Source organism: Hyperolius riggenbachi, chromosome 4 (assembly GCF_040937935.1).
Source record: "Hyperolius riggenbachi isolate aHypRig1 chromosome 4, aHypRig1.pri, whole genome shotgun sequence".
Lineage (NCBI taxonomy): Eukaryota > Metazoa > Chordata > Amphibia > Anura > Hyperoliidae > Hyperolius > Hyperolius riggenbachi.
This window is the reverse complement of record NC_090649.1, coordinates 367407226-367551404: the sequence shown is the minus strand read 5'-3', so window position 1 is coordinate 367551404 and position 144179 is coordinate 367407226. Positions and strand designations below refer to the sequence as shown.

At 44.4% G+C, this 144179-nt stretch overlaps 1 protein-coding gene across 1 annotated transcript; it reads right to left on the bottom strand.

Annotated features, from left to right (window-relative positions):
- Nucleotides 1-25750: 25750 nt before the first annotated feature.
- Nucleotides 25751-123525, bottom strand: RAB32 (RAB32, member RAS oncogene family). Its single transcript, XM_068231984.1, has 3 exons — nt 123029-123525; nt 41300-41580; nt 25751-26747 (listed from the first exon to the last, which is right to left on the bottom strand). The coding sequence occupies exons 1-3, from the start codon at nt 123270-123272 to the stop codon at nt 26598-26600; spliced, it is 675 nt and encodes a 224-aa protein (XP_068088085.1). The 5' UTR covers nt 123273-123525; the 3' UTR covers nt 25751-26597.
- Nucleotides 123526-144179: the final 20654 nt, after the last annotated feature.

The following is a 144179-nucleotide window of genomic DNA, read 5'->3' as shown; positions in this document are numbered from 1 at the left end:
CTGAGTAGACTTCTGTAGGCTAGTTGCTTCTAGCAAGCTTCCAGCCTTTAGTACTCAGAATAGCGAGCTAAACTGCGTACTAATGTACCAAACGATCCCACCACTGCCAGCCAACTATGTCAGGAACCGGCCCGCGGCACGCCTGCGTATACGGTTCCCGACTGCGGGTTTGACCAGATTAAGCGGGGAACAGCCTTATTTAAGCTACAACCAAGGCTGGAACCCCTCAAACGCTTCCCACTGCCACCACTAGCATTGCTAGACACGTTCACTCAGCTATCGAGTGCTCAATACGCAATCTGCGTTTTCGTATTTGGGTCAGCTTTGCACTTAGGCCAAATACGGGAACGCCACGCACCCACACACACACACAGTTGCAATCTTACACTGTCGTGAAGCAAAGACCCACTAACAGTCGTTCCGAACGATACTGTTAGCCACTCTGCTGTCGCTACTCGCACTGGCGTTGTTCGTACGTTGGGTCAGCTGCGCGCTTAGGCCAACGTATGACAAACGCCCCCACACACAATGCAATTACAATTTCATACGGTAGTGTTGCTCAAGCGTACGATTAGGCATGAACTTATACACGGTTACACTTCAGTCTCTTCTAGGCTATGAGTGTTAGTTTAGTACGGCAGAAGTCAAACTTATTAAATAATAATTTAATATTCTAGAAAAACATAGAACAGTGCAGAACTTAATATATACAAAAAGATTACAAAAAACAAAGTAAAAATAGTTACAAGATAAAAGTTACAAAGATAACACACAAAGCGATTTTGCTTACCAAAATAAAGGGGTCCAGATAGAAGAATCGTGGACTTTTGTGTGGACGGACACAGTTCTGGCTAGGCCAGGAGTCCACTAGCTTAGGCCAGGAGACCAGCCATAGCTACCGTCAGAAGAGAACTGATTTGAGGTAGATGTCCCTTGGTTTTTATAATGAAATATTCGCCTCGAGGCTGTAAGCCTGTGTGGACGGGGGGAAGCTAGATTTAATTACATCCTCAGTCATAATTGGATCTCCAGAGATCTAACATCCACCTGCGAAAAATGTACAATAGCCCACATACATGAAAAGATTTCCCTAGTCCACGTTACAGGTGACAACCCCATTGTTGACAGTACTTCCTAGCTGATCAAAGATAAGGAGGTTGCACCTCCACCAATAATTCAATTTCCACAGGTAGCAAATGGTATCAAAAGGACTTCAACACACTTCACTTCTGCCATTGTCTTTTTACCCCAAGCATTATTCACTGAAGTCCTCTTTAGATGCAAATGTAGGTCTTTGAAGTTCCCTGACTATGTCCTGATTGGTATAATGGGACAATAGGGCTTCTAATTAGCTCCCTGCTCTCCGAGGAACTGAGGGTAATTGTATTCCACACTGTCACACAGACAAGTACAGCTTCCCCCAAAGCCAGATGATGACCCATACATACGCATCTGAAGTACAGTACATAGCAGTCAGACAGGCAAATGAAAATATTATCCTTACATCATAAGCACCCCAGTATATTCCTGACAGATTTCGCGCTGGAAATCGGGTAAATACACTGCCACCACTATTTCAGTTCAGTAGGGAGGAAAGAGACTCCCGCTATCATAATACGGTAGCCAGCCCAATCACGTTCGACATGCTCCAGTCACCGTTCGGGCAATAGTCACTTGCGACGGCTTAAAGACTGTGAGCAATGTGACGTTAAAGAAAGGCTACTGGGTCCCTATATGATGCAATCTCAAATTGTATTTACAATCGAGAAGTTATCGATTTCGCACAGGAAATCTGGTACTAGCTAATCCTAGAAGGAAGAAATGGTTATTTACAACCTAGCTAGCAAATCAACAATTTATAAGCAAATCATAAAACAATGCGGTAGTATGACTGACTCTTCAGAGGGCAGATTCGTTATAGCAGCAATCAGATGGCCAGAAAAGGCACAAGACTGAACGATAAAAATCTTTAGTTTATTTCTAAACTACATACACACAGCTTACTTTAGAACAGTTTGGTTTGATAGAGAGTAGAGATGAAAAGAAACAGAATGTCCGAATATACAGTTCAAATACCGTTATTGGTAGTCCATGCGGCAATCAAAGTCCAGAATGGCCGATTGCCATGCGGCCTTAGGCCTTTGTGAGAAAGTCCCAAAATGGCAGTTTTGCCATGTGGCCAGAGGCCTTGGGAGAAATCCAATGGAGATTTTGTGCCAGTGTCCCGCTGGCTGCCCAGATGTTATGAGGCCAGGATTTCAGGTAAAATGGACCCAGAGCTTTCTGGGCTCTCTGTGGTTATAACCCCCACTCCAGCAAGGAGGGGTTAGGGGGCGTGGATCACAAACCTCTTTGGAGCAGGATATCTGCCCGCCCCTCGCATGAACACAAAATTATATCTGAGTCATGATAGGTGTGCCAATCTTCAAACCATACAGGTTATGCTAAATCTAATAACATTTTCAGGTCGATCCGAATTTAACGATAACAATGATATCAAACTTGGGGGGTTTAGAGTGAACGGTGACCCCAAAATGCATATCTCTGCTTTGGCAGGGCTTACCTTTAATTCGGAAACATCCAATTGTGTGGTTTGTTCCGAATTTCATAATAAGCGGGTTCTAAAGGCCGTTGCCTATTTGGAAAGTCATCTTTATGACAAAAGATGGATTTCATATTTGTGAGATCACAGTAAGGTCAGCTGGGAGATGGATTCTCTTTGATCCTTCAGCTGAGGTAATGCTGAGAGAACCCCCTGCTGTGATCGGTTCCTACCAGTCTGGGGGAAGGGGCGGTTTATTAGCTTCTGTCCATCTAATCTCTGATGGATGAGCTATAACCTTTCCAGGGATGCTGGGGAACCGCTTTAACACAGAGGTGAGCTGTAATTAGAAGCTACCAAAGAGCCAGGGTTTGTTAGCAGCCAGAGAGTAAGAGAAAAAAAAGTGGATTTTAAACCAACAAATGTCAGTTTGGTTGGTTTGCGAAGAAACTGGCGTTTGTAACTCCATGACACATTCGATATGTCATATCGACGGCGTCACAGACAGATTGGGTGGATGTCGATATGCCAGGAGGAAAAGTTCAGGGAATATCTTTCTCAGTCTGTGATCCTTGTGAAAAACAGAATTACCGGTGAGTTCTCTACACGGCTCTTTTCCTGGTTTTCCTTGTGTCTCAGGAGTTCAGTCCTAGGGATATTGTTAGCTTTCTTGATTTAGGCCTCAGCCAGAGGATTGTATACTTTTTCAATAAAGTTATTCTTCAGGTAATCCAGGTGTTTATCTCGGTCAACCCTGTCACAACACATCCCATTGCATCTTATGTCTTGGCTGTAAATAATGGAATTCTTTATGTGCTTGGGGCGGAAACCATCCTACCTGATGTATGTGGGACGGTAAATCGGTTTGTAATACATAAATATTTGTAGGCTGTCCCCCGGGAAGTATGTGGTGGTGTCAAGAATGTTAATCTCCGTGTGAGAGTAGCTTAGGGTAAGTTTGCAGAATCAAACACTGTACCAGTTCATTTTAAAACCTTAAAGTTCATTTTAAAATCTTAAACCAAGGTGGGGATCTAAATTAAAATAAACAATGGCAAGGGGATCGGCCAGGGAGAGACAGAGCTGTCCAATGGCAGCCTGGGAAGGCCTGCAAGAACGCCTCCAGTGGGCATTTGAGCAGGCAATACCTCACCTTCCTTACCCCTCAAGATTGTCAACAATTTCTTGTTTACAATTTTGGGGCAGAGAGCGGCAGGGGGGGGGGGGGCACAGAGGCATGACCTGCAGCAGGGAACATGCCTTTGTGTCGCATCTTCCCCCCCTTCCGCACCGCCTCAGGTACACTTTAATCGACTGTTAAATTGAACCAGTCTTTTGGAACAATTTCCATGAGTTGAATAATGTTATTACGTTCCTATTAGCAAATCAAAGATGGTCGGCACCACATAGATAGGCGTATTATGCTCTGTTATTCCATAAGTGACAAGGCAGCAGTAAAAGACCGCTGTTTCGAGCTGTAGAAACTGTTTTTCAAACTGCAAAAAGCCATAAAAAACAAGTGCACACACCTTGCTTTAAAAACATCTTCACCTGCCTGCCCAACCAATGGGAAAGAAGCTGGGTGAAGCAATTGGTGGACCTGATGGAGAACCTGCACAGTAGTATATAGATAAGCTAATGAATAAACATGTATATGCACTCAACGCTGTGTGCAGAGCACGCCCCTCATTGTCTGTCACTTACAATAGACACTTTCTACCACCCACGTCATCCCACAATAGGCTGGAGGAACCAATCATAGGAGTGCCTCTCCTATGTCACACAAACGGGGGCAGGAGTGCAAATGAAAACAAAGCCACCCCTCAGCTCCACAGCATAAGCGTCAGCATGAGTTATGTAGAAGTTACGTGGCATCTCCCACTCATCAGCTGATCTACTAATCAGGCCACGCTAGCCACATCATGTGACTATTTGTAGCACGGCATCCATGGCAACAGCCAAAGTACAGAAACAACCTCAGGGTAGCCATAGGAATATAAATAGGACAAGTATGAGTGCATAACCAACTCGCTGCTCTGCCATTACACCACTAAAGCAACAAGATCCAAATGAGGCTGACAGAGCACAAATGTTAAGAGAACAGCATCCCAATAAAAACACCCTCACAGAGTATGTAGGGTAAAGCTGTGCACCCAAACAAAAAAAAAATATTAAAGGGCTGTACAAAAATTATTCAAAAAGGCAATACCCTGGGTATAATATCCACAGACTGTCAGCAAATATAAATAGTATACATATAGATCTAAGGTGACACCATAAAAAGGAGATTAAAAAAACTTAATCACAGGTGGGATAACCATGAAATGAAAATTAGAATGATGTAGCTTACTATTGTGCAGTCAATACCCCATACTCGCCAAGGCAGATGGATCTAAAAACAAAAATCGAAACAGCGGTCTTTTACTGCTGCCTTGTCACTAATGGAATAAAAGAGCATAATACGCCTAGCTACGTGGTGCCGACCAGCTTTGATTTGCTGACTGTGTAGACACAGGGGTGAGGTCCTGGCACACCCTTGAGCTGTTTTGTGTGGTTTTGCGCCTCCATATTGTGGTGCTCCTCCACCATTTTTTATTGTCACCTAGGAGAAAAAATGAATTGCATATAGCCCTTGTCATAAAATGCCTTTTAAACCACCAGCCAGCAAGAAAATCCTCAATAATTTTGATAGTACTTTTTCACCAACTTTTAGGTACTTCTTCAATTGTAAAATGCTTAAAACTTATTTTTAAGAGAATATTAAAATTATCTTATTGGAGATAACTCAGGAGAAAAAGTTAATTGCATATGGGCCAGGAACCATTTGGACCACAGTGAGAAGGACTAAGATCACCAAAAGCCACACAGGCAGACAGTGACCCATATGCAATTAACTTTTTCAACTGAGTTATCTCCTAGGAGATAATTTTCATATTTTCTTTAAAATAACTTTTAAGCATTTTACAGTTGAAAAAAACACCCACAAAATGGTGTAAAAGTACTTTCTTGATTGCTGGTGGTTTAACCTCCCTGGCGGTAAGCCCGACCTACACTCGGGCTAGCCGCCACAGGGGATCACATGGCCCCGGGAGGTTTTTGTTTTTTTACTAAAAATTATTGTATGTTGTTAAGCTAGCTAACCATGTGGCCCAAGTCCTTCCGATCCCCACCGATCGCTCCCCGTTATACGTACCCCCCAGGAATCCCGCGATGGCGCAGCCTCCCAATCAGCTCCAGGCTTCGCTATGGGGAGGATCAGGACTGCGCATGACGTCATGTCCGATCATCGCCATAGTGACGAGTGAAGCTCATTGGTGAAGCTGCGGCTCTCGCGAGATTGCGGATGGGTAAATATTGCAGGCGGCGATCGGGGGGGTCAGAGAGGTGCCGGGGGACTTGGGGCACATAGTTAGCTAGCGAAGTGCTAGCTAACAAATAAAAAAACACATTTTATAAAAAAAAAATCCCTCCCGCGGACGCAGCCACTGAAACTGCATACCGTCAGGAGGGTTAAGAGGCATATTGTGAATATATTACCTTGGAGAAAAAGGGAATTGCATATGGGCCAGTATGTATACCAATTATGATAGTTTCACATTATGTCAATTTTAAGAGATTGTTCACAGCAGGGACTATTTCTATGATGGAGGAGCAACAGCATAATGGGCATTTGAATGGCTTTCAGCGGGGAAGGGGAGGGGGATGAGGAGGAGAACAATGTGGCCAGGCGATAATGATAGCAGTACACACACTAGATGGCACAAAGCTGAGGTGGCCATTTTCGCCCATCTTGGGCAAGATTTGTATTGTTTTGTAAATCTTGCCATTTCATTGTGCCTTCTGAGTTCATGAAGTGATGGACAAAAAAAAAAGTGATGTGGAACCCATCACTGAAATGCCACACTTTATTCCTGTGAGGAAAAGTGGGTTCTACACTATACTATAATACAGTGCTAAAAAAGGACATTGACTGTGTGCTTACTATGGGCTTTATTCACAAAGCCGTGCAAACTGTTTAGCACGGGTGTGCTAAACAGTTAGCACGTGAAGTGGCGTTCGCGGACTTTTGCGCGCGCAAAGTGCCGCGATTCGCGCGATCGCGGACTTTTGCGCGTGCAATTTGCGGCAAATTGCGCGCGCAAAAGTCAGCAATCGTGCGAATCATGGCATTTTGCGCGCGCAAAAGTCCCCGAACGGCACTTTACGTGCTAACTTTTAAGCACACCCGTGCTAAACAGTTTGCACGGCTTTGTGAATCAAGCCCCATGTTTCATCAAAGGACTGAATGACAGGAGTCTAAGCTCTGAGGAAAACCATGACAAGCTCTGGATTGTAATAAGGATTCCAAAAGGACCTATAAGTGTGTATGGTTGAGCAATTATTATTAAAAGTCATTTATTTCACACAGGATGTAAAACAATACAGATGTGCAGAGTTTTCTGGAGGGCTGACTTATCTAAGATGGCCAAATTGTGTTATAAATAGTGTACACCATCTAAGGATGGGTGTGTCGCAAATCAAGAATAACCGATGTATGGGACACCAAAACTGACCATTTTACTGACTGGCTTCTCACAATATTACTTTTACATTATTAAAACAATTTTGTAAAATATTCAGCCTTATTTACAAAGTATGGTAAGCATTTTGTATGTTGAAGAACAAAATAAAAAATGAAACTCTGCATATTGTTGTTATGCTGACAAGTCTGTATTATTCTCAGTACAAAATGCAAGATAAAACTTCAGGGAAATGCTTTAAGGTTATGCTTGTGGCTGCAAAAACAGCATATTGAATATTTAATTGGTTTCTACACTGTACTTGGAAAGAAAACAAAACCAAGCTTCCCTAAAGAATAATTAAGTTTCAAGCAGCAGTGTTTGTTACTCATCGTTTAACATTTTATACAGCAGACTGCGTTTTCCTTTCATTTTCATGGCACAAAATTATATATTTTCAGGCATTAATTCTACCTAATGAGGGACAAGGCATGTACGGATCAATAAGGGTAGCTTATTCTTACGGTTTAGGACTGATATTTCCCATGAGCACTATGCTAGTGTAAGTACTGTACAAGAAAAATAGAAATGGAAGACCACGGTCATGAAATACATTTTTCTGTTTCAAAATTTTTATTAGATTTTTCAGATACAATTTTAAATGGACTGTACACACAATGTGCATGAGTAGCAATAGAGGGGGGTTACACATTTCTACAGAAATTTTCAGAGCCTGGTGATACTTTGCCAAAGGCAATTCACACCAAGATGATGTAATAGTGTTTTACAAGCTCCGTTTGAAAGAGATACATTAAACATCCCCTCTTAAGGTGCGTACACACATGCGACTATAGTCGTTTGTAACGATCGTTCCCCGATCTTTACCAACGACGATCGTTAGAAAAAACGAACCAACGACTATTAAGGCAAACGACGAACGAGCCAAATCGCTACAGAAGAAAGTTCTGTCTCGGCGGATTTTAACCAACGACGATCGTTTGCAAAAGTAGTACATCGTTGGAAACGGTCGTTCGTACTAGGCTTGACATGCGCATTTCACTATTTCTCTGTGAAACTTCTCATTTTTATGCGCAGGCGCAATAGTTGCTTTACGTGATGTAACGTTCGTTCTAACGATCAGATCGTTACACACCTTTTAAAACTATCTTTACTTAGGTCGTTCTTTCATCAATTAAAAGTTCGTTCGTTGTTCTCAACGAACGATCGTTGTCGCATGTGTGTACGTAGCATTAGTCTTAAAGGCCGAGGCCTTTAAAAGGGAGTCCAAAGAAAAACAACCTATCAACTCACTAAGAGTTGCTACTAGAAGAGCACTTCATAAGGAGAAGTGTAGAAAGAAAGGAGAGATAGAAAAATAGAGGAATAGAAAGAAAAGTAAGAAAAGGAAAGAGAAAGAAAAGCAAGGTGAGTATCCCCGGAGTACCTTCACAGAAACTAAAAATAAATAGAGATCTAGAGCCATGACATCAAACTGGGCCTATAAATGAGATCCAAGGGTCCCAGATTTTGTGGAGCTTGATGTTTCTGTCTTCCAGTACACTTGCCATCTGCTCTTGTATCATAAAGGCCGAGACCCTCTGTTTTACCTCCTCAAAGGAGACGAATTGCGTTCTCCAGGCTTTAGCTATTGTTTGGTTCGCTGCTACAAAGATGTAATGAATAAGAGAGTTTTGATGTTTCGTGAGAGAGTCTATTTTAAAATGTAGTAAAGCTGACCAGGGGTCCTTCATTACCCTCTTGCCTGTCAGCGACTGAATTAGCCTGTATATACTGCCCCAGAATCTGGACAGCATGGCGCATGTCCAAAACGTATGAAGCATGTCGCCCTTAGTGTTACAGCCACGAAAGCATTGGCCAGAGCTTGTTTCTGATAGGTGAGATAGTCTGGCTGGAACCCAGTACCACCTCATAAGTACTTTATAGGCTGACTCAGTCACCGCCAGATTAAGGGAAAGTTTAGGTATAACTCTCCAGGTCTCCTCCCATTCCTCCTGTGTTTTGCTACTTTTCAGGTCAGACTCCCATCTAGACCTATACCCATGGTGGAAAGAGGAAGGTGGTTCATTTAAATGTGTATAGAAAACAGAGATTATACCTCTGGCAAAAGGTTCAGTAGAACAGAAGTGTTCAAATCATGTTAGAGTTATTGGAAATTGAACTTGCGCTGGGAAAAAATAGCGCAGCCAATGCCTAAGTTGAAAATAAAGAAATTTCTCAACTAGTGGAATTTGATATTTATCGTTTAGATCATTCCAGGATAGGATGCCTGAGCTACCTAACAGGAACTTAATCTGCTGAATGCCTTTCTCTCTCCACCATTTAAAACGATGTGGATTATCATAGCCGGGTTTAAACATTGGGTTGTTGATAAAAAGATAACAGGGGTAGTGTAGGAGATAATAAGTTCTTAGAGTAACGGATGGAATCCCATATACGTAGATAGTGTTGCAGGACTACACTTAACCTCTGTGGGCGAAGAGCTTTTGAAATCCAAATGGAAGTCTGAACCGATTGAGGGGAAGCTTCCGGAATATCAGAGACCAGAGTGGCATCTTTGGGCCCTTATATAAATCTATAGGGTGAACTAATTGGGCAGCTTGATAATAGTTTGTTAAATTTGGGACTCCCAGGCCCCCATTTCGTTTGTGGGCGTACATTGTCACTCTTGGGACCCGGGGGCGCGTCTTTCCATATATATTTTAAAAGTTTATTCTGCAGCATCCTAAGGAAGTGAGGAGGAATATAGACTGGTAACATTCTAAAATGATAAAGCACTTTAGGTAATAGTGTCATCTTGATCGAATTTATGCGACCCAGCCATAATAGATTGTATGCTGACCATTGAGATAGGGTCTGTGTGATTCATTTGTTTGATGCATAATAATTTTGTCGAAAGAGGGTTTGATAAGAAGGGGTTAAATTAATACCCAGATACTCTAGAGAGGTCTCAGACCAAAAAAAGGGGTATTGGGCCTTGTCACAGGAGCCCTAGTGGTCAGACCGCAAATTGCCTTCCAATCGGTTTCAGCACACAGACCATGCAAGCTTTGGTCGCGGTCTTTGCGTAGAAACCGACAGAAATTTGGGCAGCAGCACGACTAGAAGGGAGCCTGTGAGGTACGGTAATTACAACTTACACACTATTTCAGGGTATCTGCCACCACCATTGCTCTGAGCCAGTGGACCCGACTGACTGACTGACTGGTCCTGCGAATAAAAACGGTTAAACACACTCTATTCTGTCTAGATATCAACAATAGTAGCGTCTCTTCAGAGACCTGAGTTCAGTTTCTGTGTATGCTGAATAATAGGGTAGCTGGAACAACAAATGACGTTAGCGTCGGTTTATTGAAAGCAATATAAATAATTAATATATACAGACAATTATTAAAATCAACAATTATTGAAACATTAATAGCCAGTATGAAAAATAAAAGAAAGGGAGAAAAAATACTTAGTTTCATGGAAAATGTCCTTTTGTGGGAAAATCATCAAGTCCTTGGTTTCAAGTTCCGCAAAGTTCTTTGTTTCAGCTCAATTTAAAATCCAAGCAAAATGGAAAATGTCCTTTGTTTCAGTTCAGACAAGATAGCCGCCAACCACATGGTCCCCTGGCTGGCAGCGTGCTCTCGTGAAGGTGGAATTTGGAGGACTGACTAGCCCAGGCAGCTCATGTACTTTTAATGGAGCTGCTTTCAGAGGCGGGCTTCCAGAGTCGGCCCCCGGGCCGGACTATGGTAATCACATCTGGGCAGGGGCTTTCACAAGCCCCATAACTCTGACATTTGTGTAGATCGACCTAAGCGGCCGGCACACAAATAATAATTACATATTCTCAATCCCCAGAACCCACCGATTAATATGATACCTTGGATGCGGGTGTTAGGGCGTATGGCTACCGAGGGGTCCATAACTCCTTAACCGAACGAGGTATGATCATGATTTGTATACCGAGACGTTGGCCCAATTTCAACGAATCCGAATACACTCCTCCCACCTCTGGGTGATACTCGGTTTTCCTTTAATAAGCAGAAATCATAAATCACATGCATCACCATTTTAAACCATGGAGACGGTTTGGCTGGGTAGTCTGATCTCCTGCTGTGAGCTAATCCTGTCTTTTTCCAAAAGGCAAAGTGAGCTCTTTGCTGGCTCCTGGGGAAGCCTTCTCTATCTGAACAAACTTTTGGTGTTTTACACCTCTGGCTAATTAACATCTAAGCATGAGATCAGCTAGGTGTCACCTGGTTCCCCAGAACCGAAAAGGGAATTAATGCCTCCATGTTATTCTGCCTTCCACAGGGAATATGTCCAAGCTAATTAACACCTCCCCCCAGGCTTTTACAGGGATTCTCTCAGCTAAGACAAATCCCCCAGCTGTTCCTAGTCAGAGGGAGACTACACATCACATCCTGGTTTAACGATTTGTGTCGCAAACCGACCACAATTGCGTTTGGGCCGACTAGGCGTCGCCCGACGTCACAGGCCTGAATAGTTTGACAAATCTGTCGAGGCAGGTTAATATTGAGGGCTTTTGATTTGTTTGTATTGATTTGAAGGCCAGATAGTCGAGAAAATTTAGATAGCAAAGCAAATAACTGTGGGATGCAGGATTCAGGTTGGGTGAGAAAAAGTAATAAATCATCTGCGAATAGATTTAATTTATGCTGAATTCCAGCCAGCTCCACTCCACATATTCTATTTTCTTGTCTGATAGCGGATGCTAGTGGTTCCATGGCCAGATTAAATAATATAGGGGAGAGGGGACACCCCTGACGAGTGCCCCTATTGATTTGGAATAGAGGGGACGAGTAGCCTGCGTAGTGGACACTGGCTGTTGGTTTGGAACGAAGCCCACCTGTTGAAATACATTTTTCTTATGCCGGAAATACACTCTTCGTTTCTGCTCTCGATCGTTTTTGCCGCTCGATTCCGCAGTTGATTCTCTTATGTTCCGCTCGTTTTTTTTATCTTTTTTCATTCACTTCTATCAGAAATCGAGCAGCAAAAGAATCGAAAGGGAGATCGGACATGTCGGAAATTATCTATCGAACCATCTAATCAGCTTAAAAACGAACCATGTATTCCCAGCATTAGCAAAGAAATTAGCATTAGCAAAGAAACATACACCTAGGATTAACCATGCTCTTAGCGGTAATCCTGAGTCAGGTTCGGGACAGAAATCCACAGCTCAGAGTGGTAATCCCATGCCTCAGTAAGTTATGTGCAGGAGCTGCTGCAGATCTCTCTGTGGTATGTTTTTTTTTCTTGTTTTTAGGGTCTAAAAGCTTGTGAAAATATTGCATGGCTTTTAGACCCTAAATCTGGAAATAATCATAACGCCAAGGAGGTTAAAGTGGACCTGAACTCTTGCACAAGACAGAATGAAACAGAGAAATTCACCCTGTATGTATTTAGAGAGTTTAGCCTGTCTAATTCCCCCTCATCTGCGTCTAATCACAAGTTGTATTTTGATCTCTCCCCTGTGTCATCTGACTGCCACGGCAGATAAGCTCATTTGATCGCACAGGATGTTAACATGTCGTTTTCTATGAAAGCAGGAAGTATAAACAGTGAAGATTTTTTGTAGGATTTGTATCAGCTGTAAAAAAGAAATGTTTTTCTTTAAAGGTTATTATACTGTTGCGTATCTTTTAGGGCAGAGAGGAAGTTCTAAGTTCAGGTCCGCTTTAAAGGGAACCAGAGGTAAGAGGGATATGGAGGCTGCCATATTTATTTCCTTTTAAACAATACCAGTTTCCTGGCTGTCTTTCTGATCCTGTGTCTCTAATCCTTTTAGCCATAGACCCTGAACAAGCATGCAGCAGATCAGGTACTCAGGTTTTACTGGATTAACCACATGCTTGTTCCTGGATTTTGACTCGGATACTACTTATGCCAGAGGATCGACAGGGCTGCCAGGAAACTGGCATTGTTTACAAGGTAATAAATATGGCAGCCTCCATATCACTTTCACCTCGGGTTCCCTTTAAAGCAAAGCAGTCTTGATTAACTAAACAATCATGGCAGGTTCATTGGGCACGTACATGCTCTAAAGATGGATTGAGTTTCCATCCCTTAAAGCAAACCTAAACTGAAAATAAACTTATGGGATAATTATTATTATTATTTAGTATTTATATAGCGCCGACATATTACGCAGCGCTGTACAGTGTATATATATATATATTGTCACTAACTGTCCCTCAAAGGAGCTCACAATCTAATCCCTACCATTGCCATATGTCTATATTATGTAGTGTAAGTACTGTAGTCTAGGGCCAATTTTTAGAGGGAACCAATTAACTTATCTGTATCTTTTTGGAATGTGGGAGGAAACCGGAGTGCCCAGAGGAAACCCACGCAGACACGGAGAGAACATACAAACTCTTTGCAGATAGTGCCCTGGCTGGGATTCGAACCAGGGACCCAGCGCTGCAAGGCAAGAGAGCTAACCACTACACCACCGTGCTGCCCTTTTTGAATACTATGTGTAGTATTAATGGTAAATAGAACATTAGTAACAGAACAGAGTCTCAAAATCTTATTTTCAGTTAACGGCTGTATTTTTAATACTGGATTCTAAACAGCAGACATTACAGTCTAATGTAAAATCTGCTTTATTCAGCTACTAAACAAACAGAAGTAATGATCCTTTAACCTTTTCAGCAGTGTTTTCTCCCCGCCAAATAGAAGTGTTTTGCCTTTTATTTATTTTTCAGGACATCAGTCTGAATTCAGCTTCCTATTAACTGGCTCATATGCATAGATAACAGCAGTAGTTTAACACTTGCAATGCAGGAAAATAGAAAGGGTCCTCAGATAATATTTTAGTAGGACCAGTACTATAAGTACAGTGAGATGCGAAAGTTTGGGCAACCTTGTTAATCGTTATGATTTCCTGTATAAATTGTTGGTTGTTACGATAAAAAAATGTCAGTTAAATATATCATATAGGAGACACACACAGTGATATTTGACAAGCGAAATTAAGTTTATTGGATTTACAGAAAGTGTGCAATAATTGTTTAAATAAAATTAGGCAAGTGCATAAATGTGGGCACTGTTGTTATTCTATTGATTCCAAAACCTTTAGAACTAATTATTGGAACTCAGATTGGCTTGGTAAGCTCAGTGACCCCTGACCTACATACACTGGTGAATCAAATTATGAGAAAGAGTATTTAATGGGGTCAATTGTAAGTTTCCCTCTTAAAATTTCTCTGAAGTGTAGCAACATGGGGGACTCAAAACAACTCTCAAATGACCTAAAGACAAAAATTGTTCACCATCATGGTTTAGGGGAAGGATATAGAAAGCTGTCTCAGAGATTTCAGCTGTCTGTTTCCACAGTTAGGAACATATTGAGGAAATGTGTAGAGCTGTACAGAGGCGCCAGTAGGATAAAAGTCATTAAAACGTTTAAAACGTTCGGGATGCGGTGGTGGACCAGCCAACCCAAAACAGACACAGGTACTGTCGATTCAAGTAATAAATAATTTATTTATATACTCCAAAGACAAGTTGCAACGCGTTTCACGGGCAAAATCCCGCTTCCTCAGGCAATAAACAACTGGAGTGATACACAGCACGGAGTCCAAAATACGCTTGGCAACTCTGTGAAAGGAGGTGCCAAGCGTATTTTGGACTCCGTGCTGTGTATCACTCCAGTTGTTTATTGCCTGAGGAAGCGGGATTTTGCCCGTGAAACGCGTTGCAACTTGTCTTTGGAGTATATAAATAAATTATTTATTACTTGAATCGACAGTACCTGTGTCTGTTTTGGGTTGGCTGGTCCACCACCGCATCCCGAACGTTTTAAACGTTTTAATGACTTTTATCCTACTGGCGCCTCTGTACAGCTCTACACATCAAGAATCCACCCTTGGTGGAAGGGTGGTACACCATCTTTTTTTTTCCTCTATCCACAGAGAGCGACGTCTTAATCCTGAGTGGGTACAGGCTTGGTCTCCCCACCTGCCTTTTCAATGGTTGCCTTGGAGATAACCCTGGTTACTTACGTTTCATCATTATCATTCGCACTCCTCCAATACAAGCTACACTATATTGGGCTCTCGGTTTTCTACCTTTTATATTGAGGAAATGGAAGATCACAGGCTCAGTTCAAGTTAAGGTTCGAAGTGGCAGACCAAGAAATGTATCTGATAAACAGAAGCAACGAATAGTGAGAACAGTCAAGAGTCAACCCACAGGCCAGCACCAAAGACCTACACCATCATCTTGTTGCAGAAGGAGTCACTGTGCGTCGTTCAACCATTCGGCGCACTTTATACAAGGTGATGCTGTATGCGAGAGTGATGCAGAGGAAGCCTTTTCTCCACCCACAGCACCAACAGAGCCGCTTGAGGTATGCTAAAGCACATTTGGACAAGCCAGCTTCATTTTGGAATAAGGTGCTGTGGACTGATGAAACTAAAATTGAGTTATTTGGGCATAACAAGGGGCGTTATGCGTGGAGGAAAAACAACACATTCCAATAAAAACACCTGCTACCTACAGTAAAATATGGTGGTGGTTTCATTATGCTGTGGGACTGTGTGGCCAGTGCAGGGACTGGGAATCTTGAAAAGTTGAGGGACGCATGGATTCCACTCAGTATCAGCAGATTCTGGAGACCAATGTCCAGGAATCAGTGACAAAGCTGAAGCTGCACTGGGGCTGGACCTTTCAACAAGTCAACAACCCTAAACACTGCTTAAAATCCACTAAGGCATTCATGCAGAGGAGCAAGTACAACCTTCTGGAATGGCCATCGCAGACCCCAGACCTAACTATAAATGAAAATGTGTGGTGCGAGTTAAAGAGAGCTGTCCATGCTCGGAAGCCATCAAACCTGGATGAACTAGAGATGTTTTGTACAGAGGAATGGTCCAAAATACCTTCAACCAGAATCCAGACTCTCATTGGAACCTACGGGAAGCGTTAAGAGGCTGTAATTTCTGCAAATGGAGGATCTACTAAACCAGGGGTCAGGAACCTTTTTGGCTGAGAGAGCCATGAACACCACATATTTTAAAATGTGATCCCGTAAGAGCCATATGATATGTTTCAAACTAAATTCAAGTTAATGTGTGCATTTTATGTAAGTCCAACATTTTTAAAGTACAATAAGTCAAAGTGCGGGGATCTCATCCAACAAAGTCACTGGACCCGACAGGGTACAGGGCAGGACAATTGGAACAGCTGTTAGTTTTGGGGGGAGCGCGAGGAAGTTAGTAGTGGATACTACAGCAGTAGCGTGCCTACTTTGAAAATTTTACTTGCGCTGCCACACTAAGCTGCACTGCTCAGCTTAGTGAATCAACCCCTACAGATTTGTCTAAGAGCCAGATGTAGCCATCAAAAGAGCCACATCTGGCTCCCGAGCCATAGGTTCCCTACCCCTGTACTAAACATTGATTTCATTTCTTTTTTGTGGTGCCCAAATTTATGCACCTGCCTATTTTTTTTTTTAAACAATTATTGCACACTTTCTGTAAATCCAATAAATGTCATTTCACTTCTCAAATATCACTGTGTGTGTCTCCTATATGGTATCTTTAACGGACATTTTTGTATTTTAAAGTGGAACTCCAGTGAAAATAATGTAATAAAAAAAGTGCTTCATTTTTACAATAAGTATGTATAAATACATTTAGTCAGTGTTTGCCCATTGTAAAATCTTTTAAATCCCCGGTTTACATTCTGACATTTATTACATGGTACCATTTTTACTGCTGGCAGGTGATGTAGCTGCAGGTGATGTAGCTGCTGCATGTTTTTTGGCAGCTGTAAACAGCTATTTCCCACAATGCAGCAAGGATCACAGACAGGAAACTGCCAAGAGTACGTACTCAAAATTTCTTTGTGGGAGGAGTTTCACCACAATATCAGCCATACAGCGACCCCTGATGGTCTGTTTGTGAAAAGGAATAGATTTCTCATGTAAAGGGAGGTATCAGCTACCGATTGGGATAAAGTTCAATTCTCGGTCAGAGTTTCTCTTTAACAACCAACGATTTATACAGTAAAACCATGTCTATTAACAAGGTTGCCTAAACTTTCGCATCCCACTGTACCTATGATTATCTTATCATTTGACTTCAGGTATACTTTAACAGTGGCAAACTGTAATCACAGATGTATACTGAATAGAGATGACCAATGATATGCTAATTTTTTTAGCTTGCCAGCAAATTTTATGCAGCTTGAAATTGGGCCAGACCAAATTGTCTGGGAAGGAACACACTAGGCAGAATCGCATGAGTTTTCCCCAAAGCACATAATGGAAAACGCATATGCTATTCTGCCTAGCGTCTTTCTACCCTCAGGAAGTACATCCGATTGGCCCAATTCCAAACTGCATTTAATGTGCTTGAATGCAAATAAAGATTAGCATCTAATTTGCCATCTCTACTGTAGTGCCCATCCTTAGTCATTGCCTTTTTATTTCAAGGATGTGGGTGGTATTTTCTTAAGCTGTCCTCTTAATGGTCAGGTAGGGCATATTACATTTTCAACATGGATGACTCCACCCAGCCAGGGAGTACATCACAGTACATTGCAGCGGTGTACTTTTATTGCAAAAAGACGTTACCTCTTTAGATAGAAACTAGGGTGGGTCAATGTCTCAATGAGAGGCAATTAATTCAGAGTTGATGTAGACTCAATGCCAATTTTTATGTAAATCTATGCAACGTCAAAAACAGACCAATTGAGAACCACATCAGCTTAATCCCATTGGTCCATTTTCAAGTTGCATATATTTTCATTTAAAAAATGGGCACAATCCTGGTTGTGTTTTGAATTGCTTCATCTCATTGACCATCCATAACAATAGCAAGTTATACCTAGCATGTGGCACAGTACACATCGAATACATCATACCTCATATACAGTGGTATAGCCTGGCAATGGGTTAAACCTTTTCAGCCATCACAGACAGTAGCCAGGGTAAAGTTAGCGCTTATCAAAAGGCCTTCCTGAGCTTACAAGTCCCCTGCTGACTAACAAGCCATCCATCTGCAATTGACTTGACAAAACCTAATAAAACTAGCTCTCATCTAGAATAAATGGCTACAAGATTCACACCTGTGCCTGCCTTAAAAAGTTATGAAAGAGTTCAAAGGAGACACTCTGATGCTATTTCTGTTCTCCCACACAGCTGCTCTAAAAGCATGACAACTCAGAGAAACCCTAAAATCCTAATTTTTCATATTTCATTGTTTTCTGGACACTGAAAATATGCCAACTGAACCATTTTTACAGAAGTTATTTAGGCCTGTCTGACACATTACGGGAAGTATCCAGACACTGAAGAATACTGGTTCTCAGCCATACGTTACAGTTTAATACTCATGTTTCATATGTGTGGATTCAGGACGACTTACTGAATGTAAATATGCAATCCAATTATTGATATGACTTATGGGCATTGAGAAATCAACATAACAGATATTCTGCCAGATTTCCCTCCTGGTGGGGGGCTGTCTCCAGCTCTAATTGTGGCAAGGCTGGACTTTGCTCGTCATAGTCACGCCCCAGATGCAAAGTGGGTAAAACCTAGTAACCTACTCAGCCCAGCGTTCTTTATCATCTGTTCTCAAATTCCATCTACCAACAGGCCAGCATGACACTAGTCCACACAAAGACTTAATCGCTTATTGGACTCAACCAAACATGGTATTTTGAACTTTCAGATATTCTTCATAATTTTCTCTTTTCTGTATATCTATCCAACCAATCCTCTGTTCAACTGCTAGATATATTTGGCAATTTTAATGTATATTTTATATAATAAAACTAACGATTTAATTTTTCCAATTTTTGTCCTGGTTACCTGATTGTTCTGATTAATGATAGAAGTCTGTCCTCAGAAGAGACACACTACCACACATTGTCTTATCTTTATAAATTGCTTGATTTGGCTATTTGGGTTGCAAATAACCTTTTCTTCCTTATAGAAATAGCTAACTTTGATGTCTCTCCACCTTGTTTCAATTTGGAGAGTAGTGGCGGCAAATTACCCGATTACCAGTGCAAAATCAATATATTTTACTGATTGCATCATGTATGGGCACATCATCCAACTTTAAACAATTACTTTGCACACAGTGCAAATGCCTTCAGAAGCCTCCAGTGGATGATACCGGAATGGCAACTGTGACATAGTAAGAAAGGGTCGTCATTATTTGAATATCGTGAATGATATTCAAATTATGGCTTAGCATTGAGATTTTGCATGAGGCTATTACCGCCACTTTCTAATGTCACCTCCCCCTATCCTATGCTCTAACACCAGCCCTCCCTACCCACACCCAATACCAACATCCCCTCTGCGTACACTGCGTAACACTAACCCCCCCCCCTTTACGCCTAACATTAACCCCACCCACAAGCCTAAAAATAACCTTTTTATTAAATCTAACATGTAATCTATTTCAAATCTTAAGGTGCGTACACACACACTACCAAATGCACTACACTACCTTTAAGGTGCCTACTAGTGATACAATCTTGATAATACTATCATAAGAGGGACTACCTGAAGTATCCATTCAAAGTATATTTCCTTATTTTACCCTTCTATACATAGATTTGGTAAAATTGTCAAGATTGGGGGCCATATGCAATTCACTTTTTCTCCGGAGTTTTCTCCCAGGTGATATTTTCGCAACTTGTAATAAAGTGGCCTTTAAAGAGACACTGAAGCGAAAAAAAAAATATGATATAATGAATTGGTTGTGTACTATGAATAATTACTAGAAGATTAGCAGCAAAGAAAATATTCTCATACTTTTATTTTCAGGTATAAAGTGTTTTTTCTAACATTGCATCATTCTCTAATATGTGCAGATTACACAACACTAAGCTTTCAAAATGAGTCTTTCAGAGCAGTCTGTGAAGTAATGACTTCACCTCTAGCAGATAAAAAGAAAACAGCTCACTTACAGTTGAGATAATAAAAGTCAGATAACAGCCCTCTCCATGACTAACTTAGTCATAGAGATTAATGGCTTTTTTGCATAGAGATAACAACGGGAGTTTCTTAGCTCTTCCTGTACTGGAAACAATTAGACTGATGTATCTGATCTTAATGTTTTATTTCTTAGCTGTACTACACATACAAATCATAATATCATAATTTTTTTTTCGCTCCAGTGTCTCTTTAAGCCACCAGCAAGCAAGAAAATACTCAAAATAAATTTCATAGTACTTGTTCACCAACGTTTGGGTACTTTTTCAATTGCAAAATGATGAAAATTTAGTTTAGGGAGAACATTAAAATTATCTCCTAGAAGACAACTCAGGTGAAAAAATTTATTGCATACGGGCATACTGTATCATTAGTAGGCACCTTTATAGAATAGTGTCTGAAAGTGTAACTGTCGGGCATAAAATCAAAAATCAATTTTCATCTGGTAAACAAGTAATAAGGATGCTAACTAGGCAATCCAAAAGTTAAACTCACTATTACTTTTCTTGTTGATAAATGATCATTCCCTAGTTTACCTGACTCTTATTTGATACACACAAAATTTGGTACAAAAGAAGGAAGTTGCAGGGCATGCTGGGTTGTCCTTTTTTGCTTTTCTATTTCCCTCAGACTTAATTAATGCAGCCCGATTGGTTAAAGCTTCTTTCCCTCCTGTTTTTCCCTCCTCCATCTCTGTTCCTCTCTGATTGGCCAATATTTCTCATGCTGAGACATGGAGGGAGGGAGGCACTTTCCTGGACAGAGATGGACATGGTTTGGCCCGGCCCCTGACCCCATAGGACAGTCCACTTATAGATTAAAAGAACGCCCGATCCCCCTCACCCCCCGACCATTCTTTTTCTGTCCTCGAATGGACAGTTCACTTTTTTTTTTCCTTCTATTTTTGTTTTTTCTCCCCCCCTTTTATATTTTATCTGGGCGTTTTAAGTATGGGTTCAGACTCTCCCGTACATGTGGCGGCATTGCGGCCTCTGAAGGGGGCTTATAGATGCGGGGATACTCCCTCCCTTGTCCGCAGTTTATTTTCTTCCCCTCACTCGCCCTATAGTATAGTGAGGGCATAGATAAATTGAGCCGCGCTCCTCTTCCGTCCTCTTGCGGTCCGGGAGCGGCTTGACGTCATATTCTCGCGAGAATTGCGAGAACCCGTCTGATTGGCCGCATACAACGGACGTCACTTCCGGGAATCACCTGCTTAAAGTAATGCCGGAGCGGGTGGCAGTTGCACGCTGTGCGCTGCGGTACCGCTCCGGTCGACATCACAGGCCTATCGGCAAGAAGCTGGCATTGGATCATTGTTGGGCAAGTGCCAGGTACTTATGCAGGCGGCAAGACGTCGGAGATAGGTAATATGTTTTCATTACCATTTTTCTAATATGTTGGTACAATGTTTATTTTAGGATGGAAGAGCAGGGGCAGGGATCTTCGGTTTCCCAGGAGAGGTAACTGACTTACTGTCACTCTCTCCTATCCTTTTGGGTGAAGTTATTCGCTTGTGGTGTACCAATAATATTTTTTAATAAAGCATGGGTATAGCCGGTTTTAAAAAAAAGAGTGCATCTCCCCTTATACTTTTTTTTCGGATTTTTTAGTGGAAACATCTTTTTGTGTCTCCAAAGTCCGCAAGAAGGGGAGAAAGGACGAGAGGTGTCTAAACGTCACCAGTCCTTGAAAAGAACACAGTTTCGTTCACGTTCAAGATCTAGGAGAGAGCACTCTGCTCATTCTTCACGGGATGCAAGTTCATCTAGAAGAAAATCTCCTGGGAGACATGAAAAATTCAAAAATGATAAAAGACAGTCGCCTAAAAGGCGTTCATCTAAGAGACGCTCTCCTAGTAGGAGAAGATCTCCAGAGAGATTTATTCAAGCAGAAACTATAGGTCTGGCAGGAGTAGGTCCCCAAGACGCAGACATCATTATAGGGACAGAAGATCTCCCAGAAGGAGATACTCTCCTGATTATGAGTATTACAGATATCACTCTGAAAGACAGTCATTTAGTCCTCCTAGGAGGAATAGATCTGTTGCTATTCCTATCGAGGATCAAAGATATACACAACCTGCTAAGTCACTGTGCTGGTCTTGTGCTCAGCCGACACTGCCAGACAAAATGGTGTGTGAGTCATGCTTCATCGAACTAGGAAGAGATAAAGAGGCAGATAACCAACAGGTGATGTCTTCCATACAGCAAGCTGTACAGGAAACCTTCAATAAAATGGCGGTGTCTCAACCGGCTGTACCAGCTCCTCAGACTCAACCGGATGAAGCGACCGCATCTAGTCTACCTCCAGTGGGTTTCGACTTTGCATTAATACCAGCTTTTGTGACAGCTATCAAGTCTGCAATAGCCTGGGAGGAAGATAAGGAGACTCCCCAGGAACCGGATAAATATTATCCACACCTGGATAGACAACCAAATAATTTCCCATTTATGAAAGTCATTAAGGACATCTTCTAGAAAGAATGGCGCCGAGTACAACAGAAACCTTCTCTATCTAACAGGTTTACAAAGCTTTATCCCTTCAATGAGGAAGATGCAAAGATAATGGACTCGGCACCTATAATAGATGATGCTTGCACGCCACGTTACCTTAACAATGGATAATGCCATTTCATTTAGTAACCCATTGGATAGAAGGATTTATACTGATATTAATTAACCACTTAGCGACCAGCCAACGGCGATAGGTGGCGGCTGGTCGCAGGGGTGTTTCCTGTCAGTTCACGGAGGGAGTCTCCGTAAACAGCCTGCGAGCCTCCGATCGCGGCTCGCAGGCGAAATGTAAACACCCGGGGAAGAAATCCCCAGTGTTTACATCGTACGGCACTGCTGTCACAGCAGCGCCTTAAAGGAGATCTGATTGCAGGGAAGTATGTGATACTTCAGATAGACAATACAACTGCTGTCTCTTATATCAGGAGACAAGGAGGAACAAGGAGTCAACCCCTGTTACAGGAAGTGAGCTTTATAATGAATTGGGCTCAGAAGTATCTATCAGATTTGACAGCAGTCAATCTTCCGGGTCACCACAATGTTATAGCAGATCAATTAAGCAGTTTGAGAGCCCACACGAGTGGTCCTTGAACAGTCAAGTATTCCAATTCCTAGTACAGAAATGGGGTCTTCCACAAGTGAACAGGTTTGTGTCTCCGGAGAACACAAAGCTACCAGCCTTTTTTCTCCGTTACTACAGTCCAGCGGCAGCAGGGACAGATAGGTTATGTCTTCCCTCCGTTTCCATTAATAATGTAATTTCTACAGAGATTGACACTAGAACCATGCATGATCATACTTATAGTACCCGATTGGCCCAGGAGACCCTGGTTCACAATATTGATGGAAATGAGCATGGAACAACCAGTCAAGTTTCCAGAGATTCCAGACCTTCTGAATCAGGGGAATCTCGTGTATCCGAAAGTCAGCAATCTCAGTTTGAAGGCCTGGAGATTGAAAGGCGGAAGTATTTAGCCTTAGGTTGCTCTAACGAGGTAGCGGCTACGTTGTTAATGGCTAAAAAGAAATCTACTCATACCACCTACTATAGAATTTGGGAAAGATTCACAAGTTTTGCTCAGACAATAATATTGACAGCCTTACTCCAAGAGTTCAAAATATTCTAAGTTTTCTCCAGACAGGAGGTCGAAAAGCAATTAAGTCTTTCTGCAATTAAAGTACAAATTTCAGCACTTTCTGCATTAACCAATGAAAGATGGGCATTGAATCCTCTAGTCATTCAATTTGTTCAGGCTGTGCAAAAGATAAGACCACTAAGAAAGCCTTTCTTTCCCCTATGGGATCTTTGTGTGGTGTTAGAGGCTCTTTCTGATACTCCTTTTCACCCTACTGAGTCAGCTTTATTATGGAATACTACCTTAAAGACTATATTTCTGGTGGCAATATCCTCATCTAAACGAGTTTCTGATTTGCAGGCTCTAGGTTGTACAGAACATTTTCTTCAATTCTTTCCAGACAGAGTAGTAATCAGGCTGGTTCTTCAGCACATTCCCAAAGTGGATTCATCTTTTCATATTAATCAGGAACTGACTTTACCAACCTTTCATTCAGACCAAGACTATCATCTGCTGGATGTGGGAAGGAGCATCAAGGCCTATTTGGATAGTACGCAATCCTTCAGAAAGTCTGATTGCTTATTTATAAACAAACATTCAAGGTCCTAGAAAAGGTGACTCTAACAGCCAAAACAATAGCCAATTGGCTAGTAACAATTATCCAGATGTGTTATAGAGCTAAGGGACTACAGGTGCCTAGAGAAATTACTGCACACTCGACAAGGGGAATGGCCGCTTCTTGGGTGTCCTTTGCTAAAATTTCTGTGGACACTATATGTAGCGCCACAAAGCTGGTCTTCATCACATACTTTTATAAAGCATTATGTGAATCCTGCATGTCTTACTTCACAAAATTTTGGAGCTGTATTGTCTGCAGTGGAAAAATAAATTTGTTGTGTTTATGCATTTTCCCTCCCTCTCTGATTTTATACATCCCAATTGTATGCTGCCATCTCTGTCCAGGAAACAGGAAAATTGTATACTTATTACTTATTACTGTAGAAAAATCACTAAAATCAAAACATGGACAGTGCAATACATATGCTATGTAAGTAAAGCAAGTATTTATCTACTTACATATGGGTTTTTTTCTGAGCTAGTATGGCTGACAGCTCCTCTAAGTACTAAGCTTGAAAATAAGAAAACATTTACTTGTAAAGCTCTATTCTAGTGATGCAAGGATCAGCAGGTGCAAGGGTTTGTAACTCACCCACAAGTTGTCATACATCTTAAGCCCCCTCCCCCAAGTGTCCTGAAGCTCTGTGGCCACCCCCACCTACGTTGCCTCGTCACGCCCCCAGCTCTTATACGTGGCTGCTGACCTGGGGCAAGGCAGATTCAGACTTATACATTCACAGGCGTGCAGGTGAGTTTCTAACCCTAGCACCCGTCGATCCTTGCATCACTAGAACAGGGCTTTACAGTAAAGGCCCTTTCAAACTTTTTTTTCCCCAACCTTTGTCATCTTTAGCAATAGCATTTATTTTGATGTCATTTTCACACCATTATTCTGGTGCGAAAAAACAACATTTTTCATGCAGCTTTCACAGACGTCAACATTTGATCCTGATATATTAAGATATTTAATGCTTCGGTTTAGCCACTCTGCTGCAGTCAGGACTGGAAAAACAGTGTTATTTCCTTTGTATTCACAGGAGCAGCAAGAGGCTAGCAGGCAAGATGGGAATAATCACTTGGCTACCCTTATAACCTAACACCTGATAAATACCCTGGCTTGATGATTGTAACAGCTCAGTATTATTTTGTATAAAAGAAAAACGTCAATGGGTAGAGAACATGTTTAATTCACAGACTTGGAACAAACAACAGGAAAAAGAAAGTACATACTTCTAATGTGTTTAATTGGCCCCAAGTATAGTTGACAATGGAAATGTAACTCCAAGAAGATATTTTCTTTTCAGCTTTCTCAGCAAAAGTAGATGATTGAATGAACTGCACATACGACAACTGTGTAACATTGTCAAAAGATCCAGTACCCTTTCTTTCCATTGGAGTAATGTATGTAGATATTTGAGTCAGTGGAAACTAACAGGTGAATCCAAAGTGTCCTGAATGGTTTTACAACATTCCACAAGGCATTAATACACTCAGAAACGACATATAAATAGCAAGTATTATTATTATGCAATTATAGAGCAACGACATTACCTGCAGCACTTTACAGAGAACATTGCACAATTCATGCCACTCACTGTCCCTCAGAGGAGCTCACAATGTACCGTATATACCAAAAATTACAAACTTTTTACTATCTGTTTCAGAATATTCATGAACTGTGGAGAATGGCACAAAGACAAAACAAAAAGAAATATAAACAAAACTGACGCTTCCAAAATTCAGTGCAAAGATCTATATGCATATGATCGCTTATCCTATGTACTGTATAACTAAATGACATACACTCATAAGCCATAAAGTAAAAGCAACATACAGGAAAACCTTACTCAACATAATTTGCGAATCCACTTATTTTGGTGCAGCTCTTTGCCGATCATCTGGATGCCGCCATAGGCTGTAATGTGAATTAGGGCTATAACGGTGCTCAGTGACTTATTCAGGCGTCAGATACAGCAGGACCTCAAAATAGAAAAAAAAAAGAAGTAATGTGCCCGCCAGCAATAGCCTAAATTACGTGTTCCCCCGAGTTGCGAAAACTTGGGAGGGTGAATGGCATTAATGCCACCCATGAGTTTGCCTGCAGCAGGATGAGCAGTCTTTTGGCTTCACCCTAGACATCCTTGGCATTTTCTACCATCTTTTTCTACTTTACAGTACATAAATGTTATATTTCCAAGGCACAGTTTTTTACTATTTACAATATCAACACAGAAAAAAAGGAATTTTACAAATAGCATGGCAATCCTGTAAACTTTGATCTCATAGTACGAGGCAATGTGAAGACATCCATAGAGGCAGTATTTTGCAGTAGTCTTATTGTCTGCAATGTTAACAGCATAGTGATTTAGGCTCCCCTGGCGGTGTCACGTTGTCAAGCTGTACACTGCCAACATCATTCTCTTCGACAGGGAAGTTTTTGGAGTTCTGAAGTATGTTCTCCACCAAGCATCGAGCAGCTTCATCAATGTTAACATTATCCTAGAAAGAAACACAAAATAGGATCAACTAAATGTCCCAAGAGATTTTACAAATTGACAATAGTTACAGTAAGCAGTTCAAACCAAAAAGTTAAAAAAAAAAAAAAAAGATAAAAACTCTGTACTACGTATTCCAGTTTTGCACCAGTTAACTTTTAGACTGCCACGAACGTCTATAGGTGTTTCCACATCCATATACCATGGATGCTTAAAGAGAACCCGAGGTGTGTTTAAAGAATGTTATCTGCATACAGAGGCTGTATCTGCCTATACAGCCCAGCCTCTGTTGCTATCCCAAACCCCCCTAAGGTCCCCCTGCACTCTGCAATCCCCCATAAATCACAGCCGTGCTGTGAGGCTGTGTTTACATCTGTAGTGTCAGTCTCAGCTGCTCCCCCGCCTCCTGCATAGCTCCAGTCCCTGCCCCCGTCCCTTCCCTCCAATCAGCAGGAAGGGAAGGGATGCAGGCGGGGACTGGAGTTCTGCAGGAGGCGGGGAGAGCAGCAGACTGACACTATAGAGATAAACACAGCCAGCTCTGACAAGCTGTTTGTCAGCAGCGTGGCTGTGATTTATGAGGGATTGCAGAGTGCAGGGGGGCCTTAGAGGGGTTTGGGATAGCAACAGAGGCTGGGCTGTATAGGCAGATCCAGCCTCTGTATGCAGATAATATTCTTCAAACCCACCTCGGGTTCTCTTTAAAGAGAACCCGAGGTGGGTTTGAAGAATATTATCTGCATACAGAGGCTGTATCTGCCTATACAGCCCAGCCTCTGTTGCTATCCCAAACCCCCCTAAGGTCCCCCTGCACTTTGCAATCCCTCATAAATCACAGCCACGCTGCTGACAAACAGCTTGTCAGAGCTGGCTGTGTTTATCTCTATAGTGTCAGTCTGCTGCTCTCCCCGCCTCCTGCAGAACTCCAGTCCCCGCCTGCATCCCTTCCCTCCCTGCTGATTGGAGGGAAGGGACGGGGGCAGGGACTGAAGCTATGCAGGAGGCGGCGGGAAAAGCAGCTGAGACTGACACTACAGATTTAAACACGGCCTCACAGCACGGCTGTGATTTATGAGGGATTGCAGAGTGCAGGGGGACCTTAGTGGGGTTTGGGATAGCAACAGAGGCTGGGCTGTATAGGCAGATCCAGCCTCTGTATGCAGATAACATTCTTTAAACACACCTCGGGTTCTCTTGATGTTTTAGTGAAAAAACTACTTCTGTCTGGACATCTATAGGCATTTTTTGTTTCCCCATATTCCAGTCCCAAAGCATTTAATACAAACTTGTGGCTCAGTGCCAACTTTCCAAGAACTATTAGTTTTGAATATTTTAAATTAAATGTAGAGTTAAAAAAATGTAATCAAGGAAATTGAATATGAACCTGAATATGAACCTCCACCTGCTTGTTTGTCTAGCAAACTTAATGGGGCAGTATGGCGAAAAATTGTTAACTTTAAAATATGTGCAGACAAATAAGAAGTACTTTTTTTTCCAGAGTAAAATGAGCCGTAAATTACTTTTCTCCTATGTTGCCGTCACTTACAGTAGGTAGTCTGACAGAGCGACAGGTTTTGGACTAGTCCTAGGCATGTCGATGGGCTTGACTGACGAGCTGGCCAGGGGCACTGCTCTCCGCACACACACTGCAGCTCCTTCAGCCCCCTCCATTGCAACAAAACATGTCATTAGCCGCAAGGTTAGCAACTGGTCTGTACAGCCTAGGCCTAGCACTGTCGCCCAAGGTATCTAGTCGTCATCAAAATGTACTGGTTTACTGGCACACCTGGCTACACAGCCTTGAACAACAATGTGAATTGTGAGATAAGACGAAGAATATATTTTTATCCATGTGCATCTAAAACAGAAGACAGCTTCAAAACCATTTGACTTCAATTCACCTGCCATAAAAAGTGCTTTAACATTTAATACAAGTTCACTAATTCAATTACTTTCTGCAGATACTTCGGTGAGAGCAATTATTCAGTTTTCATCACGCCACGCATATTTACTCAGTGTCTTGCTGAATTAGTCTGCCAATGTTTGCCTTCCTGCTGTTCAGTGTGCAAACTATGAATATTGTACTTTATTTCCCCTTGAGCTATATTTATTACAGCCTTTTTTCAGCAAAAATTAGACGAGACATTATTTTGAAAAAAAAAAAACTAGTGAGGCAACTTCCTAAGATATCCAAAGACATGAATCTGTCGTTCTATCAGATGGGTGAGGCAAGGAGCACAACATGGTAGATCTGCATTAAGATGCCAAAATCAAGGGGTGAATTCACACATATCAGGAAAAAAAGGAAATAGAACTGAGAAGAACACTTATGCTCTTGTGCATCTGTTTAAAATTGTTTGGGAGCTTTAATCCATGTGTGCCTGCAGGAGTGAGATATAGAGAAAGAAGCTACAGAAACCGGATTGAAGAGGATGAGCATTTTAATCCACCGTCTTGATCATAAGAAAAATATGAAGGTTGTCATTTCTTACCTCCTTGTAAACAATGTTAATCTTCCAGCTACAATACATTCTAAATCACTAGCCAAGAATGTATATCAGCTCTTTTTACTTCCCCGCTCTGCATACTTGTTGCAGGTGAGCAAGTCAAAATATAATAACCAAAAGATCAGCATTACAGACAGGCAAGGCTAGCAACTGCACCCTCCACCTTTCTGAAAAGTCTAAATATATAAACTGCTTTGCATTGCATCAACAACAAAAATTAAAACAACAATGTTCGCAAACTTGTCACAAAACATGTAAAGGAGACATGGAAACCTAAAAATACAAATCAGAAAGTACGCTCTGTAAAAAGTGTCAAAGCCAAATTGATCAGTCTTTTCAGCATTAAACATCTGTTTAAATATTTTAATAATTCTGTAAATACTTGCACAAAACAATGAAATTCTAAAATACGCCCATTTTGAGGAGAGTAGCGACAGCCATGTGACTGCTGCTGCACTCCATATAAAAGAAAATACTGCATCCTCCATACCACACTAAGTTATGGGAGTGGAGGCATAGCCATGCTTAACAGAGATGCAAATAATTCCATTTTGCATTCATTTTTCATGTAAATTGTAAGTAGATTTAACCCTTTGCCTGCCAAGCACGTACTAGGTACATTGTGGCTGGAAAAAGGTTCCAACTGCCAACAACTTGCCTAGTATGTTAATTGGCACTTTGTCCGCAAGGAAGCAGTGGGGAGGGGGCTGACATCATTCCTCCCTTCCTCCACATGGGCCCCTTTCCTCTGCCTACCTGCATGGCTGGAGTGTAATTACTCATCCGATCGCTGGCTTCATGCCCACGTCCCCCGTCAGCAGCAGTCTGCACTCTCTCCTCTCTACTTCCTGTACGATGCGTAATTACTAAGCGTCATACAGAGATCGGCAGAAGAGCCTGCTGTCGGAGGGGACACCGCATGGAGCCAGCGATCGGGTGAGTAATTACACACCGCACCGCAAAATTACAGCCATGCAAGGGGGGGCCACAGGAGGGGTGTCCATGTGGAGGGAGGGAGGATGAGGTTGGTCCCCCTGCCAGCAGTGGCACATGTACCTGTTACCTACAGTATACTGGTGAAAATTATATTTACTACCTACAGTGATGTGAAAAACTATTTACCCCCTCGCTGATTTCTTATTCTTTTGCATGTTTGTCACACTTAAATGTTTCTGCTCATCAAAAACCGTTAACTATTAGTCAAAGATAACATAATTGACCACAAAATGCAGTTTTAAATGATGGTTTTTATTATTTAGTGAGAAAAAAAAAACCTCCAAATCTACATGGCCCTGTGTGAAAAAGTGATCGCCCCCCTTGTTAAAAAAATAACTTAAGTGTGCTTTATCACACCTGAGTTCAATTTCTGTAGTCACCCCCAGGCCTGATTACTGCCACACCTGTTTCAATCAAGAAACCACTATCTGACACAGAGCAGTAGACCAAAAGCACCTCAAAAGCTAGACATCATGCCAAGATCCAAAGAAATTCAGGAACAAATGAGAACAAAAGTAATTGAGATCTATCAGTCTGGTAAAGGTTATAAAGCCATTTCTAAAGCTATGGGACTCCAGCGAACCACAGTGAGAGCCATAATCCACAAATGGCAAAAACATGGAACAGTGATGAACCTTCCCAGGAGTGGCCGGCCGACCAAAATTACCCCATGAGCGCAGAGAAAACTCATCCGAGAGGCCACAAAAGACCCCAGTACAACATCTAAAGAACTACAGGCCTCACTTGCCTCAATTAAGGTCAGTGTTCACGACTCCACCATAAGAGACTGGGCAAAAATGGCCTGCATGGCAGATATCCAAGGCGCAAACCACTTTTAAGCAAAAAGAACATTAAGGCTCGTCTCAATTTTGCTAAAAAACATCTCAATGATTGCCAAGACTTTTGGGAAAATACCTTGTGGACCGACGAGACAAGAGTTGAACTTTTTGGAAGGTGCGTGTCCCGTTACATCTGGCGTAGAAGTAACACAGCATTTCAGCAAAAGAACATCATACCAACAGTAAAATATGGTGGTGGTAGTGTGATGGTCTGGGGTTGTTTTGCTGCTTCAGGACCTGGAAGGCTTGCGGTGATAGATGGAACCATGAATTCTACTGTCTACCAAAAAATCCTGAAGGAGAATATCCGGCCATCTGTTTGTCAACTCAAGCTGAAGCGATCTTGGGGGCTGCAGCAGGACAATGACCCAAAACACACCAGCAAATCCACCTCTGAATGGCTGAAGAAAAACAAAATGAAGACTTTGGAGCGGCCTAGTCAAAGTCCTGACCTGAATGAATTTTATTGAGATGATGTGGCGTGACCTTAAAAAGGCGGTTCATGCTAGAAAACCCTCAAATAAAGCTGAATTACAACAATTCTGCAAAGATGAGTGGGCCAAAATTCCTCCAGAGCGCTGTAAAAGACTTGTTGCAAGTTATCGCAAACGCTTGATTGCAGTTATTGCTGCTAAGGGTGGCCAAACCAATTATTAGTTTCGGGGGCAATTTCTTTTTCACACAGGACCATGTAAGTTTTGAGGGTTTTTTTTTCTCACTAAATAATAAAAACCATCATTTAAAACTGCATTTTGTGTTCAATTATGTTATCTTTGACTAATAGTTAACGTTTTTTGATGAGCAGAAACATTTAAGTGTGACAAACATGCAAACGAATAAGAAACCAGGAAGGAGGCAAATAGTTTTTCACATCACTGTATACTGGGGGGACTTATACCTACTATCTATACTGAGGCACCTATTTCTGGCTACCTTTACTGGCTGCACCTACAGTATATCTTGCTACCTGTATGGCGGCACCTATACCGAGCTACCTGTACTGGCTGCACCTATACCTGGCTACCTATATTGGGGCACCTATTCCAGGACAGAAAAGTGGGATACCAATGCATATCTGGTTTCGTTGGATTCAGCAGAATCAGGGCTTTCACAAACCGTAACATTTTTGTCAGTAAATGTAATTCTTCTATGAAAAAACAGAAAAATATTTTTTTATTTCACTCAGAAATTTTGTTAGATCTCCAGAAAAAGCACAACATTTTGTTTCAGTGTTCAAGCCTAATTCATTACGTGATAAAACTATATATAATGCGTCCTATTTCATGTAGGTTTTCTTGTAAAAAAATCCTAATTAAACCTAACGAGGGCTAAATGTCTAAAAACTGCTTGGTAGTAGATGTTCGCATTTAGGACAAATCGGCTGGCAGGGAAAGGGTTAAACTAAAGCAAACAAAATCGGCAAGAAGTTACTTTGATTGTTTTAATTTCCCTTTGCCTATGATTTGCACGAAATGTTAGCAAAATTCAGAACTACTTGCATTTTATTGACCATCACTGCTTACTACCCCTCTCAGCTGGCCTCCAACTCTTGTAGGGGTCTATGGAGAAGAATAGATCAGCCAGTGGGAAAGGGGGATTGGGTTGGAGGCAGTCAGGGAATGGCAGTTTTCCCAACTTCACAGGGAACAGCACAGTCACATGAGTAATGACATACAGTATATGTGTGCCATCTACTGACCTGTCCCTTACCCGTATATATACATGTAATTATGTTGGCCGTGGCCCACTGTCTGTATGGAAACACCAGACATTACAATACAAGCATCTGGATGTCCTACCATGTTGTAACTTCCATTTTTTTCAGAGCATGTATACAGCACAACTCTCCATTTCCTCATTTCTTTTACTTCTTACAATCATGCATCATGAAGTGCTCGTGAGCAACATCAAATGGCAAGGCTCAGCTTGCAAAACGAAAGTGCTATCTATTATGCCACACATGAGCAGATATTTGTGTCCTCATTCCTGTTTTGTGTGCAATAAAGAATTTAAGCCTTCCAACGCAATTCCCAGTCACTTTATGAAATGGTTAAATAAAGGACCAAGTGGGTTTTGTCCCATTCTGACAAGCCTCTGATAATATTTGGACTGACAGCATTATACAACATGCAGTGAATCAGGCTCTCAGGTAATGTCGTTGGCCTTAGATATTGAGAAGGCCTTTGATACCAACTCCTGGAAATACATGCTAGATGGAATGCTAATTTACGTGGAGCTCTTATCCATATTATTCGGCAACTGTACTCATCCCCTCAAGCACACCGAAGCCGCCGAGCCAGCCAGGCCGCAATGCTGACCACGAGCGTCACATCTGCGGACTTGCGCCTGCGCAGAAGCCGCCGAGCCAGCCAGGCCGCTATGGAGGGGACCCCAGGTAAGTAAACCTGCTATTTTATTCAACTCCTGCATCCTTTAAGTGTTAGGTACCACCGGGGGTTAAGGGGTAGGCATCGGTAGTGTAAAGTCTTAGAGTTACAAATGAGTAGAGGGAGGTCTTAAAGAGACTCTGTAACATGAAAAACCTCCCCTGGGGGGTACTCAGCTTGGGTGGGGGAAGCCTCCGGATCCTAATGAGGCTTCCCACGCCGTCCTCTGTCCCACGGGGGTCTCGCAGCCCTCCGAACAGCCGGCGACAGGCCCGACTGTGACTTCAATATTTACCTTTGCTGGCTCCAGCGGGGGCGCTGTGGCTGCTTTGAGCACGGAAATAGACGGAAATACCCGATCTCCGTCCGGTCCGCTCTACTGCGTAGGCGCCGGAAACTTGCGCCTGCGCAGTAGAGCAGACCCGACGGCGATCGGGTATTTCCGCCTACTTCGGAGCCGACAGCCGTCAGAGCGCTTGCGCAGGAGCCGGGAAGGTAAATATTGACGTCACCGCTGCACGGAGGGCTGCAGCGAGACCCCTGAGGGACGGAGGACGGCGTGGGAAGCCTCATTAGGTTCCGGAGGCTTCCTCCACCCGAGGTGAGTACCCCCCAGGGGACGTTTTGTCGTTACAGTTCCTCTTTAACCACCCTGGCGTTCTGATTAAATCGCCAGGGTGGCTGCGGGAGGGTTTTTTTTAAATAAAAAAAAAACTATTTCATGCAGCCAACTAAAAGTTGGCTGCATGAAAGCCCACTAGAGGGCGCTCCGGAGGCGATCTTCCGATCGCCTCCGGCGCCCAGAATAAACAAGGAAGGCCGCAATGAGCGGCCTTCCTTGTTTTGCTTATATCGTCGCCATAGCGACGAGCGGAGTGACGTCATCGACGTCAGCCGACGTCCTGACGTCAGCCGCCTCCGATCCAGCCCTTAGCGCTGGCCGGAACTTTTTGTTCCGGCTACGCTGGGCTCAGGCGGCTGGGGGGACCCTCTTTCGCAGAGCGGCGGCGATCAGGCAGCACACGCGGCTGGCAAAGTGCCGGCTGCGTGTGCTGCTTTTTATTTGATGTAAATCGGCCCAGCAGGGCCTGAGCGGCAGCCTCCGGCGGTGTTGGACGAGCTGAGCTCGTCCAGACCGCTCAGGTGGTTAAGGTTAGGCATCGGGAGAGTTCTGTGTGAGAGTAGGGTTAAGACATAGTAAAATATCTGTGAAGATTAGGGAAAAGATTGGCAGCGCTCCTAATTAGGCTGCGATTGAAAACCAACAGAGGCGTGAAATGCACCCCAGGGACTTAAAGAGGATCTGTATCGACAAAAATGCCCCTGAGGTTCTCACCTCGGGAGTGGGAAGCCTCTGGATCCTACTGAAGCTTCCCGGTCCTCCTCCCCGTCCCCCTCCATCCCACAATGGCAGTGATACAGCTCCCCGAATGGCGGGGATGTAAATATTTACCTTCCCTGCTCCAGCGCAGTAGCGGATCTCTGCTCAGAAATAGCCAATCCCAGTTTGGTCTGCTCTACTGCACAGGCGCAAGTTTCCTACGCAGTAGAGCGGACCCATCTGAGATTGGCTATTTCTACCTATTTCTGAACAGAAAGCTGCAATAGCAACCCCGCTGGAACAGGGAAAGGTAAATATTGCACAGCCTGACAAATTGTCCGCTGTGAATTCCGTGGGCCAGAGCGAGACCGTCGTGGGATGGGGGAAGCCTCGATAGAATCCAGAGGTTTTCCCCTCCCGAGGCGAGTACACCCCAGGGGCATTTTTTTTTTGTACAGAGTCTCTTTAAATACACAGCTTGAATACAAAACAGATGCAAAACTATGCACTAAACCAGGCATGGCCAAACTCGGCCCTCCAGCTGTTACGGAACTAGAAGTCCCTCAATGCATTTGCCTTTATGAGTCATGACTGTGGCTGTCAGACTCCTGCAATGCATTGTTGGACTTGTAGTTCCTTAACAGCTTGAGGGCCAAGTTTGCTCATGCCTGCACTAAACCCTAAACTAAATAAACTGAATGCGAACGGATACACATGGCAGCACTTCCAAATACAGGCTGCACCCGAGTTGCACAGCTGCATAGATGTGCAGAGTCCAAAACACGGCCAGGTTACACAACTTGCATTCTATATAGGTAGAAAAAAAAACGTTTTGTAAAAAATGATACCTTTTAATGGCTAACTAATAGAGTTAAATGATGCAAGCTTTCTGGGATCTAGCCCCCTTCTTCAGGCATATTTCCAGATGTAAGCTGAAGTAAAACACTGATGCAGATAAATGGTAAACACGAAGATGACAGTTGTGCTGGTTACCGTTTATCCGTTAGGTGTCAGGTGATCAGCAGGCTAGAGCCAGTGAGTTAGTGCAACCATACATGAAATCCAGCAGGTTTCTGAAGATCATGAAGCCAAATCAATCATGTTACATAAGGTGTCATGAATCCTGTTCCACAATTTAAACCTTCTGTTAACCTTCCCGGCGGTAAGCCGCGCAGGAGGTTTTCTCAGGCCCTGCTCGGCCGATTTACTTAATTTTTTTTTTTGCTGGACGCAGCTAGCACTTTGCTAGCTGCGCCAGCACACCGATCGCCGCCGCCCCACGCCCGATCGCCGCTACCCGTCGAGGCGCGCACCCCCCCAGACCCCGTGCGCTGCCTGGCCAATCAGTGCCAGGCAGCGCCGAGGGGTGGATCGGGACTCCCAATGACGTCACTGACGTCGGTGACGTCATACCGCCCCGTCGCCATGGCGACGGGGGAAGCCCTCCAGGAAATCCCGTTCTTTGAACGGGATTTCCTGATCGAAGCGGGCGGGGGGATGCCGCTGAGCAGCGGCTATCATGTAGCGAGCCCTGGGCTCGCTACATGATATAAAAAAAAAAAAAACTGCTGCGCTGCCTCCTGGCGGAATTTTTCATACCGCCAGGAGGGTTAATGTCTTGAACATTTTCATAAATTTGTACTCAGAATTTTTTCTTGATTGATCATTTTTGAACTTATCCTTAAAGAGGAACTCCAGTGAAAATAATGTAGTAAAAAAAGTGCTTCATTTTTTTACCATAATTATGGATAAATGATTTAGTCAGTGTTTGCTCATTGTAAAATCTTTCCTCTCCCAGATTCACATTCTGACATGTATTACATGGTGACATTTTTACTGTGGGCAGGTTATGTAGCTGCTCCTAGCTGTTTTGGCTGTTCGAGACAGCTGTAAACAGCTAATTCCTGTCTGTGAACATTGTTACATTGTAGCAGTTTGCCCAGAGTACCGCGGTACTCAGAGCTTCTTGTGGGAGGGGTTTCAGCACAAAAGCAGTCATACAGCGCCCCCTGATAATCTGTTTGTGAAAATCATTATATTTCTCATGTAAAAGGGGGTATCAGCTACTGATTGGGATAAAGTTCAATTCTAGGTTGGAATTTCTCTTTCAGAACAAGTACTTTTAGATCTTGCATGCTGTGTCCTGGTTCACAAAAGTGTTGGCCCACTGGTGTGTCCATTTTATCTTCATTAATTTTAAAGCGGTGATGGTTCATTCTTGTGCGCAGTTCTTGTCCTGTTTCTCCTATATAGATTCCTCTTGAGGGGCATTTCATGCAGCGTATCATGTATACAACATTGGATGACTCGCAGGAAAATTGGTCTTGTATTTGATGATATTTCTTTGAGTTTGGTATTTGTATTTGGCTTGTGCTCAAGATATAAGGGCAGGTCTCACACCTTGTGTTATTGCAGGGTAATGTGCCTGGAGTTTCTGGTGTAGATAATGCACTTCTGATAATCATTTGTCTCAAATTGGGAGGTTATCTGAAAGTAAGCAGTGGTAACTCAGGAAAAACTTGCATTCAAAACAGATGCAGCAAAGGATGGCTGCCAATATCTCCTGTTGTACAAACATGTAAGTCTACTTATGGCTAGCTGCATCCATGTGTATCAGTTTGTATACAGTTTATTTAGATTAGGGTTTAGTGCATCATTTTTCATCTGATTTGTTTTCAAGGTGTGTATTTAAGCCCCTGGGGGCGCTGCACACCTCTGATGGTTTCATTTCAGTGGCAGCCGGATTAGGAGCGCTGCCAATCTTTTCCCTGTTCTTTAGAAAATGTGTAGACCATTTATTGCAGGCAATTTATGGCTAACAGCCTCAGGTTCATTCTATGTTTTAGCTGTTAACTAGTGGTTAGGTCTCTTTCCGTGAGGGCATGTCATGGCCGTGGAAGAGTCTAGTACCTAATAATCTGCGCGCAAACTGTTTTGGAAGCCAATGTCCTCCTTTGCTGCATCTGTTTTGAATGCAAATTGTGTAACCTGCCCGTGTTTTGGGCTCTGCACATCTATGTATCTGTAAAGATTACCAATATTTTACTATTCAAGTAGTAGAATGTCTGCAATTTTACCAATATTCTACTAGCGGCAATCCCCCTGCACCCTTTTTTACATGAATGCCAAATAATCTGCTCTGTGCTGGTGAAGGAACTCCCACTCTGCTGGAAAGTAGGAACTAAAGAAGCCAGCCACCAGGTATTTCAAATATAGATTTATTGCAAAAATGTATAACCATGCAATGCAAAATAATAAAGGACCACTATAGCAAAAATCATAAAAATACATGTAAACACATGCAAATTAGAAGTATGTTTCTTCCAGAGTCAAATGAGCTATAAATTACTTTTCTCCTATTTTGCGGTTTTCTTTATTTTCAAAAGCATTTAAAGTGAACATCCGGACTAAAAATCTACTCAGCAGCACTGGAAAGGCTTGGTGTTTATTTAACAGTTTCACAGCATCAGAACTTTGTTTCTCTTATACAAGTCTCATTTTTAGCTGCACAGAAGAAAACTGCCCGGGCTTTTTTCCCCTGATGCTGTGCAAAGCATGATGGGATTTCTGATGTTGTTGTTCTCGTTCTGCTGTTTTGGTGCAATTTTTTTTTTTTTTACATTTTGAATTTGACATTTGAAGCGTAGTGCGTGCAGCTGGGAGGGGTAATCAGGACACAGTATAGTTGGAACTGTGTCTCCTGCTCCTTGTCACCTCCTTCCAACCAAAAAGATGGCTGCCCCCATGACAAAGATGGCAGCCCCTATGAATCACAAACATTTGCCTGTTCTTTTAAAACAGGGTGGGTAAGAGATTATATTACCTATCTATTCTAATTAACATAACTAATGTAACTTGATGACAGTATGTTTGTTTAGGCCGAAGTTCCCCTTTAAGTGAATAGCAGTTACTCTATACAACTGCCAAAAAAGTGTGCAGTCAGCAGAGAGGCTGGCCAGCATCATTGTATAAATCCTTTTCAGAGAATGTCTTTATAAATAATAAAAGCTTTGCTGAGATTTCCCCATGAAGATATGGACTAGCCCAAAACCTGTCGATTCTGTCACATTTCTACTACCTACTGTAAGTAACAGCAACACAGGAGTAAAGTAATTAATGGCTCAATTTGATCTGGAAGAAACATACCGTATTTTTCGCACCATAAGACGCACCTAGGTTTAGAGATCAAAATCTAGAGAAAAAAATATTTTAAACCTGGTGTGTCCATGGTGCAGGGGTGTCTTTTGGAGCTTCTCCTCCCAAACTCCTGAGGTCAGTGCTGTGAGGCAGGAGATACACCAATGTCTGCCAATACACCAAAGTGCATCCCAGGAGCCCCTGTGCCATTTCCATTCCCTGTCCCATACAAAAGACTAGGTGACAGGGGAGCAGGCCCTAACCAAAAGCAACAATTTGTTACTGCTGGAACTTCACCATGGATACAGGTAATCTTATTTATGGGGACAGAAGCCCTGAAGGGATGGCCAGGGGCAAAAGCCTCAGTCAGCAGGACTGCAGCTTGGCCCTGCATCATACTGTTTAAACTACAGTGGATGGAGCACAGACAGCTCTATGGAACACTGCAGCCTACTTATCAGGAAGTGGCAGAGCTCTCCAGTAGGCATTCTAAGGATACTTTCTCCCTCCAATGTCACCAGGCTCTGCCTCAGAGGCATACCTCACCCATCTATTCCCGTGGCAGCACTTGCAGGCATTCCAGGATCGCCGGGCTCTTGCTTCGCAGTCAAGCAGCGTGACTCACCGTTCGTTTCCATGGTGGCTCTGGCGGGCATTCCAGGATCCACCCTACGAGGTCCCTGGGCTTTGCTTCACAGTAGAGCAGCGTGAGTCACCCTCTGTTCCCGTGGCGGCTCTCTGCATTGCACCGGCGGATGGACTTCAGAGTATGCAGAGGCAGGATGTGTCGCTTTCCCTTCATCCTGTTAGCAGCGGCGTTCCTCAGCATCGCACTGGTGGATGGACTTCCGAGTGCGCAAGAGCAGGCATAGTCACTCTTCCTTTGTCCCGGCGGGTGGACTTCAGAATGTCAATCTACTTTCATCCTGGTAGCAACGGCTTTCCCCTACATCGCACTGGCGGATGAACTTCCGAATATGCAGGGGCAGGCTATGTCGCTCTCCTTTTGTCCTGATAGCAGCGGCTTTCCTCTGCATTGCACCGGCTGGCGGACTGCACAGTATGCAGAGGCAGGCAGCGTCATTCTCCCTACGTCCCCACAGCAGTGTCTACGGGGATGAATAGAGAGTGATGCTGCCTGTCTCTGCATATTGTGCAGTCCACCTGCCGCATGTGCGATGCAGATGAAAGCCACTGCTACTAGGACAAAGGGAGAGCGACATAGCCTGCCTCTGCAGCAGAGCCTGGGGACATCGGAGGGAGGAAGGAGAGCGCAGACACCACTAGACCGCCAGGGATATTGAGGAGGGCACGGTGTGTGTCACTTAATTCGCACCATAAGACGCACCAAGATTTTCCCCTATTTTTGTGAGGGGAAAAAGCGCTTCTTATGGTGCGAGAAATACGCTACTAATTTTTATGTTTACATGTATTTTAATTGTTACAATTTTTCTCGATAGTGGACCGTTAAGCATTTCTAATAAATGAAAATTTACTATCATATGCATAAAAATGGGAAGCCACACTAAGGCTTTGAAATAAACCTGTGTTATGTGCAGAATACATGTACAGGTATAAGGAATAAGGACTTGTCTGCTATAGGTTTTTTTATTTGTGGTCTGTAGATCTAACTCACATTTTTAGTATATCCTGGGGCAACAGAGCACAATAAATCCATGTCCCGTCTTTGCCCAGGTAACTGTATCTGAAATTGACTGTTAGTTCCGTAAGTGTATGTCCTGCTTTAAACTTTCATTGTTACATTAGTGATTTGCAAACCGCAAAGGCTTGGGCCTAGGGTGGCTGGACATAGAGGAAGAATTGTGGCTTATAGAAGGGGAGACTGCAAATAAAAAAATTAAGGCAGCAAGTGGAGAGAAACAATGGGTCTGCTGCACATGAAAGGGCAGCCATAAAAATATAGCATAAGGTGTAAAAAGTATACATCAGAGCTTGCCTGTCAGAATATATGCAATACAAGACTAGAAACAGCAATAGTAGCAGCTTGGCAGGAAGAGGTAAGCACAAGATAGGCTTGAGCCTCACTTCAAACAGATAGAAAAGGCAATCTCAGGGGAAGGCGAAATTGCACTTGAGCTAGAGCTATCTATGTTCACAGGATTTGGACAAAGGATCTCTTTTAAGTGAATGTGCAGGGAAATTACTATCCTACATGTCAATGAAACCTTTCAGCATTTGCACGTTACTTTGGTAACCTTTATAACTGAAACTAGCGACCATTAGCATGCAGTGTACACTGAAGGTAATCTTAGATTATGTAGTTTTCATCATATGTACAGTTTGTATTGCCAAGGTTTATCACTGATGTATTTTATGATCATAAATATTAGTAATTGATTTCACATTACCTTGGCAGAGGTTTCAAACCATGCGACAAATCCATTTTCTTTACAAAAGTGGTCCATCTGGGAAGAGCTCTGTATGCTGTTCTCTTTCTTTTGATCACACTTATTAGCCAGAAGAATTGCAGGTATGGGTCCACCACTTGGAAGGAAAACTTTGCTATCCAGGTCAGATTTCCACTTCGTGATGGCTTCAAAAGTTGATCCTCTGGTCACATCAAACACCACAAATGCCCCCACAGCCTCCTTGTAGTACACTCTGGTCATATTTCCAAACCGCTCTTGACCTGAAAGATGGCAATCAATATTAAGCATAAATATTTCTATTGGTATATAGATAATTAAGGACACCTGAAGACACAACATTTGTACTGATATTTATCTCTTCCGGATTGCAGTGATTGAAATCTACACCCTGTTTGCGTTGCGTTATTCCTGCCAGGGAGAAGTTTTCACTCACTGCCGCCGCGGGGTCCTCTCGCTCTAACCGATCCCGCTGCTGTCCGTTTTGCTGCACCCACTCATTCTGCTGTTACACTTTTCATTGGCTCCTTACCCGGTGATTGTTGTGAGTCAATCACAGCAATAACAGGTCTTAAAAGGCAAGACAAATAACATTCATGTGTTTTTCTCCTGGCGGACTCAAAGCGCCAGAGCTGCAGCCACTAGGACACGCTCTATAGGCAGTAGCAGTGTTAGGGAGTCTTGCCCAAAGTCTCCTACTGATTAGGTGCTGGCTTAGAGTCAAACCCAGGTAGGTCTTCTGTGTCAGAGGCAGAGCCCTTAAAGAGAACCCGAGGTGGGGATCTTAGAAAGAAATCTATACACAGAGGCTGGGTCTGGCTATAGTGCCCAGCCTCTGTTGCTAGTTGAATCCCCCCTAAGTGCCCCCTGCGTTCCGCTCTCCCCCATAAATCACGGCCGCGCTCTCGGGCATTGTTTACCTTACTAATTTCCCTCACGCCGCTCCCCCCGCCTCCTGCAGAGCGTCGGTCCTCGCCCGCGTCCCTTCCCTCCAATCAGCGGCGAGGGAAGGGACGTGGGCGGGGACCGCCGCTCTGCAGGAGGCGTGGGAGCGCTGTGAGTGACACTAGTGAGGTAAATACAGCCCGCTGCGACACGCTGTGTGTCGCCAGCGCGGCTGTAATTTATGGGGGAGAGCGGAGCGCAGGGGGGACTTAGCGGAGATTCAACTAGCAACAGAGGCTGGGCACTATAGCCAGACCCAGCCTCTGTGTATAGATTTCTTTGTACGATCCCCACCTCGGGTTCTCTTTAACCAGTACACTAAGGGCACGGACAGCTCTGGTCTTAAAGTGGCAATAGCCATCCAGTCCCAAAGTGATTAAAAAATAAATAGTGCACTGTAATATTTTAGGCCTCGTTCCCACTATACGCTCTGCCGTGTGCATTTCGGCAGCACTTATAGTGTGCAACGTGCAAGAATGGTAGAAGTGCATAGACAGCCCTTCTGCTGTTCCCATCATATGCGCTATCGCACTGCTGCATGCATTTTACAGGAATCACAGCGCTGAGCCATTCACTGTAACTGATTGTGTTATTCTTACTCGCGGTGTGCAGGCTTTCTAGGCTGAAGATGAAGCAGACCTTGTTATGAGAGGACAGCTATAAGCTCACCTAAATCTAATGCATCTATGTAGTCAGTATGAAACCAAACCACAGCTATGAGGAATGTCTACAGAGAAGTTATGAAGGCACATTATTCATAGAACAAAAAAAAAAAGCAGAGGGCAGTGCAGGGAACTTGCTGATGTGTATAATGCACTGTATGTTATACACAACTGTTTTCTTTTCAACCACCAGATGTCACCATTTTCATTTAAGTTAATTATATTGCCTTTTAAACTTGACTGACATTTTTACTACAATTATCTATTTAATACGTTTTATTTTGTGTTGGCATTTTCTATTTCTAAGAAATTTGAGTAAGCCGATTCCTATAATTGTAACCTTTAGGCACGGTTCACAGTAGTCAGTTGCATAATGCACGCGTTATGATAAGTGTTAACTGCAGTGGAGGCTGGACATAGACTTTAACCCTCCTGGCGGTTTGCTAAAAAAATCGCCAGGGGCAGCAAATCTTTTTTTTAAATTTTTTTTTTTTTTCATGTAGCGAGACAAAGTCTCGCTACATGATAGCCGCTGCTCAGCGGCATCCCCCCAGCCCCTCCGATCGCCGCCGGCGATCAGGAGATCCCGTTCAAAGAACGGGATCTCCTGGAGGGCTTCCCCCGTCGCCATGGCGACGGGGCGGGATGACGTCACCGACGTCATCGACGTCGTGACGTCAAAGGGGATTCCTATCCACCCCATAGAGCTGCCTGGCACTGATTGGCCAGGCAGCGCACGGGGTCTGGGGGGGCGGCTGCAGCGCGACGGATAGCGGCGGATCGGCGGCGATCGGGCACTGCACGCAGCTAGCAAAGTGCTAGCTGCGTGCAGCAAAAAAAAAAAAATTATGCAAATCGGCCCAGCGGGGCCTGAGCGGTGCCTTCCGGCGGCATAGCCCGAGCTCAGCTCGGGCTTACCGCCAGGAAGGTTAAAGAGACTCCGTAACAAAAATTGCATCCTGTTTTTTATCATCCTACAAGTTCCAAAAGCTATTCTAATGTGTTCTGGCTTACTGCAGCACTTTATACTATCACTGTCTCTGTAATAAATCAATGCATCTTTCCCCTGTCAGACTTGTCGGCCTGTGTCTGGAAGGCTGCCAAGTTCTTCAGTGTTGTGGTTCTGCTATGAACTCCCCCTTCAAGGCCCCTCTCTGCACACTGCCTGTGTGTTATTTAGATTACAGCAGCTTCTCTCTTCTCTTTTACAAGCTGGATAAATTGTCCTCTGAGCTGGCTGGGCTTTCACATACTGAGGAATCACAAACAAGGGCAAAGCTGTTTGCAGGAAGAAAAGAGCAGCCTGAAACTTCTGCATGAGAACTGCAGGGGGGAAGAAACACACAAATGATCTCTTGGGATTCAAAAGGAATGCTGTATACAGCCTGCTTGTGTATGGATGTATTTTTCTATGTGTGGACATACTGTACATCAACCTACTTCCTGTTTTGGTGGCCATTTTGTTTGTTTACAAACAAACTTTTTAAAACTGTTTTTAACCACTTTTAATGCGGCGAGGAGCGGCGAAATTGTGACAGAGGGTAATAGGAGATGTCCCCTAACGCACTGGTATGTTTACTTTTGAGCGATTTTAACAATACAGATTCTCTTTAATACAAAGCCTGCATGCAGTGAGTTAGAATAACGCTATCAGTTACAATGCAGTACAGTGAACAGGCCCATAGAATTGTATGGGCAGTGAACGGACACGCAGAATTATTCTGCAACGCAACTAAGCACTGTGAAGTAGCCTTTAAAGGGAACCTAAACTGAGAGGGATATGAATGTTTCCTTTTAAACAATACCAGTTGCCTGGCAGCCCTGCTGATCTCTTTAGCTACAGTAGTGGCTGAATTACACATCTGAAACAAGCATGCAGCTAATCCAGTCTGACTTCAGTCAGAGCACCTGGTCTGCATGCTTGTTCAGGGGCTGTGTGGCTAAATGTATTATAGACACAGGATCAGCAGGAGAATCAGGCAACTGGTATTATTTTAAAAGGAAAAATCCATATCCTTCTCAGTTTAGGTTCCCTTTAACCACTTTACCCCCGCGCGTACGGATTTCTCCGCCCCTTTTTCCATCCTTTCACCCCCAGGGACGGAGAAATCCGTACTTTGCGCACTCCCGCCGCTGTCCGCGCTCCCGCTCGTAAAAACGCCGCCCGCCGCTAGTAAACACGCCGCCGCCCGCTCGCCCAGAGATCAACGAACGGGAAAATCCATTCCCGTTCGTTGATCTAAGCCCCGCAATGATCTGCTGCCGCTCGGCTGAGCAGCGTGATCATTGTGAAAAAATAACAAAGTCCCAGCCTCTTTCTACTTCCTGCAAGCGTCCGGAAGGACGCTTGCAGGTCGCATGAAACAAATTGGTAATGTTGCCATCTTGTGGCCAAATAGTAAAACTACACCCTAACCATTTTTTACACACAAATAAACTTGTTTTACACAAAAAATTAACTCCTTACCTCCCACACTCCCCAATTATTTTTTTTTTGTAATTAAAAAAAAAAAAAATTTACAATTTAAAAAAAATACATAAATAGTTACCTTAGGGACTGAACTTTTTAAATATTTATGTCAAGAGGGTATAACACTGTTACTTTATAAACTATGGGCTTGTAATTAGGGATGGACGCAAAACTGAAAAAAATGCACCTTTATTTCCAACTAAAATATTGGCGGCAAACATTGTGATAGGGACATAATTTAAACGGTTTTATAACCGGGATAAATAGGCATATACATTTAATGGGTTTTAATTACAGTAGCATGCATTTAAAAACTATGAAGGCCGAAAACTGAAAAATAATTTTTTTCCCACATTTTTTCCTATTTTCCCATTAAAACACATTTAGAATAAAATAATTCTTGGCATAATGTCCCACCTAAAGAAAGCCTAATTGGTGGCGAAAAAAACAAGATATAGTTCATTTCATTGCGACAAGTAATGATAAAATTATAGACGAATGAATGGAAGGAGCGCTGAAAGGTGAAAATTGCTCTGGTGGTCAGGGGGTAAAACCCCTCAGTTGGGAAGTGGTTAAAAGTAAATCGGGGAAGGGGAGTTTACTTTTACTTACCTGGAGTTTCTTTCAACCCCCTGTAGTCTTTTAGGTCCCTTCGTTGTGCTGCTCTCAGCAACGTGACCAGCAAACTACCTACAGAGCATGCTCTATCCCGGCCGTGCGCCTCCTTGATCATTCCTGCATTGTCAAGAGCATTCTGTGCATGTACAAGTCATTACGAATTGTGCATGCTCATGCCTTCAAGAGTGTGGATAACTGAGACTCTACGGTATACCGGCACTTATTCTTCGGATGAAGAGATTGTTGTAGCCTCATGAAAAGGGGGATTTCACCAAGCATTAACTCCATTAGTCCCTCTCTAGGCGAGTCAAGCCCAGAAACAGATAGAGTATACTCAATGGATCACAGTTTAGCACTAGAGATGGTGAGTGAGATGCTAATCATTTCAAGTCCATTCAAATTCTATACTCAAATGTATGCAGCTTGGAACTGGTGCGCCAGGACAGGAAGTGCCTGTGAATGGACTAATGCCAAGCTGCATACAATTTGCATTAAATTACCCTGCAAGGCGGGATAATTAGCATCTCATTGACCATCTCCAGTTACAAGGTTTACGATGGCTAAAGTCTAGATGCATAAAGTCTTTTGTCCTGTTATGAAAATATGAAGGACTTTAGTATTTTTTATACATCACATGATTTGTAAAGTACTGCTCTAAAAGTTAAAATGTACAAAGCAGAAGCATTTGTATTTGAAAATGTTATGAAGAGAGTAATTGATATACAGTTTATTCAGTCAGCTTTCTGCTTCTCCGTTCATGTGGCTGCATCCGTGATTCTTTACTTAGAAGTGCCCACAGGGATGCAATCTCCAAGCATTCCCTGTATTTTGGGTCTATCCCTAGGGAAAAATGACGACGCAAGTGCTGTGGTTCTTCTACCATGCACACCTCTACGTTAACTAACATTTGTACTGCGTCAGGCTTAAAGCGCTTGAAGGCTGCAGCTACTAAGGGCACTCTCGATAGGCCACCCTGCAGTGTAAGGGAGTCTTGCCTGAGAACTCCTTACTGAATAAGTACTGGTTCTAGCCAGGATTCGCACCCTGGTCTCTAATGTCAGAGGCTTCAGTTTTTGTGTTCTCAATTCACATTGTTTTTTGTTCACATTAGATTATTGTGGAGAGGAGTCACATGCATATGAAACTACAAAGCACTACAGTATTAGCAAAAAAAATTGGCTCAAAACTTCAATTCAGTTCAGTAATATCATCCACACAAGGGAAAATGTGAACAAGTACAGCTGAAATTACTATCATTCTGACTGAATTATGAGGGCAGAATGAGTGCTATAAAAAAAGAGGGGCAGAAGTACAAAAAATTCTTGTCTTAGCAATCGTTAACTCAAATAAACGTGTTCAGCCATTATCATATTGCATCAAAAAAATGGCCTTACATACAAGGAAATTGCTGCCAAGAAACTGAAATAACCACTTAAGCCTGGGACCCACTAGCAGTGCTTTTCTGAGCGCTTGTGATTTGAAAAGCTCTTGGTAATGTAAAGCTGTGTGTGCGATCCCACTTGAGGGATGCAATTTTCTAAAAATCACCCATAGCCTTACATTAGCAAGAGTTAAAATGACAAGTGCTTAGAAAAGCCTTAATCCAGGCATTACATGGTCATCAAGAACTTCAATGTGAGAGGTTCAATTGTTGTGTAGAAGACCTCAGGATGTCCAAGAGTATCCAGCAAGTGCCAGGACCATGTGTCTGCTACAGAATGATGATGTAACTAGTGCAGAGATTGCTTAATATTGACAGCAGGTGGATGAGAGTGCAACGGAACATACAATGAGTGAAACAGCTTAGATAGAAAAACCATTGACAAACTAAAATTCTGCTGGTACAAGGACAAGACAGCAAAGGACTGGTGCAATGTTTCTACTTCTGTTATATACTCACCTAATGGATTATTAGGAACACCATACTAATACGGGGTTTGACCCCCTTTCACCTTCAGAACTGCCTTAATTCTACGTGGCATTGATTCAACAAGATGCTGAAAGCATTCTTTAGAAATGTTGGCCCAAATTGATAGGATAGCATCTTGCAATTGATGGAGATTTGTGGGATGCACATCCAGGGCACGAAGCTCCCGTTCCATCACATCCCAAAGATGCTCTATTGGGTTGAAATCTGGTGACTGTGGGGGCCATTTTAGTACAGTGAACTCATTGTCATGTTCATGAAACCAGTCTGAAATGATTCAAGCTCTGTGACATGGTGTATTATCCTGCTGGAAGTAGCCATCAGAGGATGGGTACATGGTGGTCATAGTTACATAGTTATTTTGGTTGAAAAAAGACATACGTCCATCGAGTTCAACCAGTACAAAGTACAACTCCAGCCTGCTCCCTCACATATCCCTGTTGATCCAGAGGAAGGCGAAAAAACCTTTACAAGGCATGGTCCAATTAGCTCCAAAAGGGAAAAATTCCTTCCCGACTCCAGATGGCAATCAGATAAAATCCCTGGATCAACATCATTAGGCAATACCTAGTAATTGTAGCCATGGATGTCTTTCAACGCAAGGAAAGCATCTAAGCCCCCTTTAAATGCAGGTATAGAGTTTGCCATAACGACTTCCTGTGGCAATGCATTCCACATCTTAATCACTCTTACTGTGAAGAACCCTTTCCTAAATAAATGGCTAAAACGTTTTTCCTCCATGCGCAGATCATGTCCTCTAGTCCTTTGAGAAGGCCTAGGGACAAAAAGCTCATCCACCAAGCTATTATATTGCCCTCTGATGTATTTACACGTTAATTAGATCTCCTCTAAGGCGTCTTTTCTCTAGACTAAATAAACCCAGTTTATCTAACCTTTCTTGGTAAGCGAGACCTTCCATCCCACGTATCAATTTTGTTGTTCGTCTCTGCACCTGCTCTAAAACTGCAATATCTTTTTTGTAAAGTGGTGCCCAGAACTGAATTCCATATTCCAGATGCGGCCTTACTAGAGAGTTAAACAGAGGCAATATTATGCTAGCATCTCGAGTTTTTATTTCCCTTTTAATGCATCCCAAAATTTTGTTAGCTTTAGCTGCAGCGGCTTGGCATTGAGTACGATTATTTAACTTGTTGTCGATGAGTACTCCTAAGTCCTTCTCCAAGTTTGATGTCCCCAACTGTATCCCATTTATTTTTTATGGTGCTAGACCATTGGTACGACCAAAAAGCATGACTTTTTTCAACATTGAATTTAATCTGCCATTTATGTGCCCATACAGCCATCCTATCCAGATCCTGTTGCAATATGTCACTATCTTCTTGAGAGTTGATGATTCTGCACAATTTTGTATCATCTGCAAAAAATAGCAACATTGCTCACTACTGCATCTACTAGGTCATTAATAAATAAATTGAAGAGCACTGGACCCAGTACAGACCCCTATGGGACCCCACTGCTAACAGTCTCCCATTTTGAGTACGATCCATTGACCATAACTCTTTGTTTTCTGTCCATTAGCCAGTTCCCTATCCATGCACACAGACTCTTCCCCAGTCCTTGCATCCTCAACTTTTGCACCAGACTTTTTGTGGGGAACAGTGTCGAAGGCCTTTGCAAAGTCCAAGTATATCACATCTACAGCATTCCCAATATCCATATTAGCATTTACTACCTCATAAAAGCTGAGCATGTTAGTCAAACAGGACCTGTCTTTAGTAAACCCATGTTAATGCTGAGAAATAAGATTATTTTCTACTATGAAGTCATGTATAGTATCTCTTAGTAACCCCTCAAATAGTTTGCATACAACTGATGTTAAGCTTACAGGTCTATAATTTCCTGGATCAGATTTTTTGCCCTTCTTAAATAATGGGAAAACGTGCGCTGTCCGCCAATCCACTGGGACTCTGCCAGTTGAAAGAGAGTCAGAAAAGATAAGATAAAGGGGTTTATCTATAACTGAACTTAATTCCCTTAGGACCCGAGGATGCATGCCATCCGGGCCAGGTGCCTTGTCTATTTTTAATTTATTTAGTCTTGCCTTCACTTCTTCCTGCGTTAAGTATTTAATATTACAGTTAGAAGATTGAGACTCTTCTGCCTCTGTAATTTGCAATAGTGCTGTTTCCTTTGTGAAGACAGAAGCAAAGAAAGCATTTAATAACTCTGCCTTACCTTGGTCATCCACCATTGAGTTCCCACCCTCATCCTTTAGGAGTCCTAACAGTTGACCTTTCTTTTTTTAGAGTTGATGTACTTGTAAAACTTTTTTGGGTTAGATTTGATATCCCTAGCGATTTGATTTTCAGCTTCGATCTTTGTCAGCCTAATTTCTTTTTTACAATTTTTATTGCACTCCTTATAATTGCTTAATGCAGCCTCGGTCCCCTCCTGTTTTAGGACCTTATAAGCATTCTTTCTCCTCTTCATTTTATCCCTAACCTTTCTATTCATCCATAGAGGCCTTTTTTATTCCTAGACATTTTGTTTCCATATGGGATATACATACTACAATATTGATTGAATGGAGGAATGGACACAGTCAGAAAATGCTCAGGTAGCCTGTGGCATTTAAATAATGCCCATTTGGCACTAAGGGGCCTAAAGTGTGCAAAGAAACATCCCCACACCATTACACCACCACCACCAGCCTGCATAGTGGTAACAAGGCATGATGGATCCATGTTCTCATTCTGTTTACACCAAATTCTGACTCTACCATTTTAATGTCTTAACAGAAATCTAGACTCATCAGACCAGGCAACGTTTTTCCAGTCTTAAGCTGTCCAATTTTGGTGAGCTTGTGTAAATTGTAGCCCCTTTTTCCTATGTGTAGTGGAGATGAGTGGTACCCGGTGGGGTCTTCTGCTGTTGTAGTCCATCCGCTTCAAGGTTGTGCGTGTTGTGGTTTCACAAATGCTTTGCTGCATACCTCGGTTGTAACGAGTGGTTATTTCAGTCAACATTGCTCTTCTATCAGCTTTAAGCTGTCGGCCCATTTTCCTCTGACCTCTAGCATCAACAAGGCATTTTCGCCAACAGGACTGCCGCATACTGGATGTTTATCCCTTTTCACAACATTCTTTGTAAACTCTAGAAATGGTTGTGCGTGAAAATCCCAGTAACTGAGCAGATTGTGAAATACCCGTCTGGCACCAACAACCATGCCACGCTCAAAATTGCTTAAATCCTATGGGGGTCTACACCTCAGCCATACCCCAAGACCAGACAACAGGCCTAGGGGAGGGGTGGGCCTACTCCTCTCACCATCCTGCACCTTCCGTGTCCTTACCCCTCCCCCTTCTCTTTACTTTACCTCCTTTGAGGCCCATGTTATCCGCCTCTACCATCCCCTCCCAGCCATTATTGCAGTCCTATACCGCCCCCCCCCCCCCCTCCAGTACAATATCGCACTTCCTAGAAAACCTTCCCTCCTGGCCCCCACACATCCTGTCCTCTGACCTCCCAACAATCATCCACGGAGACTTTAACATTCCAATTGATGAGCCTACCAACTCTGCTGCCACTCAGCATCTCTCGCTCACCAACTCCCTTGGCCTCACTCAGCATACTAACGCCACAACCCACAGTGCTGGTAATACTTTGGACCTAATTTTCTCCAAAGCCATCGCACTTACAAACCTGAACATTACACCATTCCCCATCTCCGACCACCACCTCATCACCTTCACCCTCACTCCATCCAGCACACCCTGTCCCCCTCCCCAAACTGGACGTTGGCAGAGAGATCTGCGCAACCTTGACCCCAATGTACTAGCCACACCCCTCCACTCTCTCTCCTCCTCCCTCCCCAGCCTAACCTGCCCCAACGATGCGGCAGCTCAATACAACAGTAACCTCTCCGCATCCTTAGACCATGCTGCTCCCCTGACATTTCGTACCAACAGTCGCCCCAACCCCCAACCTTGGCACACTGCCCTCACAAAAAAACTACAAATTGAGACACGAGCTGCAGAACGCAAATGGAGGAAATTCCGCCACAACAATGATTTCCTGGGATACAAGACCAAGTTGCAGACGTACCATACTGCCCTCGCTGATAGCAAACAGATATACTTCACTCGCTTGATCGCTACCCAAGCCTCCAACCCACGCCGTCTTTTTGCCACCTTCAATGCCCTACTTAACCCCACACCTCCCCCCCCCCCCCAACCTCCACCCTCTCAGCCACTGACCTATCTAACTACTTTATCAACAAAATTACAACCATCCGGAGAGATATTTCTCTCCTCCACTCTATTGCCCCCGCCTCCCCACCACATCAGACTCCTGCCTCTTTCTCATCCCTAACCTCCTTCAATCCTGTCACGGTGGAGGAAGTCAACGAGCTGCTGGCAACTTCACCTGCCACTTCCTGCCCCCTAGATCCAGTCCCATCTGATTCTCTGCGCCCACATTTTTCTGATCTGGCCCCTGTCCTCACCCACCTCTTCAAGCTCTCCTTCTCCCATCTTCCCCTCCATATTCAAACAGGCCACTGTGCTTCCCCTGCTAAAGAAATCTTCACTTGACCCTGCTCTGCCATCCAACTATCGCCCAATCTCTCTCCTCCCTTTTGCCTCAAAAATTCTTGAACGCCTGGCTCACCAACGCCTGACCAACTTCTTTAACTCCAACTCCCTTCTCGATCCCCTGCAACCTGGTTTTCGCACATCCCATTCTACAGAAACTGCCCTCACCAAAGTGTTAAACGACCTTGCCCTTGCCAAAGCCGAAGGTAAATACTCCATCCTGCTCCTCCTAGACCTCTCCTCGGCATTTGACACTGTCGACCACTCCCTCCTCCTCCACTCCCTGCAGCTAATGGGCATTCAGGACCTAGCCTTAGCCTGGATCTCCTCCTACCTCTCCAACTGCTCCTTCACAACATTTTTCAATGGCTCCTCATCTACTCCTACACCCCTCTCAGTTGGTGTTCCTCAAGGTTCCGTCCTAGGACCACTACTGTTCTCACTCTATACTGCCTCAATTGGCAAAATCATCTCCTCCATGGTTTCAATTACCACCTGTATGCCGATGACGCCCAGATATATCTCCACACCCCAGATCTCTCCTCCTCTACCATGGACAAAGTCTCTGCCTGCCTCACATCCATTTCCTCCTGGATGGCTGCCAGGTACCTAAAGCTTAATTTGGACAAGACTGAGCTTCTAATATTCCCACCCCGCACAGCTGCAACTCACCCGGATCTGCACGTCACTATCGAAAATACTACCATCCGCCCTACCTCCCAAGCCCGCTGTCTAGGCGTTACTCTGGACTCTGAACTTTCCTTTACAGCCCACATCCAAGGTATTGCCAGATCCTGCAACTTCCACCTCCGCAACATCTCCAAGATCCGCTCCTACCTGTCCCCTGACACCACTAAACTCCTTATTCACGCCCTTGTCATCTCCCGCCTAGACTACTGCAATTCGCTTTTGTCTGGCCCCCCTCTAACCATACTGCCCCACTTCAATTGGTAATGAACGCGGCAGCCAGACTGATAAATTCTTCTCACCGCAGCGCCTCTACAACTCCGCTCTGTAAAGCACTACACTGGCTCCCCATCAGCTTTAGGATCAAGTTCAAAATCCTGTGCTTGGCCTACAAATCAGTGCACAAGACCTTCCCGACCTACATCTCTGATCTGGTCCACAGGCCCATACCAGCCCGCCCCCTCCGATCCTCCAATGACCTGCGCCTAGTCGCACCACGCATAACTCAGTCACATGCACGATTGCAGGACTTCACCAGGGCTGCCCTACTCTCTGGAACTCACTCCCACCAGCCGTCAGACTCGCCCCCACCTTTAATACCTTCAAACAAGCTCTCAAGACTCACCTCTTCACGCTCGCATACCCCCCTACACCAGCACCATAATATGTCTGTTAGACACCCTCTCAAAAGATGCACCTATTGTCTCCACCCCACCCTTTAGATTGTAAGCCTCTGGCACGGCCCTCCTCCCTAATGTATCCAGCTTGATTATGCAATCTTACTTACAACCACCCCTCTTGTAGACTCGAATAGTCTCTATTTTGACCTATGACACTGTATTGTTATCAAATCATTTGCATGATCTTGTTTTGTTGTGAGTTTCCGTATGTTCTACCTGTATGTTAACCCATTTATCTATTGTGCAGCGCTGCGTAATATGTTGGTGCTTTATAAATATAATAAATAATAATAATAATCCCCTTTCTTTGCTTTCTGACATTCAGTTTGGAGTTCAGGAGATTGTCTTGACCAGGACCACACCCCTAAATGCATTGAAGCACCTGCCACGTGATTGGTTGATTAAATAATTGCATTAATGAGAAATTGAACAGTAGTTCCTAATAATCCTTTAGGCGAGTGTATTATCGTTCTAAACGTTTGGGCTAGAAAATAAAATTATCCAGAGAAAAAGGAGAACACTACCATACATCCTGTGTAGTGCTAAAAGTGACCGTCTTGAATCAATCCTTGTGTGGGGTTGCTTCTCAACCAGGGGAGTGGACTGACTCTCAATCCTTTCCAAGCACACTGCCCTGATACAAAGCGTGGTATCAAAATGTCCTCAATGAACAACTTATCCCAGCCATCTGTTCATCATGTTTATTTTCCAGCAAAGCAATTATAATAAAGTGGCTCAAAGACCTTAGCAGTGAAATTTTGGAAACTTCCAAGATCTTAATCCCACTCTTGTGGTCAAGCCTCAAAAAGCAGGTGAACAAGCAGAAACCCACAAATTGCGACCAACTCCAAACACTAGCAAGGCAAGAATGGGTCACCATCAATCAGGTGCAGAAGTGGTTATCCAGAATAATAGAGCAAATTACAGACGTTCTGAAGAATGGTCAACACTTGAAATATTGGCTATGCACAAACTTGACAACGGCAAAACTTAAGAAATGTTTATACTTGCACTTAAAGGGATACTGTAGGGGGTCGGGGGAAAATGAGTTGAACTTACCCATGGCTTCTAATGGTCCCCCACAGACATCCTGTGCCCGTGCAGCCACTCACCGATGCTCCGGCCCCGCCTCCGGTTCACTTCTGGATTTTCAGACTTTAAAGTCTGAAAACCACTGGGCTTGCGTTGCCATGTCCTCACTCCCGCTGATGGCACCAGGAGCGTACTGTGCAGGCCCAGTATGGTCTGTGTCTGCGCAGTTCGCTCCTGGTGACATCAGCGGGAGTGAGGCCACGGCAACGCAGGCGTAGTGGTTTTCAGACTTTAAAGTCTGAAATTAGAGAAGTGAACCAGAGGCGGGGCCGATGCATTGGGGAGTGGCTGCGTGGGCACAGGATGTATGTGGGGGACCATTAGAAGCCCTGGGTAACTTCAACTCATTTTCCCCCGACCCCCCCTACAGTATCCCTTTAAGCATTTTTAGGGGATACCTTTTCCTATGGTATGCTGAGGGAAAAAATAAAGTTTGCAAAACAAAATCTGTGTCGCTGCCAAAATGCTAGGACTGTACATGGTTTAGTAGAGTTTGTTACAGCCCTAGTTCTCCCTCCTATGTGTTTCATCGTTAGTTAAAAGTTGAATAGTGCACTGTCCCATTACTAATTTTTATATTTCATGCAGACATTCCAGAGAAACTCCCTTTTGGTACAGTCAAATATCTTTACAGGAAAAGATTGGCTGTTTTCCCCTTACAGCTCCTTCCAGACTACCTCTAGTGGGTGAAGGTGGAATGGGGAAGAAGTTTGGAAAGTTCACGGACTACTGTTTACTCCAGCTAAGCTGAATTTTACATACACAAAACAAGTAAGGACTGCAAACCTAGCCAGCCAGCTGTGTATAGATACTCTCCTACTTACAAAAACACTCAAGTTACAAATAGATTACATTTATCAGCCATGGCATTGTATTGGAGTAATTACTTTGAGGCTGGCAACAATGAGTGAATGACTAAAGGTGGCCATACACTCCTTAAAGAGAAACTTCAACCTAGAATTGAACTTTATTCCAATCAGTAGCTGATACGACTGATTTTGTGCTGAAACCCCTCCCACAAGAAGCTCTGAGTACCGCGGTACTCTGGGCAAACTGCCACAATGTAACAATGCTCACCGACAGGAATTAGCTGTTTACAGCTGTCTCTAACAGCCAAAACAGCTAGGAGCAGCTACATAACCTGCCCACAGTAAAAATGTCACCATGTAATAAATGTCAGAATGTAAATCGGGGAGAGGAAAGATTTTACAATGAGCAAACACTGACTAAATCATTTATACATAATTATGGTAAAAAATGAAGCACTTTTTTTTACTACATTATTTTCACTGGAGTTCCTCTTTAAGTGGCCCATACACCTAACGATTTTCCCGCCGATATACAGTCGATCCCATCAGTGATCGACTCGGCTGTGAAATCGCCACGCACACCGCTGACAGAACAATCGATTTCCGTCCGAAATCGATCGTTACCGTTGATCCGTCCGTGCAGGAGATTTTACTCGATCGCCGGCGGGTCGGGAGTGCGTCGATAACGGCGTTCGAATGCCCGACGACCATCGCAATACAGCGGGTATACATTACCTGCTCGGAGCCGGCGCGAGTCCCCTGGTCTCTGCTGTCTTCTTCTCCGCTCCGGACCGTTCCTGCAGCTACACAGAACTTCCTATCCCGGCAGGAAGTTTAAACAGTAGAGCGCCCTTTACTGTTTAAACTTCCCCTGGACAGGAAGTTCAGTAGCTGCAGGAACGGTCCGGAGCAGAGAAGAAGACAGCAGAGACGAGGGGGCTCGCGCCGGCCGGAACAGGTAATGTATGCAGGGTGGGGGCGGCAGCTCCACAGATTGTGATCGGTTTCAGGCTGAAATCGATTCACAATCTGTTTGCAGTAAAGGTGGCCATACGATCCCTCTCTGATCAGATTCGATCAGAGAGGGATCTATCTGTTGATCGAATCTGATGGCAAATCGACCAGTGTATGGCCACCTTTAGATTAGCATCAGATAGATCATCAGATCTCTGATTTATCTGATGTGTTGGGAACATTTTTTACTAGGAACAGATTTCCAATAGATTTCAGTATGAAATCTATTGAAAATCGATCTGATGGCATTTGTTTGCCATCAGATTTCAATTAGGTCCAATTCAAAATGATAAGCCACCTCAACAGATCCACCCAGATTTTCCATCATGTCTGATCGATTGAAATCGGCCACAAATCGATCGGGCAATCGATTTGCGATCGATCGGCCGATAATCGGCTGAGTGTATGGGCCCCTTAAGCTCAATCGTGAAGGCCACTTATCTCGATTGTCAACATTGACAAGACTAAAACTGATGCAAGAAGGCTGATGGCTTGCTGTATGGGAACTTTAGGCTTCATTTAGCATCTAATTTGAACAGACTTAACACATTGTGACAAGCTGAAAATGTGATGCATGTCCACTCTGTGGTTCCTAGGAAATCTCACAGAAAAATGAATGCAATGGCAAATTAAGGTGTGTACAAATAGAGAGAATGTCAGATTCATAACCTCGACTGTGACAAATCTTGGCCTTGTCATTATGCCCGGAACCAAAACCGTCTCAGATGGAAACACGTGAACAAGCCACTGGCCAAAAAAATAAATCTGGGTCTGTCCCTCAGTGGGAAAAAGTAATGTTTCTGTTGACAATTCCTATTGCATTGTGGTCTGCTGACTACTGTGCACTTTCTGAAAATTGTTTATGCAGACCCAAAAGGAAGAAAAAAGACTGGATTTGCTCAAGAAAAAAGTGTAGGTTACAAATCCTGGCCACATATTGCTGCCATTGCATTGGCAGTAATACCGGATATTGGTGGGACTGCAGTGGAACAACCTTCATATAAATCAGTTTTAGGCACTGTGTGATTTCTGAACATTCCCAATGCCAGAGGACTACATGGAAAGTTGTTTTCCTCAGATGATAAAAGCGAAAAGCACCACTATGGCAATGCTAAAGGTAATGTCACAAATCAACTTGTCTTTGGATTGTTTTTAAAATGTATTCAAGGTGAAGAACGCTATTTTGAAAGAAAGAAATGTTGCAAGCCTGTGGTGTCCTCAGAGTAACCCTCAAGTCTCACCACTTTTCAGTCAGCCGTCATATTTAGATGTGTGCTTGAAATTAAGCTTAAAGCAGATACCACAAAATGTCATACAGTTACACATTTTAACAACACAACATATAACACATATTGAACCGCGTCTCCTGTAAAGTTGTAATTACCTTCCGGATCTACGTTGTAAATCAGTCCAGGGGCTCCATGTCCATGCTTCTGGCATGTAGTCCCCCCCCCCTTCCCCCTCAGAAAAAAGCCCAATGGCAATTTCAAACTTGAGAACACCATGGCATTTCTCAGCGGGGTGGGGCTGCACTGCAGATGCTGGCAGGCATCGGGCCCCAGGACTGATTCCCAACAAGAAGACCCAGCAGGTAATAACTTCTTTACAGGAGAAGAGGTTCTGTTCAATGTGTTATAGGTAGGATATCCACTTTAAAATTCCTTTAGATTGTAAGCTTGGCAGGGAGGGGCTCTCACCTTTTTGTGTCTTGGAATTTGCTATAATCATGTTAATCATGTTATTTTTGTCACTAATTACTGTATTTACCAATTCTGTATTATCATCAGTGTCTATATTTTGTGTATACCATTGTCTAATACGATGTACCCCATCATGGGCATAACAATCACCCCTGAGACCCCTGCAATCGCAGGGGGCCCAGAGCCTTTGGGGGGTCCTCCCTCTCCCCAACCGCAAGTGCAGCCAATTAGCAAATAAAACCTCTTTTTTCTCTCAGAAAAACTGTCCCTGCCACCTCTTCCCACCATGCCGAGTAGCAAGTAGCGGGAGCGTGTGTAGTTTTTTCCTGATTCCAGACACTGCTTCACAGCAGAACACTCTCTGCTGCCATTTGTTGGCTCCCAATAACGTGACCCACATGGGGTTCCAAGGGGGCCCCATGCTATAATTTTTGCAAGGGGTCCCTATTAAGTCTAGTTATGCCCCTGTACCCCATTGTTCGTACTTTCTCTGTATAGCACCACTGAATATGTTGGTGCTTTATAAATTAATAACTTTTAAAAACTGCTCTACAAATAAAAATATAATAAAAATAAAATTCTACTGGCTTTAACAATTATTTTGCAGAAGAAAGACAAAGCCCTATTTTACTATAACATAGAAGAAAGAGAAGAGCCTTATAACATTTTTGCTTAATTAATGTAATACGGAAATATTTAAAAAATGTTTGCATTTCTGGTCTGAACTCAAAAGTTAAGCATGAAGTTTTAATCCATTTAGTGCACGTCTTGGAAATGCTAATTACTGCAGAGGTTAAGGCAGGTCATGTCAACACAATTCCTAGGATAATCTTTTGTTTCAAAGCAAGAGTGTATTTCTTGATATAAAATATATTCAAGCTCAACTAAACCCAAAATTAAACAAGGTAAATTCTCAAAGCAATCCTGCTGATTACCGCGAATAAAAATGTGTTGACTTTGGAACCAAACCCTTCACGTTGAAAAATGCATAGTGTGGCTGTGCACCTATCCATGAAGACTTAAAGATGAATGAAGAAAAATGACTATTTTCCTTACAATATTAATTTATAAATTAAATCAGTTTGTCCATTGTAAAATCTTTTTTCTCTTTGATTTACTACAGAAATTTATCACAGGTGGCGACATCATTAGTCCTGCTAAGTGATCACTGCGGATTGTTCATTTACTGAGAAGATACTGCTTGCTTAGCAATTGAAACCACCATTACTTCCCATAACGCAACAAGGGTCACAGGCATAAAACTGTTAGGGCCATGGCCCTGACATCACACTGTGGAATAGGTTTCACCACAATATCGGCCATAAAGATGTCCATGACGATATAGTCAAGAAAAGGTAAAGATTTCTTGTGGGTAAGGGGGCATCAACTACTGATTGGGATGAAGTTCAATTTCCTCTTTAAGATACAGACACACACACAATTACTGTCGCCAGCAGGGGTTTGGTAATTAATCTCTTGGGTGACCTTCAGGGCAGGGTGTTGTACAGATGTGTCCCTACAGCAATCTGGATCTTTTAATGACTCATGGGGGCCACTGTTTACGCAGTAGATTCTCAGCAGAAAAAGCTCCAACAGAACAGTGCAGTGCTGGGCAAACTACGGCCCGCAAGCCACAACCGGCCCGCGTGCGCGGCTTCTCCGGCCTACTGACAGGCGGCTGAATCCCCCCCCCCCCCGTAAAATTGAGAGCAGGCAGCGGGGGATTTGAAACTCACCTTGCTCACGGATGTCCCGCATGACGTCTCCATGGCAACTTGACTTCACATGACATCAGGAAACACCAGCATATTGCTCGCTGGCACATTCTGACAACACATCATGTGACGTCTTGTTGCCATGACGACGCAGCGCCGGACATCCATTAGCAAGGCGAGTTTCAAATCCCCCGCTGCTCGCTCGCAATTTCACAGGGAGGGAGGGTTGGAATTTGAAGACTGCTGCCCGAGACGCGTAAACTTTGCCCAGGCCTGGTCTAGCATGTGTATGAGGTTTTTAGACCGCTAATGTCTAAACATTTTACTGTGAGCAGGTCATGGTGTTACAATTTCTCCCCACCTCTTTCATGTGAACCTCAAGTCTGCATCTTGTAGTGGACACATTTTCTACTATGAAGTAGGACCACTAGGAATCTAGCCTGGCATCTATTTTTTATTCTACTTTGGGTTTCACATGGTCATTTCTAATTAATCTGCCCGCTGAGTCCATCCAAAGTAGAAGGCCACAGTAAAGTTTGCAAACAAAATATGTCTTTTGAAAAAGGTATTTTTCCTATAATTTGCATTAGCTAGTTATAATCAATTTTCAGTGCAGTTGAAGTTTAAAAGACAAGGGATAAATTGTATATTAAATTGTTATTATATGCAGTTAAAAATGTATATTTTAATGATTAAGCTGCATGACAGAAATATATTACAATCTGAAATGGATTTCTTTAACTGTAAACCAGCACTGACCAGTCAGTCACATCAGAGCTTGTTTTACTACAGCAATGTAACTTTTTAAGAACATCATGTGAATTGATCCATACAGCATTCAAGGAATAGCTAACGGGTTTACACTTCTGTAGAGAAGACATTTTCTAGGCATCTGTCTGAAATGACTATGTAACAGGAGTAAAGGGCTATTTCAGAAACTTTATTACCTCTCTGTGAAAAGTATTTACACCACATGGCCAATGGTACATGAACACCACATCCATTTGGCAAAGACAGGCTGGGATAGCTACTAGTGTAGTGTGTAGTTTTATTAGCATCAGGCTTTGTTTTGGTCTCAAAACCAGTTACCATGTTAATATAGCTTTAAAACAGCTAAGCTTTGGCATTGGTGAAATAATACATTATTTCAATCAAATACAGCATTAAACCGAGGAGTTAGACTCTGGAGGGGGTAGCAGCCAAGAAGGGGGGGCAACACAGCGGCTGGGAGGGGGCTCGTCCCCCCTCCCTCACCTGGATCCCCCCATCCTCGCTCCTCCTCTAGCTATGTCCGCTATAGCAAAATGGCAATAATGAACAAGTGGGGAAGCATTACCTTCTTTCCTCTGCTCGCCGTGTGACTTCCTGCAATGCCGCCACCAGAGGGTGGCATTGCAGGAAGTCGTGTGGCAAGCTGAGGAAGAAAGGTAATTGCTTCCTCGCTTATTGCCATTTTGCTATAGCGGACATTGCTGGAGAGGGAGTGGGGACGGGGGGACTCAGGTGAGGGGTCGACCCCCCCTCCCTGCCGCTGTGCCCGCTGCCCTCCTTCCTTGCGGCTTCCTCCTCCAACATACCAGGACACCTATGGGGGTGACCTATGAGTGGAGGAGCAGGCAGTAGGCAATCCGGATCTCCCTCCGTTTAAGTGTAGAGGGAGATCAGTTTTTGCATTGCCTGCCACTATCCCTCAATGTTAACCGGGGTCTGTGACGTCCCAACAAATCCGGACCCTCCGTTCAGTTTTTCAAGCCGGATCCCCTGGATCAGTTTTTTAATTAGGTGAAGACGGCTTCTATTTTTAACATTGGTATCCGTGGCTTTAGTTTTAGTCTGGGCCCAAAAACTGAGCCACGGATACATTTTAACAAGTGTGAACCGGCCCTTAACGTAGAATTCCACTTTTGTTAAAATAATTTCTATACATACATATACTGTATACATACATAAACACACACTGAAATGTGCTCCATTTCACATTTGATTTATATCTAGTAAGAAATTGTAATCTGCACATGCAAATAAAGGTGGGGCACGAAATACTTGTTGCAACAAGTTAATACACACGGTTTTCAGGTTTAATGGTATGTGACATAACTTAAGTAAAATGAAGCACGTATGACCGATGCGTTTAGCCACTGTAAATTAATACATGGTTCTGAAATAAAAGGTTCATGCTCACATGAGTTATTTGAGAATGCCACTAAACTTTTCACCAGTGAAGACAGCAGTTTACCAAATGTTCATTCAAACTTGTACTAACAGAGCAAAAAATATTAATGTGGAGTATTTTGACAGCTGTAGTACAAGCTAATTAGGAGTACCTGACCCAGTGAATGCTGTGATGAGTGTCACTACTGAAGTGGGGGTGAATTGCTATGGTGAATGCATGCACTTGTGAAACACAAAATGTGGTTTTAAAAGAAAATGACAAGAACACACCAAATGGGTACAAGGCCCTACGTGGCAGAGGTCCATACGATGCTAAAGGTTCGACATGCACAGAGCGAAGCAGGGAATTTGGGCAATGGTGGCACGCATAGACCAGAATGTTAAATGCAGCTCTAGTGGCTCCCAGGGGATAATTTGGGGCGCTGTGATTTTTCAGCAAGGGGGTGGTTAGGGTTAGGCATTGGTAAAGGGAGGGCTCCCATGAGAATAGCGTTAGGTGTTACGATGATAAAATATTGGTAACATGTACAGATATTTTCATTATGAAAATTACAGTGGGGTCCCACAGGGGTCTGTACTGGGTCCGGTGCTCTTCAATGTATTTATTAATGACCTAGTAGATGCAGTAGTAAGCAATGTTGCTATTTTTGCAGATGATACAAAATTGTGCAGAATCATCAACTCTGAGGAAGATAGTGACATATTGCAACAGGATCTGCATAGGATGGCTATATGGGCACATAAATGGCAGATTAAATTCAATGTTGAAAAATGTAAAGTCATGCATTTTGGTCGTACCAATGATCTAGCACCATACAAAATAAATGGGATACAGATGGGGACAACTTGGAGAAGAACTTAGGAGTACTTATGGACAACAAGTTAAATAATCGTATTCAAAGCCAAGCCGCTGCAACTAAAGCTAATACAATTTTGGGATGCATTAAAAGGGAAATAAAAACTTGAGATGCTAGCATAATATTGCCCCTGTTTAACTCTCTAGTAAGGCCACATCTGGAATATGGAATTCAGTTCTGGGCACCCCATTACAGGAAAGATATTGCAGTTTTAGGCTGCTTTCACAGTGAGACGTTACAGACGCACGTTAGTGCAGCCTGTAACGCAGCCCACCGCACAGTAATGAAAAATCAAAGGGCTGTTCACAGAGCCCACGTTGCGCTACATTATAAAGCAGCACGTCAAGTTAAAGTGCTGCGTGCTGTATGTTATAAGCGGCTAAGCCGCGTTAGACTGTTTGCACATGCTCAGGGATGTTGGAGGAGGAGGTCTCCCCGCCGCCTCCTCAGCCAGGCACATGGCTAATTAATATTCACTGCACTCAGTGACGTGCAGTGTTTACTTCTGGAGCGGCCGCTCTGTGCGGCGATTGGCTGGCAGGAACACGTGATGCAGCATGCGTCCAAGAGTATGCATCACGGCATCACAGGACGCACGAAGAGCCGCTTAATGCGGCTCAATGTAACGTCCAGCTTCAACCCCACTATGCGTTGCGTTAGGGGCACGTTATGCGACCTTAACGTGGCATCTAACGCAACGTCTTAGTGGGAAAGAAGCCTTAGAGCAGGTGCAGAGACTAGCAACAAAATTGATACGATGGATGGAAGGTCTCACTTACCAAGAAAGGTTAGATAAACTGGGTTTATTTAGTCTAGAGAAAATAAGCCTCAGAGGGGACCTAATTAACATGTACAAATACATTAGAGGGCAATATAAAAGCTTGGTGGATGAGCTTTTTGTCCCTAGGCCTTCACAAAGACGAGAGGACACAATCTGTGCATGGAGGAAAAACATTTTAGCCATTTATTTAGGATAAGGTTCTTTACAGTAAGAGTGATTAAGATGTGGAATGCATTGCCACAGGAAGTAGTTATGGCAAATTCTATATCTGAATTTAAAGGGGAACTGAAGTAAGAGGTATACGGAGGCTGCCATATTTATTTCCTTTTAATCAATACCAGCTGCCTGGCAGCCCTGCTGATCCTCTGCCTCTAATACTATTAGCCATAGCCCCTGAACAAGCATGCAGCAGATCAGGTGTTTCAGACTTTAAAGGCAGATCTGACAAGACTAGCTGCATGCTTGTTTCTGGTGTTATTCAGATACTACTGCAGAGAAATAGACCAGCAGGGCTGCCAGGCAACTGGTATTGATTAAAAGGAAATAAATATGGCATCCTCCGTATACCTCTTACTTCAGTTCCCCTTTAAAGGGGGCTTAGATGCTTTCCTTGCGTTGAAAAACATCCATGGCTATAATTACTAGGTAATGCCCAGTAGTGTTGATCCAGGGATTTTATCTGATTGCCATCTGGAGTCGGGAAGGATTTTTTTTTCTCTTTTGGGGCTAATTGGACCATGCCTTGTAAGAGTTTTTTGCTTTCCTCTGGATCAACAGGGATATGTGAGGGAGCGGGCTGGTGTTGTACTTTGTTTTCTGGTTGAACTCTATGGATGGATGTCTTTTTTTCAACCCAAATAACTATGCAACTGCCCAATAGTAGAATATCGTAATTTTACCAATATTCTACTACTGGCCATCTCCCGTGTCTAGATTATTGTGACACCCTTTTTACATGTACGCTGCCCAAAGGCCATGGCCATATTATAGAGCAACAAACACGGCTTACACACAAAAAACTAATTCTACCAATACCAAAATACTTTTTTTAGCTTCAGTTTGCAGTCAGCCACTCATTGGAAAATTATCTGCAAAAATAAGTTGTTCCTTTATGCAAAGCAAATACAGTGATGTGAAAAACTATTTGCCCCCTTCCTGATTTCTTATTCTTTTGCATGTTTGTCACACTTAAATGTTTCTGCTCATCAAAAACCGTTAACTATTAGTCAAAAATAACATAATTGAACACAAAATGCAGTGTTAAATGATGGTTTTTATAATTTAGTGAGAAAAAAACAAAAACTCAAAACCTACATGGCCCTGTGTGAAAAAGAAATTGCCCCCTGAACCTAATAACTGGTTGGGCCACCCTTAGCAGCAATAACAGCAATCAAGCGTTTGCGATAACTTGCAACGAGTCTTTTACAGCGCTCTGGAGGAATTTTGGCCCACTTATCTTTGCAGAATTGTTGTAATTCAGCTTTGAGGGTTTTCTAGCATGAACCGCCTTTTTAAGGTCATGCCACAACATCTCAATAGGATTCAGGTCAGGACTTTGACTAGGCCACTCCAAAGTCTTCATTTAGTTTTCCTTCAGCCACTCAGAGGTGGATTTGCTGGTGTGTTTTGGGTCATTGTCCTGCTGCAGCACCCAAGATCGCTTCAGCTTGAGTTGACGAACAGATGGCCGGACATTCTCCTTCAGGATTTTTTGGTAGACAGTAGAATTCATGGTTCCATCTATCACAGCAAGCCTTCCAGGTCCTGAAGCAGCAAAACAACCCCAGACCATCACACTACCACCACCATATTTTACTGTTGGTATGATGTTCTTTTGCTGAAATGCTGTGTTACTTCTACGCCAGATGTAACGGGACACGCACCTTCCAAAAAGTTCAACTTTTGTCTCATCGGTCCACAAGGTATTTTCCCAAAAGTCTTGGCAATCATTGAGATGTTTTTTTAGCAAACTTGAGATAAGCCTTAATGTTCTTTTTTGCTTAAAGGAATACTAACCGTATATACTCGCATATATGCCGAATTTTTGAGCACAAAAAATGTGCTGAAAAGTCACCCCCTCGGCCTATATGCGAGTCACCTGTTAGTGTCTGTGGTGGGATTGATCATAGGGCTCAGCGGTGATTCTGAGCAAGCTTGCTGTGCCTGCAGAGACGGTTTTCTAGTGATCGGGGCCGAAGAGGAGCGCACAGAGAACATCTGATGACAGATCCCATGCCGGGGGAGAGCAGATCAGCTGCTGTGATACAGAGCGAGCCTGCAGTGCAAGATGCTTCCAGCTGATCGGGGCTGCACGGAGTTCAGCTGATGAGAGTGAGAGATTACATGCCCGGGGGTGTGCGGATTAGCGGCGATCGGATGCCCGGGGAGATCAAAGCAAGAGCAATGATTGTCCACCCAGAGAGTCACAGCAGGAGCGCTCCTCCATGTACATAATCTCGCACTTCCTGCTGTCTCTGCACCTTGCGACCCCATTGGCTGGTAGAGTATAGCCAATGGGGTCGCAAGGTGCAGACATGTAATCGCTCCCTCTCATCAGCTGAACTCCGTGCAGCCCCGATCAGCTGGAAGCATCTTGCACTGCAGGCTCGCTCTGTATCACACAGCAGCTGATCTGCTGTCCCCGGGCATGGGATCGCTGCCTGTCATCAGATGTTCTCTGTGTGCTCCTCTTCGGCCCTGATCACTAGAAAAACGTCGCTGCAGGCACATCATCAGTATGCACAGAACTCACCAATGCACTGCATTCTGTGAGGAAAGGTATGTACGGTGGTTCATTTTTTCAAAACTGTGATTGTTTAATAATTCAGCTCTTTTTCTTGGGGTAGGGGGTAACTACTAATCACATTGTCCCACAGCAAAATGTGGATGGAATTTCCATATTACATACATGTCCTTCCATGTAGAGCAGGGTGGCTCCCATACTCTCATACTAGTGTGCTTTAGCAGGACTCTATATGCTAATTAATGAATGGTATGAATGGGCTTGGTACTGGTGGTATGAGTGTAGGCAGGAGGTATCTGCTACACAACTCAATTGTGTTGCTTCTCTCAGCACCACAAAAGTAAACATTTGCGCTAACAAGTGTTGAAGCAAAGAAAAGCGAGGAGGGGGTTGGGAGGGGAAGCCTCAGGAGCTGCTACATTTCCTATCCTCTGCTTATATGCAAGTCATTTTTTCCTGGTTTCTGGGGTAAATGTTGGGGGGGGGGGGGGGGGGGGGGTCGGCTTATATGTGAGTCAGCTTATATGCGAGTATATACGGTAAGTAAAAAAAAAAAAGAAAAAGATCTTTACTCACCTGGGGCATCCCTCAGCCCCCTGAAGCTGTATGGTGCCCTCGCAGCCCTGCTCCGATCGTCCTGTCCCCGCCGGCGGCTACTTCCGGGTTCGGCGACAGCCGCCGACAGGCTGGGAACGCGAGTGATTCTCCGCGTTCCCAGCCGCTATATCACCCTCTATGCTGCTGTAGCGTATATATATATATACGATCGGAGCGGGGCACCATACAGCTTCAGGGGGCTGAATGATGCCCCAGGTGAGTAAAGAACATTTTTTTTTCACTTAAGTATGCCTTTAAAAGTGGTTTGCGCCTTGGATATCTGCCATGCAGGCCGTTTTTGCCCAGTCTCTTTCTTATGGTAGAGTCGTGAACAAGTGAGACCTGCAGTTCTTTAGATGTTGCCCTGGGGTCTTTTGTGGCCTCTCGAATGAGTTTTCTCTGCGCTCTTGGGGTAATTTTGGTCGGTCGGCCACTCCTGGGAAGGTTCATCACTGTTCCATGTTTTTGCCATTTCTTTGGATCTTGGCATGATGTCTAGCTTTTGAGGTGCTTTTGGTCTACTTCTCTGTGTCAGATAGCTCCTATTTATGTGATTTCTTGATTGAAACAGATGTGGCAGTAATCAGGCCTGGGGGTGACTACAGAAATGGAACTCAGGTGTGATAAACCGCAGTTATTTTTTAACAAGGGGGGCAATCACTTTTTCACACAGGGCCATGTAGATTTGGAGTTTTTTTTCTCACTAAATAATAAAACCCATCATTTAAAACTGCATTTTGTGTTCAATTCTGTTATCTTTGACTAATAGTTAACGTTTTTTGATGAGCAGAAACATTTAAGTGAGACAAACATGCAAAAGAATAAGAAATCAGGAAGGGGGCAGTTTTTCACATCACTGTAAATTGTAGGATAAGACCATCTGTTGCATTTCAGTTTACAAAATACAAAATAAGTTAGCTTTTTTTATGCTGAATGGTTCTTTTAAAAAAAAAAAAAAAATATTCCAGTTCCAATAAGACAGTTTTAGTAAGAGTCCTAGGAAAACACTGGAATGGGATGCTTAACCACTTTACCCCCCCCCCCCCCCGCCCGGTACGGACTTTTTCCATCCTTATAAAACCAAGGGACGGAGAAATCCGTACCTCCCGTGCTACCGCCGCTGTCCGCGCTCGTGCTCCCGCCGCTCGTGCACACCGCTGGCTCGCCCGGAGATCAATGAACGGGAAGATCCATCCCCGTTCGTTGATCTAAGCCCTCGCAATGATCTGCTGCTTCTATGAGAAACAGCGCGATCATTGTGATTTTTCCAGCCTCATAGTGCTTCCTGTAAGGTCGCATGAACAATACATCACTGTGGCCATCTTGTGGCCAAATAGTAAAACTACACCCTAAAGCATTTTACATATGCAAATACATTAGTTTTACACAATAAAATTAACTCATTACCTCCCACACTCCCCAATTTTTTTTTTGTAATAAAAAAAAAAAAAATTACAATAATAAAAAAAAAACAAAATAGTTACCTTAGGGACTGAACTTTTTAAATATTTATGTCAAGAGGGTATAACACTGTTACTTTATAAACTATGGGCTTGTAATTAGGGATGGATGCAAAACTGAAAAAAAATGCACCTTTATTTCCAAATAAAATATTTGCGCCAAACATTGTCATAGGGACATAATTTAAACTGTTTTATAACCGGGACAAATGGGCAAATACATTTCATGGGTTTTAATTACAGTAGCATGCATTATTTAAAAACTATAACGGCCGAAAACTGAAACAATGATTTTTTTCCCAAATGTTTTCCTATTTTCCCATTAAAACACATTTAGAATAAAATAATTCTTGGCATAATGTCCCAGCTAAAGAAAGCCTAATTGGTGGCGAAAAAAACAAGATATAGTTCATTTCATTGCAATAAGTAATAATAAAGTTATAGACGAATGAATGGAAGGAGCGCTGAAAGGTGAACATTGCTCTCGTGTTACAGGGGTAAAACCCCTCAGTGGTGAAGTGGTTAAATAGACAAACAAAAAACAAAAACAAAAGAAAAAAAAAACTTTTTTTCTATAACGACAAAAAATAAATAAAAAAAAAATCTGTCAGGACTAGAGTCTCTGATGATTCATTAACATCTCAGGTACGTCATTTAGTAGATTAAAGCATACCTGTAGCAATACAAAAAAAAAAAAAAGTTAAACTGGATACTTACCTGAGTGGAGAGAAGCGTCTGGATAGTCCAGAGGGTTACCGATCCCGAGCCACCCTTCATGGTCTCTGAACAAATCCAAATCTCATGGCGGAGCTTCCCTCCGTGTACGGCCAGACTGCACATGTGTGAGCGGGACCATCAATACTCAGTAAGCCACGTTCACGATTGGCTTTGTGCTACAGTGCAGGCGTGGCCTTACTCGCACATGTGCAGCATGCCCGTGCTTGTACACTGAGGGGAGCGTAGCCAAGAACAAGAAGAGGGTCCCAAGTCAGCAGTAGTGGTGATGAGTAGGACATAGGCTTCCCTCTGCTTAGCAAAGTATCCCTTTTTCCTCCTGCAATTCAGTTTTGCTTTCATTCTAAAGTCAAAAGTGAACACACGTCCCAGTGTTGGCCTCACTTTATCTCCAAATACATTAAGGCTAGTTACACACCAGGACGTTGCGTTTAGGGGACGTTATAGGGCACATAACGTGCCCCTACTGCAACGCCTGGTGCTCTCTGGTGTGGACGTCGGAGTGAGCCGCGTTGTGCAGCTCACTCTGGCGTCCGTGATGCGTACTCTTGGACGCATGTGGCATCACGTGGTCCCACCCGGCCAATCGCCGCACAGAGCGGCCGTTCCAGGAAGTAAACACTGCACATCACTGAGTGCAGTGAATATTAATTAGCCATGTGCCCTGCCGCTCTCCCCTCCTCCCCAACATGACTGAGCATGTGCAAACAGTCTAACACGGCTTAGTCGTGGAGAACGCACAGCATGCAGCACTTTGCTGCGTTACAATGTAACGCAACGTGGGCAGTGTGAACAGCCCACTTGTGTTACATTGCTGTGCGTTGGGGGAGCGTTACAGGCTGCACTTACGTGCGCCTGTAACGTCCCTGTGTGCGCGCACACACACACACACACACACACACACACACACACACACACACACACACACACACACACACACACACACACACACACACACACACACACACACACACACACACACACACACACACACTATCCCAGCATAGATAGGCATGGTTCTGCACAGAGAAAAAGTAATTCCTGCCTGTCCCAGATTCAGGCTATACAGCAGGAAGTTAACCTCCAGTAGACACTCACAGAACTGCTGCTACCATATTATCAGCATTTGAGCAGCTCCCAACCCGTTATAAATATAAAACAATTCATTTGCACTTTAGAACAGAGTCCCTGTGCTATTTACAGGATAATTGTTTACAGTAGCTCTGCTCTAGTTTCAGCCGAAAATCACACTCTCCTTCCCTGCATCACACCTAATTACTCATCAACCCCCCACGCCTTTGCCTAGAGAACGGCTTCCCCTTTCTCCCATCCCTCCTGTGACCCGATGCTGTTTTCCTGGAAGGGTGACCAGGTTATTACAGAGGCATTGCTGACAGCTGGAAGATGCGTGCTTTGCAATAGGCTGACAGCTGCAAGCAGCAGAGGCAGGACTCAGAGAAATATGGCACTGCGAGCAGCACTACTGACCTAAGGAGGTGCTTTCTCTGCTAGCCGGGAACTCTCTCTACAGACCGGCAATCCAGGAAGAGACTCTACGCAAGACAAGTGGCCTGGAGGGGAGGAGACGCTGTACATTTCTCTCAGCCTGGAGGGGAAGATATGCTGTATCCTCATTTGCTCATTTCTCCTTCAGCCACGCCTCCCCTTCAGCCGCGCCTCTCCCTTCTCTCTCCTCACTGATGCTGCCTTGGCAGCAAAATCTGACAGCCGCAGCTGCAGAATTAGACAAGACGCGGCCAGGCGGCCGCGATCTACTCTACAGGCAGTCGTGATCTACCGGTAGATCGCGATCGACCTATTGGGCAGCCCTGCTGTACACGATGCAATTTTCCATCAGATTGACGGTGGAATCGTCTTTCCGATCACTTCTTCTCGAAATGGATCACAAAAACGATCGGAAATCAGATATGACCTGTCAGAAATAATCTAGTCAACTATCAATCTGACAGAAAATTGCATTGTGCGTACTAGGCATAAGACTATATGGAAAGTAATGGAATATGTTGGAGCTTTATAAATCAATAATAATAATAATAATAATAATAATAAGGTACAATGTGTACCTCTTTCCAGTAAACTGCTGGCTGCCTATTCTGATTGGAGTTACACATACTGCTTAAAGGGAAGGTTCAGGGACAGTTGGAAAAAAATAAAAATCCGAATCCACTTACCTGGGGCTTCCTCCAGCCCGTGGCTGGCAGGAGGTGCCCTCGGCGCCGCTCCGCAGGCTCCCGGTGGTCTCCGGTGGCCGACCCGACCTGGCCAGGCCGGCGGCCAGGTCGGGCCTCTTCTGCGCTCCATTGTGCGTTCCACGCCGGCGCGCTGACGTCATCGGACGTCCTCCGGGCTGTACTGCGCAGGCTCAGAACTACTGAGCCTGCGCAGTACAGCCAGGAGGACGTCCGATGACGTCAGCGCGCCGGCGTGGAACGCACAATGGAGCGTAGAAGAGGCCCGACCTGGCCGCCGGCCTGGCCAGGTCGGGTCGGCCACCGGGAGCCTGCGGAGCGGCGCCGAGGGCACCTCCTGCCTGCCACGGGCTGGAGGAAGCCCCAGGTAAGTGGACTCGGATTTTTATTTTTTTCCAACTGTCCCTGAACCTTCCCTTTAAGCGTGTCAGGGATGAGCACTTCAAAACCTTTCATCTTTCGCTCATCCTTGTTGACCATTTAACCACTTCCCGACCGCCTAACGCACAGGGGCGGCCGGGAAGTGGAGCCCGCAAGGACCAGCTCACCCACAGAGGCGGCGGTCCTCCGCCGCCGCTCGTATCCGAGCACCCGTCGCAACATCCCGCCGGCCATACAGAAGCGCTGGCGGGATGTTAACCCCGCGATCGCCGCATACAAAGTGTATAATACACTTTGTAATGTTTACAAAGTGTATTATACAGGCTGCCTCCTGCCCTGGTGGTCCCAATGTCCGAGGGACCACCAGGGCAGGCTGCAGTCACCTTATGTCGCACCCAAGCACACTGATTTCTCCCCCCCCTGCCCCAGATCGCCCACAGCACCCCTCAGACCCCCCCCTGCCCACCCCCCAGACCCCTGTTTGCACCCAATCACCCCCCTAATCACCCATCAATCACTTCCTGTCACTATCTGTAAACGCTATTTTTTTTATCCCCCCCCCCTGCCTGCTCCTGATCACCCCTCCCCACCCCTCAGATTCTCCCCAGACCCCCCCCCCCCCTGTGTACTGTATGCATCTATCCCCCTGATCACCTGCCAATCACCTGTCAATCACCCATCAATCACCCCCTTTCACTGCCACCCATCAATCAGCCCCTAACCTGCCCCTTGCGGGCAATCTGATCACCCACCCACACCAATAGATCGCCCGCAGATCCGACGTCAGATCACCTCCCAAGTGCAGTGTTTACATCTGTTATCTACCCTAAACACCCACTAATTACCCATCAATCACCCATTAATCACCCCCTATCACCACCTGTCACTGTTACCCATCAGATCAGACCCTAATCTGCACCTTGCGGGCACCCAATCACCCACCTACACGCTCAGATTGCCCTCAGACCCTCCTTACCAATTCGCCAGTGCAATATTTACATCTGTGCTTCCCTGTAATAACCCACTGATCACCTGTCAATCACCCATCAATCACCCCCTGGCACTCCCACCCATCAATCTGCCCCTAACCTGCCCCTTCCGGGCAATCTGATTACCCACCCACACCAATAGATCGCCCGCTGATCCGACGTCAGATCACCTCCCAAGTGCAGTGTTTACATCTGTTATCTACCCTAAACACCCACTAATTACCCAACAATCACCCCCTATCACCACCTGTCACTGTTACCCATCAGATCAGACCCTAATCTGCCCCTTGCGGGCACCCAATCACCCGCCTACACACTCAGATTGCCCTCAGACCCCCCCTTATCAATTCACCAGTGCATTAGTTACATCTGTTCTTCCCTGTAATAACCCACTAATCACCTGTCAATCACCCATCAATCACCCCGTCACTGCCACCCATCAATCACCCCCTGTCACTGCCACTCATCAATCAGCCCCTAACCTGCCCCTTGCGGGCAATCTGATCACCCACCCACACCAATAGTTCGCCCGCAGATCCGACGTCAGATCACCTCCCAAGTGCAGTGTTCATATCTGTTATCTACCCTAAACACCCACTAATTACCCATCAATCACCCCCTGTCACTGCTACCTACCAGATTAGACCCCTATCTGCCCCTAGGGCACTCAATCACCCGCCCACACCCTCAGAATGCCCTCAGGCCCCAGCCCTGATCACCTCGCCAGTGCATTGCTTGCATCTATTCCCCCCTCTAATCACACCTTGAGACACCCATCAATCACCTCCCGTCACCCCCATAGCACTCCTATCCATCAGATCAGGCCCAATACAACCTGTCATCATTTTTTTTTGTCACAAAGTGTCATTTTCCGCTTACTTGTGACAAAAATTAATATCTTCTATGAACTCACTATGCCTCTCAGTGAATACTTTGGGATGTCTTCTTTCCAAAATGGGGTCATTTGGGGGGTATTTATACTATCCTGGAATTCTAGCCCCTCATGAAACATGTCAGGTGGTCAGAAAAGTCATAGATGCTTGAAAATGGGAAAATTCACTTTTTGCACCATAGTTTGTAAACGCTATAACTTTTACCCAAACCAATAAATATACATTGAATGGGTTTTTTTTAATCAAAAACATGTTTGTCCACATTTTTGCGCTGCATGTATACAGAAATTTTACTTTATTTGAAAAATGTCAGCACAGAAAGTTAAAAAAAAATCATTTTTTTGCCAAAATTCATGTCTTTTTTGATGAATATAATAAAAAGTAAAAATCGCAGGAGCAATCAAATAGCACCAAAAGAAAGCTTTATTAGTGACAAGAAAAGGAGCCAAAATTCATTTAGGTGGTAGGTTGTATGAGCGAGCAATAAACCGTGAAAGCTGCAGTGGTCTGAATGGAAAAAAAGTGGCCGGTCCTTAAGGGGGGGTAAAGCCCACGGTCCTCAAGTGGTTAAAGAACAACTGTAATGAGAAGACAATTGAGGCTGCCATGTTTATTTCCTTTTAAACACCACCAGTTGCCTGGCAGCCCTGCAAATCTATTAGGCTGCAGTAGTGTCTGAATCACACCAGAAACAAGCATGCAGCTAATCTTGTCAGATCTGCCAATAATGTCAGAAACATCTGATCTGTTGCATGCTTGTTCAGGTTCTATGGGTAAAAGTATTAGAGGCAGATCAGCAGGACAGTCTGGCAACTGGTATTGCTTTTAAGGAAATAAATATGGCAGCCTCCATATTCCCCTCACTTCAGTTGTTCTATAAAGTGATGGATTATTTTGTGGACCAATAAAAAGGATTAGAGGTTCAGCTCTCAGCTCCAATTTGTTTAATTAAATCAGCTCAAATCTGTGGAATTATTGAAAATTGAGATCAGCTGTTTACATTATAGGTAATCTCTGATTTTTTTTTTTCATAATATGCTGTTTTTATTTCATTTTTTTTTTCTAAAGAATAGTTTAGAATAGAGAGTAAAGTACTTTTCACAGGCTGGTTGTAAAACAGTAATATGGCGCAGACCCCCTAATCTAAAAGCAGAGCACAGCAGAGCCCTGCACATTACTCCTGCACTAAGTCTGCATGTCTGACTAATGTAGTCGGGCACCTGTCCACATGTGCCTGCCTATATTGCACACACAATCATTCACATTTCACAAATGCATATTTGTCAAAAGCAAAAGGGACAGAGTCCAGGGGAGAGAAGAGTAATTGCTTGCCCATAGCTTTCATTTTATGTCCCACAATACAGAAATGACATGTAGAATTTAATAACTAGAGAACAGCTATACTTGACAAAACAACACATCCAGATCACAGGCATTATAAAAGCCCAAAATAGAGCTACAAAGAAATTCCTGATAAGTTAAAACACCCACCGTTTCTATTGCTTTCTCTGCAAGAAACAATTAAATGCATATTAATACTCATCCTTAAAGATTCACAAATCCTATGTAAGGTGCCTCTTTTACTCTGCACTGCTCAAAATGTGAGATAGAGAGAATCTCACTGCCTGTAACCACAGGGTTTAAGTTTGCATAGAAGACACATCCTAGCTTTATCCAGTCACCAAGCACCTTATAATTATGCAGGGTAATAATTTAAAAGATTAGATAGCAGCTAAAATTATTCTATCAAATTGACTCATCATCATTTCTGTGATTCCCCCTTACACAAAACGCTAATAACAGAGACAGTTTTAATTATGTGCTGATCTCAAAGTTTATTGCACAATAGATACTATTTATGGTATCATGACTTTTGTAATGCTAATAAAAAAAAAAGAAAAAGAAAAAAATGGTTACAACCTTTAATTTTTTTTTCTTACATATGCAAAATTTAAAGAGATATGGTGAAAACAACAAGCCAATTATGAACCAAGTTTGAGGGTCAACCGGAAAGTAACATCCATTTTAATTTAACAAGGAACTTTACTGAATGTAACTTGATAATATTCCTTATATTTTACAATATTTCTAAATGATTTAGTTAATGTTCGCTCAGTGTAAAAGGTTTCCTCTCCCTGATTTACGTACTTACATTTATCACAGGTTATGACATCTTTACTGCTGGAAAAGTGCATCACTGTGAAATGTTTGTTTGTTTATTGTATGCCCTAAGTGAACAGAAACACCACTTGGTCTCCCAGGATGCTCTGGGGCAGATGGCTGCATAACTAAATAGCCTAGGATAAACATCACTGGGAGGTCTGGATTTCATACCAATTTACAGCAATAAATACATAAAGGAACTGTTTCTGATGCTGAAACCAGGATGATTAAAAAATAAAACTCGGTATCCTGAATAATGTATTACAATCTACTATGCTGTTTAATCAATTAAGGAAACTTTTTTTTCATTATTATTTTACACACACGTCCTTATTCAATTAATTTTTTTCTTTTGAGTTTTCTCCTAGATAGGAGATAATTTTTCAACTTCTTTTTAAAATAACTTTTCAACGCTCTGCATTTGAACAAGTACTGAAACGTAGGTGACAAAGCGCTATAAAAATGATTTTGAATATTTTCTTGCTTGCTGGTGGTTTAAAAAACATTTTATTGACAAGGTGTGAAAATATCACCTAGGTGAAAACTCAGGAGAAAAAGTGAATTGCATATGGGCCACTGCCAAAACTCTCCTAAGTTTTCTCCTAGGAGATCATTGCATTTTTTTTTTTACTTATTTTTTAAAATCTAGATTGTATTCTCACAAGGGCAGGGACTTCATCCTAGTGTTTCTTATTCTGATGTAATATATCATATGAATATGCACCAGCATTGGTGATGTCTCAAACCACAGAACAATGTATGCACAGTATTTCTATTGCTGAACATCCTGATTGTACAGAGCTTTGAATCTGTATCTATGTACAGCACTAAGATGTTAGTGCTATTTAAATGAAAAGCTATTTTTTATCATTAATTTTTTTTAATGCTTTACAAAAGTGCCAAAAAGTTAGTGAAAAGTACTATAATGATTATTTTGATTATTTTTTCACTTGCTGGTGGTTTAACCCTTAGAGTGCCACCGATGTCTTTAGACGTTTCATAATTGCCATCTCTTTGTACTGCAGACACAAAGACGTTTTCCACCAAAACTATTTCTGTGTAAAATAATTTAAAGTATCCAGTGAGAAAGGCATGTATGTAGGTCTTGAGGAACCACAGAAAAAAAGATTTCCATGTGCCTCAGTACAAAAAGCTACAAAGAATGAAAATTGTCAGATAAAAAGCTGCTTACGCCAAACGCATGTAAGGAAAAAATATGTCTTTGAAAGCAATGACTGCAAATTTGGTGGAAAGGCCCCAATGGTACAGTGTGGCTTAGGAAAAATGGCCTGTCTGCCTACCTACAGTGAGTACCAGTTCGGGCTCTTTATCAGGCTACCTCAAAACTCCCATTTATAACAACAAGCATACATTCTAACTTAGGCTGTTCCCCTTCAACCTCGGGCCAAGTTGTACTCCTTACTAAATATAACCCAAAACACACTAGCTCTATAAATGAGTATACTACACATTGTATACTGCCCCACTGCGTGTTTCTTTCTTATTCCTTATGAGTGTAAGCATGCAAGGACAGGGCTCTCTCATCCTTTAGTTTTTTGGAATTTTCTATATATTTTATTCATCATGTTACAATTGTCACGGCCTACCAATTTTGTATTATGTATGAGGCTAAGTTCACAGTTGACGTTGCGTTTTTGGTGCATAGTTAAGGTCGCACCGCAGGTAGTGATGCAACGCAAAAGCATAATGTGTTAGTACACGTTATGCTATATTGCGTTGCGTTTAGCTGTCATTTCAATGAGACCTTAACGTCGCATCAAATGCGCCGTTATCGTGGCATCCTGATGCGCCAAAAACGGCGCATGCGTTAGTTTTTTTAATTAAAAACAAAATCCACTGAGTATGTGCAAACACAGTAATGTGCCGAACGCACTGCAAGCACTATTTTCACAGAGCGTTCTGCGTTACACTATAACGCAACGCATGCACTGTGAATGTAGCATTAACTTTGCATTGCAGTGCGTTTGTACACGTTAGAAAGGGCTATAACGCACAACTTTAACGTCGTACTGTGAACCTACCCTCAGTGTCCATATATTGTGTATACCATAGTCTGTATTACTATGAACCCCATGTTTTCTTCTTACTTTGTCCAGTGCCACTGAATAAAAATAATAATAATAATAATAATAATAATAATAATCAGTTTGGTTTGAAGACACAGCCAGAGAGCAAGTTCCAGAGCCTTTATATGTTTTATTAATATAGTGCTTAGATCCCTTTAAAGTTTTATAAGCCTTCAGAAACTTCAATGAATCAAGAATCAACTCTTTATTGCCTAATATTTCTAAAAGTCAGATTTACAGTACAAGCACTAAAGCAGAGTTTCTTTGGTTGAGTTCAAACTCCTGTACATTAGTGAATAAAAGTTAAATTACCGAGTCCAGAAAACCCACCATAAATTCTCAGCTAATAAAGCAGAATCTATCACATCATCAATATTCATACATAAGAACTACGGTACTCTCTAAGCATGATGTAATGAGTTTTGAATAGTGATGGTCATATCTAAGAGAACTCGTGGAGAAGCATGTGATTTGCTTGATCAGCTGATAGATTTGCAATTTGCTGTGATCACGTGCTGTACATGATCATGAATAGCAAAGAGACTTGCATTCCTTATTACCTGACCAAAATCATGTTTCTCCTAGACATGGTCATCACTAGTTTTGAAATGGGAAAACAATAATTACTTACCAGCAATGATATTTCCATTCACAACATATTCTTAAGGATACAGACTTGATTATGTTAGGCAGGCTTTACACTTATTGCTCTGATGGAATCTGAGAAATCTGTGCAGCATTTGGCCTGATCGAATGATTTCAGGTAAAAAATGCTCGATTGGAGCAACTGGTCGAAGTGGAAAATTTTGGTCAATTGTCAATAAATCGGGAGTGTGTTACTAGCAACTTTTAATTCGGTGACTGACAAAGGTACGCTCACCTGTCCATTGCACAAACTGGTCACTGCTTCTCCCCAGCATCTTCTTCACCTCCGTGTCCATTGCACCTATGTGATGTAATCCAGGGAATAGACACTAGAGGCTTCTAGTGGTCACAGTGCCCCTAGTGTCTGCCGCCTGCACTACAGCCCAAATGTGCCCAGGGACATGGAAGCGAAGACGATGAGGAGAAGCAGAGACCGGGACCAAGCGGCTGAGAGGTGAGAACTGCAAGGGTGACTGGGACCTGGCTTGAACACAGATTTTCAAAAATGAATGCCGAAATCAATTGAATATCATGTGCATTGTGTGGAAGCAATCAATAATGATCAGATAGGGATCTATCTGCTGGCAACATCGACCAGTGTATGGCCACCTTTAGTCTCTTCCTTACCCTTGATACTGTACTAAAGTAACCTATACTATTAGGTAGAAGCGTGTTCAACTACCTTCACATCTCTCCGTTTGCTGTCCCTTGCAGGCGGGCAAATTCATCTCTCAGAGGCACATTCCATCATAGAGATATCATTAATTGCAAGTATAGCTTACAATTTTGTAAATAATATATATATATATATATATATATATATATATATATATATATATATATATATATATATATATATATATATATATATATATATATATATATATATATATATAGTATTGTGCAAGATCAAACTTTGACTTTGTTTTTAAAAAAGGAAGCACGGAAACATTCTGCCTTTCTAGCAACTTCACATTTCAGTCCTGTTAACTACTCTAGTTAGGAGACAAGGTGAAAATATACTACATGTACACACAAAACGAAGGAAAATGCTATTTAAAGGACAACTGAAATGAGAAAAATATGGAGGCTGCCGTGATTTTCATTTAAACAATACCAGTTGCCTGGCAGCCTAGCTGATCTATTTTGGCTATTGTCTGAATAACACCAGAAATAAGCATACAGCTAATGTAGTCAGACTCAAATCTGGCAATATTGTCAGAAACACCTGATCTGCATATGCTTGTTCAAGGTCTATGGCGAAAAGTATTAGAGGCAGAAGATCAGAAGGATAGCCAGGCAACTGGTATTGCTTGAAAGGAAATAAATGTCAGCCTCCATTTCCCTCTCACGTCAGTTGTCTTTTAAATAAAATAGTATATGGCTGCAAAATTATAGCTTTTCATATTGAATGATTATTTGCTGCTCAGGAAAGAAGCAGATTTATCAAAACCTGTGTAAGGAAAGATGGTGCAAATCTGGTACAAAATCAGTGCCAAAAGTAGATCATAGTTTAGAGTTTTAAAAATCAGAATCCTTGCTCTAGATGTCTGCTCCATTTTTGTACTTGATCTGCTCCAGTTTTTCTTGTACTGGTTTTGATAAATCTGCCCAAGCATAGCTATTTTAAGGACAACTGAAGTGAGAAATATACAGAGGCTGCCATATTTATTTCCTTTTATACAATACCAGTTGCCTGGCAGTCCTGCTGGTCTATTAGGATGCAGTTGTGTCTGAATAATGCCAGAAACAAGCATGAAGCTAATCTTTCAGATCTGACAATGTCAGAGAACACTTGATCTGCTGCATGCTTGTTCAGGGTAAGTATTAAAGGTAGAGGATTAGCAGGATAGCCAGGCAACTGGTATTGCTGCTAATCCTGGTATCCCCAACTCTGACTTTCCTGGCACTGGACAGCTTGATGAAGCACAAAACTATTCAGCCTTCAATCTTGTGCTGATCCTCTCCCTGCCCGCTCACCCAAAACTTACCACCACAACTGATAACACTTTACGCTGGGAATACACAACTAGATTTTTGGCAGGTTTACTTACCAATTTCTGATTGATTTTCTGATTGATTTTCCAATCATTTTCTGATTGATTTACATTCACTTCTATGAGAAAATCGATCAGAAAAACAGATCGGACCTTTCGGAAATTATCTATCGAGCCATCTATCTGCTGAAAAACCTCATGGTGTATTCCCAGCATTAGACTTATAAATAATTGATTGGACTTGCAGGGCACTATGCCAGTTTCAAAAAGTAATCAAATGTTTTAGGCAGCCATTTATGAACACTCAAATCACCTGCCAAGGAGTTGCAAGTCCACCTAGCACTAAAAGCAGTCTTTCTTCAAAGGGCAAGTCTTAGATATGCCTTATCCAATACTGCAGATGACATGCATTACTGATTTTATCCCCTTTAGCTGCTTTCATGGGGCAAGGGCAAGACAATTAATCACTTGGCTAGCAAAATGGTGGTCACTTCCCCTCAGGGTTGCCAACCTAATTTCTAATTTTTGACGGACAAAAGGACTTTTAATTTTCAGTTCAGGCCGAATATAACTAAATAAAGTAGTTTATTGTTTTACGATAGTCATTTATAAATAATTTAGCCAATATTTGGCAGTTTTAAAATCTTTCTTCACCCCGATGGCAGTATCTTTACTGCTGGCAAGGTTAACACTGGAAACCTTTTTTTCCCCCTCTCTGAAGTGAGCAGTAAGACATCTGGTCTCCTAGAGTGGTCTGGGGCAGAAGGCTGTGTGACAAAATAGCCTAGACTAAGCATCACTTACAAATGTACAGCAATATATAGATATATGTTTTTCTGATGCTGAAATTGGGATAATTATTGTACATTTGGATATCCTGAATAATGTATTACATTCTACTTTATGTCATTACAGTTCCTCTTTAAACTTCCTGTAAATGAAAGTGACTCTATATTATCTTTTGAAATAGAAATTCACCTATAATTATAGCTCATAAGTGGTATGTTAGCAAAGACCTTTCGAAAGCAACACTTCCCTTTTTCATGCCAACACCATAATGCAAACATTTTACAAACCACATATTTACACATATTTTCAGCAACCAATTAACGTTATCCTTATAAAGAGGCAATTATTTATCTTTACCAATGTGCTTAAAGAGGAACTCCAGTGAAAATAATGTAATAAAAAAGTGCTTCATTTTTACAATAAATATGTATAAATGATTTAGTCAGTGTTTGCCCATTATAAAATATTTTAAATCCCCGATTTATATTCTGACATTTATCACATGGTGACATTTTTACTGCCGGCAAGTGATGTAGCTGCTGCTTGCTGTTTTGGCAGTTGGAAACAGCTGTAGACAGCTATTTCCCACAATGCAACAGGCTTCACAGACATGAAACTGCCAAGAGTACACACTCAGAATTTCTTTGTGGGAGTGGTTTCACCACAATATCAGCCATACAGCACCCCCTGATGGTCTATTTGTGAAAAGGAATAGATTCCTCATGTAAAAGGGGGTATCAGCTACTGATTGGGATAAAGTTCAATTCTTGGTCGGAGTTTCTCTGTAATGTACCTAATTTTAAAATTACTCATGTCACCTACTCTGACCTCACCATATATAAACTCACTCATCCCTCCCAACAGTAGACTGAAAAACTGCAAACACTAAAAACTTTGGTCAGGGTGCCAACCAATAATCTGCATGCATGCCAGTAGCTAGCAAACGCTTTGTACCTACCCATTCAGCTGTAGATAACCTGCAAGTGAGCAAAGAAGGCTCTCGGTCAGTGTTAGGATGTTATCATTCACTCCCCCTTTCTCTGGATTATTAGCGTATGCAATGCCAGCCAACGCTAGTGTTTCCATAGAGACCAGAACAAGATTTCCAGACATAATTTAGAGAGAGAGAGAGAGAGAGAGAGAGAGAGAGAGAGAGAGAGAGAGAGAGAGAGAGAGAGAGAGAGAGAGAGAGATCGATCCAATTCTCGATTATGTCTTTCTGGGCTTTCTGTTCAGTCTGCTAGTAGCGACCGCCGCTGGCAAACTGCTGATGGAGCAATGGTGCACTGGCGCACCGCAATTCCTTGCAAGACACTCCCCCAGGACTTGACGCTAATCGGCAGTCCTAGGGGAGCCACCTTCCCAACGCCTATTGGCGTTAGGCGGTCGGGAAGGGGTTAAAGAGAATCTGTACTGTGAAAATCTTACATAAATAAATGTACCAGCCTGTTGTCTTCTCCTAGCCCCCTCTGTGACATTTTCGCGGCTCCCCGCTGCTTTCTTGGTGATAAAATCACTGTTTTATTCATTGCTTTTTTGTAAACAATGAAGATGGCCGCCAAACAGGAAATACATCTTCAGAGCAGGTGCCCGTTTGCAGTGGCTCCTCTTAAGCCTGACTTGACTGCTGGAATGTTACTCCCACTTGTTGCCTTAGCTGCTTGTCTAGGCTTTGAACTGATTTTTCTGCACTCACAGCTGTTCACAAAGTCACACCTCTGTGAGCCTCGCAGACAAGCTGGCTGTGAGCAGAGACCTTGCCTGTGACTCATACACACAGCACACAGGAGAGCATAGGGGGGCGTGGAGTGGGCGTGCAAAACTTGTCCCCATCACAGCAGAGGCAGTGCATTGCTCTCTGGATCGACAAAACTTGACAAAGAAAAGAAGATTAGATATATTACAGAGACAGTGCTACTAAAAAAGGCTGCAGTAATCCAGACCACATTCGAACAGGTATAGGAACTTATAGGATAGAAGAAATGAGGCTGAAAATTTTGTTACAGAGTCTCTTTAAAGGACACCCAAAGCGAAAATAAACAAATGAAATAAACGATTGTATTTATCTTCCTTCTCCTAAAAAGGACTTAAGATATTCCACAGTTTTATTTTATGTTTAAATCTACTTTTTAAGTTTTAACTGTTTTATTGTTTTTGCTCAATGACACATTCATTGAAGTATGCCAGAGCTAAAATATATGAACTATTGACCCTATTTATCTCTTTCCTGCTCTCAGAAGCCATTTTTGCCGCAATAGCAGGTTTACCTGTGCAACATGTCAGAAATTCACCTGTGCCAAATGCAGGGACGATTGACACTGGGTCTGCAAACGCTGTAAACTCTGTAAAGTTTGAAACACTGAAAAATTTAACAGAATTTTTGCGTGTTGCGCGATCGTGAATTTTCACGTGAAACGATAACATTTTCGAGCGCAAACGAGAATTTTCGTGCGAAACCAATATCTATTAAACTTTATCGATACACACCAAGCCGCTCACTCCGCTCCTCCAATGAACTTCGCCTGACCGTCCCCCGCATCACCCAGTCCCATGCACGCCTCCAGGACTTCTCAAGAGCCGCTCCAACACTATGTAACTCCCTACCTCCACCCATTATGCTGGATACACACGGTGAGTTTCCGCATCGAATGCGCCACTCTATTCCCGTCGTTTCGAATATTTCCGAGCATTTCCGAGCGCATTTCGATGATTTTTAGGTCAATTGCCATGTAAAGTATGGCAAATCGACCTAACGATCGAAATGCGAATCGGACATGTCGGAAATAAACGAATCGACGGGAATCGAGTGGCGCATCGAGTGCAGGAACGCACCGTGTGTATCCATAGCTATGCACTTGAGTGAACCTAACTTGCCTAATCTCCATTCTCCCATCCAGTGACTGACTATGCATTACCTTGTACTCATACTGTGCTCACACAAAGAACAGAATTCTCTGGTTGTGGGGGATGGGAGGTGGGCAAATGAACTAAATCACCTTGGATCTGAGTTACTCTAAGTAAACAAATGTAAATGTGTGTGTTTTCAGAACAAAAGAAAGAGAACAATGGAGTTGATAGCATGTTAAAAAACTCAGCAGGGGTGCTAGGAGGTGTGAGGTCAAGGGATTTTAAGCAGATCTGCGCAGCCCTGGTAAATCTAGTGTTAACTGATAACCCAACCTTCTTTAACCTATTTTGGTTCCTGGACGTAGAAACTACGTCCAGGAACCACGCGTACTCCCGGCCCGCGGTTCATTAGCCAGGCAATCAGTGTATCGGGCTATGGTGCCCGATCATTGATTCCTCTCCCCCGCTGAAAAAGCGACAGCTTCTCTCGGAAGCTGCGCCTTTTCTGGCTGTTACCCCCCCCTCCTGCGTCGCTCTAAGTGTATGTTACGCTTAGAGTGACGTCATGTAAACAAACTCATGGCCGCCATCTTGTGGCCAAAAAGTAATACTACAACTGAAAGTAAAAAAAAAATAAAAATTAACACACATTTACATTATAAACATATTGTTTACATCCCACCCTCCCAAAACTACCCAAATAAAATGTTTAACCTCCTTGGCGTTCTGATTCTTTCTAGATTTTAGGGTCTAAAAGTGGTGCAATTTTTTCCATGAACATTTGCTGTAATATTTTGGCCTGTAATTCTTAGGGATACCTTACAAGGCAAATAATTTTGGTATTAATACACCATTATAGCTACTTTTTCCAGTGCAATACAGTGCAATACTGTAACAAAAACTCACTTACATTTTATTACCGTATAACATAATACATTTATTCAATTTATTTTTTTGAGTTCTGCTGCATAATTCAATCATATACCGTACGGTAAAATATTTTTTGCAGGAAATAATAATGCAAACAACCAAAACACAAAAATTCATACTTTTTGCATGAAAAAATAATGCAAATAAAAACACATGCAGAATTACTCGTATATACAATACAGATATTTTTGGATGCTAAAAAAAAAAAAAAAAAAAAATGAAAAAAATTAGTACACATCCCTGGTATGATAAATTTTGAAGCAGGGGACTGCACATAGTCCAACATCGCAGTCAGGACAGTGGTACCTGGTCTCCCTGCGGATTTTTTTGCCACTGTCATCTGTTTTTGAGCAGCACACCACACACATCCTTGTGGGTGCAGCCTTTTTTGCAGTTGGTGGGACATACTCCACAAAGTGGCGGCCAGTGAGGCGCTCCGGGTTGACCACCCCAACAGCACGGCGTCCAGGTCTCCTCACAGCCACTGATGGCATGTGATGTTTCATCAGGATAGACTCCACCACTCTCCAGATAAAGTCTGCGTGATGCTCAGGGCGGTCCCTGTATTTCTGGAACAAAACGTAACTGTTCCATAGGCACTGCTCCAAGAGATGGCGGAAGATTTTTTTATAATATTTCTTCTGCTGCTTTCTCATAGCCGGGTAAAATGTTGTCTCTTGGTCTGCCTTGTCAACGCCTCCCATCGTGTTATTATAATCCATAACAACCTGTGGCTTTGGGATGTCTTTGCCACCTCTTGTGTGTACTACAGTAGTTGAGGCGTTATGGACGGTACTCATGAGACAGACATCTTTTTTGTCTCTCCAACGCAAGGCCATCATCTTGCCTTTTTGCCAGGCAACAATCTCCCCAGGCCTGAGTTTTTTAGAGGCAAAAGATGACGGCAAGTTGCGACGATTAGGCCTTACAGTTCCGTAACAGTCGGTCTTGTTCTGTACAAGAAGTTCACACAATTCTGGTGATGTATAAAAATTATCAGTAGTTACGCAGTAACCCTGGTCGAGCAACGGCTCCATAAGTGTTAGAACGGATGATGTCGCCATGCCGTAGTTGCTGAAGGTCTGGCTGAAACGGGTACCCTTGCCTGTATACAATACAGAGTTCCATATATAGCCGGAAGATGATTCGCAAAGTCTATAAGACTTTGGGCCAAATCGTGCCCTTTTTGAGGCTATATATTGGATCCAGCTTAGTCTCCCTTTATACGCCATCAAGCTCTCATCCACGCTGATATCCCTTTCTGGCACATAGGTTTCTCGGAAGTTCCTTTGGATGAGCTGGTAAACATCCCATATTTTTCGGAGTTTTGGGGCAGGATGAGAACTTTCATCATACTCCTCATTCGCAAAGTGTAAAAACTTCATTATTGGCGAAAACCTGCATTCAGACATGACTGTGCCAAAAAACGGAGTGGCAAGTAAGCGGTTGGTGCTCCAGTACCATTTCTGGACTGGTTTACCCACCACTCCTTGAAGGATGATCAGTCCCAGAAACAACCACAATTCATCTGAGGTTACTGGTTCCCACTTACGGTTTCGTGACAGCCTCAGATGTGGAGTCGCCAACTGCTGCTCCGTGTATGTGTTGGTCTCCATGACAATTTTATCAATGACATCATCGGTCAGGAATAACGCCAAGAACGCCAAGGGGTCGTCGCGGTCCACGTCCACTTTCAATCCTGCCGCGCCAGTGAAGGGAGATCTTGGCGGTGCTGCCTGAGGTGTGCTGCAGTCAAGAGGGCACCAAGTGCGCACATTGTTGATATCAAGCAGCGAGTCGTCACTGTCAGATGAGGAACTTTTCCAGCTTTCGCTGTCACTCTCATCAAGCTGTTCCGAATCACTGTCGCTGTTTTCAAGCTGCTGTAAAACTTGGGTACACAGACGCTTGGACGCCATGGTGGATGCTGTGAAAATCGCACTGGCAGAAGGACAATCTCACTGGACAAACTTCCACAGATAACTCTGAGGTAAGTATGTATTTATGTGTGCTAATTTATTCAAAGCTTTATTGACACATTGTACTTGTTTGTGACATGTGCTGTGTGTGTAACTATTTTTTTTTGTACAGTAACTTTATTTGAATGTTTTTCACAATGTAGCTTTTACATTTTTTTTTGACTAACTATTTTTTTGGTGGGGTAAACACTTCCCCCCCCCCCCTTCAATCCATTACAACCCCCCCCCCCCCCCCCGACGATCATCACGCAGCACACACCACTGATGATACGCCGGAGGGGACAGAGTAGGTGAAGCGCTGCTCATTACAGCAGCAGGTGGCAGGACAGGGGGTAGGACTTGGGCAGAGGAGGGGGAAGCGCTGCTCTTTACTGCAGCAGAATGTGCAGGGGACACGCTGGGATGTGCCCGCACATCGGGCTGGACATGGAGGGAGGCAGAACTTGGGGAGAGGAGGGGAGGGGGAAGCGCTGCTCATCGCTGCAGCAGAAACGGCAGAACGTGGAGGGGACACGCTGGGATGTGCCCGCACATCGGGCTGGACATGGAGGGAGGCAGAACTTGGGGACAGGAGGGGGAAGCGCTGCTCATCGCTGCAGCAGAAGCGGCAGAACGTGGAGGGGACACGCTGGGATGTGCCCGCACATCGGGCTGGACATGGAGGGAGGCAGAACTTGGGGAGAGGAGGGGAAAGCGCTGCTCATCGCTGCAGCAGAAGCGGCAGAACGTGGAGGGGACACGCTGGGATGTGCCCGCACATCGGGCTGGACATGGGAGGGAGGCAGAACTTGGGGAGAGGAGAGGAGGGGGAAGCGCTGCTCATCACAGCAGCAGGCGGGGCAGAACGTGGGAGGGGACACGCCAGGAAGCTCCGCACATCGGGCCGGACATGAGAGGCTGATCTAGTCCTGGAGCGCACCGCAGAAGCCCAGGATCTCTGCGCAGACTGCAAAATGTGAGTCACCACGACCCAGGCTCGGGATCAACGATAATAGCAACTTTACTTTACCCCGAGCCTGGGTCGGGAAAACCGGCAGGGGGGTTAATATTAAAAAAAAAAAAACCATTACAATAAAAAAAAAAAAAAAAAACATGTAAATATTTACCTAAGGGTCTAAACTTTTTAAATATCAATGTAAAGATGATATATTTCTATATTTTTTTTTATTTTAAACTTGTAAATCGTGATAGATGCAAAACGGAAAAAATGCACCTTTATTTCCAAATAAAATATTGTCGCCATACATTGTGATAGGGACATAATTTTAACAGGGTAATAATCGGGACATATGGGCAAATACAATACGTGAATTTTAATTATGGAGGCATGTATTATTTTAAAACTATAATGGCTGAAAACTGAGAAATAATGATTTTTTTCAGTTTTTTTCTTATTCTTTCTGTTAAAATGCATTTAAAGTAAAGTGGCTCTTAGCAAAATGTACCCCCCAAAGAAAGCCTAATTGGTGGCGGAAAAAACAAGATATCGATCAGTTCACTGTGATAAGTAGTGATTAAGTTCTAGGCTATTGAATGGGAGGTGAACATTTCTCAAGTGAAAACGACAGAACGCGAATGGGTTAACAAAACAAAATGTCTTTTCACAAGCAAAGGTTTTGTGAGGACAACTGCAACCATGTCCTCTACTGGATTGTTTACATTCCAGAAGAGAAATGCAATAAAGACTTTACACCAAAAAACTCTGTGTCAACTTGGTTTTCCCCAATGCAAGAGTAAATATGGAGTTTATGTTACAGTTGAGTTCAGTTTTGTAGATAAGTTGGTGTTACTGCCGCTTCAAAATAGTATTTCTTTAGTAGTCCAAAGTCAGAAAGCATACATCTGACCATTTCAATGCTACTCATAAAATGTTCCTGTGAACATTCCACTTACAAGCTGTAATTAAGGAAGCATTTCAAGAGACTATTACCTGTGCTGCTACAGGTGTAACTCTGATGCTTTCTCAGCATAGGAGAGTAATAGCGCATTGTTTGGTAAAATGTAACTGCTCCAGATTTTCAATTTTGGCATTCATGTTTCCTTCTGAAGTTAGCTCTTTCATGTATATTGGACTGTTCACGTCAAAGGAATTCACAATGTCAATAGCCTGCTCACAACATGCACTCACCCAATTACAACCACAATCCAGGTAAACTACACAACACAAAGGGAAAGGGTAAGTTGCAGTTAAGCCCAACCTTTGGAGCACACTGAAAAACACAAAAAACAGTTTATACTCCAAGTCCAAATCCATAGAGTATGTATAAGACTAGGTTCATACCAGGGCCCAATCAGTAGTCCATAATAGAGACCAATGGACAGGCAGACACGTTGATGAATCCTATGTTATTTTGGATCTTATTAGACGTTATGTCGTTATGAACTAGTCCACTTTCTCTGTTGCAGTAGCATGAGGCAAAGTTCCATCTTTAACGACTTCTCTGAGAACTGCACAGACAGCAGACATGCCATAAATAGCATGGTATCCATGACATGTCTATCAAACTGGACACCATGATTACATGGACAGACACAGCGGATCGTACATCGGAACTGCTGTGACCGCTGATGTGCCTGTGGGGTAGTGTAGACCTAGCATACTACAAGATTCGACTTAACAGCAAACTCCCAGAACAAAATCAATAAAAAAGGCTGCCTGGAGCTTGTAAAAATACTGATAAAAAGCAGAATCACAATGGTAATGGGCTGTGCCATGCAAAGCCATGCCATTACAGAACAGAAAACTCATGCTTTGCAAGACCAGGGCAGTGCAAAGACTCTTCATGGCTTGAGAACCAAGAACAAATGTCAGATAATGGTAAACCAGTGCTAATAATACAAACATAGGGGCAACTAGTATAAGGGCTCTTTTACACTACATGTGATTCCGATTTTGGTGCGATTTTCCATGCAATTCCGATTTTTTGATGTGATTTAAAAAAAAAGTCCTGCATGCTGCATTTTTTTCTGTGTTTTTCTCATGTTGCTAGCATCCAGTGAAAATCATAATGGCAAATCAGATTTGCAATGTGCAGGAGGCCATGGAACTCTTGCACACTACATGCGATTCCAATTTGCGATTTTGATGAGTTTTTTTTTTCCTATTTATCGGAACTTTATAAAAAAAAAAAACTGCACTGCAAAAGTGCTGCAATATTAGTAGAAACCCTCATAGAATCATGCTGCTGGAGCTCCCTATTGGATTCAAACCAAGCAATAGGAATCCCCCCCTCCACAGGGAGCATTGCCACTGGTCCACCACTCAGTCAAGAGTCCTCTTGTGTGAAAGTGACATCATTGCGCTGGGGGTGCCACTCGTATCAGTTGGCTGTATGTAACTCAGAGCATACATAGCCCAGGGTTTACCTGAATTGGTCACGTGGTCATTGGATCCTAGTTCTTTTGACTTCGGGTAGATGTGTGAAGCCCTGCACCATGCATTTTCTATAAATCATTAGGATTTCAATATTTAAAAACTTGCTTCCTTGTAAAAAGCCAATATTTTGTTTTAATAGACTCATAAAAAAATGACTACCACCTGCTTTATAAGCGGTTTGGTAATTGGGTCAGTTATTAGAACACAAAATATTCTACATCCAACAATTACCATTTCTTTTATAATGGATATACTGACAAAATGTGGCAGAGCTAGCGACACCATAGCGTTACACTGCACCAGCTGCACTGTGAATGTCGCATAGGTGGTACATTGTAGTGCGGAAAACCATGTAAAAATGCAGTTGTCACGCCACACCGCAACACACCACTATGAACGTAGCTGGACTGTTGCACGCATTTTTCTGGACCATTTGCACTTTATAAGTACAACAGAGTAACCAAGCAGCTCATGGTGACCCAAACTACTAGGAATGTATAGGGGGATAAAAGGAACCAAAAAGCCCTCCTACTAAAAAAAAGCAAAGCTTTGGTGTAATTTGCCTTCTTAAAACAGAAGGAAATTTGCAATAATTCAGTTATAAGTGAACATTTGTGGTTACCCACAATTCACTACCACTGAATATGCAAATTATCCCTTTTCGCCCTTGTTAAGCCAAGCAAGCATCCAGAACTGCTGGTGTATAGCAAGCCTATAGCTTTAAGCAGAAGTTTTATAAGTAGAAGTGGCTGTAGGTACATCATAACATTCACGTTATAGCAGATGCATAATGTGTTGCAAAATGCACATTATGTGAATGAAGTCTAATGTGTAAATCACTATGATCTGCAGACCTATTTTTTTGGTTAAGGATTACAGTTCTGCCTGACTCAGCTGCCTGCAATTGCAATAAATCACTATAATGTCTTGTTGATGTCTTACCTTTCAAAAGGACCAACTCAGAGAATATAAATATTTCTTCAACTTGTTCTTTGCAACTCTGAAACAAACTTAGCCACTTGCCGACCGCCCAAAGCCGATCGGCGGTGGCGGCGGCGGGCGTGGTTATGCGGCGATCGCGTCATTCGTGACGCGATCAGCCGCCTGTGACAGGCTCCGCCCCCCCTCGCGCTGTAACCCGCCGGCCGTTCGGAAGCGCCGGCGGGTTACTAGCTGCCCGATCGCTGCTGACAAAGTGTATAATAGGCTTTGTAATGTATACAAAGCCTATTATACAGGCTGCCTCGTGCCCTGGTGGTCCCAGTGTCCGAGGGACCACCAGGGCAGGCTGCAGCCACCCTAGTCTGCACCCAAGCACACTGATCTCCTCCGGCCCTTCCCTCTGATCGCCCACAGCACCCCTCAGACCCCCACCCCTGCCCACCCCTCAGACCCCTGTTTACACCCAATCACCCCCCTAATCACCCATCATGCCCTAAACTGCTTCCTGCTCCCTCCTGATCACCCCCACCCCTCACATTCTCCCCAGACCCCCCCCCCCCCCGTGTACTGTATGCCTCTATCCCCCCTGTAATAATCCACTGATCACCTGTCAATCACAGGGGTCACTGCCACCCATCAATCAGCCCTCAACCTGTCCCTTGCGGGCAATCTGATCACCCACCCACACCATCGCCCGCAGATCCGACATCAGATCACCTCACAAGTGCATTGTTTACATCTGTTCTCTCCTCTAAACACCCACTAATTACCCATCAATCACACCCTATCACCACCTGTCACTGTTACCCATCAGATTAGACCCTAATCTTCCCCTTGCGGGCACCCAATCACCCGCCCACACGCTCAGATTGCCCTCAGACCCCCCCTTATCAATTCGCCAGTGCATTATTTACATCTGTTCTTCCCTGTAATAACCCACTGATCACCTGACAATCACCCCTCCTCTAAACACCCACTAATTACCCATCAATCACCCCCTGTCACTGCTACCCATCAGATCAGACCCCTATCTGCCCCTAGTGCACCCAATCACCCACCCACACCCTCAGAACGACCTCAGACCCCCCCAGACCTCCCCCTCCCTGTGTACTGTATACATCTATTCTCCCCTGTAATCACCTGTCAATCACCCGTCATTTACCACCTGTCACTGCCACTTATTAGATCAGACCCTAACCTGCCTCTTACGGACATCTGATCACCCTCCCACACCATCAGATTGCCCCAGACCTACCCGCAGATCACCTCCAAACAGGGCCGGCCCGCTCATGAGGCGGGGTGAAACATTTGCCTCAGGCCGCCGAGCCGGAAGGGTAGCGGGCAGGTCAGGGGTATTGGACCTAGCGGTGGGGAGGGGGGGGGGGGTCGGACCCCCCCTCCCTCGCCTGGGTCCCCCGATCTGCGCTCCCTCTCCAGCCTGTAATTAGGAAGCAGCCGCTGCCAGATCGTAAGAGGCACGGGCGGGGAGGACTCACCTTTTCCGCGTTCCAGCGAGCGCTCCACTGACGTCACTTCCTGCATCGCCGCCCACTGTATTGTAAGTGGACAGCGATGCAGGAAGTGACGTCAGTGGAGCGCAGGGTCCGACCCCCCTCCCCACTGCTAGGCCCAATACCCCCGACCTGCCCGCTACCCCTCTGGCTCGGCGGCCGCCCCCCCCCCCCCGCACCCACAGGGGGGGGTTTGAGGCGGCGGCAGCATCTTTCTCCTAAATTTGCCTCAGACGGCAAAAAGTCTAGGGCCGGCCCTGCCTCTAAAGTGCATTGTTTACATCTGTTCTGCCATCTAATCACCCACTGATCACCCATCAATCACCCCCTGTCACTGCTACCCATCAGATTAGACCCCTATCTGCCCCTAGGGCACCCAATCACCCGCCCACACCCTCAGAATGCCCTCAGACCCCAGCCCTGATCACCTCGCCAGTGCATTGCTTGCATCTATTCCCCCCTCTAATCACACCTTGAGACACCCATCAATCACCTCCTGTCACCCCCTAGCACACCTACTCATCAGATCAGGCCCTAATTTGCCCCGTGTGGGCTCCTGATCACTCGGCCAAACCCTCAGATCCCCCTCAGACCCCCTTCCGATCACCTCCCCAGTGCATTGATTGCATCTATTTTCCCCCTCTAACCACCCCCTGAGACACCAATCAATCACCTCCTGTCACCCCCCTAGCACTCCTATCCATCAGATCAGGCCCAATACAACCTGTCATCTAAGAGGCTACCCTGCTTATGACCGGTTCCACAAAATTCGCCCCCTCATAGACCACCTGTCATCAAAATTTGCAGATGCTTATTCCCCTGAACAGTCATTTTGAGACATTTGGTTTCCAGACTACTCACGGTTTTGGGCCTGTAAAATGCCAGGGCAGTATAGGAACTCCACAAGTGACCCCATTTTAGAAAAAAAGACACCCCAAGGTATTGTTAGGTGTATGATGACTTCATAGAAGATTTTATTTTTTGTCAAAAGTTAGCGGAAATTGATTTTTATTGTTTTTTTCACAAAGTGTCATTTTTCACTAACTTGTGACAAAAAGATAAAATCTTCTATGAACTCACCATACACCTAATGGAATACCTTGGGGTGTCTTCTTTCTAAAATGGGGTCACTTGTTCCTATACTGCCCTGGCATTTTAGGGGCCCTAAACCGTGAGGAGTAGTCTAGAAAACAAATGCCTCAAAATGACCTGTGAATAGGACGTTGGGCCCCTTAGCGCACCTAGGCTGCAAAAAAGTGTCACACGTGTATCACCGTACTCAGGAGAAGTAGTATAATGTGTTTTGGGGTGTATTTTTACACATACCCATGCTGGGTGGGAGAAATCTCTCTGTAAATGGACAATTGTGTGTAAAAAAAATAAAAAATGTGTCATTTACAGAGATATTTCTCCCACCCAGCATGGATATATGTAAAAATACACCCCAAAACACATTATACTACTTCTTCTGAGCACGGCAGTACCACATGTGTGGCACTTTTTTGCAGCCTAACTGCGCTAAGGGGCCCAAAGTCCAATGAGTACCTTTAGGATTTCACAGGTCATTTTGAGACATTTGGGTTCAAGACTACTCCTCACGGTTTAGGGCCCCTAAAATGCCAGGGCAGTATAGGAACCCCACAAGTGGCCCCATTTTAGAAAGAAGACACCTCAAGGTATTCTGTTAGGTGTATGACGAGTTCATAGAAGATTTTATTTTTTTTTCACAAGTTAGCGGAAATTGATGTGTCAATTTCCGCTAACTTGTGACAAAAAAAAAAAAAATTCTTCTATGAACTCACCATACGCCTAACAGAATACCTTGGGGTGTCTTCTTTCTAAAATGGGGTTCCTATACTGCCCTGGCATTTTAGGAGCCCTAAACCGTGAGGAGTAGTCTAGAATCCAAATGCCTCAAAATGACCTGTGAATAGGACGTTAGGCCCCTTAACGCACCTAGGTTGGAAAATAGTGCATGTGGTATCGCCGTACTTAAAAGAAGTAGTGTAATGTGTTTTGGGGTGTATTTTTTACACATACCCATGCTGGGTGGGAGAAATCTTTCTGTAAATGGACACTTGTGTGTAAAAAAAAATTGTCATTTAGAGATATTTCTCCCACCCAGCATGGGTATGTGTAAAGATACACCCCAAAACACATTATACTACTTCTCCTGAGTACGGCAATACCACATGTGTGGCAATATTTTGCAGCCTAACTGCGCTAAGGGGCCCAAAGTCCAATGAGCACCTTTAGGCTTTACAGGGGTGCTTACAATTAGGCACCCCCCAAAATGCCAGGACAGTAAACACACCCCACAAATGACCCCATTTTGGAAAGTAGACACTTCAAGGTATTTAGAGAGGAGCATAGTGAGTCCGTGGCAGATTTCATTTTTTTTTTGTCGCAAGTTAGAAGAAATGGAAACTTTTTTTTTTTTGGTCACAAAGTATCATTTTCTGCTAACTTGTGACAAAAAATAAAATCTATGAACTTACCATGCCTCTCAGTGAATACTTTTGGATGTCTTCTTTCCAAAATGGGGTCATTTGGGGGGTATTTATACTATCCTGGAATTTTAGCACCTCATGAAACATGACAGGTGGTCAGAAAAGTCAGAGATGCTTCAAAATGGGAAAATTCACTTTTGGCACCATAGTTTGTAAACACTATAACTTTTACCCAAACTAATATACACTGAATGAATTTTTTTTTTTTTTATCAAAGACATGTAGCACAATAAATTTGGACAAAAATGTATACAGAAATGTTACTTTATTTAAAAAATGTCAGCACAGAAAGTAAAAAAAAACATTTTTTTGACAAAATTCATGTCTTTTTTCATGAATATAATAAAAAGTAAAGCTCGCAGCAGCAATCAAATAGCACCAAAAGAAAGCTGTATTAGTGACAAGAAAAGGAGGTAAAATTCATATAGGTGGTAGGTTGTATGACCGAGCAATAAACCGTGAAAGCTGCAGTGGTCTGAATGGAGAAAAAGGCTCTGGTCCTTAAAGGGGTTCTGTGGTGGGTTGTGGAAGAGAAAAACGGACACTTACCTTGGGCTTCTATCAGCCCGGTGCAGCGGTAATGTCCCACGCCGTCCTCCTCCCATCTGCCGTTCTCCACCGCCAGCCCCGGTCTAAGCGGCATGGGATCCAACTGTGGCTGCGCTAGAGTGGCCGCGCACCCGCTCGCTTACGCCTGCGTCATCGGAAGCTTACTGCGCAAGCGCAGTACAAGGCTCCCTTGTACTGCGCCTGTGCAGTAAGCCTCAGATGACGCGAGCGGAGGCACGGCAACGCGCATTATTCGTCTGTATGTCAGACGAATAATAGCCCGGTGCCGGCTGCGGGGAACGGGACGTCGTGGGACATTACCGTTGCATGGGGCTCATAGAAGCCCAAGGTAAGTGGCAGTTTTTCTCTTTAGAAACCCCCACAGAACCCTTTTAAGGGGCGAAAAGACTGTGGTCCTCAAGTGGTGAACATTCGCCATGGCTACAGAGTTTCACAATGGACTGCAGGCAAGAATTAAAATCACTACAGTAATAAAAAGGCAGTACAGGGATTTATATACTGCAAATGTACCCCTTTACCAATCTTCATACGGCAGAGCCTTTGTTAATACTTGGCATTTTCTCATGCAAGTACCGCTGCCCCACAACGTCATACTTATTCACCAAGGGGGATCACTATATAACCAATAAACAAGTGCATTAACTCAACAAGTGCATGTATTGCCACATCGGAAGATGCCACACACTCACACCGCCAGGCACAATAAGGAGCCTGGAGGTGTCTGGACACCTTATACATTATGGAGGCAAGTAGAACTTTCAACAACTTTTCCCCTCAGGTTTACAATGCTTGCTACAGAGTGCTTTCATGATGAATTTACATATGGACAAAGGATTTTAATATATTGAGAAAGTGACAATTGGTTTTACCTGGTGTGGTGATCACCTTATGAAATGCTATCATTACTCTGACTGTGTTACAGATAAGGAGTTGGGAGATTCTTCCTGTATGTTACGCCAAACTAGTTCACGCCAAGCACAAATATTTTCTTAAATCTGTGAAGGCACACCGCTAAGCTTGTTTTTGTTTGTGTTTAATCTCCTTGATTATCTGAGGTCAAACAAATAGTTGTTAAAAGTACCTGGTCAGGAGTCCAGAGATATTTATTTATTTATTGCATATATAAAGCGCCAACATATTACGCAGCGCTGGACATTAGTTTAGGTTACAGACAATATTTAGGGGTGACATACAGCAAAATGACAATACATGAATACAAGAAAGACCAGATCATGCAGCACAGTATGAGTACAAGGTAATGCTTAGTCAGTCACTGGATGTGAGCATGGAAATTAGGCAAGTTAGGTTCACTCAGATGCATAGCATGGGTTCACAGTAATGGAGGTGCATGATCAGGTAGGACACAAAAGGAGGAGGACCCTGCCCAAAGGCTTACAATCTAGAGGGAGAGGTAAGGACACGAAAGGTAAGGGACCAGAGTTCAGCTGTGGGTTTAGAGCACTTGTGAGGGGTAGTAGGCCAGAGTGAAAAGGTGAGTTTTGAGGGCTTTCTTGAAGATGTTGAAGGAGAGGGCTGCCCTAATGGGTGGAGGTAGGGAGTTCCATAGTGTTGGAGCAGCTCTTGAGAAGTCCTGGAGGCGTGCATGGGACTGGGTGATGCGGGGGGGGGGGGGGGGGGGCGGTTAGGCGAAGTTCATTGGAAGAGCGGAGGGAGCTGCTAGGTGAGCTCCTGAGTAAGATGGGAAATGTAGGTTGGACAGGTTTTGTGGACAAGATTTGTAGGTCAGACACAGTATCTTGCATCTGATTCTGGACTAGATAGGAAGCCAGTGGAGGGATTCAAGGAGGGGATCCGCCGTGGTGGAGCGATGGGAGCAGTGGAAAATTCTGACTGCCGCATTCATGATGGACTGCAGTGGGGCTGTTCGGGTCATAGGGAGACCAGACAGCAGGGCATTGCAGTAGTCAAGGCGGGAAATTATGAGGGCATGGATGAGGAGTTTGGTGGTGGCAGAGGTCAAGAAAGGGCGAATCTTGCAGATGTTACGAAGGTGGAAGTTGCAGGACTTTGTGAGGTTTTGGATGTGGGGAGTGAAGGAGAGTGTGGAGTCCAGGGTGACACCCATAATGTCATGTGGTGAGGACATAGGCCAAGGTTTAAACCATCAGATTTCAGAATTACTATAGGAAAAAGACAGGATCTGCAGTGATGCCATAGGACATCATATTAACGGACACCTGTAACTTTAAAAAAAACAAAACTGATTATTGTCTCTGGATCCTAATAAGGTTTTCCCGTCTTCCTCAGACAGCTCGTTCCAGTGCTGGCACACATACAGTAACAATAATATTGACATTCACCTGCCTGCACAGGGGATCTAACACTGGGACTTCCATAAGTCCGCTTGTTGCCGCTACACGCAGGTGCACTAGTGGCTTTCTGCTCGAGCTCCGGTGGAAATAGCCAAGCCCCATCAGGTCCCCTGTACTGTTTAGGCGCGAGTTGTCTGTGCCTGCACAGTAGAGCAAACCCGATTGGGCTCAGCTATTTCCGCCGGAGCCTGATCAGAAAGCCGCTAGTGCGTCTGCGCGTAGTCGTGACAAGAAGACTTTTGGGAGTCACAGTGCTTGATCCCCTCTGCTGAGGAGGACAGGGAAGCCTCTATAGGATCTAGAGGCTCCCCACTGATGTAAGTACCGCCTAGGGGCACTTTTTTCCCCTTTAGGTTCACTTTAAGTTTATGTTATAACCATTTGCGGCCACCTTTTTTAAAATCTTTTTGAATCACAGAATCAGGTGTACGCCTGGTAAATATCATTGGTTTCTTCCTTAACCTCTTCGTTACGTTATTAGTTACAATCACGCGCTGTCGGCAGACTGATAAGGCTGTTTCTGAACGATCCGCTCAGGATTGGCAGAACGTCTGCCCAGCGGAAGGGTCTGTTGGACCAGTCGTTTGTGGAAATATGGCGTTTGTACGCGCCTTAATACTGTGCCGATGCAGCCTGCTTGCTGTCCTTAAGGAGCTAGAGACGCCATGTCCCGAAGTGATTGGACTGATAGGACAGAGTGATAAAAAAAACTGCAAGCAAAGTGGGAATACACTGAAGATACTTTTCCTAACCTATGAAGCCATTAGCTCAAGCACAAGCCTGGACAAATCCCAGGAGTAGGTGTTGTGATATAATCTGGCAAAATATGCTGTGCGCCAACTCCTTATCCTCATAACTACCTTAAATGCCTTTGTCCCAAAGTAATGTAATCTGTGCAAAAACAAAACAAAAAACAAAACACAATCATCCTCAGTTACAGTAAAGTCAGTCTAAAGCATGGTAATGATTATGGTTTTGTAATATCCAGTTCAGAGAGAGGTGTACCTGTGAAGGGAAAAGAAAAAAGGATACTGCTCAGAATCAGTGCAACTGTCACACAGACGGTTCCTGCTTTGTTTGCTCATAGACAAAGGCTGTTTCTTGGCTTAAAGTGGACCCAAATTAAAAATACAAGATTTCAGAAATAAAATCTGTTTTCTAAATTATAATAATAAATAGCAGCCTTTTTTTCAGTTGCATGATGACAAATATAAAATATTTTACATTTATTGGAGGAACCCCTCCCTTCCTTTCAAATTGCCGGACAAAATCCGGCAAACTGGTGGAGTAGATGGTGTCCGGCAATGGAGGAATTGCTAATGGCTGCCCCCAGTATAACCCTAGTTATTAAAAGAGAAGGGTGAAAAGCATGCACTAAAATGCTCATAGGTTTGAAGGAGTGTTTATTTATCTTTGTATGTGTTAGAGTGGTGCAACTAAATATTTTTAATTAAAAAAAAATGTTTGGTTTGGGTCCTCTTTAATAGCTCCTGGGTAGCCAGAGGTAGCCCCAGTATTTTTCGGTAGCCCCAGTATTTTTCGGTAGCCAGATGTAGGGATAGGTACATAGATTACCCCTGCAATGTGGGCAGCCAGTTAATTTCCTTTTGGACACAGTGTAGCGTTATCTGGGCCTGTAGACATCACAGCAACATAGCACATATGTGTACTGTGTACTGTTATGCAGTTGTATTCCAAATTATTCAACCCCCACTGAAATTGAGTGTTTTGGCCAGTTTGACATTGATTTTGATCATTTCAGTTATCTTGTTTTCAATTAAATCAAAGAGGCACTTGTAAGTCAGACACATATAACATAACATTTATAATGAAATAACCACAAATGTCTTTTCTGTGCTCACATCATTATCAGTTTTGTTCAACCCCCAAGTGACATTCATTTCTTAGTACTTCGTACAACATACTTTTCCAGTTATAACAGCTTTTAAACATGAAGCATAACTTAACACAAGTGTCTTGCAGCGATCTACGGGTATCTTAGCCCATTCTTCATAGGCAAAAGCCTCCAGTTCTGTCACATTCTTAGGCTTGCGCGCTGCAACTGCTTTTTTAAGTCCCACCAGAGGTTCTCAATCGGTTTTAAGTCTGGTGACTGCGATGGCCACTACAAAATGTTCCAGCCTTTAATCTGCAACCATGCTCTAGTGGACTTGGAGGTATGCTTGGGATCATTGTCCTGTTGAAAGGTCCAACGTCTCCCAAGCCTTAGGTTTGTGACGGACTGCATCACATTTTCATCCAATATCTCCTGGTACTGAAGAGAATTCATGGTACCTTGCACACGCTGAAGCTTCCCTGTACCTGCAGAAGCAAAACAGCCCCAAAGCATGATTGACCCCCCGCCATGCTTCACAGTAGGCAAGGTGTTCTTTTCTTCATAGGCCTTGTTCTTCCTCCTCCAAACATAGCGTTGATCCATGGGCCCAAACAGTTCTAATTTTGTTTCATCAGTCCACAGAACACTATCCCAAAACTTTTGTGGTTTGCCCACATGACTTTTGGAATACTGCAGTCAACTCTTCTTATTCTTTGGAGACAGCAAGGGGGTGCACCTGGGAGTTCTGGCATGGAGGCCTTCATTACGCAGTGTGCGCCTTATTGTCTAAGCTGAAACTTCAGTACCCGCACCTGACAAATCTTTTTTCAGTTCCTCAGCAGTCACAAAGGGACTTTTCTCCACTTTGCGCTTCAGGTAGCGCACAGCAGTCAAAGTCAGCATCTTCTTTCTGCCACGACCAGGTAGCGTTTCAACAGTGCCCTTTGCCTTGAATTTGCGAATGATGCTTCCTATGGTGTCTCTTGGTATGTTTAACATCTTTGCAATCTTCTTATAGCCATTGCCTTTCCTGTGAAGAGAAATCACCTCTTCTCTTGTCTTTCTGGACCATTCTCTTGACTTCACCATGTTTGTAAACACACCAGTAAATGTCTAGAAGGAGCCGAGTATCACTGTCATTTTAAATCTGCCTAATTGGTGCTTATTATGCTTGATTGCTGCTTGTTAACATCCACAGGTGTTTTCACTACCTGATCGACAACACTTGAATGAACCTCTATTCTTAAAGGTAGCCATACACTGGTCGATTTGCCATCAGATCTGACCAACAGATAGATCCCTCTCTGATCGAATCTGATCAGAGAGGGATTGTATGGCTGCCTTTACTGCAAACAGATTGTGAATCGACTTCAGCATGAAACAGATCACAATCTGTGAAGCTGCCGCCGCCCCCCCCCGGGCCCCCGCATACATTACCTGATCTGGCCGGCGCGTGTCCCCTGGTCTCCGCTGTCCCTTCTCCGTGCTCGGCTTCAGCTTCACTGAACTTTCTACCGGGGAAGTTTAAACAGTAGAGGGTGCTCTACTGTTTAAACTTCCTGCCGGGACAGGAAGTTCAGTGAAGCTGGAGGAGCCGAGCATGGAGAAGGGACATTGGTGACAGCGGGGATACGCGCCGGCCGGAGCAGTTAATGTACTGCCGCTAGCGTCGGTCGTCGGGCATTCAAACGCCGCTGTCGACGCACTCCCGACCCGCCGGCAATCAAGCGAAATCTTCCGCACGGATGGATCGACGGGAGCGATTGATTTCGGACGGAAATCGATCGTTCTGTCAGCGTTTGCTCAACGATTTCACAGCAGATTCGATCACAGTGATCAAATCTGCTGTATATCGGCGGTAAAATCGTTAAGTATATGGGCCCCTTAAGAGTGGTAGTCTTTAAGAGGTTGAATAATTGTGTCAATGAAGAAATTACACAAAAAACATTTAATACTGTATTACAAAAACAATTGATGTCATTTTAGTTGCATTTGGTTCTTTAAAAAGTCTGTGTAAGATTTCATTCTGAACACAATTACAAATGTACACAAAATTCCCTAAAACCTTTTACAGCATTGGGGGTTGAATAATTTTGAACACAACTGTATATAAGTTTACCACTGGTTACTGGGTTTGGACAGAGTCTGACGAAAACCAGGCATCTCTGCATCTCTCACAAAGAAAGGGGGCTGGTTGGCAATAAACAGCGCTAGGAAACCAAAGTATGAATCCCCCAGATCTGGGGTGACAGGTTGCAGATATGGGGGTGCTGTATACTCATCAGTGCCAGGCTATAGGGATGGGGCACTGTATATCAGTCGGTGACAAGCTGCAGGGGCTCTGTATACTGCTCAGTGCCTGGCTGCAGAAATGGAGGCTCTGTAAACTGCCCAGTGCCAACCTGCAGTGGTAGCACAGCCCCTTTTGTACCTCCTTGTGTCCTATCAGCTCCACCAGCCAGCCCACACTTAGGTCTCATTGTCAGGCTGCTCAATTCAGCGATGCGAGTGCAGCCAAGATTTGCTATACACACAGCTGGCAGCAGCACACAGAGCCAGGGAAGCGGCATTGTGCTTTACTGTCATTTTTTGCTATGAATAACTAGCATGAAGCTCTCCCCCTCCTATCACTGTGCTCCCCCCATATGCAGAGTTACAGACGCAGCAGAAGTTTAAGGGACACACTCACCTCCCCCAGGCTCCAGCAGCCGTTAGACACTAAATCGTAGTGCGAGTGGCAGTGCAGAGGAGACTGTGTGGACTTTGAACTCTAGCTTGTGCTGGACACTGGAGCCTGGGAAGGAGAGTGTGTAGCTAAATCCTCCGCTGCACCCAGCCCCCCCCCCCCCCCCAAGCTTCTGAATCTCTTCAGTCGTTAATTTCTTCTGCACCCCCCTGCTCCCCAGGCAGTAAGCCGCCTCTAAAAGAAAACAGACCTGCCTGTTGCTGACCTCTACTCTGTACAACCACCCGCTCTGTTGCTGACCTATGTCTCTCTGAGGGCTGGTGCACACCAAGAGCGGTTCTGAGCGTTTTTAAAAACGCTTGCACTTTGAAAAGCGCCTGGCTAATGCATTTCAATGGGATGTTGCACACCAGAGCGATTCGTTTTTTTCCCCAAACGCAAACTCAGGTGCTGCAGCATTTTTGCTGATTTCTGAGGCAATTCAGCCTCAATGTTAAGTATAGGGAAGTGGAAAATCGATCTGAAAAGCACTCGATCAGAGCGATTTTCCAAGAGTTTTTGTTACAGAAGCTGTTCAATTACAGCTCTATTGTACATAAAAAAAAAAAAAAAAAAAAAAACACTGAGAATCTTTCTAGCTGCTGAATTCCTGCCTGAATGAGAAGCTGCCGATTTGCAGAACCACTGCTCTGCTGCGTCCCTCTCCATGTGCTACTCCATTTCCGACTAACTGCAACTTTACCAGATCAGCAAATCTCATAGCACTCCAGGGCTATCAAGTGGTGAGTCACAAGGGATGCTAACCTCAACAAATCAGTCTCCCCAACTCCAGAACTATTCCTGTAACATAAGCCTATTAACCAAGTCAAACACTTCTTAATTATCTATTTTTACAGACAGGATTCTTTTCTTAAGGTGCCCATACATTAAAACGAGTATGGGCAGATTCGACCAAGAGACAAATTTATCTCTAATGGAATTTGCCCATACACTACAGGCCAATTCCCGTCTGATTTCAGCATGAAATTATCAGGGAATCGGCTGAGCCGCCGCTGTCCGCCCCGCCGCGGCCCCCAAAATGTATAAATGTATGTAATGTAGTGCATCTATACATTACCTGTCCTGTAGCAGCTTCTGCACGGTGTCCGTCCATCTTTCCGGGTAACAGCCGCATACACGCTAGCGGCACATAGCGTCTGAAGTCAGCCGCTATGTGCCTTCATGACGTCAGAGCGCCGCCGGCGTGTATGCGGAACCCGGAGATGGACGGAAACCGCGTGGAGGCTGACACCGGACAGGTAATGTATAAATGCACTACACACTGCATTTATTTATACATTGCAGCGGCGGGGGTTTCGTCGTCTCGTCACTCGTTCGCAAATCGGCCGCCGTACCGTTGTGCACCCGACCAACCTACCTCGGCCCGAAATTTTCCAACATGCGCAATCGACTGTGCGGACAATTTCTGTCCCGAAATTGGTTGCTTTGTCGGTCGGGCATGCACTTGTCAGCACCAATTTTCATCCAATTCGATTATAATAATCGAATTGGATGGTCGATTGGTTGGTTGGTCACCTAGTGTATGGCCCCCTTTAAAGAGACTCAGAGAGGAGTCTCACTGCAGTTCCCTTTTACTTACCCGGGGCTTCCTCCGGTCCCGTAAGCATGGATGTGTCTCTTGCAGTCTTTCTCAGCGCCGCCGTTCTCCCACAGTCAACCCCGGTGAGCGGCTCAGTCTGACATCAGCCTGGGCCTCATCTCCGAGTCTTTTTAAGGAAACATTGAAGTCTCACAAAAAAACACTTTTTATTTCAGATTGCTCTATGGTATTAATGTGCCAACTAAAACCCCACATACCCACGGCTGAATACTCACTATAACCCCCAGAAATCTCTGGGCAAAAATCCACGACTTTCTTGGTCGTGGATTTTGCTGCCCTAAGGAGGCAGAGCTTTGGGCTGTTGCTCTGCCTCCATTTGCGTCCATCAGCGCTGATCACCGCCTCTCCCTACCCCTCTCAGTCTTCTTTCACTGAGAGGGGTGGGGAGAGGTGGCAATCAGCGCTGATGGACGCGAGTAGAGGCAGAGCAACAGCCCAAAGCTCTACCTCTACTAGGAAGCACAGGACAAATCTTCCCGGGGGGATTTCGGGGGGTTATAGTGTGTAGTGAGAAATAAAAAGTGGGTTTTTTTGAGCCTTCAGAGTTTCTTTAAGCCCCATACACCTGCTCAACAATGGTCTTTTATGCAGCACAATTAACAACTTCTGTTGTGAAACAAGTTGAAACAACCAGAAAAAGTTGCGTGCTATTGTTCAAACAACTGCTAAGACCTCAATCCAACAGTTGGATCGACGTTTTTATCAGTTGTTTGAACAATAGTAAGCAACTTTTTCTGGTTGTTTCAACTTGTTTCACAACAAAAGTTGTTTGATAATTGTGCTGCATAAAAGACCGCTGTTGAGCGTGTGTATGGGGGGTTTAGTAGTTATCAGGACCGGATTTGTACTTTTTACCGCCCTAGGCCCACTGTCACCATCTCCCCCCCCCCCCCCCCTCCAAACCTATCAATACACAAATGCAAAACACAACAACCCCCCTCTTATATACCACCATTTAGCACTGGGTCCCTTTCTGGTCGAATAGGTTACTTTATTGTGCAAGCGTGGCTGAGGACAAGTATGTCCGCACTGGGCATGCGTAAGTGAGTTTGGTGAATGCCCAGTAGAACTAAGGCACGTAGCAGTTTTCCTCCATGCACAAGCATTTCATTTTACTGGGCATGTGCGGACCTCATTTGCACATTTCTAGCACCGAGGTGCCTCTTCTCTGTGTACGGGAAAGCTGCATCCAGAGCCATGCTTCTCTGCCTTGGCTCTTCCCACCATGTGAGCTCCAGTCCCATCTTCCGAGCAGCTGATCACTCTCTTGCTCCCCACTGCTTTCCTGCTGGACTCGGAAGGGAGGTGAGAAGGGACAAACAGCCCCTGTGGCTGGCCCTGCTGATTTGTGCACGGAGATCTCTTTGCCTGAGCCCAGGGGGTTTCTGACTTGCTATCTGTGTCAGCCCTAGCGGCGTAGGAGACCTCCGTGCAGGCGCAGCTGCTCTCACTCCATGCGGTCAGGCTGCTGTAATACTGCTGCCACTCTTGTCCCCAGACTCCTCTCAGTAGCCACCCGCTGGCTGCAAACACACAAGGACAGGCAGCAGTGTACAAAGCGGGCGGCTGTGGATGGAACTGCCAACGGTCTGTCGCAACGTGGGGTTAGAAAATGGCACAGGCGGCTCCCCATCCGCCCCAAACATTCTGGCACCCTAGGCATCAACCTTGGGGGCCTTTCCCTAAACCCGGCCCTGGTAGTTATAGTATGTAATAGTGTCAATAGAGTCGAAACTACTAGAGCATAGGAGAAATTATTATAATTCTGTTTTAAAAGTTACTACTGCCACCTAAATTCAGACTTCTTCGCTAATTGCTGTTAATAGAGTTGACTGCTACAAAAATTACCTACAGCATCCTGGATTTGACAAACTGTATATGATGTTACTTGTCCAGCCCTGCATTAGAACAATCTAGCAGAAAGCGACTTGCACAAGAGACAGGCAATTCCTGTTTCACTACTGAGAATTTCTCAATACATGACTTTCTACAGCAACAAGCCCTTGCTTTCAGCAGAGTAATATTTAAAATATCAGCATTGTTTTAATCCTACAAATTGCCACTCATACCAGTGTAGCATGCTCAAGTAAGCGGTTTATCTTTAAAAGCTGTGACTTCACCACAACCTAGTAAAAGCTGAGCGGCTGTAAAATCACATGCATGTCATCCGAGAAGTCACATTCCTCTGGAATGCAGACATCTCATGGATGACCATCATTTTATTTCACTTAAAGGAGCAAAACTGGTGAGAAAAAAAAAAATAATGTGAAAGCATCATTTTTTTTTTTAAGAAATAGCTCATTCAATATGTGTCCTTCCTGAACTTAATGCAAGTCAATAAAATGACAAGCACAAAGGCTCTCTGCACACTGCATGCAATTCCGATTCCGCTTTTTAATCGGTTTTTACATCCGATTCCGATTGTTAATAATGCATGCTGCGTTTTTTCCTCCGTTTTTCTGTTGGAATATTTCAAAAACGAAATCGCAAAACGGATTTGCAGTGTGCAGGGAGCCTAAGGCTGAAATTCACAGTGGTATTTTACTTTAAAGAGAGACTCCAACCAAGAATTTAACTTTATCCCAATCAGTAGCTGATACCCCCTTTTACATGAGCAATCTATTGCTTTTCACAAACGGATCATCAGGGGGCGCTGTATGACTGATGTTGTGAAACCCCTCCCACAAGAAGCTCTGAGAACCGAGGTACTGTTGGCAGTTTCCTGTCTGTGAACCTTGTTACATTGTGGGAAATAGCGGTTTACAGCTGTCCTGTCTCCAACTGCCAAAACAGCTAGGAGCAGCTACATAACCTGCACACAGTAACAATGTCACCATGTAATAAATGTCAGAATGTAAATCAGGGACAGGAAAGATTTTACAATGAGCAAACACTGACTAAATCATTTATACATAATTATTGTAAAAATGAAGCACTTTTTTATTACATTTACACTGGAGTTCTTCTTTAAGCTAATGGGAACTGTGTCTCTAATAAAACAAAAAACAAAACCAGATACTTACCTAAGGAGAGGAAAGGCTTTGGGTCCTTTAGAGTAGAGATCCCCAACCTTGTCCTCAAGGGCCACCAACAGTACGTTTTGATGAAAACCACAAACATGCACAGGTGAAGTAATTAGCGTCTCAGCAGAGCCAATTAAAGGAAACCAGAGATAAACTCTTTGGCACAAAATAAAAATATCCCCCGATAGATTTTCAGTGTTCTCCCCAGAATTTTTTTCCAGCCGGGTGGCATGAAAAAGTAGCCGGGTGGGGCAATATGAGAAATGGAGAGCTGGTGCTTCTGTGCGCAACCCCGCTTATAGTATAGGAGAAGGTGAGCCATTGGCAGCCGGGTGCCCATCAAAACTAGCCGGGTGGAGCACCCGGCTAAAAGAGCCTGGGGAGAACACTGGATTTTACAAAATAAATACTATACCTGGTATTTTCGCCGCTTTGGTGTGTCGTTTTTTGTGTTTTGTTTTGTTTTTTACTAAAACTCAATGTAAAACACAGTTCATCAGAAAAGCATATTATTTAGTGGGCTGTGTGCAAAATGAAATCGCCATTTCTAAAAAAAAACTCTTATGACTAACAATTATCGATTACAAAAAAATGTTTTTCAATATACCATTACATTAGCAGCTTCTCCCATCTCATCACAGCTCTCTGTGATGCTGCAAATATACAGAACAGGAAAGCAGAGCCAGAAGGGGGCAGGCTTGGGCTTTGAAAGACATCAGAGAAGACAGACTCCGCTATAATGATTCCTGAGCAAAGCCAGACTGAATGCTCAGTTAGGAATTTTATCAGGGCTGATAAGCAGGTTGAGCAGTGAAGGATAAAACAGAGAGCAGGGTAGGTGTTTTCTCTAATGTTCCCACTGATATATATGGTAAAATACATGAGGGTGCTTTGTCTCTGGTTCACTTTAAATACCTCTGTGGATTTCCACAAAACATGCACTGTTGGTGGGCCTTGAGGACAGGATTGGAAAACACTGCTATAGAGCCTTCCTGGGGCACCTGGAGAGGAGGGGGTATGTTCTATAGGACCCAGAGCCTTCCCCCTCCATAGGAAAGTATGTGTTGTTGTTTTTTTATACTCGGTTCCCATTGACTTTAACATGTGCGTTTTAGTAAATGTGAACTGCACTGGAGACTGGACATAAGACTTTAGAAGTTAGAATAACACGACCAGTCACAGTACTGTGAACAGGCCCATAGCATTGCATGGGCAGTGAGATGACATGCAGAATTATTCTGCAACCTAACTACTTAACTACTGAGCACTGTGAACTAGCCCTTAGGCTACTTGCACACCAAGACGTTGCGTTAGGTGCTACGTTAAGGTCGCATAACGTGCACCTAACACAACGTATGGTGCTGCAAGTGAGGACGGTAGAGTGAGCCGTGTTAGGCGGCTCGATTCCTATAAGGTCTCCCAGAGTGGCGCTGATTGGCCAGTGGAACCACGTGATGCGGAGCGAGACACTCCGCATCACGTGGTCCCGCCGGCCAATCAGTGGCCGCCAGTGCAGTGAATATTAAGTAGCCATGTGCGCGGCTACTGTAGCTGGCTCTCCCCGCCTCCTCTCCGCCCCCCACTGCGCATGTGCAAACAGTCTAATGCGGCTATAGCCGCTCTAACGCCGTAGCATGCTGCACTTTCCGGAGAACGTGCAGCGTTACATGTAACGCAACGTGGGCTGTGTGAACAGCCCACTTGTGTTACATTGCTGTGCGTTGGGGGAGCGTTACAACGTCTCAGTGTGTAAGCAGCCTTACTGTTAACTTGCACTGCATCTGGGAACAGCATGACAATGATGATTCTCGTAGGTTTTAAAGGGAGCTAATCGCTTATTAAAAAAAAAAAAAAAAATGATAAAGCACAAATTAATTTGTAACGGATTATTCAACCAACACCTCCCCACCACAGGTAATTTTCCCTTAAAAAACAGAGTTATTTTCACATTTTACACTCCTCCAAATCATTGTCTAATATATTTATTGCTACTTATCACACCTAAATGGTCTATGTATGCAAAAAATTATTTTATTATTTCGAATGCATTTTAAAAAGTTAACCAGAGAGGATTAAAAGTCAGGCTACTTTCCCACCAAGACGTTGCGTTTTAGGGGACGTTATGGTCGCATAACGTGCCCCTAACGCAACGTATGGTGGTGTTGGAGGAGGGCGCCAGATTGAGCTGTGTTATGCAGCTCTCAAAGCAGCCGCTCCAGGTTAGTGATGGGAAGTCCGGATCTTTTTAAGGATTCGGATCATTTGAATCGGATCATTTGAATCATTTTACTAGGGAAGCAGACTGGGTGAAATGACTAGCAGGACAGGACTTTCCCTGCACTGTACATTCTGTATGTTCCTGTTTCTTCCAGACAGACATCCACTGTGAACCGAATCTTTCATTGTGATGATCCGGATCAAATGAACGATTCGTTCATGATCCGGACAACACTACAGTCCTACCACGGGTCTCTGCAGTGCAGTGAATATTAATTAGCCATGTGGCTGGCTGCAGAGGAGAGACCTCCTCCTCCAACATTACTGAGCATGTGCAAGCAGTCTAACGCTGCTTAACCCAGTATAACGTACAGCATGCAGCACTTTGTTTAAACGTGCTGCGTTACTATGTAACGCAACGTGGGCACTGTGAACAGCACAATTGATTTTACAGTTATGTGAGTTAGGCTGCGTTACTGGCTGCTGTAACGTGGGACTTTAACGTCCCACTGTAAAACCAGCCTAAAAGTTTTATACTTACCTGGGGCTTCCTCCAGCCCCATATGCACGGATCGCTCCCACGCCGCCGTCCTCAGCCTTCTCCAGCTCCAGTACCGGGTCCCTTAACTTTGTCCAGCCGCGGCCAGTTTGAACATGCGCAGTGCGTTCGCTCCGGCTCTCTGTGGGGGGCTGGGAGCTACTGCACCTGCACAGTACTATTCTCAACCGGAGATGGAGCGATGGAGTGAGTGCACTGTGCTAGCGTCGACTGGCCGAAATTACGGAAACCCGTTACCAATGAGGGAAAAGACTGAGGATGGCGGTGTGGGAGCAATCCGTGTGCATGGGCCTGGTGGATGCCCCCGGTGTGTATAAAACTTTTACTTTTAATCCTCTCTGGTTAACTTTAAACACGCCGTGGAGTCACTTCAAACTCCTCAGTTAAGGAAACCACTGACTCAGACTCCTCTAATTTACATATAACAATCTTGTTAATTTAAAATATATAACAAATAGCATTTCATCACTGCCAATGTTTAGGAATTTTAAAAGCTATATTAAGATGGCATCTGCTTTTGGGAGCAAAAAGTTCCTGGCCAGTAAGCTGACACTCTACCCTGTCAGCCATCCCGGTCGGTTGTTGCCAACGTTATGAATACGATTCACCGGAGCCCCACATCTGCTGGGTTCCAGAGTGTAGCGCTACCAACTCTATCTTTTCTATATCTGATAGAGAAAAGGCCAGGGCCATTTTCTGTAAGGGGGCAGATCTATGCACTGGAACCCAGCTGATATGGGGTTCCAGTGAATCTTATTAGCCTCCTTGGCGGTTATCCCGAGCTAGGGGCGGGCCGGAAAACCAGAGCTAAGAGCGGTGATCCTGACCTCTGGTCGGGGTGGCCGCCGGGCTGAATGCAGTGCAATGCGCGCAGCGGGAGAGTTTCTACATACCTCCCGTGGATCCCAACGTCTGCTGGCATTCTTCTTCCTCTCTTCCGGGGCTCTGCTTCCTGCTGGTGAGATCGCCGGCTGTCGTCATGACAACAATCGGCAATTTCACTTTAGAGTTGCATCGCCACCCGGAGGCTGGAGGCCTAACTGCAGCGCTGGAGCCAGGGAGGTGAGTGATTGCTGGGCTGCTGCAGATCTCTCTGGCAGCATGATTTTTTCCAGGTTTTAGGGTTTGAAAGGGTGCAAAAATATTGCACCGCTTTTAGACCCTAAAATCCAGGAAAGAATCAGAACGCCAAGGAGGTTAAACAATCTGTTGGGATAGTCTAATTTTTAAACATTAGCGTAACTCTGTTTTTTATGGACACCAGATATGCATTGTAACTAAACTTAGGATATATCTGTAGAGTAGCTGTTAAAGTAGGATGCAACTCAATATTAAAGACTAAAAATCGACTCAGCAGCACTGAAAAGGCTTTGTGTTTCTTTAAAGAGACTCCGTAACGAAAATTGCATCCTGTTTTTTTATCATCCTACAAGTTCCAAAAGATATTCTAATGTGTTCTGGCTTACTGCAGCACTTTCTGTTATCACAGTCTCTGTAATAAATCAACGTATCTTTCCCTTGTCAGACTTGTCAGCCTGTGTCTGGAAGGCTGCCAAGTTCTTCAGTGTTGTGGTTCTGCTATGAACTCCCCCTTTCAGGACCCTCTCTGCACACTGCCTGTGTGATATTTAGATTAGTGCAGCTTCTCTCTGCTCTCTTATCTTTTACAAGCTGGATAAATCGTCCTCTGAGCTGGCTGGGCTTTCACATACTGAGGAAATTCAGACAAGGGCAAAGCTGTTTGCAGGAAGAAAAGAGCAGCCTGAAACTTCAGTGCATGAGAACTGCAGGGGGAAAGAAACACACAAATGATCTCTTGAGATTCAAAAGGAAGGGTGTATACAGCCTGCTTGTGTATGGATGTAATTTCTATGTGTGGACATACTGAACATCAACCTACTTCCTGTTTTGGTGGCCATTTTGTTTGTTTATAAACAAACTTTTTAAAACTGTTTTTAACCACTTTTAATGCGGCGGGGAGCGGCGAAATTGTGACAGAGGGTAATAGGAGATGTCCCCTAACGCACTGGTATGTTTACTTTTGTGCGATTTTAACAATACAGATTCTCTTTAACAGCATCAGAACTTTGTTTCTCTTATACAAGCCTCATTTTTAGCGGCACAGAAGAAAACTGCCCGGGCTTTTTTCTCCTGATGCTGTGCAAAGCATGATGGGATTTCTGATTTTGTTGTTCTCATTCTGCTATTTTGGTGCAATTTTTTTTTTTTTTTTTTTTTTTTTTTACATTTTGAATTTGACATTTGAAGCGGGGTAATCAGGACACAGGATAGTTGGAACTGTGTCTCCTGCTCCTTGTCACCTTCTTTCAACCAAAAAGATGGCTGCCTCCATGACAAAGATGGCATCCCCCATGAATCACAAACATTTGTCTGTTCTTTTAAAACAGGGTGGGTAAGAGATTATATTACCTATCTATTCTAATCAACATAACTAATGTAACTTGATGACAGTATGTTTGTTTAGGCTGAAGTTCCCCTTTAACTGAAAAAAATTAAGCAAATCTTCCAATAAGAAATAATTTAGCTTTCCCCCGTGTGAGAGGGCAGGGGGGGGGGGGGGGGGCTCTGGCATGAGTTCTAACCTTCCCTCTCTTCCATGGCTAACACCAACCTTATTTCTCTACGATGCCTAACACTAACATCCCTCTCTCTGATGCTTAAAAGTAACACCCCTCTTTCCGACGCCTAGTACTTACCTCCCTACTTTCAGATATTTTTTTAGGGGCAATATATTTTATGCACAATTAAAACTAAGTTCACAGTTGGAGCTGCATTAAATACCCTGTAAAACAGGAAAGCAAGAGAGGGCAAAGGAGAATTGCACGTTATGGTAACGTTTCTCCGCATACTGTCAATTAAAAGTATGCTTCAGTGCCACTGTTAATGTGTGTGTTATGCAGTAACGCATTGCATGCACTGTGTTGCGATACTACAGTCAGTATCGCACAGACTAACTATTGCAGTGCACTATATAACGCAGAAGGTGGCACTCTATATGCTTAAACTGCTATCAACAGTTGTTGCTTAAAGAGAAACTCCAACCAAGAATTGAACTTTATCCCAATCAGTAGCTGATATCCCGTGTTACATGAGAAATCTATTCCTTTTCACAAAAAGACCATCAGGAGGCGCTGTATGGCTGATATTGTGGTGAAACCCCTCCCACAAAGAAATTCTGAGTACGTACTCTTGGCAGTTTCCTGTCTGTGAACCCTGTTGCATTGTGGGAGATAGCGGTTTACAGCTGTTTCCAACTGCCAAAACAGCAAGCAGCAGCTACATCACTGACCAGCAGTAAAAATGTCACCATGTAATAAATGTCAGAATATAAATCTGGGATTTAAAATATTTTACAATGGGCAAACACCGACTAGATCATTTATACATAATTGTAAAAATTAAGCACTTTTTTATTACATTATTTTCACTGGAGTTCCTCTTTAACTGCTATCAACAGTTTATTCATGTCACGCACACTATATGTTACAGGCTAGGCTTTTCACCCGATATCTAATGCAGTGCGACTTTCTGCTTTAAAATGCCCCTTATGTCGCAATAAAATTCCTCTCTGTGATCTGAAAATACATACAAGAAAATCTGTAAGTTAACTTTGGCCTAGAGGAAGAACTCCATCATCCGTGAGAACAGCGTGGGATGCTGCACACATCCCAGTGATTTCTCCCTCCCACATACCTACCAGGCCAACACAGCAATGCCTACTATAATCAGCTGCAGAGAAGAAACATTTATGCCTGTGTAATAGAACTTGATTAAGTGAGAATTGTTTGTGTCTAAGCGAAAGTGAAATTACACTGGTCTTTACTTCCTAATAGTAAGGTAAAGCAGGAAATGGAAACTTTTCACTTCAAACATGATTCAGGTGCAGAGGAATAAAGAGAACTTCTGTGCAGGATTGCATGTGTGAAGTGGTAAAAGTGAAACTTTACAGTTCTTCTCCTTACACAAATTACTTTTACCGTTTACTTCACTGGGTTATTGAAACCCTCCAGAATGTCCATAGCTTTGTCCTGCATTGGCAAGTACAAAGCAGGTGGCAGTACAATCACTATTTGAATTTCTGCTAAATATGAAAGATGGTGCAAAGAGGTCAAATGATTAATAATTCCTAATCAATCAATCTCCAGTTAGGAAAAATAAATTGTTCATAAGATTTAGCTTGCATCACTTGTCTGTATGAGTTAGTAGGTATTTAAGAATCAAGTAGCATTAGGTTTGTCTTATAAAAACACATTTTTCCTTCATGAAACCATTATTTTTGGACACTGGACTCTTTGTTGAAAGCTTGTCAGACCATGCCTTGACAGGGGCACAAATTGCGGCTTTGATAAGGCAATTAGGTGGTAGGAGAGTACTGTAATAGGTTTCTGTTCCCTGAAAGTAAAGGAGTGCCAGCCCATTGTACCAAATGAACAGAGGTAGTGAAAAGGTTAATTTTAAATACACAGATCTCAAATGAGAAACATTTCAACAAGGAGTTGAATCTCTTGACCTCAAATAAATAATTGTATTGCCCACATCTGAAGTTGTTCAGGTTTCTCAATAGGTGAATGAGCCTGAATTTAAAATACCAAATATTTAAAGAGTAACTGTCCGGCATAAAATCAATTCTTTATTTTTATCTGGTAAACAAGTAATATGGATGCCAACCAGGCAATCCTAAAGTTAAAAATCACTATTACTTTTCTTGTTGATAAAAGATCATCCCCCAGATACCAGACTCTTATTTGGTACACACAAAATTTGGTATGCAAAAAGGAAGTTGCAAGGCATGCTGGGTTGTCCCTTTTTGCTTCTCTACTTCCCCTCAGATTTAACTAATGCAGCCTGATTGGCTGAAGCCTCTTTCCCTCCTGTTTTCCCCTCCCACACCTCTGTTCCTCTCTGATTGGCCAATATTTCTCATGCTGAGACAATGCACTTTCTATAGTGAAGGGCGGCAAATCAGGCAGAGGAGACTAATGCTACGTACACACATGCGACAACGACGAACAAACTTTTAAATTGATGAAAGAACGACCTAAGTAAAGTTAGTTTTAAAAGGTGTGTAACGATCTGATCGTTAGAACGAACGTTACATCACGCAACCATTGCAACTATTGCGCCTGCGCATAGAAATGAAAAGTTTCACGGAGAAATTGTGAAATGTGCATGTCAAGCCTAGTACGAACGACCGTTTCCAACGATGTACTACTTTTGCAAACGATCGTCGTTGGTTAAAATCCGCCGAGACAGAACTTTCTTTTGTAGCGATTTGGCTCGTTCGTCGTTTGCCTTAATAGTCGGTGGTTCGTTTTTTGTAACGATCGTCTTTGGTAAAGATCGGGGAACGATCGTTACAAACGACTATAGTCGCATGTGTGTACGCACCTTTAGGGAGGAAATTACATCAGGATTGGCTTCAAATAGCCACACTTAAAATGGGAAATGCTATGGAGGATTTTCTCTTTTTTTACTGTAGAAAAATCACTAAAATCAAAACGTGGACAGTACAATACACATATTATGCAAGTAGAGTAAGTTTATCTACTTATACAAGTGTTGTTTTGTTTCTGAGATAGTATGGCTGACAGCTCCTCTTTAAAGAGAGACTGAAGCGAGAATAAATCTCGCTTCAGACCTCATAGATAGCAGGGGCATGTGTGCCCCTGCTAAAACGCCGCTATAGCGCGGCTTAACGGGGGGTCCCTTCACCCCCAAATCCCCTCCGTAATGCGGGGGAGCGCTTCCTGGTTGAGGCAGGGCTAACCGCCGCAGCCCTGCCCCACACGCGTCTGTCAGCGCGTATCTCCGCCTCTCCCCCGCCCCTCTCAGTCTTCCTTCACTGATAGGGGCGGGGGAGAGGCGGCGATGCGCCGCTGACAGACGCGACTGGAAGCAGGGCTGCAGCCGTTAGCCCTGCCTCCAGGAGCGACCAAATGCACGACCAAGTCGTGCTGGGGTGGGTTTGGGGGTGAAGGGACCCCCTTTGTGCGGCGCGACAGCGGCGGTTTAACTTTGAGCTCTGAAGCGAGATTTATTCTCGCTTCAGAGTCTCTTTAACAAAACACATTGGGATGGTCACTAGTCTTTCTTAGGTAGTCTATTGTATGCAGAATACAAACAAGAGTGACATTCCAACCCCCAGTCCGCTGGTGGTTACTCAGCCCTCTGAACCACTAGGGGTAAGAGTCTGAGAAGCGTACCAGCCACTCAACCCCTCCAGGAGTGGCAACTAAACTACATCTTCATCCGCAGAAGACAATATATAGAAATGAAGATTGGACAGCATGGTTGTCTTCAAAAACAAAGATTTAATAGGACTTTTACAATGAAAAGCATTTAACTAAATGTTCATGAGCCTTATGTCAATTATTTTAGACACCCGTATTAAGGTAGCCATACACTGGTCGATTTGCCATCAGATCCGACCAACAGATAGATGCCTCTGATCGAATCTGATCAGAGAGGGATCGTATGGCTGCCTTTACTGCAAACAGATTGTGAATTGATTTCAGCATGAAACCGATCACAGTCTGTGAAGCTGCCACCGCCCTCCCAGCCCCTGCATACATTACCTGATCCAGCCGGCGCGTGTCCCCCGGTCTCCGCTGCCCCTTCTCAGTGCTCAGCTCCTCCAGCTTCACTGAACTTCCTGCCAGGGAAGTTTAAACAGTAGAGGGCGCTCTACTGTTTAAACTTCCTGCCGGGACAGGAAGTTCAGTGAAGCTGGAGGAGCCGAGCACGGAGAAAGGACAGCAGAGACCAGGGGACAAGCGCCGGCCGGAGCAGGTAATGTATTGTCGCTAGCGTCGGTCGTCGGGCATTCAAACACCGCTATCAACGCACTCCCGACCCGCTGGTGATCGAGCTAAATCTTCCGCACGGACGGATCGACGGGAATGATTGATTTTGGACGGAAATAGATAGTTCTGTCAGCATTTGCGCAACGATTTCACAGCAGATTCGATCACAGTGATCGAATCTGCTGTATATCGGCGGGAAAATCATTAGGTGTATGGGCCCCTTTACTAATGACCACAAGATTTTACTATTAGGTCACAAACCAGAGAAATAGGATACACTGCAACAGCGAAAATCTTTCTGACTTAACAATGGTACTCAGCTAGTTTACATTTTTTCCCCACTCATTTCAAAAGTTGAACGAAATAAGAAAAGATCAGTGCTACGTTATCTGACAATCAAGAACAGTTTCAAAGAAAAAATTTGCCCTGGAGTATTCAGAGGGTGCGGCAGCAGCACAGAAGGTTAACTTACTCTTGATTAAAAGGATAAGATAGATCTTCAAGCTCGGACCAGTCCGATTCCTCAGCTGCTGATTTTTCAATAGTTATGCATTGATAACAGAGAACATTCTTTATATACACTACCATTCTTATATACCAACCATATTCTTGATAGTTCTTGTTTTGTCTTGTTTCATGGTCCTTTTTCGTATCTGTTAAATGGTTATCATTATCTTTCTTTTTTTATTCATCTTGTATACAGTCTTCTGCAGATAACTATGGTCTCATATCATAGAAGCTGTACAAGGTACCCTAGCAGTCTTAGTAATAAGAACTAGAACTATTGAAACTAATCAAACTTACACCTCACAATGGTCCCTATTTCATAAGAAAATCCTCCTACCCTCATCTGATAAAACAGACCTTTAGAAAATGTATTTAACCTGTTAAAAATATGTTATGCTAACTTGTGTGTCCAATTTCTAAATGACTACTGTATATATGCATGGATAAACTCTCCCACGCATAGGCCGACCCTGCCCCACACAGACTTGGCCTATAAATTAGGCCAAAAGCTATAACCCAACGACTGACATTGCCCCTCCCCATCTTGCACCATTAAAATGCACATTAGAGCGAGCCAGCAGGTGCAGAGTATTCGCTGTTAAACATACTTCAGTATGTAGCTACCTGTCCTCACTTCGGCTTGTATCCTCGTGTCCCATGAAACTTCTGACATGACTCGAGTCCCAGGCTCATGGTCATGTTACCGCAGTGAGCCTGGAGCTCTAGTGGGCAGTTCGGAAAAGTTCCAGGAACACTAGAAGATGCAAGACACAGCGAGGACAGGTAGCTATACTTACTAAAGCCAGCTCCACAGCACACGGGGGCCCTCACACACATCCACAGCAAATCTGTGGCGATAAATGATACCTTGTTTATCTCCATACACTAATAAAAAAGAAGGTTTGTAATGGAAGAAAGGAGCTGTGTGATTTGAAAAAAAGAACATACCATAGGTTTTCCTCTCACGATTTCTTCATGATATAGGTGAGTGGAGATGTGGTGGGAGCTTGTGTTTTGCCCAGCATAGATGTTATGTAAAATTTGACTTAACAGTCTTTTAAATCTAACTTTAATGGAATTATCGTCAGCTGAATCACAATTTTGTCACAGCTATTCAGATTTGAGCATGAATGATTCATTAACACAGTTTAATGAATAGATCACTTGCTTCCAAATCTGATTAGTAGCAGTGTGGAAAGCCCTGGTTGAGCCTCTGCCATTTCTGGAGGTCACAAAACTGCAGGGAACCAGATCTACGCTTATCACTTTATACCTTAATATTTTCTATCGACAAGTTTGGAAATACATAAAATTGATTGAGACCAGTATCAACACAATGGGGATGATTCACCAAGCTTTTTCACCTGTTTTCACCTCATCTATATTACAATATTTAAGCTCCCATAGAGCAAAAAATTATATATATAATTAAAGTAAACCTGTAAGGAAAAAAAGTGTCCCTAGGGGGTACTTACCTAGGGAAGGGAAAGCCTCTGGATCCTAAAGGGGCTTCCTCCGTCCTTCTCAGCAACCCTGTTGCAGCACTGGCATCCCCTAAAAATCTGCCGACCGCACAGTCGCAGTAGTCATCCAACTCCAGACCTATAACAATCCTGTGATGCGCCTCGCGCAGGTGCACTGTTGGCTTTCTGTTTGGGCTTTGGTGGAAATAGTCGAGCCCGATCGGGTCTGCTCTAGTGCCAGAGCGAGGTGTCCGTGCCTGCACAATAGAACGGATCTGATCAGGCTCAGCTATTTCTGGCAGAGTCCATTGGAAAGCCGCTACTGCACCTACACAAGGTTCCTAAACTTAATCAGGAACAACTTTCTTTAAAGGGGAACTGAAGAGAGAGGTATATGGAGGCTGTCATGTTTATTTCCTTTTAATCAATACCAGTTGCCTGGCAGCCCTGCTGGTCTATTTCTCTGCAGTAGTATCTGATTAAAACCAGAAACAAGCATGCAGCTAGTCTTGTCAGATCAGACTTATAAGTCTGAACCACTGAAACACCTGATCTGCTGCATGCTTGTTCAGGGGCTATGGCTAATAGTATTAGAGGCAGAGGATCAGCAGGGCTGCCAGGCAACAGGTATTGTCTAAAAGGAAATAAACATGACAGCCTCCATATACCTCTCTCTTCAGTTCCCCTTTAAGTGTTTATTTTGCTTGTAAATGTGCTGAAAGGTTATTTTTTATTAATTAGGTGAAAAATAAGTCATTTTCGAGAAGTTTTGTGAATTGACTCCCTTATGGGGTCACATACCACATTTACAGATGTGTGCAGACCCCGTAGTGTAGCTTTGTGGCCACAGACCCAAGTATGGGTTTTACTTTTTATCTTGCTGCCCCTCATTTCACCCCCCCCCCCCCCCAAAAAAAAAATTGTATATATTCATGGATCAGCTGATCCACGAATAAGCAATCCCCCAACACTTTTGTCCTAAAAAATGGGTTGTTTATCAACCTCTATAGACACACATCAGCTCTGGTAGTGGCAAATTAAAGGATACACAAAGTGACATGACATGATGAGATAGACATGTGTATGCAGAGTGCCTAGCACACCCATAACTATGCTATGTTCCTTTTTTCTTTCTCTCTCTGAAAGAGTTAAATATCAGGTATGTAAGTGGCCAACTCAAACAGAAAGTGAGTACAGTGTGACCCTCACTGATAAGAAATTCCAACTATAAAACACTTTCCTAGCAGAAAATGGCTTCTGAGAGCAAGAAAGAAATAAAAAGGGGCGAATGTCTCATCAGTGAGGGTCACACTGTAGTTACTTCCTGTCTGAGTCAGGACTGAGTCAGCCACTTACATACCTGATATTTAACTCTATCAGAAAGAGAAAGGAAAAAAGGAACACAGCATAATTATTTGTGTGCTAGGCACTGTGTATACACATGTCTATCTCATCATGTCACTTCAGGTATCCTTTAAGCCACCATACTCACCACCTGATGAGTCCTGCAATGTCCCCTTGATGGTGGTTAGTGACACCTTTTGTCGGAGCAGTGCTTTTCAGCGCTGCTAGATTTGGGCGCAGCCGGCGCCTCCATAGACTACAATAGGAATCACTCCTATTGCAGCGCTCAGTGAGTAACGTCGGAGCCATCAGCAGACGGAGCCGAGGTTGCTTAAAAACATAATAATTCGGCCTCCAGCAATCGCTGGAAGCCGAATTACTTCATTCCCCCACTATCCATGTCGGCCTGGAGGGGGAATAGTAATTAAATCGGCCCGGACTTGTGCAGAAGCAGGATCAGCCGTATAACAGCTGGATCCTGCGCCCAAGTCTACTGGCGCCGATTTCAAATGTACTCCCTTTTCCTGCTGGCGGGTATGCACAGCGTCACATGACGTTGCACATCAGGAGCGAACAAGACTTCAAGCAATTGTGGTACTTTGCGCTGGAGTCTTCGGGGATCTTAGCAATCCGTTTCACCGTGATGGTCGTTATCGCAACGCTAAGTGATGTTTGCGTGGTCGTTGTGATATCGCGGAAAGGACCACTCGGTGGGGAAAAAAATTGCTAGTCGTCGGGAAAATTGTGATATAAGTACATAGCTTTACATGCACAGATGATGGTTGGGACAAGTGTAAAAACAACAACGTATCAGACAGAGGTCAGGTTTATGTCAGTAGGTAGGACTTCCCTTTGAAATATAAATTCCCACAAAAGTTTTATACATACCTGGGGCTTCCTCCAGCCCCCTTCACGCAGATCGCTCCCTCGCCACCATCCACAGCCTCCTGGATCCTCCGTTAGCAGTCCTGTTATCTTTTGGCCAGCCGGTGCAGGAGCAGTGCGGCCTGGTAGGTGGGCGCTCGCGGCTAGGCCGCACATGTGCGGCACACCCGACTGGCCGTGGAGAATAGGGCTACTACCAGAGGATCCAGGGCGTATGAGAGATAACGGCGCCGGAGACTTGGGCGCAGGACACAGCCGGTATATGGCTGATCTTGCTGCTGCACAAGTCCGGGCCATGCTATTCCCCCTCCAGGCCGCCATGGATAGTGGGGGGAATGAAAATTTGCGATTGCGGGTGAAACCGCTAGCGCGGCCGTGATATGAGTTATCACGGTTTAGTGAATCAAGCCCTATGTGTGGTGCTCAGTTATGACGCACCGCACGTTGTGTGCAATACACGATACCATAAAAGTCCACTGACTTTCATGGCATGCATCTTGCGAGACGCGATGTCGGCACAGCTGCCACGAATTCGGATGCTCTACATTCACTTCTATAAGCTGCCAAACTCCATTCGAATTCATGGCCGGGGAATCGGCCTGTTTTTCGCACAAGTGGAAACCTAGCCTTACTGTTCTAAGTACAGCTGTACATGTGGTGCGATGTAACGTGACCGGACACATTTAATTGCACAACACGTGATTTCCCATCGGATTCTATTGTGTCAAGGCCACCGACATCTAGGTTATGACCAGGCATGGGCTCATGAGTCCGTAAGGACTCAAATTCGTGATCTAAATTAGGCTAAATTGCCTCCGGTGTGCGGCTGGGAGAGAGGGGATTACTAACCCAGAAGTCCACTGTCTTCTATGTGTTTCAAACGTCTTGCACGCGTCCTGTTGGACGAGTTCAAGACTCACTACCGCACTTCCTCCAAGTCGGAAGTGCGCAGTAGTAAGTCTTGCAACGCATACAATAGGATGCATGCGAGACATTTGAAACGCATAGATGACAGCGGACTTATGGGTAAGTAACCCCCTCTCTCCCAGGCGCACACCTGAGGCAATTCAGCCTCATTTAAATCACAAATTCGAGTCCTTACGGACTTGTGAGCCCATGCCTGGTTATAACGCAATGTAACTCGCACGCAATGCATCAGAAAAGCATGCAAGAATGTGCATGCGTTTAGTGTGAATGAGACCTTAGCACCTTGGAGTCATATGGCACAATACTGTAAACTGTGACTATATACAAAATACGTGCACTTACAAGTGCATTTAACCAACCCTTGATAGAAGCGTCATTTTCATCTTATAAACGGCGTTTGTTCCTCTTACCTGCAATATCCCATAACTGCAGTCTGACTAATGTCCTGCTGTCCCAATTAATGACTTTCAGAGCGAAATCCACTCCTATGGTGGCCCTGTAGTGCTGGGAGAAGAGCTGGTGTACATATCGCTTGATGATGCTGGTCTTGCCGACCCCCAGTTCTCCGATCACCAGGACTTTGAACAGGTATTCCCTGCGCTCAGAAGCCCCCGCAGCCGCTCCATGCTCTCCACTCGCCGATTCTCCAGCCATGTAGACGCAGCTTGACACCAAACAATGCAGCAGCCCACTGAACAACAGCTGATCAATACACTGCAGAGCAAAACAAGGCCTGCTGCACACCGACACTCGACCTCTCTGCAGCTCACAGAAATTCTCCTGCTGTGTTAATCATGTCTGATGTTACACCAGCAAAGTAAAGCAAGACTTTTCCCAAACTTTTCCTCTGCGAGTGACACTCCCCTCCCGTCACCTAAAGAACCAACCACCTGACGGAGAGTCACAGGACAGGAAGCGCTTCTACGCACTGTCTCAGCCTGGGGAGGAGAAAGAGCACTACTTTGGATTCGCCAGCATCCCTGTAGACGTGCATACTCTTTACAGCTGTGTGATGCAGTCTGTTTAATCCAGAAACCAGTTTTAAATGTTTTGGAGCCAGCTCCATTCACCACAAGCTAGTCTCTCCCATGGTGTACAAACTGAGGAAATACAACCGAGAACTGTTCGCAAATATACAGCCAAGTAGCCCTTTTTAACCTATTCAGGACAAACATATAAAATCCCCTTAAAGTGTCCCTGAGATGGTACATAGTGCTGTATTTATACTTACCTGGGCTCCCTCACCGTACTCTCTGGCTGCTCCATTCCCCCGTTACCACCTCTGCTATTCTGACAAATCATGGCAAGTGGGGTTTTCTGCGTATGCATGCGCTGGCCGTCGCGCATGCCCGGCCGTGCTCCTGCACCTGTGTCATTAATAACTGGAAGAAGAATTTGATAATTTAATAGGGATAATCCTCATTCGAGTAGTCTAATATACAGTGCTGCCCATAATTAGTCATACCTCTGACAAATTTTGGCTTAATGTTACTTTTATTCAACCAGCAAGTATTTTTTTTATGGGAAATGACATAGGTGTCTACCAAAAGATAATAAGACGATGTGCAATAGGCATTGTGGGGGAAAAAAAAACATTTCTCAACTTTTATTTACATTTAAGCAAAAAGTGTCCAGTCCAAAATTTTTCATACCCTTCACAAACTGTCACAGTCTGTGGGAAAATCCAAAGTTCTATACCATTCCAAATAGTCCAAGCTGTTGTAAAGCATGAGGACAGCTGGTTTAAGGTGAAAAACAGCAGCTCTCTGCAGTTGGTTTGTGGACAATCATGGCTAAAACAAAGAAGCTCAGTGAGAACCTGCGGCTGTGCATTGTGGCAGCTCACAAGTCAGGAAAGGGCTACAACGCCATTTCTAAATGTTTTCAAGTTCCAGTGGCTACAGTGCAAAGTATTATTAAAAAATGTAAGATGTTCCGCACTGTGGAAAATCTCAGAGGATGTGGTGGGAAGCCAAAAGTGACACCTGTGCTGGCCAGGAGGATAGTGAGAGATGTGAAAAAGAATCCAAGGATCACCACCAAGGCTATCCTGGTGAATCTGGGCTCCGCTGGTGACAATGTCTCAAGGCAGACAATCCAACGGACACTGCACACTGCTGGGTTCCACGGATGCAAACCAAGGAGGACGCCACTTCTCCAGATAAGGCACACAAAAGCATGCTTGGCCTTTGCAAATGATTATCTGGACAAAGAAGAAGACTTGTAGACTTCTGTCTTATGGTCAGATGAAACAAAAATTGAATTGTTTGGTCACAATGATGTTTCCTTCATTTGGCATAAAAAAGGAGAAGCCTTCAACCCAAAGAACACCATCCCCACTGTCAAACATGGTGGTGGGTACCTAATGCTTTGGGGGTGTTTTTCAGCCAATGGACCAGGAAATTTAATCACAGTAAACAGCAGCATAAAAAAAGAGCAATACACAAGGATTCTCAATGACAACATCAGACAGTCTGCAGAGAAACTTGGCCTTGGCCACCAATAGACATTTCAGCTTGACAATGACCCAAAACACATAGCGAAAGCAGTGAAGAAATGGTTAGCAGACAACCATTTGAACTCGATGGTTGAACTCGATGGACATATGTCTTTTTTCAACCCGAATAACTATGTAACAACAACATTAATGTTTTGGAGTGGCCCAGCCAGAGTCCTGACTTGAATCCAATTGAGGCGTTTGATTGCTGTAATAGCCAATAAAGGCTTTTCTAATAGCCAATAAAGGCTTTTATATTGATTATTGAGAAGGGTATGAATAATTTTGGACTGAATAGTTTTTGCTCAAATGTAAGTAAAAGCTGAGAAATGTTTTTTTTTCACAATAATGCCTCTTGTACATATCTTAATATTTCTTGGGAGACACACATGTAATTTTCAGTCAAAAAATTACCATATTTTTGGGGAATATAAGATGAACTTTTTCTCCTTCTTTATATTCTAAAGATACGGGAAATTCAATGCAGAGTGCGCAGGGAAGCTGAACCACTATACATTACCTGATCCTGCAGCAACGATCCTCGCCCCCTAGCTATGTCAGCAATCCTCTTATGCATCCTCCTTTCCTCCTGGGTCCCGCAGCGCACTCCTCTTCAGTGGCAGCGATAGGCAGAGACACTGGCCGCCTACCGTTGTGCAGAACTGCCGGGGTCCGCTGGGCCGCCATCTCCATACACACCGCCGGGGTTCGCTGGGCCGCCATCTCCATACACGCTATTCCTGTGCACTAGTCGTGCACGTGTGCAGAGGTCATGCATGACGTCATGTATGACCCCCAGCACACGTGACCAGCTAGTGCACAGGAACAGCGTGTATGGAGATGGCAGCCCAGCGAACGCCGGATGCGTGTATAGAGATGGCGGCCCAGCGGACCCTGGTGGTTCTGCACAGCGGTAGGTGGCCAGTGTCTCTGCCTACTGCTGCCACTGAAGAGGAGCGCTCTTATATGCCGGAGCGTCTTATAGTTCGTGAAATACGGTACTTTTTGCTTGAATAAAAGTAAATTTAAGTCAAATTTTGCCAGGGTTATGAATAATTATGGGCAGCATTGTATGTAAGTTAGGAGGAACTGGGATTTTTTGAGAAACCACAATCATGAATTCCAAAAATCAGTATCCACTTTTTTATATCGAAAACATACAAAAATATTTGGTACTTACGTATTATCCAGTCTGGAAAGCTTGGCAGCTTTTTGTTAAAGTTCTGTTTGATCCCCTAGCCCGATCTAACAATTTTTGGAAAACTGAAAGTCCCGGCTTTCCTTTGCACTGGGTCCAAAGTCAATGCGATGCCCCATTCCCAAATTAGGGGGGGGGGGGCCTTGGGGGGACAGGTGTTCCCTGCACTTTGCTGCAGAGAGCACAGTGGAATTAAGTCTCCTACACCTGCCAATAAGACAGAGAGGAGACAAGGGTGCATAGCTGCGCTGCTCCTTCATCTGTAATGAGAGACCCAGGGCACTTGACATAAGTTTTGAAGACACAGATTTATGCTGCGAAGGAAGAAGAAAACCTACCGGGTGTGCTGCTTATCATCATGTCGGATTCATCTCGTACTTCTGTAATTGCACTTTCTGTAGCTAAGTTCAGGGGACACCCCTCCTTCAAAACCCCATAACTTGGGAACTGAGCATCATACCGACTCAGGACCTGGTGCAACAGAAAGCCGAGACTTTCAGCTTTCCAAGAATGGTCAGATCTTTCTTGGGGAGCAAACACAGAACTTTAACAAAAAGCTGCCAAACTTTCCAGATGGGATAATACGTAAAAACTTTTCGTCAATAGTAACATCAATCTCCAGGGATCACCGATACACTCTCATGAAGATCATAAACTTGACATTAATGGCTGCAAGATAGTGTACGTTTTGCAGAAATGTTTTTTTTTTCAGGCAACGACACTAGTCCGTTTCGGGTCAATTGTCGACTCTTCATCAGGCCTTAAAGAACAAGTGACACCCATGCTAACCTAGAAATAAAAAACACATATATAAGTAGATAAATACTACTTCTACTTACATAACAGATGTATTGTGCTATCCACCTAATGATTCCTGTGAATTTTATAAAGGAAAAGCAGAAAATCCTATTCTAGGCAGTGGCCATTTTGCAAAGCTAATGCTGCCATCATATCCTCCCTGACTCTTGTTTCCTCACTCCCTTCTCTTGCTCATTGTGTATTCATTAGCTGCCCTCCTCCCAGAGTCTTTAGACACTCCCACTGAGGTGTATACTAGGCACTGCACTGTCTTTTCTTCTCCAATCGCTGAGTCACCTCAGCCTTGCTTGTAAACACAAGTGACCAAAGGTGTTTCAGATAAGAAGCTAGGCAGGGAAACAAATGAAAGAGGAGGAATATATTATAGATAAAAAGAACCCCAGCATTTAACTGTTTGGCACTGACTACTAAAGGCCAGTGCTCCTAAAGTATGTGATAACTCCAAACCATAACAGCAGAAAAAGTTTTGCAAGTTTTGAATGCAGGATTAGCTTCTTTATCACTTAATTGTGAGAGATCGCGGAAAAGCCGCCGCGAGTGCTACTGAGCAGGTTGCTGATTCCGCGTCCAGTGCGGCGGTTTGCACGCGGAAGCGTGTGTCTGGCGGCAGAGCGTACGCAGAAAAGCCGCCGCATGCAACAACAGTCAGGCGGCTGATTCCGCGTCCAGCGCGGCGGTTTGCACGCAGCAGCGTGCAGCTGGTGTGGCTGAGCCTGTTAGTTCACACAGGTTTAGAGCTACGCACGCGTGCGCCAGAAGTCAGGACCTTTATGCCAGCAGGAGATGTGTCAGCTGATCAGGATGATCAGCTGATTCCTGCTGGACTCCTGATTGGCTGAGTGGTTCGGGCGGGGCGGCAGAGTCCTGCAACTATATATTCAACTTGCTTGTCAGTTGCTGGTTGTCTGCTGTTGCGATCACTACGTGGAAGCACTCAGACCTTTAGTCAGATCCTACAGTGTGTTAGAACCAGGTGGACCTGGGAATTCACACTTAGCCAGTTTACTAGTACTGTTAATCTGTGTATTTATTCAGACTAGTTCCAGGGTGCTGAGACCAAGGACCTCGCACTCAGACTAGGCATTGTTTGATATCTGTTATGACTTATTGATTTTCTGACTACTCCTCTGTCTTCTGATTCGGTACCTCGCATATCTGATATACCGTTGCCAGACCCTGCTTGCCTTGGATACCGAATCAGCCTTCTGTCTTTGTACTTTATCTGTCAGTGTGTTACCGACCAGGCGTGCCTGACCTCGAGAGCTATTTCTCCCCTTAAGAGATAGTCTCCAGACCAGATAGTGACATCCACCTTCGGGTGTCACTTACTCCCTGGTCCTTCCTACCTCCAGCCTGACTCCTCCCCTTGGAGAGCCTCAGGCTGCTGAAAGGTTCATGTGCCTTCCCGAGCAGTATTCCAGCACTGCTGGTGCATTGCTCAAAGTATTACTGTTACACCAAACACTCACATACCTATAGGTGTCCAGAGGTTAGCAATATATCTGTGTTATCGGTGATGCTGCAGATCATCAATAATCAGGTATATATCTGCATTTTTGGTGATACTGCAGATCACCAATAATCAGATTCTCTCTGCGTGCTGACACCCATCGTTACAGAACGACAGACCAAACCCAAATGGACGCACTCCGCAGCCGTCTTGATGCACTCACCACTACGGTGGAAAATCACACCCGAGTGCTGGACAGTCACCATACTCAAATCAATGCTTTGTCTGGGACTGTACACGTTTATCAGACGGCTGTGGATACCGTGCGATCTCCTCCTAGCACAGACATACGTATGTCTGTAACTGTATGCATGGGCGTCCGCAGAAAATTTTCCAGGGGGGGGGCAAAAAGTGGGGAGTAAAAAGCGGGGCAAATTTGGGCTGCTGTACGCGCGCCAAAAAATGGAGCTACGGCGCGCTGCGCCGAAAAATGGGTGTGGTCATGAACCAGAATGTGGGTGTGGTCGTGGGTGGAGACAAGTTTACATAAACTAAGCAATGGTGGGACATTAGATTAGGACAGTGGTGGCGAACCTTTTGGAGGTCGAGTGTCCAAACTGCAAAGTCACTTTACTATCACAAAGTGCCAACAGCAATTTAAACTAAATACAAACGTTTTAACTCATACATGAACATTATGGAAAATTAAGTTGAAAATAAACTGTGAAGATAAACAATTTCATCCATCGTACTCCTGAAAAAAATTATTCATTTTTTTTAGAACCTCCCAGTTTCATTTTCTGTTTTAAAAAGCGGAAAAAGTAGGTTTAATGCTATTGTCTCATATGATGATGATTCAGCTTTTTCCATAGTCTCGCAGTTAGCAATCATGTGACCCCCAACAAGACAAATTCAGCAATCATGAGGCCCCCCCCCCATCAAGACAAATTCAGCAATCATGAGGCCCCCAACATGACCAACTCAGCAATCATGAGGCCCCCAACAAGACAAATTCAGCAATCATGAGGCCCCCAACAAGACAAATTCAGCAATCATGAGGCCCCCAACAAGACAAATTCAGCAATCTTGAGGCCCCCAACAAATCATGAGGCCCCCAACAAGACAAAGTCAATAACCATGAGGCCCGCAACAAGACAAATTCAGCAGTCATGAGGCACATAAATAGACAGCTTTTCACATAAATAGGCAGAATGCCCCCTTAATATGTAGACACCTCTCACCTGGCAGCAGTTCCCCAAAATACACTCAATCTGACAGCAGTGGTTTCCCAAAATAGGTAGCCCCAGGTCTATAGGTGTCCCCAGAATAGGTGGCCAGCGGTATAGATGTCCCCAGAACTGGTAGCCAGGGGTAGAGATGTCCCCAGAACAGGTAGCCAGGGGTATATGTGCCCAGTATATGTAGGCAGGGGTATATGTGCCAGTATATGTAGGCAGGGGGTATATGTCCCAGTATATGTAGCCAGGGGGATATATCCCAGTATATGTAGGCAGGGGTATATGTCCCCAGAAAAAGTAGCCAGGGGTATATGTCCCAGTATATGTAGGCAGGGGTATATGTCCCAGTATATGTAGGCAGGGGGATATGTCCCAGTATATGTAGCCAGGGGGATATGTCCCAGTATATGTAGGCAGGGGGTATATGTCCCAGTATATGTAGGCAGGGGGTATATGTCCCAGTATATGTAGGCAGGGGGTATATGTCCCAGTATATGTAGCCAGGGGGATATGTCCCAGTATATGTAGGGAGGGGTATATGTCCCCAGAAAAAGTAGCCAGGGGTATATGTCCCAGTATATGTAGGCAGGGGTATATGTCCCAGTATATGTAGGCAGGGGTATATGTCCCAGTATATGTAGGCAGGGGGTATATGTCCCAGTATATGTAGCCAGGGGGATATGTCCCAGTATATGTAGCCAGGGGGATATGTCCCAGTATATGTAGGCAGGGGGTATATGTCCCAGTATATATAGGCAGGGGGTATATGTCCCAGTATATGTAGCCAGGGGTATATGTCCCAGTATATGTAGGCAGGGGTATATGTCCCAGTATATGTAGGCAGGGGGTATATGTCCCAGTATATGTAGCCAGGGGGATATGTCCCAGTATATGTAGCCAGGGGGATATGTCCTAGTATATGTAGGCAGGTGTATATGTCCCAGTATATGTAGGCAGGGGGTATATGTCTCAGTATATGTAGGCAGGGGTATATGTCCCAGTATATGTAGCCAGGGGTCATTGTCCCAGTATATGTAGGCAGGGGGTATATGTCCCTGTATATGTAGGCAGGTGTATATGTCCCAGTATATGTAGGCAGGGGTATATGTCCCAGTATATGTAGGCAGGTGTATATGTCCCAGTATATGTAGGCAGCGGTATATGTCCCAGTATATGTAGGCAGGGGTATATGTCCCAGTATATGTAGGCAGGGGTATATGTCCCAGTATATGTAGGCAGGTGTATATGTCCCAGTATATGTAGGCAGGGGTATATGTCCCAGTATATGTAGGCAGGGGTATATGTCCCAGTATATGTAGGCAGGGGTATATTTCCCAGTATATGTAGGCAGGGATATATGTCCCAGTATATGTAGGCAGGGGTATATGTCCCAGTATATGTAGGCAGGGGGTATATGTCCCGGTATATGTAGGCAGGTGTATATGTCCCAGTATATGTAGGCAGGGGTATATGTCCCAGTATATGTAGGCAGGGGTATATGTCCCAGTATATGTAGGCAGGGGGATATGTCCCAGTATATGTAGGCAGGGGTATATGTCCCAGTATATGTAGGCAGGGGTATATGTCCCAGTATATGTAGGCAGGTGTATATGTCCCAGTATATGTAGGCAGGGGGTATATGTCCCAGTATATGTAGGCAGGGGTATATGTCCCAGTATATGTAGGCAGGGGTATATGTCCCAGTATATGTAGCCAGGGGGATATGTCCCCAGAAAAAGTGGCCATGTGTGCAGGAGGAGGGGAGCAGCGGAGAGAAGAGGGAGAGCTATGGGCACTCACCTTAGGGGGCTCTCCCTCCCTCTCTCGCTCTCCCCTCCGGAGTCCGGAATGAAGTGTGCAGCGGCTGGCAGTGGGCGGAACTTACCTCCTCTCGTCGCACGCGCCGGATGGATTAGCCACTACTCTGGCCTGATCCAGACCAGAGTGCGGCACCAGAACTTCCGGCGCAGGAGCGAGAGGAGGTAAGTTCCGCCCGCTGCCAGCCGCTGCACACTTCATTCCGGAGGGGACAGCGAGGGAGAGAGAGCCCCCTAAGGTGAGGGAAGGGGGGGGAGACGTCCGCCCTTCCCCACTGTGCCCATAGCTCTCTCTCTTCTCTGCGCTGTTCCCCTCCTGCTGGCTGCACGGGCATGCGGCCAGGGGGGGGCAGCGGGCGGCCAGGCTCGGGCAGATGCCCGGTTTTGCCATATGTGCGGACGCCCATGCCTGTATGTCTGTACCTGAAAGGTTTTCTGGCCACAGATCTGACTTTCGAAACTTTAAAAACCTAGTGTTGTCATACTTTGAGTTGAGACCTAGTACTTCAGGAACTGTAGCTCAGAGAATTACGTTTATCAAGACACTATTGTCAGGAGATTCCCAGACTTGGGCATATAGTCTTCAGCCAGGTGATGGCGCGTTAGTGTCAGTTGAGGCGTTCTTTGAAGCTATGGCCATAATTTACGATGATCCGGATATTTCCTCGACCGCACAGCGGAAGCTCAAGACATTGCGGCAGGGCAGAGATCCGGTCGAAAATTACGCAGCTGAGTTCAGAAAATGGGCAGTTTCAGCTAGATGGGACTCATTTGCATTATTAGACTGTTTTTTATCAGGGCTGTCAGACGCGGTCTCAGAGTTGATGTTGAGCCATCCCTCGATGAGGCCATTTCATTGGCCATCAGAATCGATCGTCGTGTACGATACCAAAGACAGACCCGGGGTAGGAACAATATGCGATACTTGACCTTTGCGGCGTCTCCTTCTGTTCCACCTCCACCTGCTTCGCCTCCACCGGAACCAATACAAATTGGTTGGTCAAGATTGTCGCGGGTGGAGCGGAGACGCAGGGAAACAGAGCAGCTCTGTCTGTACTGTGCAGAGGGGGGTCATAAAGTGCAGAATTGTCCCAAGAAGTCGGGAAACGCTGCCGCCTAGGTGTAGTCGGAGGTAATACCCTAGGCGCGCAGTCATTACCTCTAGATGATAAACGTTTCCTTCTCCCTTGCACTATATCCTGGCAGGATAAGACTGAGACTACTGAGGCCTTCATAGATTCTGGCTCAGCAGTTAATTTTATGGATTATGAATTTGCTAAGAAATTGAGGATTCCGATCTCCCCACTAAAACAACAGATTCGGGTCACTGCGGTGGACGATTCCCCTCTGCAGAGTAATCACCCTCTTTCCCAGACCCCAGACTTGGGGGTCACAATAGGGGTGTTGCATAAAGAAAGTTTATCGTTTTTTGTGTTACGAATGGCAACCTCCACGATCATTCTTGGCATGCCATGGTTACAAATACACTCGCCTCAGATCAATTGGGCTACGGGTCAGCTAATGAGCTGGTCTGCTCATTGCTATCATCATTGTCTAGCGAAAGTAACCTTTGGTAAAACCAAGATTCACATGGAGGGATTGCCTGATCAGTATTCAGAATTTGCAGACGTGTTCTGTCCCTTCCTCCACACCGTCCCTTTGATTGCCCCATTGATCTTAGGTAGGGTTGTATGCCCCCTAGAGGTCATCTCTATAATTTATCTGGGCCAGAGAAGTTGGCCATGCAGGAGTACATCCGAGAAAACTTAGCTAAAGGTTTTATTCGCCCTTCTCGATCCCCGGCAGGGACAGGGTTCTTTTTTGTGAAAAAGAAAGATGGAGGCCTACGGCCCTGCATTGATTATCGGGGTCTAAATAAAATTACAGTAAAAAATCGCTATCCTTTGCCTTTAATAGACGATTTATTTACTCAAGTCACCAATGCTAAGATTTTCTCAAAACTGGATTTGAGGGGTGCTTACAACTTGTGCGGATCAGAGACGGTGATGAATGGAAGACGGCCTTTAACACTCCCGACGGGCACTACGAGTACCTAGTGATGCCCTTCGGGTTGTGTAATGCCCCGGCCGTCTTTCAAGAGCTGATTAACGAAGTCTTTAGAGAGGTGTTGGGTAAATTCGTCTTAGTATACCTAGACGACATACTAATCTTTTCGTCTAACCTCTCAGAGCACAGAAATCATGTTAAGTTTGTGTTACGGAAGTTGAGACAAAACATGCTGTACGCTAAGCTGGAGAAATGCATTTTCAAAGTGACCTCTGTTGCCTTTCTGGGGTACATAATTTCAACCTCTGGCCTCTCTATGGACCCAGGAAAGGTTTCAGCTGTTTTGGAGTGGCCTCAACCTGTGGGATTGAAGGCTCTCCAGAGGTTCCTGGGGTTCGCTAACTACTATAGGAGGTTCATAAAGGGGTACTCCACGGTGATTTCTCCTCTCACCAGTCTCACAAAGAAAGGGGCAGATACTCACCACTGGTCCCCTGAGGCCCATGCTGCTTTCTACACGCTAAAGAAATTGTTCTGTACTGCACCCATTTTGAGACATGTCGACACTGCCTTCCCCTTTATCGTGGAGGTAGATGCCTCAGAGGTAGGGGTAGGGGCTGTGCTGTCTCAGCGTTCCGGGTTGCAAGGAAAGTTACACCCCTGTGCCTATTTTTCACGTAAGTTTTCACCCGCAGAGAAGAACTACGATATAGGCAATAGGGAACTTCTAGCAGCTGGTTTGAATTTTCTTACCTAATAGGGAACTTCTAGCCATCAAGTTGGCCTTTGAGGAATGGTGACATGGCCGTTTCTACGGCCGTGCGGGGCGTGCCGCCGCCCGGGGCGCTGCTGGTAGGGGGGCGCTGTGATGGAGGGGGAGCCGCAGCCGCGGGGAGGGCAGCCCGACCTCTCCCTCCCTTCCTCTCCCCGGGCCGCCCTCCGTGCGATCCCCCCTCGGAGTGCAGAGTAATGCAGCAGGGAAGCGCTATGCAAAACTACTCACCTCGCTGGCTCCAAGCGCTGCTCTCTCGCTGCCAGTCTCCTCTCTGCCTACACGCTGATACACACACACGCTGCTAAACAGGAAGCAGTGTGTGTGTGTGTATCAGCGTGTAGGCAGAGAGGAGACTGGCGGCGAGAGAGCAGCGCTTGGAGCCAGCGAGGTGAGTAGTTTTGCATAGCGCTTCCCTGCTGCATTACTCTGCACTCCGAGGGGGGATCGCACGAAGGGCGGCCCGGGGAGAGGAAGGGAGGGAGAGGTCGGGCTGCCCTCCCCGCGGCTGCGGCTCCCCCCTCCATCATGGGGGGCACCTACCTAACCTATACTGGGGCAGCTACCTATCTAACCTATCCTGGGGGGCACCTACCTATCTAACCTATCCTGGAGGGCACCTACCTAATCTAACCTATACTGGGGGGAACCTACCTAATCTAACCTATACTGGGGGCACCTACCTAATCTAACCTATACTGGGGGCACCTACCTATCTAACCTATCCTGGGGGGCACCTACCTAATCTAACCTATACTGGGGGGCACCTACCTATCTAACCTGGGGGGCAGCTACCTAATCTAACCTGTACTGAGGGGGCAGCTACCTAATCTAACCTATACTGGGGGGCAGCTACCTAATCTAACCTATACTGGGGGGCAGCTACCTATCTAACCTATACTGGGGGGCAGCTACCTATCTAACCTATACTGGGGGCAGCTACCTATCTAACCTATACTGGGAGCACCTACCTAACCTATACTGGGGGGCAGCTACCTATCTAACCTATACTGGGGGGCAGCTACCTATCTAACCTATACTGATGGCAGCTACCTATCTAACCTATACTGGGGGCACCTACCTAACCTATACTGGGGGGAAGCTACCTATCTAACCTGGGGGGCAGCCACCTAATCTAACCTATACTGAGGGGGCAGCTACCTAATCTAACCTATACTGGGGGGCAGCTACCTATCTAACCTATACTGGGGGGCACCTACCTATCTAACCTATACTGGGGGGCACCTACCTATCCTATACTGGGGGGCAGCTACCTATCTAACCTATACTGGGGGGCACCTTCCTAACCTATACTGGGGGGCACCTTCCTATCTAACCTATAGTGGGAGCATTAACTTATCTAACCTGTATTGGGGGCACCTACCTACCTAGCTAGTCTATACAGGTGACAACTATACTGGCTACCTATATTGGAGGCACCTACCTAACTAACCTATACTGGGGCATCTACCTATCTAACCTATGCTGGGGGCAACTATTCTCGCTAGCTATATTAGAGGCACCCACCTAGCTAACCTGTACTGGGGGCACCTAACTATCTAACTTATACCGGGGACGCCTGCCTATCTAACCTATACTGTGGGCAACTATACTGGCTACCTATACTGGAGGCACCTACCTGGCTAACCTATACCGGAGGCAACTATACTGGCTCACCTATGCCTGACTACCTATACTGGGGAGACATATAGCTGGCTACCTATACTGGGGTACCTATTCTGGGGGAATCTATACTGAGTGCAACTAGACCTGGCTAGCCTACACTGCGGGCACCCATACCTTGCTTCGGGGGGGGGGGGGCGCAATTTTTACACCCTCGCCCTGGGTGCATTTTAGCCTAGAAACTGCACTGAATGGCGACATTGCCTAGAGGGTGCGGAACACACCATTACTGTCTATACTGACCACAAGAATTTGGAGTACATTGAGGGTGCTAAGAGACTTAGCCCCCGACAGGCCCGGTGGTCATTGTTTTTCTCAAGATTCAGATTTGTAATCACGTATACCCCTGGTAGTAAGAACATCAAAGCTGATGCTTTGTCCAGATGCTTTGAACCCGAGACAGCACAGCCCTCAGACCCAGAAACCATTCTTCCTCAGAAAGTGGTTCTAGCCGCCACTGAGACCTGGAGGGACTGGACAAAAACGTTGAGTCCGTTCCAACAGGATGTACCTGAGGGAAAGCCTGAAGGGGTCATGTTTGTACCATTACCTTTTCGTTTACAAATACTGCAGTTGTTCCATTCCCACAAGAATGCTGGGCATCCTGGGGCCACCAGAATTCAGGACCTCGTTGCGAGATGTGCCTGGTGGCCGTCATTGGCAACTGACTGCAAGGAATATGTAAGAGAATGTGCAGTGTGTGCTAGGAGCAAACCCTCCCGTCAGGCACCTGTTGGGACATTGCAATCATTGCCAGTCCCGAGTGAACCATGGACCCATCCGTCCATGGATTTTGTGGGCGAACTCCCCAGGTCTGAGGGCATGACGGTCATTTGGGTGGTAGTCGATCGTTTTAGCAAGATGGCCCATTTTGTCCCCTTGAAAGGACTCCCCTCGGCTCAGGAATTGGCTGAGCTCTTCATCCAACATATTTTCCGGCTGCATGGTATTCCGGAAAATATAGTGTCAGATCGGGGAGTCCAATATGTTTCAAAATTTTGGAGGGCATTCTGCCATCAGTTAGACATGGAGCTATCTTTCTCATCAGGCTACCACCGACAGACCAATGGCCAGACCGAGAGAACCAATCAGTCTCTGGAACAGTTTCTGAGATGTTATGTGGCAGACGTTCAAACTGACTGGGTCAAATTCCTGCCATTTGCAGAATTTGCACACAACAACTTGAAGAGCTCCTCCTCAGGTTTTTCTCCATTCCAGGTGGTAACAGGAAGGTCACCTAAGTTCACCCCATTACCAGTGGCTGCCACCCCGTTTCCAGCCCTGGAAGATTGGCAGAGTTCCTTGAAGCAGATTTGGGGAATGGTAGAACAAAATCTGAGGAGGGCTTTTCAGAGTCAGAAGAAACAAGCTGATAAGAGACGTTCCATAGAATGGGAATTCCTTCCAGGTGACTTGGTTTGGGTGTCCACACGACATTTGGCTCTGAAGCAACTGTCTCCAAAGTTAGGTCCCAGATTTGTGGGTCCGTTTCCTGTGATCAGGAAAATCAATGATGTCACTTATGCCATCAATCTCCCTATCAGCATGCGAGGTGTGAGATCGTTCCATGTGTCCTTGCTCAAGCCGGCAATGCACGTGGATTCCGCTCCCCCCCCGTGTTGATTGATGACCAACCTGAATATGAAATTGAGAAGATTCTAGACTCCTGGCTTGTGCAGAACTCCGTGCAGTATTAAGTGCATTGGAAGGGGTATGGCATTGAGGAGAGAACTTGGGTGCCAGAATGTCACATGCACGCAGAGGAGTTGAAAAAGGAGTTTCATAACTTACATCCTGAGAAGCCTGGCAGGAGATGTCCGGAGTCCACTCCTCGGGGGGGGGGGGGGGGGGGGGCAGAGTCCTGCGACTATATATACAACTTGCTTGTCAGTTGCTGGTTGTCTGCCGTTGCGATCACTACGTGGAAGCACTCAGACCTTTAGTCAGATCCTACAGTGTGTTAAAACCAGGTGGACCTGGGAATTCACACTTAGCCAGTTTACTAGTACTGTTAATCTGTGTATTTATTCAGACTAGTTCCAGGGATACCGTTGCCACACCCTGCTTGCCTTGGATACCGAATCAGCCTTCTGTCTTTGTACTTTATCTGTCAGTGTGTTACCGACCAGGCGTGCCCGACCTTGAGAGCTATCTCTCCCCTTAAGAGATAGTCTCCAGACCAGATAGTGACATCCACCTTCGGGTGTCACTCACTCCCTGGTCCTTCCTACCTCCAGCCTGACTCCTCCCCTTGGAGAGCCTCAGGCTGCTGAAAGGTTCCTGTACCTTCCCGAGCAGTATTCCAGCACTGCTGGTGCATTGCTCAAAGTATTACTGTTACACCAAACACTCACATACCTATAGGTGTCCAGAGGTTAGCAATATATCTGTGTTATCGGTGATGCTGCAGATCATCAATAATCAGGTATATATCTGCATTTTTGGTGATACTGCAGATCACCAATAATCAGATTCTCTCTGCGTGCTGACACCCATCGTTACATTAATACACTCAGACCAGTTGCTGTTGAAATTTGATTTTTATGGTGACAATACCGCTTTAACCTGCCTAGCGTTACGAACGAGCTGAGCACGTCCAGACTAAACTTCCTATAAATGTTTTGGACGAGCTCAGCTTGTCCAGCAGTTCCCCCACTCACCGCTGCCGTCTGAGGCGCTTTCGCCTCCTCCAGCCTATTGTCCGGGCTGCTGCGGGCTGTAGGCTTCTCCCTCCCGGCCTCCCCTTCCCTCTCCCCCAGGCTGATTGGCTGTGCAGGGAAGATGGCGCTGCCCAGCCACTTCCTCTGACGCCGGTCATGCGCCCCTTTCTGGCCGTCGCATCAATTGCATCATTGGATTACATCAATACACAAAACTAATGTAATCCAATCATGCTGTAGCAAATCAAAGTTGTTTGCAAACACCTGTACAATATATAAGGGCAGAACTGTTACAGAGTCTCCCTCTTTCAGAGTCCCAGTGTCCAATAGCTTAGTCTGCTTGTCAGCTGTGCTTTTGTTATTTCTGTGCTTTGAGTGATTTCCTGCCTTTTCCAGCCTTTGCTACATACAGTGGCTTGCAAAAGTATTCGGCCTCCTTGAAGTTTTCCACATTTTGTCACATTACTGCCACAAACATGAATCAATTTTATTGGAATTACACGTGAAAGACCAATACAAAGTGGTGTACACGTGAGAAGTGGAACAAAAATTATACATTATTTCAAACATTTTTTACAAATCAATAACTGCAAAGTGGGGTGTGCATAATTATTCAGCCCCCTGAGTCAATACTTTGTAGAACCACCTTTTGCTGCAATTATAGCTGCCAGTCTTTTAGGGTATGTCTCTACCAGCTTTGCACATGTAGAGACTGAAATCCTTGCCCATTCTTCTTTGCAAAACAGCTCCAGCTCAATCAGATTAGATGGACAGCGTTTGTGAACAGCAGTTTTCAGATCTTGCCACAGATTCTCGATTGGATTTTGATCTGGACTTTGACAGGGCCATTCTAACACATGGATATGTTTTGTTTTAATCCATTCCATTGTTGCCCTGACTTTATGTTTAGGGTCGTTGTCCTGCTGGAAGGTGAACCTCCGCCCCAGTCTCAAGTCTTTTGCAAACTCCAAGAGGTTTTCTTCCAAGATTGCCCTGTATTTGGCGCCATCCATCTTCCTATCAACTTTGACCAGCTTCCCTGTCCCTGCTGAAGAGAAGCAACCCCAGAGCATGATGCTGCCACCACCATATTTGACAGTCGGGATGGTGTGTTGTGAGTGATGTGCAGTGTTAGTTTTCTGCCACACATAGCGTTTTGCATTTTGGCCAAAAAGTTCCATTTTGGTCTCATCCGACCAGAGCACCTTCTTCCACATGTTTGCTGTGTCCCCCACATGGCTTATTGCAAACTGCAAATGGGACTTCTTATGCTTTTCTGTTAACAATGGCTTTCTTCTTGTCATGCTTCCATAAGAGCCAACTTTGTGCAGTGCACGACTAATAGTTGTCCTGTGGACAGATTCCCCCACCTGAGTTGTAGATCTCTGCAGCTCGTCCAGAGTCACCATGGGCCTCTTGACTGCATTTCTGATTAGCGCTCTCCTTGTTCGGCCTGTGAGTTTAGGTGGACGGCCTTGTCTTGGTAGGTTTACAGTTGTGCCATACTCCTTTCATTTCTGAATGATCGCTTGAACAGTGCTCCGTGGGATGTTCAAGGCTTTGGAAATCTTTTTGTAGCCTATGTCTGCTTTACATTTCTCAACAAGTTTATCCCTGACCTGTCTGGTGTGTTCTTTGGACTTCATGGTGTTGTTGCTCCCAAGATTCTCTTAGACAACCTCTGATGCCATCACAGAGCAGCTGTATTTGTACTGACATTAGATTACACACAGGTCCACTCTATTTAGTCATTTGCACTCATCAGGCAATGTCTATGGGCAACTGACTGCGCTCAGACCAAAGGGGGCTGAATAATTATGCACACCCCACTTTGCAGTTATTGATTTGTAAAAATTGTTTGGAATCATGTATGATTTTCGTTCCACTTCTCACGTGTACACCACTTTGTATTGGTCTTTCACGTGGAATTCCAATAAAATTGATTCATGTTTGTGGCAGTAATGTGACGAAATGTGGAAAACTTCAAGGGGGCCAAATACTTTTGCAAGCCACTGTACATATTGCAATTTTGCTAGTCTTTTTAAAGGCGCTGTGATCTCTGTGTGCTTGCTTTTGCTGGATATTTTTTTTCCTGTCGCTGACCTTTGACCCCGTATCCAGTTTGGGGTCATGGCCTCGTCCTCCTGGAGGCGTCTGTGTGACCAGGAGCTGCTGGATATCCTGGAGGGAAGCGACAGTGAGGAGGAGCTTGTTGAGGAGTCTACGGACAGCGAGGTTCCCGGGGACCTGTCTTTGGAGTCGGAGAGCAGTGACGGTGAAACCGAGGAGCCAGTGAGTGTCGCACGCACTTGGTGTGAGCTGGAGAGCCCCACTCAAGCTCCGCCACCCAGGTTCCCTTTCACAGGGGCACCTGGGCAGAAGAGCGCATGTGACCACAGCCAGCTGTCTTACTTGGAGCTATTGCTTACTGATGAGGCCATCCAGAAGATCATCGAGAGACCAATCGGTATGCAGCGCAGCAGCAGCAGGGTTCTCCTCTACCCAGGTTCTCTCAGAGCAGGAAATGGGAACCTGTCACCTGCGACGACATCTGGGTGTTCCTGGGCCTCATCATCCTCCAGGGAGTTGTCGGTAAGCCGTTGCAGAAGTGGTACTGGACCACTAACAGGATCCTCAGTACGCCTTTCTTTGGATCCGTTATGTCCGAGCCCCGCTTGACCCTCATCATGTACCTGCACTTCGGTAACAATGAGGAGTTTGATGAGGCCACCCATCCCGCTCCCAAGCTGAAGAAGATTTGGGAGATCTACCAGCTTATTGTTGCCAATTTCAAGGGGGTCTACATTCCGGAGCGAGACATCACCATAGACGAAAGCCTCATGGCATACAAGGGGAGACTCAGCTGGGTGCAATTCATTGTATTCAAAAGGGCACGCTTTGGGGTGAAGTTGTTTATGCTCTGTGAGGCCAAGTCTGGGTACATCTGGGACTCTCTTATTTATACAGGCAAAGACACCAAATTTGCACCTCAGTACAGAGAGTTTGGGTGTGCTACCTCCTCTGTACTCACACTTATTGAGCCATTGCTAGATCAGGGGTACTGTCTTACGACGGACAATTTTTATAGCTCCCCGGAACTGTTTGACCACCTGAACCAGCACAAGACAGACCCATATGGTACGGTGAGGACTAAGCGTTGCCATATGCCACCGGCCTTTCCTGCCAGGAAGCTGAATGTAACGATTGGTGTCAGCTAAACAGATTTTCTGATTATTGGTGATCTGCAGTATCACCAATAATACAGATGCTATACCTGATTATGTGGTGATCTGCAGAATCACCAATAATGCTAGTATAGCCAGACACAAGACTACCAATGTGAGATAGTGTTTGGTGCAACGGTCATGAGGAATATGAAGTGTCCCGAGGAGTGGGTGATTCAGACAATATTGCAGCCTCTGATCACCTGAGGAGCAGGCGAGTCAGACTGTACTGTAGTCAGTGGACACCTGTGGAGCAGGTATCACCAACTGAGCTGCAAAGGATATTCACCTAAGGGGCAGGTGATAAAGACTATACTGCAGCCAGTGGACACCTGAGGAGCAGGTGTTACAGACAGTGCTGCAAAGGATATTCACCTGAGGAGCAGGTGATTAAGACTATACTGCAGCCAGTGGGCACCTGAGGAGCAGGTATTACAGACAGTGCTGCAAAGGGTATTCACCTGAGGAGCAGTTGATTAAGACTACACTGCAGCCAAGGGACACCTGAGCAGCAGGTGTTTACAGACAGTGCTGCAGTGGATCTTCACCTGAGGAGCAGGTGGAAAGCCACAGATCCCTCGCCAGTGGCTAGGCCCACTGGTGAGGCAAGAAGGTCAGACAAGCAGAGTAGGCAACGTACGGGCAGATAAGGTACAAAGACAGAAGACTGATTCAGTGTCAGGTCCAGGCAGAGTCGGCAACATGAATCAGATGAGCAGAGGTACAGAGTCAGTAAGCAGGAGAATAGTGAACGGAAGCAGAAGGTCATAACAGATAATACAATAAACTAGTACTTTAACCACTTGAGGACCCACCCTTTACCCCCCCCCTTAAGGACCAGCGCTGTTTTAGCTGATCTGTGCTGGGTGGGCTCTGCAGCCCCCAGCACAGATCAGAGTGCAGGCAGAGCGACCAGATTGCCCCCCTTTTTTCCCCACTAGGGGGATGATGTGCTGGGGCGGTCTGATCGCTCCTGCCTGCCGGGTGTTGCGGGGGGGCACCTCAAAGCCCCCCTCCGCGGCGAAATCCTCCCCTTCCCTCTCCTACCTGGCCCCCCTTGGTGAACCGGGCTGCACAGGACGCTATCCGTCCTGTGCAGCCAGTGTGTTACGATCTGCATCTGATGGTAAAATCCTGCATGAACTAACTTTGCTTCACCAGCAGATGTCACCAGCCTCCTCCATGAATTTACAACCTGAACTTTCCTCTGCCCACCAGCAGAGGGCGGACTGTCTAGAGATCTCTCCACAGACAGGGAGGAGGCCTGGACTGTCACATGGTCTCTCAGCATGCCATTTAAGCCACACCTGTGAACTGGCTTGTTGCTAGCTCTTTGTTCCTGGTTCTAGCCCTCCTCGTTCCTGGTTATATTGTTCCTTGTTTCCCTGCTCTAGTGATCTCCCGGTTTTGACCTTGTGCTTTGTATTCCGACTATTCTTTGCCTAGCGATTACTGTACTGTTTGATCTCCTGTGTATGACCTTTTGCTTGCTGACTATCCGTGTGTCTCCTCCTCGATTGTTAATCTGTATTTGTATATATTTCTTGGTTTATGTTGTGTTACTATTCTGGATCCAGGGTCTGTGTGCACACAATTCTATACACTGGATCTACTCTGCATAACTCACTTTATGCAGAGCGGTCCTTGTATAAACCCTGATTTTCATACCTTACTGTATGCTTATTGTTTATCTACCTGTATTATTGGTTGCAGTGCATGTATGTGTGTAGAATACATTGCCTGCAAGTCTATGCTGACTGTTGCCTTGCATGAGGTTAATGCACAGCATTACTCTATTTTTATTTAATAATAAATCCTTATTATTCATTTATTCCTGGTTTTGTCAGTCTTTTCCTAAACAGTGACATCTCTGCCTGGTTGCGGGTTTGTGCGTTGTTTTCTGTTTGCTCCAGGTGCAGCGCACAAACTCCATGCAAATTATAACAGAAGAGCTAGCCAGAAAAACTTGTCACTAGGAAAAGGTCTGAGATCCTGTTTTTTCCAGCCATGATTGACATGGATTTAATGCATCTGTCTGAATATGCTATTCTAGCTAAAAACAAAAGGAAACTTTGCTATCATACGTTTGCAGACGATTCCTATGAGGATCTGCAGCAGCTGATTTCATGGGTTCAGGCCGTGAGTAATGAAAGAACCTTTCCTTATGATTTAAAAGACTTTTGTCAGTTTTGCATG

Coding starts and splice junctions, on each gene's coding strand:
- RAB32 (XM_068231984.1), bottom strand. CDS start 123,272: ATGGCTGGAGAATCGGCGAGTGGAGAGCATGGAGCGGCTGCGGGGGCT. Junction 41,581..123,028: donor GCAGTTATGGGATATTGCAG/GTAAGAGGAACA, acceptor GCCATCTTTCAG/GTCAAGAGCGGTTTGGAAAT. Junction 26,748..41,299: donor GGTTTGAAACCTCTGCCAAG/GTAATGTGAAAT, acceptor GTTTCTTTCTAG/GATAATGTTAACATTGATGA.